Below are 143,473 nucleotides of genomic sequence, written 5' to 3' on the forward strand. Positions count from 1 at the left end.
TGATGAGGACATCATCATGACATCATCTACAGTTTACTTTGAACTGGCCTAGAATTCTCAGTAATCGTGTATCAACAGCCAACTGCAGTTCCTTATTTTGACTGTTGAGCGGCTCAGTATGAACACGAGAAGCGCTCGAGGCCTGCTTGAAGAAAATGCCCACCTGAGGTTGCAGCTCCACCAGCAGAGGGAGGAAATCCACCACCTCCAGAACCGCCTCCAGATCGAGATCAGGACCAACAACGTCCTCGATGCGCTGCAGGTGCCACATCACCAGTACGCGCTTCACAGCGACCCCCAGGTGAACCACTGCGAGGGGCATCGTGAGCATCATGAACCGCTGCTGCAGCTTGAAGCCGAGTTCAGGAGCGAACTGCACGACGCCAAAGTCAAGGTGATGGACCTGCTGAGGATGCTGCAGCAGAAGGACAAAGAGATGTCCCGAATGAAGACGGACGTGGAGGCCGTGATACGCAGGCACAAGGTGAAATGCCATTGTGGAGTTAAATTGAAAGACATGTTAGAAAGAACGGCCGGCAAAGGCTATTTACATGAAGGGATATCTGACCGCTCCAGTGTGTTGATGAGCTGCATCTCCAGGAACTTGTAGCTACCATCATTTTTACTTCCGCTCCATAAAGACAACGTGTGTGTGCGCATTTCAAGAGTCCTAATGTTCTTCTCGCACTAAAGCTCACGAAACAATGCCCAGAATTTGTACATAACTTCATTCCATCTCTTTCTACGGCTTGATCCTCCACATGAGGGTCTTGGGGGAGCTGGAGCTAATCCCAGCTCAACTATTTTTTCTGGGATTAACTTTTCTTTCTCCTTCTCCCTTTCTTACGGATGATCCGCATCTACTGTATGACTCGGCAGAGATTTGTACCCCTGCCCTTACAGACAAATTCTCTTTTAAATATTTGACTTTTGCTCGACAGAGACCGCCGTGCACAAGCTGCCTTACCTTGTCCGTTAGTCGTTCTGAATTTGCAACATGCAAAGCCCATCTTTCAGAGATTACCCGTAAAATCCCTCATTGGTCCATCCACCTTCTACCGCTTTATCCGCCACATGAGGGGTCATAGGGGGCATTGGTGTCAATCCCAGTTGACATAGGGCAGAAGGCGGGGCCACAACCCATAAAAAATAATCCAAAAAATGTTCAGTCTGACCAGGAACGGCGTTTTAGGCTATTGTAAGCCCCCTGCAGGTAATATCGGTCACGCAATCCTTCAAAGACCTCAACCAGGTCTACCTTTTTGGCTTTTTGGATGTTGTTTTCCTGAGAGGGTGGACAGAAATGGCGATGGTGCAATTCCTTGGGCTGTGTTGCTCCAACCGTACATTACATTACAAGTTGGAATGGCCTCGGTGCCTTAGCTCACAGTGAACATACGGAGCGCTACGCGATTGTCGGCTCCGATTTTTGTGTGTGTCAGACGCCACGTGCTGCTCTCCGGGTTTTCACACCAGGTTTCTGTCTCCACAGGTGATCGTGAAAGAGCTGCAGCAGAAGGAGAAAGAGTGGAAGAGGAAATACGCCGCGCTGGAGCCGGGAAGGAAGTGTATGAGGGATAAAGCGTACTCCGAGTCCTACCACGAGGTTTCCTCAACAGGAGAGGAGGAGGAGGGGGAGGAGGAAGAGGAGGAAGATGTTAACCTGGAAGGCGAGGATTACCAAGTCGTTGGACTGAGCCACACAATTGAAAGTTGTCTTTCATTACAGCCGCCTATATATATATCTCCTGACTTCCTCTTCTAGAGAACATCTAGAACAGAGGGGATGAGAGTGAACAGAAGAATATGACTGACTGGCTAGTGTTGGGAGTTTTTCCAATTCCAGAAGATGGCGTAGAGGTAGAACATTCCAGGACACTCAGTTGTCCCACACTTGTCTTAGTAGTTTACATAGTGACACTTTCACAGTAGCATCTGCTTGATGTCCACATCGTGTACGTACACAAACATCGTCACAAAGGATAGCTACACTCGTGACAAAGGCGGCCTTGGAAGGCCTTTGACGTATCAGGGCAGCCACATGGTCTCCTCTCAAGGCTTTGCTCATTTTGCCAAATTAAAACCTGACAGAAAGACAACGTGTTGCCTCTTTGCTTTATTCACGCAGGACTGGTAGCAAGAGTATACGATATTACGGCAAAGATTTAAGGTTCTTTATTGTCATATCGTGATTACAGTGAAACCTCTTTGCAATTCTTTACTTTACATAAATACTCACAGCCATTAGGGTAAGAAAGAAATAATCTCTGATCAGGACGGATGCTTCACTCAGATGTCTGAACACACATTACTGAACAACAGCACCATCTACTGACTGACCAGGAGTCTAACAGGAGATCATGCAACCTCATGTGAACCATTGGTTGCAATTTTATGGGTTTTAATTCAACCCAAGAGATTTAAAAATCCATTTTTTTTAACAGAAATGCCAGAATACAAGTGTAGATTTATTCTTATTTTTATTTTAAGTGCTGTTTTTGTTCAATCATTGCAGATTACCAAAAGATAAGATCTGGTTTTATTGCGGAAAGCACGTTGATTAAAGGATCTGGTTCGGTGATCATGTGACTTAGTTTACTAAACGGAGCATTGTCCTCTACGATGAAACTAGCCCTCATAATCATTGATGTCCCTTTGCTCGGTCCTTTCATGGATTTGTCTCCAGCTTCTTCCATCGAGCACAGCCGAGGACAATCTCAGTTTGGCGGCACTTCAGCATCTCCAGTCGCTCCCTCAGGACGTCAGAGGCGTCCACGGTGTCCTCAAAGTCCCGAAGCAGGACCTTGTTCCCCAGAAGTCCTCGCCTCTCCTTCAGCCTCTGGTTGTCTCTCTGCAGCCTGTTGCGTGCCTGCTTCATCCTGGTCAGGACGTCCCTCTTCCTGGCCACCATGGCCTCCACCTCTGCCAGCTGCTCTCGCTTGGCTTGGACGTCCCTCTGCGTCCAGAACAGCTTCTCCTTAACGTTGGTCAGGACCTGACACACAAGGCAGGGAAAATGCAACACATGTGATTATCTGGTGGAGGACGTGTTTTGACGCAGCCTGCGTCCGTCCTTCGACGCTCACCTCTAAGCCGCTGCTGATCTTCGCCTGCAGCTTCATCGATTCCTCGCTTTGCTTCTCGGCCTGTTTCTTCTGCTCCAGCCTCGCGGCCTGCAGCTGCTCATACTGAAGCTGCAGGGGGTCCCTGCCGTGCTCCTCCACGTCTCGGAGCTCCGCCTCCAGCCTGTGGATCTTCGCCTTGAGCTTGATGTGCCTCAGGCGCTGCTTGACGAGCTCGTCCTGCCGGAGCCGCTCTGCTGCCAGGGTCGACTCCACTTTGGTCTGAGCCTCTTGTTTGCCCAGACGTCGGCTCAGCGTCGCCACGGTTACCTGCTGCTTCAGTGTCATGAACGCCTGCCACTCACTTTCTGCCTGAGGATGGAAAAAAAAAAGACACTGTAATGACATACACAACCTCTTCTTACTGTGACACAAGGGATGGGACAATATAACGGCTGACTGTGACTTGAAAATGTCGACTAGCTCACCAACATACAGTCCTAGTGACTTATTTTGAGGTGCCACAGGGGTGAGCCAGCATGTTTCCATTTATTTAAGTACCTGATGACTTAAAATATTTACTTTTTGTGACATCCTAACATTTTGTGACATTATTAACAGATTTTGGTAGCCAAAGTCAATTTTAAGTTTTTTTGTAGCACTGAAACTTTTTTGCTAATGTCAGTTATGTTTTCACACATTTTGTTACGACATTATGACATACAAGATTAAAAGCACAAGCCTTTTACAATAAACACACAACACCATGTCTACTATTATTATTATTGTTATTATAGTGCTTGCTAAATGTATTTCTTTCAATTTTTAAAAACATTTTAATATGTTTTTTCTTTCTCTGTAGTCTCTGTAGTCAGTATTCAGGTCACATTCACCAAGCTCACTGTGTCGCAGCATGTGTAGATGCCTTGTGCTTCTTTTTTTCCCCCCTCCTGCACAGATAAGGGATCATTTAAAAACCACTTAAAAAATCCCTCAAAACAAAAAAAAACTGTTTTAGTGATTTCTTTGTTATATGGAGCAAAGAAACCAGAGAATATTTACATTTAAGAAGCTGAAAATGAAGGAAAACTTGTTTTAATAATGAAAAAAAAAACCTTTTAAACTGATTAAGTAGTTGGAGTTACTGCAGTGCAGACACAAACACCTGATATCAGTGTACCTCTAATGTACATACTATACTGTATACATGTATGTAAATATGCAGTGTGAAAGGTGAATGGCATGTTTTTCACAACACAAACTATGACCCACAGGAGGGTCAGGCAGAGTTCTTCACTTTGACACTGTCACCGACCTTGTCCAGGTTCTCCTGGGACAGTAACCGCAGCTCCTCCGTCTTCTGCCGGATGGTCTCAGCGTCAGCCGCGAGCTGCTGCTTCACCTCACCGAGGACGTTCACGTGTCGCTCGTACTCCTGCAGCTGCTCCGACACAGGCGTCTCCCTCTCCGGCGGGGGGTCGTCCCGGGCCTTCCTGTGGAGATAGTCTGCCAGCTTCACCTGCAGCTGGCTGTTGAGCTGGCTGGACTTCTCCCTCTCCTTACACAGCTCCTGGTGGAGCTGCCTGGTCTCCTCATAGGTGACGTCTTCAGCAGTAGCAGATGACTTGTCTTCTTCAGCCTCCACCTGTGCAGGACTCTCAGGATGCAGCCTGGCAGGTCCATCACGATCACTGCCCTCCTCATGGGACACTGGTTGTTCTCTGTCCTCCTCGTCCAACTCTTGACCTGTGGTGATGTCGTCCACACTGGGAACATCATCTCTGCTGCTCTCTGCTCGCTCAGACGTGGGAGCCACACCGGGAACCTTCACACTTTCAGAGTTTTCAGAGACTTCATGATGAGATGCACCTACTTCAGCAGTGATTTCTTCTTCTTCTTCTTCAGGATTCAGAGAACTGTCCTTCATGTTGGAGGACTCTTCTTTTGTCTCCCTTTGTGTGTCAATCTTCACCTCGTTTTCCTCATCTTTTGCACGTCCTTTGTCAAGAATAAGAGAAGTGTCCTTCATGGATGGAGCTTCCGATGTCTCCTTCTTCACCTCATTCTCTTCATCTTTTTCATTTCCAATGTCAGGAATCAGTGACGTGTCCTTCATGGATGAATCTTCTGATGTCTCTTTCTTCTCTGTGTCATTCTTCACCTCGTTCTCTTCGTCTTTTTCATTTCCAATGTCAGGAATCAGTGAGGTGTCCTTTCTATTGGAGGCATCTTCTGATATTGTCTCCCTCTCTGTGTCCTTCTTCTCTCCTTCCATTTTCAAACAGGCAACAAACTTATTTGATTTGTCTACAGCTGTGCGGCTGCTGCATTTCTGTCGTCAATTGAAATGTTCGTTTTGTTTCGGTTGTCCTGGAAACTGGACTCGGGGAACCAATCACCGGCGACCCGACACAGGATGTGAGGAGCTCGCGCTGGCCGCGAGGAGCGCACCGCGCATGCGCGCAATTCTGCCTCCAACAACAAGAAGCAGGAGCCAGGCAACATGGCCGACCTGGGCAAGAAGTACTGCGTGAACTGCCTCGCAGATGTCACCAACCTCCGGCTTCGGTGCACCGACTGCCCCGATATCGAGCTGTGTCCGGAGTGCTTCTCGGCGGGGGCAGAAATCGGTAACCACCGGAGATGGCACGGCTACCAGCAGGTCGACGGCGGTCGCTTCTCGCTCTGGGGTCCCGAGGCAGAGGGAGGATGGACCAGCAGGGAAGAGCAGTCGCTACTCGATGCTATCGAGCAATATGGATTTGGCAACTGGGTACATCGCTGTTTAACTTATTTTTTTACCTGTAAAACACACATTCACGCACGTTTTACTCGAGTAGAAACAGGAGTAAAAGTTGTCTCGTAGCAACAACGTTAATGACCTTCTGGGAGGAAAAAAAACACGTCATTTTCTCTTCATTCTGATGAAAAAAGTTGTACGAGTGTTCTCTTCTTAACTCTGTGACTGTGTGTGGACTGTTTACACCGAGGAGCTGTCTCAGAATGTAGCTGGAAGGTGTTAAATTACACGTTTTAAAGTGCAAAACATTGACATGACAACATGTTCGAACAGCAGCTGACGAGTAGCGAAAAAATGCACCAGACCTGACGTTTTCAAATAAGAAAAATGACCACAAGACAAAACAGCTCTTGAGGAATTAGAGGTACAAAGTCCAAAATGTATCGAGAAAATGCTCCTAGAAAACATAATTATGGATAGTAGAAGATTTATCCGGATAAATTGACTGTGTACATAACAAAATACGTGTGAAAACACATTCCTATGGTGTGAGAATCATCATTGCGTCCAAACACATACAGTAGTTTCACTTCAAAGTGCACAACACAAGTCAAACCAGTGAGTTATCCTGCAGTATGTCTGTGTCTCTATAACACAGTTATGAGTTATGATGTTGGTGTATGTGTCAAAGTGCATGTTTTACAATTAATCCATGTGAAAACAGCTGGTGATGAGCGGCAAAATCAAATGTACCAGACTTTTCAATTGAGGTGCCAGGAAAAAGAACCAAAAAAAACAAACTGAGATTGTTCATTTTTAATCACCTGAAACCATCGCACCTACCTTTTATTTGGTTATTTGATAATCAAAAGATATAAAAGATAGTCGGGTAGATAAAAGGTTAGGTCTGACGAACCAGGACAAGAGTGTATTTGATATTTTTCCAAGAAATTACTTAAACATCACTGATTAAAATGGTTGTCAAAATCTTTTTCATTAAATTTTTCAGCTTCAGGAATTTAGATGTTATCAACTGAACTTGCTTGAGTTTGTCCAAGTCCAGTTGCCAATGTATAAACTCATGAAGATAGAATGGCCTTGATGACTCAAGAGATGTGTTAATTACAGCTTTTCTCCGTTTCATGTTCCAAACTGTATAATTTAAAAGCTCACTCTTCCTGTTTGTGTCTTTCAGGAGGACATGGCAGCTCATGTTGGACCATCTCGGACTCCTCAGGAAGTCATGGAGCACTACGTCACTATGTACGTCCATGGAAACCTGGGTAAGGCCTGCATCCCCGACAATATTCCAAACCGGGTAACTGACCACACTTGCCCAAGCGGGGGCCCCTTGTCGCCGAGCCTTACCACTCCTCTTCCTCCGCTGGAGATTAGCCTGCCGGAGCAGCAGCAGCTGGGCTACATGCCGCTGCGTGACGACTATGAGATAGAGTATGACCAGGACGCCGAGAAGCTCATCAGCGGGCTCTCTGTGAACTACGACGACGAGGATGTGGAAATTGAAATGAAACGTGCGCATGTGGACATGTATGTGCGGAAGCTTCGGGAACGCCAGAGACGTAAGAACATTGCCCGGGACTACAACCTGGTGCCCGTGTTCCTGGGGAAAGACAAGAAAGACAAGGAGAAGGAGAAACCAGGAGCGCCGGGGGTCACAGGCACTGCCGGTGCTACTGGCGGGGTGGGTGCTGGCGGTGGGACAGCGGGATCGGGCTCCACGGCAGCTGCAGGATCGAGTTCTGTTCCAAATACGCCCAAAAGAAAGATCACCAAGGAAGAGAAGGATCAGCGGGTCAGGCTGCGCGGGCTCTGTCAGTTCATGGCCCATCGGGAGTTTGAAGATTTCTTTGAGAACATGCATAAAGAGCGTGTGCTGAGAGCCAAGGTGCGTGAGCTGCAGCGGTACCGCCGCAATGGCATCATCCGCCTGGAAGAGTCCGCCGAGTACGAAGCTGCGCGCCACAAACGAGAAAAGCGCAAAGAGAACAAAAGCGTGGTCACGTCCAAACGAGGAAGCGGCGGAGGGGGAGGACTCGGATCGGGGATTGGACTCGGGGGCACAGCTGGAGTCGGAGGGGGCATTACCGGAGGTCTAGGAGTAGGCGGCGGGATCAAAGAAGAAGGTAAGGATGGCGAGTTTGCCGCCATTGAGAATCTGACGGGCTTTGAGCTGTTGTCGGACAGAGAGAAGGTGCTGTGCAACTCTCTCAACCTCAGCCCAGCGCGTTACCTGACTGTCAAAACCATCATCATCAAAGATCACCTGCAGAAGCGACAAGGAATCCCCGCCAAGAGCCGACTGCCCAGTTACCTGGACAAAGTCCTCAAGAAGCGCATTCTCACCTTCCTCACAGAAAGTGGCTGGATTTCCCGAGACGCCTCTTAGCATTCTGTCCCGAGACAGATAGTTGCTGACAGTTGGTTTGCTATAAACTCTGGCGACGTCGCGACAACTACTGGCTTTCATCCTTTTTTTTTCAAAGGTGACATTGTGAATATGTAATTTACAGAAGAGGATGCTGGGGAAAAAGAAAATCCTATTTTCATACCATGGCAAGGAACAAATAAAGCCTTTATTTTTCCATTTGGAAAAGGGCCGGGGTCGGAATCACAGAACATTTGTGTTCCCGTTGTTGCTTCATGATGTTAATTACACTGCTATAAGTATTCGGTAATTGCAGCGATGACGCTGCAGTGACACAAGAGGTTCATTCGTTGAGGAGTATTTTAAAACATGGCATTCACCGGAAGTCAAAGGGTTTTTGCAGCTACGATCAAAATGATCACTGATGGGGTTTGTGAATTTTGTCTGCATTTGGTAATTTTTCATCAGAAGTGGCCGTTTGTTTGAATTTTCGTACATTTTTTTAAAGGTGTAGTTCAGGTGTTTTGAAGAGCGGTCGTATGAGTCATTGACGGTCAGCACTGCCATCACTCAGTATGTTTACATGCACAGTTGAGTCAAACTAAGGCCGTAGTCCGACTAAGACAGGCGAGCGGACAACTCGCCGAGTCCGAGTATACATGCGGAGGAGATTTATTGGCCTTGTACATCTGACTCCGCCTCCGTAGGTGGTGCTGTATCTCTCTATAAGCTAGTGCGTATCGAATCAGTTTCCTGTTTGACCTTTTACGTCACAGAAAAACAAACGGCAAACGGTGAAATGGAGATGGGTCATGCTGTGGTTCTATATGTTCGCTCCTGTTGTACATGTTAATCAGTCCAAAAGTGGGTCGTCTACGTAGCTTTTGCTCTTGCCGATGACATCATGTTTATTCTTTTCCGGTAACAGAACTGCATGTCGTCTTCTTCTACTTCCGGGTCAAAGACCAGGGTAATTGGACCATTGTCCAGGTATGTTAGTCCGAATAAGACTAGCTCGGTTTTCGTCAGACTTTACGTGACATTATGGAAATTGAATTATTGTCTTAGTCTGACTAAAAATCGGACTATTAACATGCACGTAAACGCACTGACTGATAACCAGCCTGGGACAAAAAAACAACCTAATTTCCCCCTGGGAATTCATCAAGATTTTTGAGGCTTGCTCTCACTAAAAACATCACCGCCAGTGGCGGACACAAAGGAAAACAGCTTAAGCTTAAAAGCCTAATACATTCGTCTGCCTTTTATGGCTGGAAACTGATGTTTGTGAAGTGCTCACTCCCCTGCACCAAAGTACCGTACAAGAAATAGGTGTTTTTTAGCTTGCAAAAGCTCAGAAGCTGCTGGTCTTCTGCTGCCTTGTTTGTTAAGTTTGTGTCTCTTACGTAAATCGGAAACAAGCATTTTAAAACACTGAAGTTGGGAAAAGCGTCACCTTTGCACTCTTTGATCGAGGTGCCAGTGGATTCAATAACTCCTGTGTGTGCCGTTCTGTATGGAATTTGGAGTGCGGAGAGAGCGGTTTCTAACGCATCCGTCTGTGTTTTAGGTCAGTGCTGTGTTAGTTCCTCATACAACCACGCTTTTAAAAACATTAAATTAAAGTTATTTCTCTCTTAAATAAATGAACTCAGTTCTGCCACCCGTCATCCTGGTCACAGGGAAAGGAAAAAGAAAGAGCAGCTTTCGTGTGACTGAGCACTTTCTGCTGCCTGATTTGCACCAGAGCTCAACAACATCAACATCAGCATTGTTTTAGTTAGACTGATAAGTTAGCTTAGCTTAGCTTATTATAGGTAAAACAGGTGTCAGTATGGGAGTATGTGGGTCAAACTTTGGCCAATAAGTAAGAAAAAGATGCCAAAGATACTGTTAATGAGGAGGTGATGCAGAAACTGTGTTGTCGTTACACAGTCTGTCCAATAGGGAGTGCTAACAAGTTTATTTTCAAATTTTAAACTTTCATAAGGACATTCTGTACCCAGATGAAAAATGTGAATCCATTTTTTTTTTATTATGGCTTCACTGTAAACCTAAGAGCTATGATAGTTCATTTAAAAAAAAAAAAAAAGAAAAAATCTCTAGGTATTATTTATTAGGACTGTCGCGGTCAAAAAACGTGGTTCATTTACCGTTTCATAATTCTACTGCTGTGGTTCGATCCGACGTGCACAATAAACCGAAATAACATCAACTCAAGTAGAAAACTGACTGTTTTGTTTTCCTTAATTGAGAAAAGGTTAAGATTAAGCTTCCATATCCTCATAGTGGGGCACTGCGGTGGTTTAGTGGTGGAGATGTTGGAGCCTAGGGAGCCACGCTCATGCGTGTGAATGTGTGTGTCAAATGGGTGAATATCAAAACTGTTGTGTAAAGCAGCTTTGAGTTGAAGCGCTATAATAAATACGGATCATTCCAAACCTTTATTTGCTTGTGGATTTGGCTTCTTTAACGTCTTGCCCAGATTTTGTCACAAAAGCACAATTCTGATATTTTCACTGACTTATGAATCTTTTATTCTATTCGACCTTTGTGAACACCTGTCATGCTCCTCTACAACGTTTCCACCCGAGTTCAGGTTCTTCGAGGCCATATTTATGAGAATGCACAGTCTTTACTCCTGCTGACGCAGAACACAGATTTTCTCTATGGAGTTTGGTGCAGCAGAGTGGACACTTCACAAACTTCTGTTTTCCAGCCAGAAAAGCCTGTCAAACAGTGAGAGGAAGTAACAAATATATTCTAAAGATGATAAAGACTTAAGCAGGTTTTTTTCCTTGTGTCCCCGCTGCTGAAGTAAAACAAATTTCAGCCTGTAAACCAAACGGCACTGACCTTCAGCTGAAGCTGTTTAATGGTTTCTCACTTATTTCTCTTTCAGTAAGTTAAGAAAAAGGCTTGTGTCGTCCTGCATGTGCCACCAAACGTTCCTAATTTTGGTGTAAATGTCGCAAAGAGAATTGTTTTGTAAAGTCGGGGTGGGTGTGGTTCCTTAATGTCACCAAATGTAAATAATTTTGTAAGATAAGTTGGAAAAAAAAAGAAGAAGATATAATTACCGACCTGTGAAATGTACAGTATTTTGTGACATTTTTATATATTTTTTTGAAGAATCATCTTGTGAAGCGTTGGGTGTAGTGGTGGCATGTTTCTGAGCTGTCTTTGATCTCGTGGGCAGTGCGATGCTGTTCACGCTGTTTTGCTGTCCCGTTACTTTGTCATTGCACATGATGAGGTTTGTATGGAGATTTATTAAAAGTGCAAATACTTTATAATTCTGAAGAGTCCTGCTTCTTTTTGACACTTTTGTAGTTGTCAAGACTTGTTTTCAATAAGAATGACACAAGAGCATTGTGTTGATGGAGTTACTGCAGATTTGTTGCACATTTTCCAAGAATTGTGAACTGTCAGAAGTCTGTAGTTTTATAAATGTCAACCCATCTTTTGATTTGAGTTCAGATTGTTTCATTTTTTTAAATTTCCTTTCAAGAAGCTAACTAATTCTCTATAACAGCTTTTGTATATTCCTTTTTTTATTTAATCTCAGTAAAATGCTGCATTAGTTTTCACTTACAGAATAATACACATTTAACGCTGATGAGTTTTTGATTATCAGTATTAAAAACCTTTTAAAACCCTTAGACTTATATACTTATAGTGTCGTGTAATCCCCAAATTCAGTGCCATCTTGCATATTTACCATAATAGAGGTCACAGTGAAGTAGCATGAGAAAATACTCATTTACTTTCATACAGCCAAACTTGTTTTAAAACTCAACAGAATTAGTATGTAATATTTTAGAAAGTATTAAAATCCAGATTGATTTAAAAATCCCTTATTAAATAAGCAAAGTCACTCAACTCTAATGTTTAACAATAGTACAAATGGAAAGGGGAGATTCATTATTTGTTCTGTAGGACACATTGAGCATAATCAAATATTTATGATTGTTTTATTGACAGACAAAACACTACAAGCAACACGTCTTTCAAATATGATCAGTTTATTGTGATGCTGTGAAATACACAACTATTGTCAAGTCAGTGTCCAGCAACACGGAGACATTTACAGCGACTGAGGTTTTCTGAACAGACCCTGATCATGGACGAGACGCTTTTACTCTGAAAGGCAGTCACCTCAGTACAAAGTAAAATCTCTCAACTGTTTCTTTTCCCCACACAATGACTTAAAAATTCAACATGACAACAACTGAGGAGCCAAGTTTGAGATAATTAGGGCTTTTAACAAAAGTCCGGAATGATACCAACAGTTCATCTTAACTTTTTATGTCAGTGAAAATAATTCAATTGTTTCTCTTCCAGTGAATTTTCTTCCAGTTTGTGGCAGTGGGAGGAGACATTAAGCCTCTGCCTGTGACCTGGTGCATGATTTTAAACCATCTGTGACGTCTGAAATGACTGATGAAAAAACTGAAACCTGCCAAAAAAAAAAGTTATGTATTTGGTAAAAGAGAATGAAGACTGTTCAGACACAAACTTCAGTTCTGCTAGATTCCGGTCTCTCTGACGAACCTCAGGATGGAGGGAGAGTTTGAAGACGGGCTTGTGGGGGAAAAAAAGTGTCTTCTGTACCCGAGGTCTTCCATCACACAGGCAACAAAATAAATCCCACTTTGTTACAGTTTCATCATCATTTAGCCACACCCACCAATGCTGGTCTAAGGGTGCGTCCGTGAAGCTTGTAGCCTACTTTGGTCACTAAGGCGACAGTGCCAGGCTCCTTGCCCTCCACAGGAGTGTGGAAAAGGGCCTCATGCTCATAGGGATCGAACTTCAGGCCTTCAGGGTTGAGCTTGACCAGGCCGTGCTTGGTGAACACCTTCTGGATCTGGCCCTTGGTCATCACCAGGCCGTCGTACAGGTCCTTCAGGTGCGGGTTCTGGCTCGTCACCTCCTCCTTGGGCACACTCTCAGTGGCCTTCTCCAAAATGTCTGCCACTTCAAGCAGGTCCTTGCAGAATCCCTGGATCCCTAGTGTTGAGAAAAGAAAGGGTTATCAAATCTAATATTCCAGAAGACTATTTTTCTGTGGTACAACCTGTGAAAACAAGTCTTTACCGTATAACTTAGCATCCTCGATCATCCTCTGACTCCGTGTCCGCAGGTTTTCCGTGTCAGCTAAAGCCCGCTTGTACTTTTCCTAGAATTACAGCAGACAAATAAACTATGAGTTAAATATTTCTTGTCTTTAAATTACTTTTAAAACAGGTAATAATGAAAAGTAGCTCAATTTGAATGACATTGCTGCAAAACAACTTGAACTTAAGTTTAGAATTTTCATCATCAAAATTAAGGGTCAAACTTTGCAGGATGTTAAACTGATGTATTCTAACATTGAATTATGCCAATTCTGACATTAACCCCCACCACCAATGGAGCATACTACTATAGGAAGTTAGCCAATTATTTTATTTTAGGTAGCTCAAAGTGATTAAGTTATTTACTTGTTCCTCCTGCCAGCAAAACTAACAAAGCATATTTACGTACCGTCATGTCCTTGAGCTGCTCCTCCACCTGAGACTTCTGCTCCACGAGGACTTTTTCTGCTTCACTGATCTCCGTCTTCTCAGCCTCCTCCTCTGACCCGTGGCCATTCTTCTGCTGGGTGGCTGTACACAAGAGTCGTGGAGACGCTCTGAGAGGAAAGGTCACAAGATAGGTCATTTGTCAAGGATGTTCAAATTCCATTTCTACAACAGATCAGCTGCACGGTCAACCCCATGTGAGTTCCCACAGTGTACATTCAATAGTATAGTGCTAAAACAAATACAGGGGTTTACACAATAAACTCAAACACCAGATCTCTTTACTGTGGTTAACTTCTCCAGAAGTCAGTCTTTTTTTGGTTTTGAAGTCCAGGTCACATAATTGATGCTATCAGACAGCTTAATACAACCACTGCCAACCATCTACCTACTTAGTAAGAAGGTTATGCAACTGTCATTCAGTGGTAAACAGTGGCTTATGTCACGTCTTGACATCATCTCACTAGCCCGTGGAGCAATGTTACAACATCACGCCGAACTCCACTCACGTGTGAGTCAATTTAAGACTTAAGACACTAAAAACACAGTTTTAAGAAGTGTTAAATCTGCGAATTTAATAATGAAGTTTGGATCGGCATCCTCCTGAACCGGGACGGACAGAAAACGCTCTATAAAAACGACTTCAGGGGTTAAACTCCACAGAGGAGCATATAGATGTTAGCTTAGCATAAGCTGTCATACAGCCCTCTCTGCAGTGAGGACATGTCACGTACTGTCATCACACCACTTCACTGAGAGTTGAACCGCGAGTCCAACACACATTCACACGTGTCCACCGTCTATTTAGGTCTCTATTTATCAGATCAAGGTCAACATTAAACACCATGATATATCGTTATGAAAGCTGGTGGTGCTAGCCGGTGCTATCAGCTAAGCGTCGCCCTCGCTAACACAACAACAGCGTTTCAATAAAGGACATTTTAACAATAAAGTCGTTATACCGTAATAACGCAGGCGAAGCTACGAGCGAGTAGCTCTGTCTCACTGCCCGGACACACCAGCTCGCCATTTTCCAAATAACGGCTAGTAGATGAAGCTCCTGGTGTAAAACACGTTGACGGGACACACAAGCGCAGAAGCTGGAGCAAGCGTGTGATTTGAGCCAATCACAAGTCAGGACGAAGAACGCCCACTCCTCCCAACCAATCAGATCCCGAGAAGAATTTGACGACGTGAGGTAGTTTGGTTGAGCTGAAGTTAAAGGTGAAGACGAATGTGACCAAGGACAGTTTTGAAAAGCACGTCAAACACAAGTGTTTGTGCATTCATTGGTGACTCAAGTTTTTTCAGCAGTTTAATTCCCTTTTTTAAATACATTCTCCTGCGATTAAATGTTTGCTGTTCTGTTGAGAAATGTCAAAAAACGCACACAAACTTTAAGAACATCTAATACATCTGAATTATACATTGTTGTCCTATTATCATTTATAATACAATATAATTTTATGTTATACGTTAAACTAAAAACCCACCCCTTTGTGTTCCCTAACCATGTATACATTTACATTTTACATTAAAAGAGTTTAAAGTTTAATGTTTTATATATATATATTTTAATTGTTTTATATTTATAGTGATCTTTTACTGTATGTTTTATTGTCTTTTTTAAGTTCACATTCATAGTTTGTCTATTGTATGCATTATTGCAATGTACAGCACTTTGTTCAACTTATTTTTAAACCTGCCATTGAAATACATTTTGATTGGATTTCACTGCAGATGTTCTGCAGCTCACCTACAAGAATACAGTAGTCGTATTAATTTAATAAACAGGCTGAAATGAATAAAGATTGGACTTGAAAATAACCATACATTGTCCAGACCAATTCATTCACATGAACATTACTTGCGAAGCAACTCCTGAAATGTTACTGCAGGACATTAGAGCAGCAGAGTAATCGCTTATTTTGATTAAGGATGGTTCAGTCTTAGCTCTGACGCTCCTTCACTGCAGCAGGTGTGTTCAATTAGCCTTGTTGGAGCAAACCAAATGGACTGAGGGAATGGGGGGAGGTGTGAGAAGACTTTGGCTATGTTTGGTTTACTGTTTATTTGTTTAGGGTGTGAACATTTAATGTGGGTAAACTGTAAATGTGTTGTGCTATAGAGAGTTAAGTGTAAAGTGAAGGATTAGCCACTGCACATAATGGCAGCACCTGTTAGCCTCCACACCCCTTTACATAGTTGCACCTGAGGCCGACGTTTTTCCAGTTGAAGTCGCTGTTTGGCTTTGGCAGGTTAATTAGTGATGTATTTCTTCAAAAGTTGTAATATCTGTGTGTTAAAAACAACTTATCAACCAAATACAAAGCTCTATCACACTTGGATTCTAGTCCTGCTGGTTGTTTGTCTCAGTAGCCACTGTTGTTTTTGTCATTCCACCATCAAAGCTTTAGCTAGCAATTAGCTAGTCAATTCCTGTTCCTCAGTGCAATGATAGAGCCCGAACAACATGTCCTGGTGGAGAACTGTTTGTGGCACCGCAGTTCACAGAGGAACCACCAAGTTTACTGGCTGTGAAATGTCTTGGTCTCCAGACTGAAGTGAGTTACTGGTGGGACAACGAGGCTCCTAAAAAGGAGGGAACATGGTGGAAGGGAGGTGAACCATTCCTGGGCTGAGAATGTCTCTCAGTGGCTACACCACATATGTGACCATGGCTGATAAGGAACCAGGATTACAGAACCCTCAAGAGTTCTACCTTTGGCTCAAAGACCTTGGATGGATCACATCAGAAAAAGCGGAAGCTAAAGTGGTAGAGAACTTCCTTCCTGTTCAACCCTCAGCAGACCAGTGACGCAGGGTAAGTCTTTCTATTGTTATTTTTGGTGTTTAAGACACAAACACATCGTCCTGATTCTGTGTGTTTTCTAGTACAGTGGTTATCAAAAGAAAATATTGAGAAGCTTGTACCACAGTGTGAGAACCATGGGTCTAGACTTATACGTCTATTTCAGGGATCAGCATGTAAATGTTTTTTGTAAAGAATTGAATATTGGGCCAAAACATTGTATCTTCAGTGCCTTTAACTGCCTTAAAATGTCTTCAGTCAGAAACGCCTTAAACTAACAATAATGTGGATGTTGTCTTTAAGTGCCAGCTTGTTATGAAGACAAATGTGTGTCAGATATGTACTCGTACTGTAAATATTTATTGGGCATCATTTCAATTTGAAGAACTTTGAGCCTAACATATGGTAATTGTTATTTTACGGACATTTACTTCCCAAACCTGGCTGTCCATGACAACAGCACTGTTTTTATTTCTGTTTTTCCAAACCAAACATTTAGTTTAGGTTTACAGAATCTATTAGAATCACTACATAGTTTTTCAGAATAGAAGCTCTGAACTTGTGAAGATGGGCATAATTTAAGATCATCTGATGGGCCGATACTGATGCTTGCGGGCCACCATTTGCTGACCACTAGTCTATAGGGATGTAAATTAGGGATATAAAGGCACCAGTCATATTGCAAATCTTGTGGTGTCAAAATAGGAGTTTGTTTTGCAATTGGAAGACTTCTTCCACTTTTTATGTATGGTCTATTATTGTTGCTTGTAATTCAGGCAGTTTCTTCCACAAAGAGACGAGCAAGTAGAGCTATGAAGTTAGCGCTACAGATTTACTGAAATAAATGATGTGCAGGCTCTAACCTGAAGTGCTGTCATAGGTTCAATGTACAGATGTGCATCCATTGTGTGAGCTGTCTGCCACTGTCAAATTGCTTGTAAATTGCTTACACCTTCACTTATAGACTGTTGCCTCAAAGCTGTGTTGTCACTGTTGACTTCCCATCAACTAATCAACTTCACCGCGGATGAAAAGACATCTTTCAACATCTTCCTCTCTCTCTCTTTCCTGTCACACACACACACTCTGCAATCTCTGCCTGTCTTTTGTCCTCTCCTCCACTGCACATCTGACATGGTGGAGCTAATTGATAGGCCCGCCATTTCCCTGTGCTGTGACTCCACCTGTTCATGTGTCTCGGTGGCTGCCTCAGTGTAGGAGGGGGAGGAATTATTCCTTCATTTCGCAGTAATGGGAGCAAACACGTTGGCACTTCCCCCGTTAGGCGGAGACTCGTTTCATGAGGTGAAGGCACGGCTCTGTCGAGGCCTCGCTAGGCTCCCCACTTTGATGTCTGTCATTAACGAACGTCTTAAAAGACTTTTTGTGCGTAATGAGAAAGGAGCGGCGTGGTGAGGAGAAGCTTAACGGCATTTGATGGAAGCGCTAACTGCGATTGTTAACTTTCGTCAGGCGAGTCGTGCTCCAAGAGCCCGATCATCTGCAGAGACTCAAGCTAGAGCCTCTTCTGCTCTAATGTTTGAGGATTTTTGTCAGTTTAAGATTGTGGTTGAGGTGCAGAAAAGTAGCACAAGTTAAATCTCACTAATTATGTCTAAATAAAGCTGCAGTCAGATATTTTTCCCACATCAATTACCCCTGCTAGCAGTCTGACAAAAAACAATCCATATTTCAGTGACACAGTACAAACATTAGAGTTTGAGCTTAAGTACTTTTGTTACTTGTCACCGCATGATTTATTAAACCAAAACAACCCCTTATAATCAAAACAAGAAAAACACATTTATCTCCAGACAAAATACAACACAATATAAAATTTTAGTCAAAGTTTTTTCTTTTAATTTTGAAAGGAGAATTAGTTTTTTTTTTTTTATGACATTTCATTCCCTCTTTAATTCTAAACATAAATTTCAAAGTGCTCTAAGGTTCCACTAAGTTGTGAAATTGTAATGCCTGTCGGTTCAGGAATAATGTATTAGTTGGTTAATTCTAAGTAGAATAGGTGATAATTCTTATAGCCCTTTTTTTATTATTGTTGTTATTTAGAGTTTTATTTATTTAGAGTTGTTATCTATTTTGTCTATGGATAATTGTGTTCCATCGTCCCATCTAAAGAAAAGGCACAAAATGGACAAATCTGCAATTGTCTTATTCCCATTTCCCCCGCTGTTTTGTGTGGTCCTTCTTCCTCTGCAAAGTTTAAGTGTGAGCTTGTGATGACTGTGTTTGTCACTTGCCTGTCAGGGTTAAAGGTTTAGTCCTTATACATAGTCATTAGGAGCTCTCAGCCTCAGGGATGGAGCGGCATACAGAGCTGCGTGTTTACCCCAGATGCTTCAAAACTCAATGTCACATGAAGGCAAGAGGGAGGAGGTGGAGGAGGGCAGGGGAAAGTGAGACAGTCAGAAGGGAGACACAAAGTGGAATATATTGATGTGTTCCAGTTGTCGTCGGAATAAGAACTTACCTGAAAAGTCCCTCACAAACCTGGACAACGGATTCTAAGATGTCTGACACGTACATCAATCGTGAAAAGATTCAGCTGCTTTTACTTTTAATTGCACTTCTTTCTTATTTGTTTCAGGTAAACCTGCTCTTTTAAATGCCACATTTCATGTTCTAAGGCAGACAAGGTTTTTTTTTATTTCATTAGAGTAAAATGGCCCGGACAAAAAGCAGAAAAATGAATAGTAGCAGGTATATAATGTATGGATTTATGAATTCGGATGAAGGAGATAACAACAGTAGTTGGGAATCCTTAGCATTCCCTACTAATAGTAAAGGGTGATGAAATGCAGGTAGTTTGAAACGTGTTCTTCTTTTTCTTTTTTTACTAGAAGACAACATGTTCAAGGTTGTTAAATTATTCATGTTCAGGGAGCCTCTCTGATCCAACAAGACTAACAAGGCCTTCGCAGTATCACCAAGGGGATGTTTGTTTACACAGATAAGATTCATTGCACAGTGGGTAAACTGCTCAATTCCAGTCAGATGATCGCCTCAGTTTTTGACCAGCAGAGTGTGCAGCCGACCAGCAGGGGGCGTCCATACGCCAGTAAAATGGCCTTGAAGCAGTGGATGAGTTTTAAGAGGAACAGGAGGAAGAATATCCTCGCTACACAGTTGTGTCTGGAGGGACGGCTTTAGTGACACACTTGCATTCATCTCTCTCACACACTCACACAAGACCTTGTCGCCCACTATTACCGCAGCTCGTCCAATTTGCACATCGCCGAGCAAAATCTAATGAAAAGATGTGTTGTGAGTACATCCTTCGTGAAATATCGCCGAAATTGGTCTCTGGGCTCCGGGCTCCGTCCTGCACCTGCTATTTAAAGGCTGCTGGAAAAACAAACACAACAAACGCAGAGATTAATTGTAAAATATCAAAGCCACAGGCTGGAATTCTGATGAAATATTCATTTGCAGAAAGTAATTCCCGTGCCTCAGACGTTAAGGTTTGTATGTATTAGCATTTAGCTACAGAACCTCATTGACTATTCCCATCTCAGATTTCACCATGACGGCAATGCTGAATAACATTATTATTTATTATTTCAAAAAGGGACAGTGTATATACACAAGAATATACTGTACATACAGTATGCATATTGACTTAGATTTGTGTCAATATTCTCAAACAACACTTTTCACCAAGCAAGCAACACGAAGGTTGTGGGTTTGATTCTCCGGCTCCGCTAGTCTACATGTCCATGTGTCTTTGGGAAAGACACTGTATGAAAGTGTGTGTGAATGGCAAAAATGGTAGTGTAAAGCAGCTTTGAGTGGTCGTCAAACCTTATTCAATATGGGAGAAAATCGTAGCATGCAAAGTTGAGTAGATTGCATTTGTTTGTTTTTGAGATCTTTTTAAAAATTAAAGTGAGAGAAGAGCCAAGAATAACACCAAGGTACTTGAATTATTTTACCATTTCAAACTCCTCCCCTTTAAAAAATAAATACATGTGATCTTAACTGGTTGTTTGGAGAACATCCGACGTACGGTATGTTTTCTCGGAGCCTTGTGGGACACCCATTGAATTAAAACCATTCTATTTCTATTAAAGAATTCCAAATAGTTTTTTTATAAAATATATACATATAATGCTCAATATTATATTATATTCATTTTAAGAAATTCAGTGCATGTTTAATCTTGTATTTTTTCTTTCCTTTTAGTGAATGAAAGTTTTTTTTTAATTGGATTTCACGCACAACTATTAGCAAACAACAAACTCTCCTCTTGCTCTTCTACCCTTTGGCCATATTTATAAACGAAAGGTTGTACAGTCTCTGAGATTCTATTAAAATATAGACGTTCATTATATGCACACACACACAATGATGGCAGATGGCATCTCCGCTGTGACTCTGCCTTTCTCTGACTCCCAGACCCTGGTTTAACCTTCAGCGTGGAATAACTTGTGGGAGTTTCAAAGCCTCCCGCTACATTTGCTGAAATGACAGTGCATCATTTCCCCCTCGTTCCCTATAGACAGTACTGTCAGCCTCTGTGTACACACGCACACACACGCGCTCTATCCTTTCTCCTTTCCTCACCGCACTCCCTTGACAACAATTAAGACGTTTGCCTTGCACGGTAAACAAATCTGTCACAATTAGCGTGGTTACAGCAGTGTGTGTGTTTTCAGTAGTCCAGTGTGGTGGCTGCAGTAGCAGTTGTGGTGTGTGTGTGTGTGTGTGGGTGTGTGTTTGTGAGAGAGCCACTGGGAGGCTCCTGTGTGTGTGTGTGTGTGTGTGTGTGTGTGTGTGTGTGTGTGTGTGTGGATGTTTAGCTCTGTTGAAAATCAAACCCCATGGGGGGGAGGAGGAGGAGGAGGAGGAGGAGGAGGTCTTGTTTGATTGAGTGGGAGTTGTGGGCGGGAAGGCTGCCGGAACGTGTGGCCAGCTCTCTGGGGAAATCTGACAAATGGAAACGTATTGTAAGAATTCCCTGAGCATAAATTTCCATCATGCAGTGGCAGAATAAAACTGCTGCGATGTGTTTATGGCTGAGGTGAGGAGGGTTTAAAAATGTTGCAAGTTAATGGCGCTGAAGTGTTTTGAAAGTGCAAGTCGCTGCTTTTTATTAATTTTTTTTTTTTTTGTTATCTTCGTATGACAACAGAACTTGTTCCTGTCTTCCGTTTTTACTGGAGAACTGTTTTGTGCTGTCATGGCCGAGATGCCGTGTCAGAGGCTTTAACCACACAAGGACATTCAACTGCACAAAATAAAAAAATAAAGAGTCCTTTAGTGGCTTGAAAATGTTTGATTCTGTTTCACAGGATGATAATCAAATTCCTGTTTATTTGCAATGGCTTTTTATCCAACTTATTGGGTCAATATTTGGAGCACATGTTTTATGTATTTAATATACAATATAATGTAGGTATTATTTTCAGTTGAAATATAGAAGTTTATTGCATGGCATCACTGTTGAAACCCCCCAGCAATTCCAGTCATTTGTTTCAAATCAGTTATATGTGGGGCCACCTTGAGTCCCTTTTTTTTCCCCTTTAGCCCACAAAGTCTCTTGATGCGGTCCTGGCCTGAACTTCACACGTCTGTTTCATTGTCTGAAAGGAGACAATGAGAATGTGTTTTTACATGCTGGTTTTTGTGTGAATGCATGACCTGATCTTACCAGAAAATGACTTTGGTAGAGGTTGAAGTCACTTTTTTTAATAATATGACTTAATTTTCTGTACTTAAGTACTTTTTACCTTTTATGTATTTTTAAGTATTAAAAAAAAGTGAGGAGTTAGGATTGAGCCATGATAGCTCAGTGATAGGACGAGTTGTCTTTCAACTGGAAGGTTGTAGGTTCAATTCCTGGCTATCTTACTTCTTTCTTTATTTCTTTCCTTTCAACTTATCTACCTTCTACCTAAATTCCTTTCCTCCTGCCTTCTTACCTACCTATCTTCCTTCCTTACTTTCTACCTACCTACCTACCTACATATCTTCCTTCCTTCCTAACTACTTACCTACCTACCTTCTTCTGATTTTATTTGGTAATAACGAGTAACAACGATAGAGGAAATGCAGTGAAGTAAAAGTGGATAGAATAACAAAGTAAAGTACATATACGTGAATTTTGCACTTGTACTGACAAAGTATTTGTAATTTCCACTAAGTATTTGTAATTTGTTACATTACAACACGGATCATCAGCCTAGTTAAGGGCAGTGTAAAGACTCTACGCGTCGCTCTGCATGAACGCGTCAACATGAAAACACTTATTTGTCCGATAGCCGACGGACGCTCGTGTAAAATTGTTTGTTCATGCACTGGTGATGTCAGTGTGTGTCGGGATCTCTGAAGCATTCAGAGATCCCTGTTCCTTCCCGTCTCAGTGTGTTATTGAGCAGCCGGGGTGAGTTATCAAGCTCACCGTGTTAAATGTGAGGCGACAGAGTGTGACTGGTGTCTGCAAGGGGACGCTGGCCCCGACGTGGTGTCCAGAATAGACGGTCACACCTTTTACACCGTGTGTGAGAAGATGGAGACACATTACCATTCAGAACCAACATCGTGAGCTCACACAAAAGTATGATTATTTGAATTTTAATGAGCTACAAACTCCTTTTATGTGTGCATAAAAAGAACGACCCCGTGTATTTGTGTGATTATTGGAATTCTATCGTAAACATCTGAGGAAATTTCAGAGTGCATCTTCACAGCATGACCAACTAAATTCAGTGAATATTACACTGTGGCGTGTATGTGTGTGTGTGTGTGTGTGATGGCAGATGAGAAGTTTGGATGAATAAAACAGGCCGTGCATCATCTGAGAGCACAGACAGCTCAGGGGGAGGCAGACCTTGGACTGCGGGAGTCCAGCTTGTTAGCATGCTGCTGAACGCAGCTTTGTTCGCCATCAAATTTTCATGGATAATTGGGCGTTATGAAGATTAATGTGCATTAGTTTTACGGAGCTGCGGGAGCACAGCCAGAGAGCTTCCAGCAGCTGTGTGTGTGTGTGTGTGTGTGGCTGCCTCTTTAGAGGGGGCCTGTGATAGTATTTGCTTTATACTTTGAGGTTGATCGATCACCTGATTGACATGTTTTATGAAAGATGTCGAGTTACAGCGAGGCGACGTCCTGCCAAAACAAACCAAACACTGTTGGTTTTAGTTTTTACCAACTGTAGGACCAACTGTTGTTGTCCATCCCAATCTATTCTGTCTGTCCGTCTGTCTTCCTTCTATCATTTTCATTTCAACCAAATAAAAAAACACTCTTTCTTCTTCAATTCAAACTAAGTTCTAAAATATCTGTCTGTCTGTCTGAATACCTTCTGATTTTATTTGGTAGTAATATTTGGTGGTTTTCCTTCCTTCCATCATCTTCATTTTAACCAAATAAATCAACAGTCAGCACGATCAATAATACACCTTTCTCTCTTTCATTAATTTTTTATATATACAACCGTCGCTTTTAGCCAACAGTCCGATCTCATTCCAGATTTGAAGTATGAGAAAATATGATTAGTTGCAAACTTTTTCTGAACATGTACAAACTAAGAACGGGTGTTTTTTTATTTATTTATTTATTTTTATTGAACACAAACAGTTTCTGTTATGTTGGACCCGTCATCACACTCAGACTCACTGCTTTAATCTGTTTTCCCGTTGCCTTATTTTTCTCACACACACGCACTCGCGCTTCCTCTCTTTTCCACTGTGTTATGAAATATTCAAACTTATGCTTCAGCTTAGGAGGTGCAATTACACACAGTGTGCTGACAACAGAGGTCATGGAAGGTGCTCGTTCCTGCCTCGCGCTCGCTCAACATCGAAGCTGGGTTTGAGCACAGCGCGTGGTCGTATTGTCAAGTGTCTTAAGTACACTTTTAATGTGAAGGCTTGATAACCAGCAGTGTCTAGAACTGTAGATCTGTAGGCATCTCATGTAGGTATCGCGTTCAGTTTGATACGTATTATTAATATTGGCTGAATTATGCAATATCTCCAGGCTCATGCATTATTTACCATGTTGACGGTTGATTTACTTGGTTAAAATGAAAATGAATGAATAAATAAGAAATAACACACGGCCTAGACTTTGCCCAAAGGCAAAAACATGTAAAACTGTTTTTTTTTTTATCATGTATGAAGAGATACTGAGGAATAATGTAGACGAGACTGTGCCGTCGCCTTTTCTGCAACACAAATGCACCTTCTGCCCTCGCATCCATCAAATATTCAAACGGACTCCGCTCCTGTTCTGCCACTCTGGACCCCCGAGCGCACTGATCTGAGGCAGCAACACTGCTCCGTCCATTTATTCCCGAGCAGCAGCAGCAGCAGCAGCAGCAGCAGCAGCAGCAGCAGTAACAGCAGCAGAAAGACTGACGTGTAAATAATTAATAAAGATCACCTTTTCAACACTGATACTGCTCACAGGTCACGAAGACCGGCCTGTCTTTAAGGAGAGGTTCTGCTGAAATAATAATAACCAGCCTTGTCAGCCAGAAAATGTGTTTGAATCTTCTCCTCATAAATAAGAGCATTCCTTTGCAGCAGAGCCCTGAATTAAAGCTGCACTGTGTAACTTTTGAATATAAACAAATTCAAAGCACTACTAAAAAAAAAAAAATCTCTCTGTGTGTTTCTAGTTATGACAGTGTTGTGGTTTCACGTCTGTGACAGTGGTTTTTTTTCATGACTGATGGATGGAAGGCGGAAGCAGTGGCGGCCCGAGTCTTTATAGGGCTCTAAGCTGAAATAGATTTTGAGGGGGGGGGGAGGCCGTTCCATCACCCCAGAGTAGCCAGTGCTTGATTATTATTGACACAAATGTAACAGTATGAATTGCATTAATCATAGTTGTGTTATTTACACCTAAACAGGGTCACTCCTGTTTTTTTTAACCTTAGAGGGCTGTAAAATCACAAAAGTGGCTGAGTATTGTTTATATTCTTAATAACTAATTAAGGTGTGCAAATGTGCACTAAATGATCAATCTTCAACTCCAAAATGGAGCCAAATATATTAAGCTTAACACTCTTTAGATATAATTAAAATGTACTTTTTTTTTCTCTTCACACATTTTTGTGGGCCCCCTGGGGATTAGGGGACACCCCAAGCAGCCGCTCAGTTCATGTATTTGTTTTTTTGACACTTTGGGGCTTTGAATATCATCCAAATTGACATAACTGAAATAGAATTTGTGTAGAGGTCGAAAACCCAAGTTTTACTTGATTAGTACATTTTTGTTGAGTTGGCAGGGAGAGTGTGTACTCCAAGGACATCACCAGAGTGTGTTTACAGGAGTCAATTTAAATATTAGTAATTTATAGGTAAAAAGAAGCACTTTTTGTGGACATAACGTACAATGTTGTAGTTGCACTATATTTTAGGGTTGTCAAACTCCATTTAGTTCAGGTGGCCATATGCAGCCAAATTTTTCCAAGTATTTTTCAAAATCACTCAAAAATGTCATAGTATAGTAAGTCGTCCAAAATCACCAAAAAAGTCATAGTATAGTATGTCGTCCAAAATCTCTCAAAAAAAAGTCATAGTATAGTATGTCGTCCAAAATCACTCAAAAAAGTCATAGTATAGTATGTCGTCCAAAATCACTCAAAAATATCATAGTATAGTATGTCGTCCAAAATGAGACAAAAACATCTTACGGGAAAATAAATGTTTTGAGAGAATTGTTTTATGTTTCATCTGTTTTTGAGTTTGTTGGTATCCAGAGAGATTAACTGTGCATTTTAAAAGTAGAACTGGCAGAAAATAAAATTGCTTCAAATGAAACAACCTGACTTTTTCTTGGGTAACGGTGGCGTCTTTGACACATGGGTGATGTTTTCTGTACATTGTTGATGCTGTAATGATCTATTTTAAATGAAAAACATACTTCACTTCACACTTCATTTGAAAATAAACGCAAAAATACAATTAATGTTTAATCATTGAAAGACAAAAGCACTTCTTGGGCTAAAAAGAATGACAATTTGGAAATAATATACTGTTATCCTGAAAACAAACATGAACAATAAATAATGTCAATAATAATAATAATAATAATACTAAAAAACAATAATAAAACAACAACATATATATATATAATACAAAAAAGTGAGAGACAGTTGTTGCAAAATGAAAAGAGCCAAGGTTCAGAGAGGAAAGTGGGAGTTTATTGCTGAATATTCAGTCATATAGTTTATGTTCATCATATAGAAATAATCCTGGATCGGTGTGAACTATTTCCGTCACATTCAAACATCATATACATTAAACGTCCAGTGTCAGAGTATCTGCAGGTCTTGACGTATCATTGCCCGCGTCCACTTTCCGCGATACAAAGAGTACAAACAGCTGCTGCTTGAAACGCATTACACTTGTCCAATGTTGAAGATGATGGGGACAAGGAAGTGGGACAGAGAGAGTGGGACAGAGAGAGAGAGAGAGAGAGACAGAGAGCGAGAGGCCTCAGGGTCCATCAGTAGGAGACTAGAATTACATCAAATGTGTACAAAGAGTACGATCAAAAAGGGTTTTTGTGTGTGTGATGCTGAAGTGAGCAGGAACACTGCTGTGTTTGAGTCAGAGTATTTTATTGTTTGTGTCCATTTAAGCACGTTTTCAATATGAAGAGGACGGAAAAAGTCCACAGATGGCAAGAAATGACCAGCGGGCTTCATGCGGAACTAGCTATCGGCGTCTAACCAACTGTTAATCTGTCTCTCTCCTCCCTCTGTGTGAGGGTGTTCTTGTAATTATATCTTTGTGAGGTCCAAAAAACTTGGAAAACCTATCTTTGTGGAGACATTTTGTCTGGGCCGTCACAACTTTAAAGGGTTTTTCCAGGGTTAAGCATTCACGAGTAATATTGTTGAAATTGCACTTGTTTTTCTCAAGCAATTTCAGGTTGTTTTGTAAAAAGATAATTTAATGTAAAACAAAAGGGAAACATTTGGAGTGCTTGTCGGTTATTCTGCTATAATTTGACTGGTCCGGCCCACTTGAGATCAAATTTGTGCTGTATGTGGCCGTTGAACTTAAAATGAGTTTGACACCCCTGGTTTAGGGGCTCGGGTTAGGTCAATGATGTGTCCTCACTAAGATATAAACACAAGTTTGAGTGTGTGTGTGTGTGCCAGGGCATGAAAGAGTGTGAAATGTCCAGTTTTTTTACCACATAATTATGTTAAAAGGGACTATGGTATATAGACCTTATTATTATTATTATTATTATTGTTGTTGTTGTTGTTATAGTTCTACAACACTAGAAAAGATGAAGAACTGTGAATAACACTGGTGTTTAAGTGTTTATTTACACATAATCTAAAATGCTAAAATCAACATTAGCTGATTTGATGAGAGAGGATCTAAACGTGTTATTGAAAAGGGCAGTCTAGTATAAATGAGGAGTTCAAAATAAATGCATTAAAAGAGAAGCAGTCATTTTCACTTCTGGGATAAACCTGGTCTCAGTCCTTATTAGCATTAGCATGTGAAGATTAAAGTCCCAAACCTGTACATGAAACAAAATGACCAGTAAGTCTACAGATTTACTGAGAAAAACAATATTGTATCCAACGTTAGCATCACCTTTGTTAGATCCACATTGGTTTGACATTTTATCTCAAGGGCAGAGTATTGACAAAAAGCCTTGTTCTTATTTATCTGTTTTAACTTTAGGAACAAAAACTAAATCCGAGCTCAAAGTGCAAAGAATAAAGATGCAGACTATCATGTCCCTCCTCAAATACTCAAAATACTCCTTTTGTCATTTTGACAAAAATAGCCACGGCCAGCACTGATACTTTTGTATTGACATCCATGTCACAGGAAAACAAGGTTCCTACAAGTGTCTGGTTCAAGTGTGCAGGTGGAGCTTAAAGACAACACAGTAAGTTACGTTGAATACTTGCCGCTCGGACCACCTGGACCCTGAAAACAGACACCATGAGAGGAATGTCTCAACTTGTCTTTTTTTTTTTGGATGTTCATATCACGACTTCTGTTATTGATTGATTGTATTAGTGCATATTATACTGCAGGGTAATCAAAGCATATTCATGTTCTGATCCTAAACAATGGCTGTTGTTGCACTCCTCGTGACCCATATTCAGCAGTTTCATAACTGTTATTGTCTCATGCTATTTTCAGGAACAGTACCATTCCAAGAACAGCCCCGACGTTTAGGTGGGCAGGGACTGGATTTTAAAATGAAAACCTTTATAAGCAGCATGAGTTCTACACCTTCTTCCATCCATAACAACTTAAATAACCACAAAAGGGAAAAAAAGGTTGTTAAAATTAAATTTTTTTAAATAGGTAATAGTTTACAAGGGGTTTGTGTGCGCACATGTGAGGGGAGATAATCAGACAGACAGGCAGCCAGTGCTCATCCAAGGGAGGGAGGTGAAGGAGGACACGTCAGGACTCGCTGAACCTCTCCGTCTTCCTCCACCGCCGTCCCTCTCAAGCACTTGTGGTCAGTAGTAAAATACACGCACAGCTTCACATATACACAAAGTACACATACACAGGGTGCCGACCTTTAACCCTTTAAAGTGGGCAACAAAAATAATAAAAAAAAACAACCACTAACATTGCTTTGAAAAAAAGAAAGAATGAAGACAGAGCAAAGACACAAAAACAGAATTTTTAAATTAAAGTGAAAGTACCTTTTAGTTTGAATGGCTTTAAAATACCACACTGACGATAACAGGGTAGATTACCTAACACACACCTTTAAAAAAAAGAGCATATTTATCCTCAAATAAAATGTACACAAGTTGTTCCTATGACGACGAGAGTTGAGAATTCTGGAAAAGCTCGACGACAGCTTTCCACAGCGACGCGGGACGAGACTGTGACGACTATTGAGTTCAGTTTGAAGATCATAAGATTGACCTCTGACCTCACACACACTTGACAGGAATACCTTAAATAAGTGTATGAGTTCTATTTTTCAAAGGTTTTAGAGGCTTGTGTGTGTGTGTGTGTGTGTGTGCGCAGATTAGCAGCATACGGTGATCAGACTACATGTATGTGCAGCTTCAAACACAAAGGCTGCAGCACCACCTACTGGACAGCTGCTGACATTACAGATAAAACTTTTAAAAGCGAGATCTTTAAAAAAATCTGGTTCCAAACTCACTTTCCCCCCTTGATACTAATTTTTGAATGAATAACTTCTGTAAACGTCATCATTCTAGACTGGGAAAATGCACATTTTTAAACAATTAATATAATTATCATGGGTCAGATGCAGCCTTTAAGACAAAATGTTAAAAGTGTGCGATGAGATTTGCATCTTCTGACCCTCGTGATAATCAGAGTGTCAAGTTTCAGAGCAAATATCCTGTGGTCTGGCAACAAAACTGGAGCAAAGCTTAGCGACCAGAACAAAACGGATGGATGATAACAAACAAAGAAGGGCAAATGTAAAAAAACAACAACATTCGGTTATGATTCTGAAAACTTCATGTGACAAAAACTGCAACATATAAAAAACAATAGAGCTCTGTAGACGCAAACAAATCAGTCCGTCATAAAAAGAATAAAATTAGTAAATAATCTATATCATTACTATCCCACATTATAATCATTATAGACCCCGGTTGAATGTATGTATTATTTTTTTTTTTCCTTTTTACACAAAATAAAATTAGTGATTTTAACTGAAGGACAACTCCGCCTCTGATTGGACGGGAGTGGTGGACGACGACGTGGAATCGGCCAACGAGGCGGTGCTATTGTCCATGCTCCTGTTCCACAGGCTCCGGTTGGGCGTCGACGGGTTGGAGGGGGTGGAGCAGTTGGAGGGCGGGCCCGAGCCGGAACTGGGGCTGGAGCTGCTGTGGTTGGAGAAGGGCGAGAACAGGGCGTCCTTCTGGAGACCTTTGTTCTCGAGCTCCAGCTGCAGGTGCTGGCAGATCTCCTCGGGAAGTCGCTGATACTCTTCCTCCAGTTCCCGCTGCAACTGAGTCTTCAGCTGGAGAGAAAACGCGCGTTTAACAGTGAGTCGCCGATCTGCTTTTGTGGCAAATGTGTTCAACCCACACTGGAATGGAATTTGTTCTCAAAGCCTATTCAGGTAGTTTTATACAAAGATTCACCAACGTTTATCTGTGATGTTTGTGAAGTTAAAAGCAACACAAATCCACACTGAAGAGAATAACATTGATCTGAAAAGGAGAATTATGCACACACGTGGAAAATACTCAGTGACTGTGTCTTATTTAACTCTGCAGTGATATTATACAGGATTTCAATCGTATCACTTAATCATTTTTTCTTACAAAACATAATATAATTACACGTCATGTCAACTCTCTTGAAGGTCTATTTTGTAACATTTATGACAGCAATGGAACATATTACCAATAAGTATGCTTGTCTAAGTGTAGAATTGCTTTAAAATAAAAATAATTTCAGTTTTCCTTGCCTTAGTATCCACTATACATACTTGTGTTTCCACATTTTGGGTTTCAGGTTAATAAGTAGAAGCTTACTATGCAAACAAAGGAGAAAAAACATCCTTTCTGCTATGCAAAGGCCACCGCAGTCACTAATTCTTACACACTGGACCTTTAAAAACAAATGTAAGAAAAGATATAAGTTGCATTGTGTAAAATAAAGCGGAATCTAGGGATGAAGTTGCATTGTGACACTATTGTTGTGGCCTTCAGGAAACACAGAAACACACAGTGTTTGATTTGTTCATTCAGGGCTACAGTACACAAACACAACATGGCAAACCTCCCCTAAATCTCACCCTCTAAGAGGGTCTCGGTGGTACTCATAGGACCCTAATCCTTTATGTGCGGCACTCACCTGTGGTAGTTCGTCGTCTATGTGCTGCAGCACCTCCCGCTGCTTCAGCATCAGCTTCTCCTGTCTCCTGCTCTGAGCCTCCTCCAGCTGCAGAGGGAGGACAGAACCATGAGAGGGGAGGACCATTCAGGAAGGAGGGAAAGGAGAGCAGGAGAAAAGAAAAGAGGAGAGATGAGGGATAAAAAAAAAGTAATATGGAGGAGGGAGAATTTAGCATTATTGGCAAAACATGTCATTAGAAAGTTAATACACAAGAAGAAGAAGGGATCTTTAAAGATGCTGACAGTAGCAGGAAAATGTGCTATGAATGAGATAAGCGGGAACTTGCCCTGAGGATTAAGGCGACAGAATCTTGAATGTGCTTCTTGTTGATGTCATTCAGTTCCCTGCAGAGTGAAGAGAAAAAAGATAGAGATCAAAATGAGGAGAGACCTCTCTAATTATGTCAATATCTGCTCAGGAGCACGAGTGACCAAAGACGAGCTCAGCCTTGCCATGTCTCAGCCTTGTCTTGTCTCTTTGCTTCGACGATGCTGTTTTGTCGCTTCCTTTCCATGATCTTCTGAAGCTCTTTCTTCTCCCTGCGACCACAGACACAGGCGCATGTGGTCAAAAAAGGCTGCGGGAAAGTCACGTGGTGTAAGAAGACAAAACAAACACAAAAAAAAAGAGTGGCACTCACTTCTCACACAGATCCTTGAGCTTCTTCAGCTGAGCTGCTTGGCATTCGTTTGCCGTCTCCTTTAACTTCTGTACGGCCTGGAAACACAGCACAACACAGCGGACGAGCGCTTGTCAACACATCACTGTGTGCAGCGGTGATGCTTCTACACACACACACACACACACACACACACACACACAGGCACATGTATGTGTGACCTGTTACCTGTTTCAGGTGTGCGTGTTGCTTCTCTCTCTCCAGTGCGTGAAGCTCTTGTCGAAGTTTCAGCAGCTCCTGCATCTGCCACTCTCTCAGCTGGACCTTCTGCTTCTCCAGCTCCTGATCCAACGCCGTCAGTTCGCTCTGCACTGGCTCATGCGGTTCACTGAACACAGGGATTACGTGGTCAGGTGCAACTAATTAACCGACTAAAAACTACAGATTATTCGTTTCATTGTCCTGTCCCGTATCCTCCCATGCTTACTTTTTCTTAATGCTACGTTTCAGGTGTTTCTCGATCTGATTGCGCCTCCTCTGGCTGTCAGAATGAAGCTGACTGCTGCGATTCTGTTGCTCCTTACTCAGATTCCACACCTGTGCCAACACAATCACACGAGTCAATTTGCTTTGTAGCAGACAAAAGGAGGTGAACTTCCTGGATCTGGAACAGTTTCACATCAATTTTGTATGCAATTCTACAAAATCCCAGCACGTAAATAAAATACTGAACCTTCTTCAGGTGTTTCTTGCGCAGCTCTTTGAGTTCTTTGCTCTGTTTCTTTAGCAGCTTCACATAGTTCTTCTGCAGCTTCAGCTCCTCTGTAGAGTAAACCTGGACGTCTGAGAGACAAATACACAAACACGCAGTGAGTGAATCATGAAAACTAGCCAGAGGGAATCTTCAGTATTAACTGGCACAGGGGAAAAATAAAAAATACAGTGCCCAAAGAAATGTTCTGGATGTGACACAGATGTGAAACATCCATTCCCACAGTGTGGAAATGGATGTGCTGCGGGTGATCTTACCTGTCAGGACAGTGGCTATGAGATCCTCCTTCTGACTTGGAGCTGCGCACACACACACGCACACACACACACACACACACACACAATGAATACAGGAGAAGCACACTTGTTTGAGATGGAAGACGGAGAGTACAAAAAAAACAAAACGTGATGAAATATGAACATCCTCCACAGGATTTTCTGCTTATGGAGTTTTAACAAAAAAAACACAACAACACAGTGAGAAACTACTGTGTTCATCTGTTTCTAGAAGCATCTGGAGATAATTATTGACAAATGAAGCGCATGCTTTCAACGGCATCGATAATAACAGGGGATATTTACTTACTGACGTAAAACACTAGCTTGCTTTTTACTAAATTTTTTATAGTAGCAGGCGTTTTATAGTTTATAGTTTATATAAACTAACAAAATAACGAAAAGTCAAATTGACTGCATGGAAATTTTGTGGACTGAAATAAAAATGAAAACTAGAGTTTAAAAAAAAATGATGTGCTTAGTTTTCATCTTTGCCTTTTGAGTTAATTTATAATTCTCTGTCGGCAATTTTTTAAAGATCGTTTTCATTCATAATAAAGTGTTTTCAATGTGTTTATTGTGTGGGACATAAGGCTATGCAAGTCAAACCCAACATTTGTTATGTGGTTAATTGGGTTGAGTTGGTTCATCTAAGTGAGGTTTTTCTTTGTCTTCAGTCTGTACATTTCTCAAACAGCTTATTTTGTTGGGATTTTACGAGAATACTTATTAAGGCCTTTTTGATTCATGCACCAGGCAAAGACTCCATATTACAAAAAACTAAAACTAAATCATGCAAACCTATTATAACCTTGCATAGTACAGTAGTTAGGCAGAGAAGCAACCTTTTTCACTTAACTGGCAACCCACCTCACTATGAGACGTAAAAATCTGAGGCAGACAATATTATCTATATGACATAACATAACGATAATCCACTGGCGATGATATAATGATATTTCTTTCCTTGTCTTGTTTCCATTACACATTCAATTTTGCATCTTATTTTATGCAACGTCTGATTAGACACAAGAAACCCAGATGAAGATCAACATTGCAGATAAATGACAGAATGGTGTGTGTGTGTGTGTGTGTGTGTGTGTGTGTGTGTGTGTGTGTGTGTGTGTGTGTACCTGGTGGAGGTAATTTGATATCAGTGGATTCACAAAGTGAGGAAGGTGGGAAGTTGAACGGCGAAGGAGGTCGGACTGGAACGACACACACGTTCTTGTTCTCTCCATCTTTAGGCTGGTTGGGAACATGCTGGGGAAAAAAGGCAACTTTCAGGCAAGAATCAGTGAAAATCTGATATTTACTGAGAGAGAGGAAATGTTTTGGTCTTAGTTTGTTTTATTTTCTTTGTGTGTGTGTGTGTCTCACCTCACTGTTGTCCTCTAGCAGAACAGCCAGCTGTGTCTCTCTCTTGTGCAACTCACTGATGTGTTTAATGGGGTTGGTCAGAGCATCTGCGTACTCTGACAACACACACAAACACAGGGTTACACACAGATGACTATAACACAGATATTACACAACCTAACACTCGCATGATGTTCTTCCAAAAGAAAAGTAAAACACAAAATGATAAAGTAAGCGATTCAGTCAAACGTCCACAGATGGACTCACATGACTTCATGTTATTTTAAAGGCCGTGCACGATGGATCAGTGGAGCAGCCAATTCAGTGTGGGGACATTTAATAAAGACCACTTTTGTCACAGATGTCAACTAACAATTCTAGATTCAAATAAAATGAGTGTTCATAAATAGATAAATGTTTGACAAAGGCAGTGAACCAACAGTTGAAATAATCTGGTGTTTATCTCATCAGGAACTTATTTAGAAACCTTTTTACTCCTTCATTCATTCATTATTTCAAATGACATTTAACAATACTTTGCATTTAGCTTTTTATTACTAGATTAGGGGTAGTTAAAAAAATACAACCCCTACTCTAGTAATACAAAGCTAAATGCAAATCTGTGAAGTATTCCTTTAAGGTGACTGACAGGGTTGTATAGAGTAAAGTAGTCGAGTACTGTCGTTACCTTGGTGTTCGTTAGGAATGTAGTCCTGAGCCTCGGTGTAAACCAGCAGCGACGGCAGCAGGAGAGGCTGGTTTAACTCATTCTTCAGGTTGATGTAGTGGTAACCTGCAAGGAAGCAAACAGGTACAGGTAGTTATTAGTGGTTATTAGTTTTCAAGCACCAAAATGTGCCCAGACTGTATGATCTTACACGACTCAAACAGAAAACATGTACAGCAGCAATTAGTCATTTATCTCAATTGTAATGTTGGAGACCATTGAATGCTAAACAATCCATACCAGAGGTGTCAAACTCAAGGCCCGCAGGCCACATGCTGCCCCCCAAATCGACTGCATGCGGCCCAACACTCAATATCATTGTAAAAATGACAACATGGCCCCTGACGTCCTCTTCCATACACAGCATGTGTGGATAGAATGTAATATTAAATATGTTTGTTAGCTATATTTTTATTATATTAAATAATAAGACATTATGGCATTATAAAATGTATTACATTCAACGTTATATATATATATATATATATATATATATATATATATATATATATATATATATATATATATACATATAATAATTACATATACAGTATATCAGCTTGTTTAGTGTTTTAATTACAGGTGTCCACTTAATTTACTTAATTTTAGATTTATTTATTTTTCATCATATATACATATATTATTTATATTATTATTGTTTATGCATTATATATTGTGAAGTATGCATTGTTCCATATATAAAAAAAACCTTTTACTGAATATATCATATAGTGAATAGTCGTTTTCCTCCACTGTTTTTTCTTTTCTTTTTTTTGACATTGCTGAGATTCCAAAACAAACACTTTCTACCTAAATAGAAAATGAAGTCTGCATTTATGAGACAGACAAGAAATGATTATATTTTACAAAAGAAGAACCTGGATTTTGTTGTTTGTGTCATGATGCGAAAGTATAGTGTACATAAAATATTGTTTTGCTGAGGAAGTAAATTGTTTTACTTCATAAACATGGAGGCTACCAAGAAAAGTAATTTAATTAATTAATTAAAAAAAAAAGGATCTATTCATGTATGTCACCACACAGAACAACATACAGACAGAAGGATTTCTATAAACACTTAAATTGTCATATTATGTATGTATTGCATATTACGTGTGCTTACTGACCAGGTCTGATGGCCGACACCGGGAGGATACGGTGGCCAATAAACTTGCCGTTTTCTTCAAATACTGCTATCCTCAGAGAGGCCAGTGTCGGCAGAACCACCTGGACAGAAAAGTGGTGTAAATCTTTGTTTAGGACAGAATATGAAGTGAAAAAGTGTGAGAGTGTGTGGAAAAAGTTACCTTATTAAAGACAAACATGTCATCGTCCCACAAGGGGTCCAGTGAGTTCCCATTGGATGTTTTGGTTCTGTACTTCCTCTTTGTATCAGCAGGAAGTCCAAATGTGTCCACCTCCACATACACGCCCACTTTCTTGTCTGTGAGGAACTGGCCCGAGACCACCTGGGGGGGATTTGTATTCACCGTGGTGATTATATCAACTCTTCAGCAGTTAAATAAACAATCCCCTTAAATCAGCATGCGCTCACCTTGATTTTAACTGTATTGGCGACGATGCCGTCCACGATGTTCTCGGTAAAAGGGTCAAACTGTTTGTCCGTCCTCCTCATGAACTCTGGTTTGAGCAGGTAGCCGCTGTGGCCGTTATACTCAAACACGCCCATGTTTAGCTGCATTGGAAGGTCTGCGGGAGATAAAGAGAGGAATACAAAGAGAGGGGACAGAGAGATGGCAATGAGATAGACGAGGGTTAAAGGAAATGCCAAGAAAATTGAGAGATAAAGAGATTTATAGGGAAAAATGTTAAGATTGATTGCTTTAACTTGGCCTCTGAGAGTGTTTAGTTATTTATGAGGCTGAGGAAGCATTTAAAAGATCAATCTTAACGACATTTAAAAAGACCTTATTTATGTTTCTTGGAAATTAATCAAAAGCTTAATCTAGTTCGGTAATTCAAGTAATGACACCGTGAAAAAGTAGTAAAGTTAAACCTATAATGCAGATTGAAACTTCTTCTTAGCAGAAGAACAGACGAAAAAAGCAGGACTAACCAAGGGTCTGGAAGTTGAGCGCCACCATTTGGCAACCGACGTTCCAGAAGAGCTGAGGCATGTAGTTCGAGCTGTCCACCCTCGTGCCTTTAGGGTAGATTCTGCTCAACTGGTTCTTATTATACCTGGAAGAGTGTTGTTAAGGAATGTGTGTGTGTTTGTGTGTTAAAAATCACAGTGGGAACGAAAATGTGAAACTGCCAACAAATGCAATATCACAGTTAATCAAAAGAGACAACAAACTTTAAACCATTCAATAAAAATCTCAAAGAATTATCACACAGAATTAAACACTATATCCTAAAAACAGAAAAAAAACAACATGCATTACTTTTCCTATTTTATAGGTCCGAGGTGAGGTATACACATACACACGCACATGCAAACTGCATTTGCAAAGATCGCAATTAAACTGTACACACAAAGAGGCTCAACGTGTCTCGGATACTCGACAAAGGCCGTGGGGGAGCTCTTCAGAATGTCCATGCCTTTAGTTTCCACAAACGAGGACATCTCAAAGAACTTATTCCTCTCTGATGGACAGAAAAAAGAAGGAAAATGAAGACAGTTCCTTTTTTGGGGGGTATAATAGGGGTAGTATTTAGTCACTGGTGGGCACGTAACAAAGAAAAGAAGGAAGATATTTCTCGACTCAGGGGAAACTGAGGTTGGGAAGCACAATTTTTCAAAAATACTACCTCTATTCTAGTAATACAAAGCTAAATGCAAATCGAAGAACTAGTCATTTAATGTATGTGTATGTACAGTACACATACATATGTCATTGGGGTTGAGCACATAAAATACTCAGTCTCTCTTGTTCTGGTCTAAAAAATATCTTCTATCACATGCTTCACTATGGAGACTGTAAAAATGTCAGTTAAAATCAGCAACAGCATTTTAGCCGAGTCATGTTGTGGACTGTTTTTTTTCATCATTATGGAAGATGAATATTTGTTACACGGAGAGAAAATGATGTCTTTGAAATTCGCATGAAATGGCACAAATGTGTCGTTAACAGCTTCGTATACGACGGAGTATCAGGGCCAAACTGAAAAGAAAAAAATATTTTCATTTATTTTAAGTACTTTCTATATAAACTCGTGATATTCAAAGAGCAGTTAAACTCTAAAATTAAACTAAATAATGATCCAAAATCTTGTAATATTGTGACTTTATTCTCATAATATTACGACTTTATTCTCAAAAGATTACATTTTTCATTCTTTGTGGTTTGGCCCTAATACTCCGTCGTACTAAAATTACTGCATTGGAATGAAAATGAATTGTGCGACAGGTTAGTGTGAACCCACTGATTGTTAACTACAAATGTGTCCTTATCAATAAACCGCTCAACTAATCCACCTCATAAGCCGTTACTAAATGGATCATCACTTCCACACTTACTGCAGGCCACCTCGAAGCTCTTGAACTTGACAGGTTCGATGTAGTTGACGAGGGTTGACATCTCCTCTGTGGCGTTCACCTCGCTGCTGGCCGTGCCCTGTGAGAAACACACATCGCCGATCCATCAGTCAGCCCCATCAGCCATTCACACACCCATTATTCGGGATCCCGGCGCTTCTCACCTCATCGCTGTTTGGCTTTTTCAGCTCCGTCGCGGCTTCGTCCTCCTCGTCCTCCTCACTTTCTCCCTCGCCTCCTGGTGAGGACGAAAAACCAAAAACCAGTTGAACACAATCAGCAGCGCACTCACAGCCTCATCCATCCCGTTAGACTCCAAACCCACCGATGGACTTGCGAGGCTCAGAGTCTTTGACCATCCTCTCGGCGAGCTTCTCCTCCCCGTTGGACAGGAGCTGGCCGCTCTCACTTTCTGTCAAAGGAGATTCTACGACAAATGCAGCAAATGATCAGATTTGTGCGGTTTTCAACTCTACAGGTGTTTATATGCCTCTAAACAGAAGTTATTAGGATCCACATTAGCTGTAATATTGCTGTCACTTTTCTTTAAAAACAAAAATATATATCATCAGGTTATCATCAATTTATATCCATATAAACAGTACATACAGTATACTATAAATACTGGGGTGGAAAAAAGTAGTGGGTTCTCAATATGAGCTAAAAATAAAAACACAACATTATACACGTATATAATAACGGTGTAGTTTTCACAACAAAAACATATTAATGGTGCCAAAATAAACCTGTTTATATCAAAAACAGATAAATAAATCTCAAATTAAGTAAATAACAATGTAGACAACTGTAAAACAAGCTTACATATACATATATACATACGTATATATATATACATATATATATATATATATATATATATATATATATATATATATATATATATATATATATATATATATATATATATATATATATATACATATATATATATATATATATATATATATATATATACGTGTAATTTAATGTTGAATGCAATACATTTAAGTAAGTTTAACTTATTACTATTCTAAAAAATGTTGCTGGCTATATTCAACAGGAAATCCACAGAGTAAGATGATTCATTAATACACTGCTATAGTGCCACAAAATATTCATTCATGGTTAATATTATGGCTTTAAAATGAATTTACAATGTGCAGTATTCATGTGACCGCTACAACCTAAAGTGTTTCCTGTTCCACAGGTGCGTCCGCTTACCATTGTTATGCGTGGACTGCTCCTCCAGCTCTCTGCGTCGTATGCTGCCGCCGCTCGAGGGCCGGTGGTGGTGGTGCTTCTTCTTGTTTTTGATGAGAATCTTCCCCAGCATCTCCTGAGGCGTAGGGAGTGGCTGACCTGGGACCAGCTAGGGTCGGGCGGGAGACACGAGGAGGACGAATAAAAACAAATCACAGAGTGAAGTTGTTCACCATGAGTGGTGGCGGGTAACGTTTTAAGAAAAGAGATTGAGAGGAAAAAACCTGCAACCTGGTTGCTGAGACAAACTGCATCAGGATATGGATATTCACAGTTGTGAATGTGAACGCCACATGAAAAATGTAGCCACATACAGAATAAATGTGCTATCACGTCACGTCACCTTTCTTTGTGTTTATTTTTAAGCTTCAGTTGCAGACATGGTTCCATCCTCTAAAGCAGAAACTGAAGTATCTTATTATTACAGTATTCACATATCATAATATCAGGTCATTGCTGTGACCCTTTTTGCAGGCCACGAGTACATTTTAGGATTTGTGTTCTGCAAATGTCATTGAGTCAGTAGCAGCTACACTTTTCACCTCGAATCAAAGAGGCTTCTTTAAAGTCGCGTGTGTCTGCATATCACACTCTTCTTTATCATATTTGACGGTTTACAAGGTTGATCATCACCATTCTGCTACGTAATCAGATCCTATCCAAAATGTCACGGTTTCTTCCTTTGATAAAGCCCCACAAAACAAAACAAAAATAATGGAATATATAATAAAGATCACACATGTGAAACCCCTCTAGGAAATCGTACCGGATATTTCTCCAGTGGATCGATAAGCAGGGCATCTCCAAAGATGGTCCTGCAGTATTCTGCCATCTTGGCCTGCTGCTTGGCCCTGAAAGGAGAAGAGACTTCACTTCACTTCTCAATATCCATTTTAACAGCGCCCACATTTGAAGACAAGATTTCATTACGGCCCTGAATCTTTGGCGTGTAATCTGGTTATGAAGCCACATCCTGACAAAACACACTTACGAATCAACGTGGTTTTCAAAGGAGAGGATGAGGGGGTACGGCGAGGTCTTGAAAGCACTCTCTGCAATCGCCTCAATCACCTCCTGCAGTCAGGAAAAAGATCGAAAACAATTAAACCAGATATTAACTTCTCATTACACGGAACCTTCAATCATCACAAACATGTCCTCATTTCAACATATAACCTCAAAATATGGCACAGAGGTTTGTTTCAGTCAAGTGAGTGTAGAACAGAAAGTGGAGACATTAATCTGCCTCATACACGGTCTCTACAGCTTAGAGAAAGAACTAATTACAAAGGTTTTTGGACAATGTTTATTCTAAAATACAGGTACAGATGATACAAGAGACATGATGTTACTGTAAGAGGCATTTGCTTAATTATTCAAATTGATTCAGCTTTGTCTCGAGAGCGGCTCTGAAAACCTTTGCTCTGCTGCAGCAAATGCTGCATGAAAGCAGGAACAACGTGTGACTCCCACCTTGAAGGGGATCTCAGTGGTCATAGTGAACCCGTGGGTGATGTACGGCTCCTCGTCCTGCGGTCGGCCTTTCCAGCAGTCCAGCTCGACGCAGCGGCAGCCGGTCAGAAGCACCTGTCTGTACATCTCCACCGAAGACAGACCTGTCAGCTGACCAACTGAAAACACACAGCGAGGGAGAGAGCGAGGGGGAAAACGGTTGAAAAAAACAATGCGGGGCATTGGACCTAAAATGTGCCATGCTACAATGGGCTTGAGGCAAACTGCTCGTGGAATAATCTGTAATTGCCCATGAAATTTGCATGACAGGGCCTTTTAATGCCTCATTAGAAAAATAGATGGTTAACTTTTGCAAAGCGCGAGTTGAAAATCCATAGCACACACAACTGCTAAAGACTCAAGAGTGGATAAATGTGGCAGATTAAAGGGAAATAATTCTAAAAGTGATTGCTTAATAAATACTTGAAGTTATATTCTCACAAGACCCAGTTAATATTGGTCTGTCATGCAACATAACTTGGTAAATAATCGTTTTCTAGGGCTTTGAATCCATACTTATCCATCTATGTTATGGTAGTTCAGTTCTTAGTGGTATTAAGAATTCTGGCAATAACTACAAATACAAGAGAAGAAACAAGGTATTTGTTGTCATATCTCTTTTACCTCCTGTTTTGATCCCATGGTAGTATTTTAGTCGCCAGTGTTTTCCCTTGCGGCCGTTCGTGAATACAACGATAGTGTTTGCTCACTTCCTTTCCTCCTTTCTTTTCTTCACTTCCTTCTCTCCCTTCTCACTTCTCCATTGTGGCTTTATTATAATAATAATGCTTTTATCCTGTGAAGCACTTGCCTTCTATGAAATGTGCTGTATAAATAAAGTTTGATTGATATTTCCCAATATTTGATTACTTGACCTTGGAAATGATCCAAAAATGATCCCACACCTAATTTCCCAAGGGCAACAAGAGGCCCGTGTTCCTCCTCTGCTTCACTGTTACCTGTGAGGTATGTGTTGTGTGAGGAGTTGATGAAGTAGTGAGACAGTGGCTGGTTCATGTCATCGATGATATCCAGCCTCTCTGGGGGCACGATGCTGTTTTCCTCTCCTCCCAGGTACCGACTGAAAGCCTGTAAACTGATCTGGTCTGCAAGACAGAGACAAACAGTTGGTTGAACTGGATCGACCGGCATCCATCTGCCCATCATGACGCATTGATTTAAAGGGTAAGGACTGGAAAACAAACAAATAAATGTACGTCATCCGTCCGCGCACTACACCACCCTTAACGGAAAAAGGCTTTTGTGTCTTTGACAGACAACAACGGGGCAGCTCCAGGTTACGTCTGAGCACCGCGGGCCAGACTGTGGATCGTCTTACACAGTTTGGCTTCACAGTGTTCATGCTTTCCCCACAAACATCCACAGACGACCATGGACGACATATGTGGATGATTTTCACATTTTGCTTATTTCTATTATAACAGATGGAAAGTGGGAAAAGCCTTGATCTCTTCACTGTGTTCAAGTGAAGGAAATTGATCCATTTTATTAATGAAAGTTCTTTGAAACAATCAATGAACAATTAATATACTGTATGAATGTTACCATGTGATGTACTAAGACACACAGACACTGTAGTCCCTTGACAGCTCAGAATCACAGACTCTTCACTGAAGTCAATCAGAAGTAAAACTATAATACATAGCCACCAGGGGGCGCCTCTGCTGGTTGCAAAAAGAAGTGCATTTGAATGGAAGCCAATGAGGAAAATGAGTTTCTACTACACAAATTCCCTGAGAAGTTTATGGTCCAACCGAGGTTGACCCAAATGCTGCTCAGAGCCACATCAATAAATTAGCAAATCTGAAAACAATAGAGTGCATAATAGCAGCAAACTATAAATAAAACACTGGCTTCATGCCTCATTCAATAGTAATTCAATGTCAAGTTTTGTATATTACGTTCCCTTTTAAGAGAAAATAGACAAAGTATGGCACACTGGTGTGACTGACAGCTGGTATCAATCAAGTTTCAAGTTGTCATAACTATAAAACTGTGTAATTTGTGTCTGTCCTAAACCTATATTTAAACAAAATACAATAGCGGAGTCTATCCTGGTCATTTCTCATGATAAAAGGCAGACATATTCATGCTCTCTTCATCAAATTCACTCACAGAAAGTCCCCAAAAAGTCAAAGGAAAAGTTAAAAATACCATACAGTCACACACACACACACACACACACAGTTCCTCACCTCTCTCCAGCTGGCTGCTGTTGGTCTCGTATCTCTCCATGATCTGTCGGACCTGCTCTCTTTTCAGCGGGGGGTACAGCACCTCGTTCAGCCTGGAGTCTCGCTGCCTGCGGTTGATGAAGTCCATCAGCTGGTCCAGAGAGATAAACGGCTTCCTCTTTGAGCCACTGAAGCAAAAAAGCATTTTACGTGGATTTAAGAGAGCGTCACCGGAAAAATGGCTGAAGGAACTATTGGAAAATGTCAGCAAGTATTTCTACATCACATCATACCTTTCCTCAAAGATGCTTTGTATCTCAGGCCGCAGACAGAGGGTGTCGAGAAACTTCTGGAAGGCCTCCCATGTGAAATCATCTGGCTTTAATCCCTCAGACTGTGGAGGGACAACATGAAGAGAAGAAGAGATTAAAAAAGCAAATATTTCTACTACTACTACTACTACTACTAATAATAATAATAAGAAGAAGAAGAACAAGAAGAATTGTGTCATACACATTTTAACTTTCCAGTAATACAGCTGCTACGATTTCCTCTCTTCTTTTATTGACCAGCAGTGAAAGCACATTTTTTAGACCAAAAATGTTTTAATCTGATCATTCTTTTAAATAAAAGTTTTTAAATGTTTCAATAATTAAGATAGATTGAAGATTATCTTCATTCATCTATCATTCATTTCATTCACTTTATAAACAAACGAAACTGCCTTCTTTTTAAATAAAACTAAAAATATACAGTATTTATATGGTAAATAATGATGTGTTCTAAGGCACCATGTAACACTGGTGATGTGGAGATCATGGTAACCTGTAGCTCAGATTCCCCACAGTGTGTCTTCTTCCATGTGACCAGCAGGAGGCAAAAGAGTTCAATAGTACAAGAAGAGAAATGCTGACAGTGCAGTTTGCACAATCAAGTCTCTCTGTCCAAAAAGGAAATGTCTTGTGACTCCAAAGTGATTCTTTTACAACAACAACAAAAAAAGAAGAAGAATTGCACCGACTGATCAAAACAGACTGAACCTTGTTTCACCAACTCGACCACAACCACGTGGACTCGACCTTTAATGAAAATGTGCTTTTTCATATTATTCTGAAGCTTCTCCCCTGAAGAAAGCTGTTTACAATTCTTACAAAGGCATGTAAAGAATGCTCTGTAACATTGTCACCTTAGGGTGAGATGCTAAGTTGCGGCTTTTCAACCCGTTTCTGCCGCGTATGATCACACAAATATGTGGAGTAGCTCAGTGGCCGGCGGGGATAGTTTTGAATGATTACCCTGTTATTGACGAGGCCACACTGCTCCAGAGCCGTCTCCACTCTCTTTTTATCTGAAAACATCTTGAGAATGCTGGCAGACACACACACACACACACAGAGAGAGAGAGAGAGTAGTTTTTAATCAAGACTCATTACAACCTTTCACCATCCTATGGTTTATGGACGGTCTCCACATAAAAGTGAAAGTGAGGCAGAGAAGAGGAAAGGAAAGAAGAAGTTTGTGTTTCTCACTTCTTCACTGGAATCTTCCCGTCCTGATTCACCTGCAACTTTAACTTCGTGTGCCTGAAACACAGACGACAAACGGAGAGAAAGCAAAATGAAGATCACCATCCAAAGTCTGCAGCTGCGTAATGTTAGGATCAGACACACAGCTCCTTACGCTTTGAGGAGGAAGGTGTTCCGTGATGCATTCTGGGAAAGTATGTTTGTGGCCAAAGTGAACAGCTCATCTGTCCAAATCTGGGAAAACACACACAAGCGAGAACGACAGGATAAAACGGAGCTGTTTCACTGTTCACTGTTCAGCTGTTCAGCAAAGTTAAGAGCAACAGCTTCTATTTATAACACAAAAGAGAGGAAACAATCCTTTAAACACCTAGACATGTACATCTCTACAGTACTAAACTTATGACAGTATCATTCATTTGAATGGATTACTGTAGAGCTGAAACAATTATTCGATTAACCAATTATTAATCCAAAAATTAATCAACTATTTTGATAATTGATTAATCAATTTGAAGCTTTTTTCATGATTAAAACAAGATTTCTGATTGTTTAGCTTCTTAAAATGTGAAGATGTTCTTTGTTTCTTTGCTCCAGTCAATCATTTTGGTTGGTCGAAACAAAACATCATCATTTCCAAGTTTGACGAACACCGATCAACATTTTTTTAACATAGACTGATATTTTACGGACCAAACGATGACTTGATTAATCAGTTAGTTGCAACTCTAGATTATGGTTACCTTGGCTGTATCTTCCTGCATTGCCTGGAAGTTGAGGAAGGAGATGTTGACCAGGTCGTTGCCATGGACGACGGTGACCAGCTTCCCTTCTCCATTGTCACCTTTACCGAAGCCCAGCACGTCCCGCAGCTTTGCGTCCTGACAAACGCAAACACTTGTAATGCTGATGTACTTTGGGGGACATTTGATTAGATTAAATGCAAACATGTCACAAAAATCCATACACGCTGATTTGACTCGAGCAAAGTACCGTCCTACATCCGCTCTACGCCTGTCTCTCCGTCTCCTGAGTAACAGTAAATGTGATGCATGTGGTGAAGCATTTCAATCTAATTAACCAAATGACTCTTTCCTGCTTTTTAGACCGTTTCTCTACAACCAAACGCACCCTCCTTCAACCTCTCCGTTTCATCTCAATTAAACAAATTAGGATGGACAGCTGAAGCCAGAATAGTGTACATCGCCATTACTGTAAACAGGAGAGTTTAAAAATGGTCAGATGAACCAAAAATAACCAACAAGCCAGCGGCAACCTGTCTTTCAAGAAAAATCAGTGTTGTTAAAGAGAAGAGAGGTTTTCTCTTTTACACTACTTTCTCTTTAGATCTCTTTAGCAGTTTTTCCAGAATATCAGAAACACGTACAGCCTCTGGATATTAATGTTTTTTTGGATAAGAATTCCTTCCGTCCATCTGATAAATGAAAAGTCTGATATTTATTCACTGACTTTTAGCTAGGATGTCTACCAGATCCTGAGGAAAACTTTAAAATATTTTGATGCTAAAATCATCTGTCTGCTGTAGCTGATGGGAATAAACCAAAGTAAAATTGCAGGACATTAAAGCGACAACAGAAAGATACAGTAAGTGAACCCTGGGGGGAAATCAAACCGTAACAATCACCGTTTACTGTGTTTGTCAGTGCATTTTTTAACGGTTGACTTCTATTAGTTTCCCTATGGCCAGTTTTTCTTTTACACAACGACTTCCTCGCCAACAGTCGGTTATATCACTTCCTGTCTGACAGTCCATCTGTCATCAGGCCCATCAGTGCTCCGTCACTTTTGCACCATCAGCTGAGAGAAGAGACACACACGCCCAGACATACACATGCAAATACACATTTCGGTGACAGCTACACTTGAGCGTTGACACGTTGCTCCTGGTCAGAGGACAAAGTTGTCGACAGCAGGAGGTGACAGCTTCTTCATCCCTCTTTCTCACACACACAGTACAAACCTTTGGTTGTTTGGCATATTTTCCTGTCCTGGTGTCCCTGATGTTGCTGATGTCCAGAATCTCCACCTCCTGAGGGATGTGAAACAAAGTCAGCCCACAATCACTTTGTTGGGTCAGTAACAGCATCAGTAATTAGAATATTAATATATTATTGTGCTGCTTTTGTGCCATCTTTTCCATGACACAAAAGATCAATGGTAGAACATTTCCTTTATATAAACGTGTAATAATATTACACTACATGCATTTAAAGATTTCCAAAAGATACTTGGATTCATGTAGCTGCTAGTGCGTTATAGACACTATGTGGACTGATTTGTGCTGGTGCAAGCACTGCTACCACTTTTGTTGTGCAAGAGAGAGGTCTTGTTGTTGACCTGGTCCTAAATGTGCTATATTTATTTCTGACTAACATTTATTTACTGTTCTTAAATCTTAAAAAACTGAAGTGTAGACTGAAATAAGATACCATTTGGTACCGGTACCGGATTCCAGATACCAGCTTATGAACAGTACCCAACCCTAATTGTGATGACGGCATCTAGTGGACCATTTTTTTATGCTAATCCACAACAGTTTCACGTTTATTTGTAACATTAGTAAAAAAATCTATATATACACATTATGCAAAAAAAATCTATACTTGGTGTCTGAAAAACAATATATCACCATGGAAAATATTGCGATATTTCACTGCATCAATCCCCCCACCCACCCCTAATGGTCACTATATCCTACTACAGTTTTCAGCCAAAATTCCACAATTCATACATCAAAACTTTTGGCTTAGTGTGGGTATTATTTCTACCATTTGAAATATTTAACATTTAAATGTATGAAATGTTTCCCAAAAAAAAAGAGGATGAAGTATATACATATATACATACACACTGTAAAGCCTGTTAAGAACATTGAGGTGGTGGGACGCTCCAAAGTCTGACGATGACTAAAAGCGTTTGCTCCCGCCAGCCTTTCTTCTCCTCTCATCTCATTAAACCTCTTTTATTTATCTTTTAATGGACAAAGTCATAAAACACAACCACGGCCATATTAACTCTGTTTATCCGAGACATATCTTCAGAGCAAATTTACACGACTTGATAATGCAGCAAAAACACACAGATGAATATATGTATGGGTACATTACGCAAACAAGACAAACACAAAGAAGACGTTTCCCTGAGCGCGGAGGATAACGCTGTGCGGCGGTGACGAGACGAAGATAGTTCAGAAAATGGCAGGGATGGATAGGAGGAGGAGAGTGTGGTCATAAACGCAGCCATAAACACAGAGAACAATTCGCTGTTTGTTTAGCTCCACATTTGTTCTCTAAGCTGTCTGACTTCATCCATGTCTCTGTGGCTTTGCCGCGGAATGAAGTGCATTTTTGGGACAACGTCCAGTGATCATAAACTTAATTAAAAAAAGGACAAATATTGAATGTTCACGTCTCTCTTCCAGTTATTCCCCATCTGGTCTCCAAAAACAACAACACACAAATAAATAAAGTCACTCTCTTTGGCGTCGTTCTTTGGAATCCATGTCTTCCTCATTCCTGCTTTCTTTATTTCACACTAGTTGAGATGTCATCACCCTGCGGGGCTGTCTGCTCTCCTGTGATTGGCTGCGAGTCATGAAAGATCAGAAGTGTTGGACCAATTGGATCAATCTCTGCCTCAAACTTTGTCCTCTAATTGGCCTGTGAAGACTAACTTACTTCCTGGGAAAATAAAAGTGCTGGAGTCTGTAGGACACACACATACATGCGCACAAACCGCACACACACTTCTTGCCCTCCCACAGGCCGTGGTTTCATTTTGCTATTACCATGGCGACTCCTTGGAGACCACCATAATGAGACTACAACTGTGACAACCGTCTGTGTGTGTGTGTGTGTGTGTGTGTGTTTTGTCACCAGTTAGTACTGTAAAACACACACACACACACACAAACTCGCACAAATCCTCAACATGCAGGTCCCAACTTGTGAAACATCCTGACCTGTTGAGCAAGATAGGGTGTGTGTATGTGTGTGTGTGTATGTGTGTAAAATCCTTGTATGTCAGTGCACATCAGGGGTGTTAGCAATTCTCAATGAGCAAATCTTCACTGGAGACAAGTACAAATGTGTCATCATGTGATCTGAAGAGTGTGTAAGCGTGAAAATACATGGTTGTGTATCTACACACACACACACACACACAGTGTGGTGCATTTGTCCGTGTGAAGGTCGGTCATCTCAAAGAGCACATTCCTCACATATTCCAACCTTCGCAGTTAGTGTGTGTGTGTGTCTGTGTGTAATATTTAGCCAGTCATGGCAGCTGTAGCCTCCATTCATCCCTCAGTGCAAAGCTCACTCCATTTATCACTCAAGACTCTGCTGCAGGATCATTATTGCTCTAAATGAGTCTGGGTGTCATGTATCACCTACATTTGCAGGTTTTACTGGTCAAAGCTGCCCCTCTGCCTCATCACTTACTCTATTCCCCCCGTGTGCGTGCATGCTCACACACATTTTGAACTTGTTGCACTACAGCTGAGGACCGTGCATGTTTCCAGCTGGGAAAAGCTGACTTGCTTGTAGTGCAACAAAGCAGAAAGGCACATCAAATCCATTTGTGTTGCTCCATTACAATTTTGAATCATCTTTATCTACAATGACAGCAGTGATTGTGATCCACCGCTGCCAAATCGTGGCGACCTAACCGTCTTAGAATTTGTATACAAACTGCTGCAGCTATTTAGCCACCAAATGAAACTTGAACATGTACACTTCCATGACAGCTGAGCAGACGCTGCTGTCCAGATACAGATGTGACTGAAAGCTCCACGTCTTAACCAGACCTTGTGGTGAGACTGTTTTCGCAGCAGCCGCTTCCAAGGTTAAGAATGGATGTTGTGCAATAGTGAAAAAGACATTCACAGTAATTTTAAGTCAGCAGTGCCTCTCGCAATCAAGATAAGTTTACATACACGGCAGTGTTGTGGGTTTCAAAACTGTCCTGGCTTTTATCATACTCAAGATATAGTGTCGACACAGAACATAGAAGAAACACAAAGTTCTCCATTTATGTGATTCTGCCATCAAGGTTAGTTATGGTCAGCATCAGTGTAAGTACGACATGACATATCAAGGCAAGGCAAGTTTATTCATATAGCACCGTTCCATTTACAAGACAATTCAAACAACATGCAGCTAATACGTCATTTCTGCAGAGCAGGTTTGTTATCATCAGTAGAAATAAACAATAACAGGGTTCTAACCAGGCCTTCGTTTTAATGTAATGGCAAGGGAGGGTTGGTGTGGAATGAAATCAAGTGACTTTGAGGCAAAATAAAAACCTACCTCACAAGGTAGGAGGTGCAGCCACTTTTATGCAAGTGCAAATGAGCATTTTATGGGGTTGTACTGACATATTTAAAGTACAAAGGAATAGGCGAGGTATAACCTGCCAATTATTAGCCTCATGAATGGCATCAAGTGATCTTGAAGGAGAAAAGAATCATCGGAGGAGCGACTGACACATTTAAGTTATGCTAACGTCACGATTAGTTCTTGTTATCTAATGGAAAGAGCTCATTAAACTCAATCTCTTCTGTTTAATCTTTGAAAACAAGCAAGTTGAGATTTTCTTCCTCCAATAAGTCTGACTAATACCTTTCAAAAAAAAAGTTTTTTATATTTGGGTTTTATATACAGTACATAAACAACATACAGAAAGCCCTTGATTAGCAAAGGAGCTTTGTATTTATCCATCACACAAATATGCTCATCTTACACTCATTTCCCATAATGTCATCCTTTTGATTAATGTCACATTTGTCTGGCACGAAACTGCTGGTTTAACATTTAAGAATAATATGAGGTGTGACGGATATGGCTATAAATAATAGCCAGAAACATTAGACAATGCATTCATTTGTGCACTTTTGTTTTACAGTATGTTGTGAAATGGGTCATGGCAGTTTGTTTAAAAAGTTGGGCCCCATATAATACGCTAGGAAAACACTGATCTATTGTTGCTCCACACACACTTCCAGGTTTATCTTTATATGAACGCACAAAAACACAGTTACAGTAAATGCTACTTTGATTAGGCATCGTTCACAGACTCTTTTCCTTCCCTCATTTATTTGATTGCCTTTCCACTTCCCCTCGTCCCTCCTGCCTCCACCACTCCACTCCATTCATTTTCACCAGATTAGAGGAATATGAAAGGGCAACTAAACAATCGAGAGAGCACCACTCCTTTTCCTGTGACGCGCCTGCAAGGGAGTTTGAAAGATGACCGCGGCTAAACACGTCTCAGATGACCACTCGTGGCACCGATCAAATGGCACGTGATGACGGCATTTAGAAAAGTGATCCTGATGAACACACGCACATAATGTGCCAGGGACAGTGTCCATCCCTTCACCACCCATTACCACTTGGCTAGTGGGGAGAGGAGAGGAGAGGAGAGGAGAGGAGAGGAGAGGCTTTTGCAGCAAAAGAGACAAGAAGAAAAGCTGGTAAAAAAAAAAAAAGTGAACAGAGTTGGTGTGCATATGATCTGAGGGTAAAAAAAAGCTAAGAGAATCATCCAGTCTCTGCTAGAAGAGCAGGACTTGACAGAAGACTTTAAAAGGACACAGAGACTTTGTAGAACTAGAACAGAGAGAACTTCAAACTGTTTAATGGCTGCCCGTGGGAGAGTTGGCAAGGTGTTTATAGAGAGAGAAAGCGGTTCTATAACAGTCTCTGTGTCACCTCGTAATATTTCCTCTGTGTATATCAATAGGATGTCATTCTCCTTTTCCGCCCCTCCTCCTCCTCCTCTATCTCTCCCTCTTTTATCAGTTTATCTCTGTGGCTTTCTGAGTGCTCGTATTTCCGTGCTCTGGAGACGACGAAAACGAAGGAGTAAACCAGAGAGCGAGTGCATTAGCGATTGCGTTTAAAGCCATTCAGCGGACAAACTAATGTGGAGTGATTTGTAATCGGTGCAATATTAGACTCTGTGAAAGAGACGAATGAGAGACAGAAGGAGAATAAAACATGAGAGAAATGACATCCAGATGTAAGAGGATGCAAAAATAAAAACATCATCTCCGGCATCAGGAAATGCAAAGTTGAACCTCAATGAAATGAGTTTGTAAACCACTCACTCCCCCACACCAAAGAGGAAATCAGTGTTCTGAATGAATAAGGTGACAGTGGATCGACATCATCTATGTGCCGTGATGCAGTAAAACACTGATTTTCACTATAGACCTTGGCGTGCAATCATCAGTTTCCAGATTTGTGGAATCACGGGAGTGATCGCACACCAAAACAAACAGCACACATAAATCCTTCCTAACAAAACACAAACGCACACAGATCGTTGGGAGTGAAGTTACAACATGAGCCTCTCTGTCTCTGCAGATACATGTCTCTCTGTCACACACACACACTGGGTGAGATAACAGAACTGATAGGCCATTTCTCATACTGCATACTTGGTTATTAATTATTACATTAACTTAAAAGGTATAGCATTCAGTCAGGTCCAAACTTTTACATTAAAAACACAATAATATGTCAACACCAAATCTCTTGATCATCTAACGCTGCTCTCTGTGCCGGGCACTGTGAGCACCGAGCATGTTCACCTCCGATAATGTCGCTGCCTAACAAATATGTCATATCTTAATACAAAAAACCATTCCAGGACACAGAAAGATTTATTTCACGTGTGCTTACACCCGTGTACTAGTGAATTGTAACAGAACACGGACTGAGGCTAATGACTCAATTCCATTGTAAGTCACTTTGGATAAAAGCGTCTGCTAAATGACATGTAATGTAATGTAACAAGGATGGGATTAAATAATGAAATACGAAGCACGAGAGTCTGATTTCAGCACAAATGGGACACAGAAATGTATCAATATTATAATTATTAAACAATCCTTCAAATTGAAGCAATTAAGCAACACTGATTATTTGTGTTACATTTATGAATTTGGCCACATTTATGGGCAATGTCGCTGTTCCTGACACATGCAAATATCCTTTATTAAACATTAAAAAGCCCAAGAAAAATACACAAGATCTCATTTATAATTAAAGGTGACTGCATGTTTCCTTTTATTACAGTATTTAAAAAGAATTGTTATTAAAGAAGAAAACTTAATGAGCTCAATGATTCAGCCTGTCCAGCTTCATATCAAGATATATCTCATGCAGATGATATTTAGAAGCATTTACATTTTATGTTGTATTTTTAGTTTTGTGTTAATACTCTTTCTAATAACCGATGTGTCATTAAACTTTGCAGTCTGGATGATTATGTTTCTCTCTTTGATCCTTTTACGTCTGCTTAAACTCACTGCTGCCTGAACTGTGTTTCAGCGCTGCGCTGACCAAACTACCAGTGTAAAGGCTTGTGGAAAACCAACGTCTGGAAAGACACGGACGTCGCTACAGCAACAGCAGGAGAAACATTGGAGTCAGTCACACTCTCACATGTGGTGTAAACAGTCGAACCAGACGATCTAAACCACTTTGAAGGTGAAAATGAAAACAATTCCTCAGTTGTGCAAAACACAGAGGAAGCATACTCTGTATATATTGAACAAATGGGTTCAATTGTCTCATTTGCGATGCCTTTACTGTCCTCAAGTATGCCGTATTTCTTTTAAGAGAAATGCTCGCCACTAAAGTAAAGAGCCAAGTTGGCAAAAAATGTAATAATGCCCTTAATTAGTAAAGCAGAGAGAATAACAGGACACCATGTCGCACACACACACCCACCCACCCACCCCAAAACTGGAGGAAGCATCTGCTCAAAACAATAAACTCAATATGTAAAGTGTCAGTCCATCGTACAGATAAGCACTGAATTTAATTGCTCTGTGTGTGTGTGTGTGTGTGTCATGTGCACCAACAGATAATGTCAACAGAAAATAAAACATGTGACCAAGCATGTAAAGAGAGGACAACAAGGGAGGAAGCTGTCTCATTATCTACTGACACCCTCAACTTCCCCTGCAAACTGTCCCCTGTGTGTGTGTGTGTGTGTGTTTACTTGTATTTGTTACTTCGTTAGGACCTTTTTCTGGCATAAAGTGTACTTTTAGCAGGGTTTATCAAACTTTATTGAACTGATTATGTCTTATATTTATCATTTGACAATTGCTATTGTGTGTAATGTAGTTTAGCATTTGTATGTGTTGCGTAACGTTAGCATGTAGTTCTGTGTTTTAGTGAAGTTTGATCATGTACGTGTTATTATACTGTTCCTGTAAAAGCCCAACTCGGAACAATACAGTTCTATTCTGTTCTATAAAAATGGTCTTACTAAAGGCAGAACTGCCATTTTTTTAGGAACTATTTAAGTTCAGGGCTAAGATCTATATTGTGGTTATGGTTGAGGTTAGGGACAAGTCTTTGTTTAGGCTGCTCAAATTAATGAAAGTCAGTGCAGTGCATTAAGAAGAATAGCTTTGCAAATGTGTGTGTGTGTGTGCTGTGCAAACCCTGTTTCCAAGTTAATTCCTTCTGGGTGTTTGACTTGAGCCGGGGAGATAATCTCTATTAGATTTCTACTTGTAACTGCCAATAATCATTCTAATAACAATTCAGCTGGCTTACTTATTAGCACACTTAGGAACAAGCCTGGTTCAGCACGGCAGCACTTGAGAAGCCACGACTGCATGAAGAACACAAGTGCGACTTTAGATCACGCCTCCTTCACGTGTCCACACGCACCTCATACGTCTCCACATGAGTAGGCTATGGTTGGAACTGCCTCAGTGGAGGGAAGTGAAGCCGTTCACATCCATAATGACGAGAGAGTCACTTCACATAGCTGCTTAAAGAAACACTTTTTTTTTTTACCTTATTTGTTGAAATAAATGTCACTTATCACTTGAAAATAACAATAATCAGTACTTTACAGTACACAAACAATATGGTAATACTTTAGAATAAGGACGTTTATTGCTATACTATCACAAGGATCAATGGAATAGAAAATGATCAGGCCATTTCCTGAATATTACTTTGAATACATCTCGTGCCACTTTTTTGTGAACAATAACGAGTCATTTTAGACCATTTATTAACAATGAAGATGTTAACAACACATTTGTGCCGTAAAAATTGCTGATTTTTATTTATTTATGAAGCATGCGATATATAAGATTTTTTTGGATTGTACCAGATTTTACACTTTTATCTGTCCGATATCCGATCCAGTGATTCTCCGCAAGACTGATCATATTTAATCTTTACTAAACTATTGACAAAATTAAAATAACCCTTGTTTAGCCCTATGTAACCCTGACCTTTCATGCCTCGTCACCTCCTGGAATGAGTTGAACTCCCCTGGGATGTTTGTTAAAAATCCCTGTCACACAAAAGTGAGTGTTTGTTTGTAGTTGGTGTTTACGAGTCCTAATCTCTTCAGGGTATGAACAATCAGATCCACACAATTAGGTCTAAATTGGAGCTAAATGACATCCCTGGGGACAAGTGTCTAACCGCCCAGGTGTTCTTGACATGACCTGCACACGTTTAGGGAGGGAGAGGAGGAAGGACGGAGGAAGTGGAGAACTGATTTCAAGGAAAAGGGGACTAGGAATTTGAGAGGAGGGGGAAAGGGAGGCAATGAAACTCCCCAGAATCCCAAACTCCCCGTCTGTGCAACTTCCTGCCCACATTCCCACACCAAGAGAAGGAATGAGGAAGATTATAAGTGTTGCTGCAAAAAGTTAAGCAGCTATAAGATGAGAAGAAGTGAGAAGAAGGGGGGGGAAATGGAAATACAGGGGTGGAAGAGTGAGTAGAGAGAGTAAGAGAAGACGGAGACCAGAGAGGGAGGAAATGTCATCCTGCAGTTTATATTAGAGAAACAACCTTTGCTTCATCTCCCTGACGACTACCAGCTGCCCCGAGAAGAAGAGGGAGAGAAAAACAAATTGAATGTGGATTTACAGTGTAGATGCAAAACAGCAGCCAACAGCAAAAGTGTGAGGGGAAAGAGGAGCCAAAAGTTAAACAGAGTGATGGGGAGGATTACCCATAATGCCAGGTGCATTTCAGGCCTCCCCGTCTGTGGCAGGTGAAGCTGCCAGGAGCAGCTGCACAGCTCTAAATCAAAGCTCCTCTTTGTTTATTATAAACTACATCTTAACTGACAAATCACCTGCTTTGGTTGTGACAATGTGGAAGAATTAATGCCTAAATGTTCTTAAACAATAAAACCAGGTCCCAAGAATAAGACCTGTCCTCTGATTTAAAGCGGTGCTGGGTTTTTTTTAAAAAACACATGAATCATCAAATCCAGGCGGGGGGGATTTTTGGACAACAACCAATGAGGTATTAACATTCTTCAGAAAGATTCTATTTTAATCATTTGATATTTTTAATTTTTCACCATCTGTATCATTCAACACCTCAAAAGTCTCACTTACTTTGCAAAAGTAAAAAAAAGGAAGGGGGAAGTGTGTTTGGTCCAAGGACAGAAAAGTGACAAGCAGATGTTGTGACAGATGTGTGGATTTAGGATGTGAATGGAGACACCAATACTGGTATGCTGTTATAACCCCTTTAATGACACGATAACAAGTCCCAAATATAGAGAGTAATAGAGTTGCATGGTAAATTTAAAGGATATGGGCAGCCCGTGGCCAAGTGGAAAGGGAACTTGACTTGTAACCGGAGGGTCGCCGGTTCAAATCCCCACCCGGCCAAAAAGGGCTGGGGTACCCCTGAGCAAGGTACCCAACCCCCAATGCTCCCCGGGCGCTACTCAGTGTGGCAGCCCACTGCTCCTAACTAGGATGGGTCAAAATGCAGAGGAATACTTTCCCTAAGGGGATTAATAAAAACTAACTTTAAACTTTAACTTTATAACACAATAATGCTGCATGTTAAAGTGGGGTACTCTTAGTATGTACATACCAATCCTTGGTCCTAGTGCTTTGCAAGCTAAAAAACACTATCTTCCTCTATGGAGCCTTATGTTACGTGGCTAAAATCTTTTTTATTTTCTTGTGTCCCAGCCGGCAGATCTTTCTGTCCAATTCCACAAAACCTCAACTATCACTTTAATGTATACAATGGTAGTTTTTTGTTTTTTTCCCTGCAGCAACTCCTTTGTCAAATGGGTTTATATCGTTTAAGCATGTGACCAGTCTCTAAGTTTGGGGACTGGTGAAATATGCACTGTTTAAGTAAAGCTACCACTTAGAGCACAGCCCTTTCTGGACTGTATAAATTTGCAGCGTAGGAGGAAACTATCTCTCCGTGGTGCTACATCAACTAGTGTCAGCCGTGTTACACTAACACATGACCTGGCCCTGTGTGTTATGTTAGTGAGTCCTGCTGTCATTACTTCCACCTCCTGTGTACCCCACACAGATTTCTGCCTGCACGACCAGAACGTCCACGACAAATCACGCGAGGTGCAGCTACGCCTCCGTTAGATGGGGACAGACTCTTTCAAGTTAATCTGAACTAACATTTTTTTTTTTCTCTGTCAAAGAGCAAATAGTGTATGGATTTTAAGAGTAAATGAAAATGAAAGAAAAACAGTTGAGGCTAGTGTGTGGTGGGGTGTGTCTCCTTCGTCTCACTGCCAAACCACTGTGTGTGTGTGTGTGCTAAAGTTGGTCATTATCGCCACTGCCTTAAGCATTGTGGGGAATTCTATCACACAGACACACACTTGAGAATTCTCCTCAGTTGAACATCTGACCATGGAGAGAGGGGTCTAAGTGACTGGAAAGAAGGGAAAAAAAATATGGAGGAATTTAGGAGGAAGAGGAGGGGAGGAAGAAAACGGGACTGATGTGGAAGATAATTTCACATGAAGAGAGGAAATCTGTGCTGACGAGCAGAGCAGGAAGAATGTTGTTTAAGGAGAGGCGCATAAATCCTGTCCTAAAGAAAGTGACAGAGACAAATGAAAACACCCAAAGACCAAAAAGTAAGAAGAGAGAATGTTTAACAAAGCGAGGCCTACGAAGAAAGTGACATAAAACAGATGGAATGGGATGAGGACGATTACAAGTGAAGGACATACAATTTATTCAGATTAAATTACAAGGAAAATGTGACAAAATGAAAGACTGATGATCTAAAAAAAAAAAGAGAGAGAGAGAGAAAAGGACTGGACATGGTTTGTTTGATAGAGAAACATCTTTACATAAGAGATACAGACATGAAAACACTGTCACTGTTAAAAATGACATCATGGCACTGGTTGACCCAAACTATCAGTTACTGCCAAAAAAAAGAGACTATTTCTTTAGTGTGTGCTTTTAAAAAAGGTCCATGTGCTGAGTCACTAAAAACTTAAACCCACAGAGACCGAGCTTTTCAACATATTCATGTCCTATATTAAATGCGACGTACTCCTTCCTTCTTCCCTTGATACTGTGAGCAGAACTTACTATCCTCTTTTACTCAAGTGCAGCAGTGTGACAGTTTTAGGTTGCGGGACATTTGGACGACGTCCTTGTCTTTTGCTGAGACACTAAAATTTACTGCGGTGTAACATTGTTGTTCTGCTCACGGACATTTTCATAACGTCAGCCATTCAAATCCAATTCTAGGTAAAAGCAGTGGACTCATGATGAGAGGAGACAGTTCCCTGTTTTGCTTCCTTGTCGAGAACATTATCCACACTGGCACCTCTGTCTTCATCTTCCTCTCCTCCTTCAACAGTCTATATTTAAACGCCGTTCCACTGCACACCCTCATTTTTCCTCTTCCCCATCTTTGAGAAGGGTAGTGAGACTTTTTAAGCTGCAGCCTGGTGTGTTGCTTGCAGCCCAAGTATCAAAGTGTTGGTGCAACAGACCAAAATGCCAAATCCTTAACCTCTGAAGACATATCATGGTCATTGTATGACTAAATATGATGCATTCCTTATCAGTTTCACTTAAATATTTACATCTAAAAAGTAATAAGAAGAACAGAAGAACACACTGGAGTTCAAATATTTTAAGTACCTCTATTCAGAGAAATGGGTTCCATCTAGAATGCCCTTGTCGTCTCATTAATAACTGCTGGGTATCTGTGTTACTATGCCCTCCTTCTATTCAGCTCTGGTTTCAAATCTCCTGGGGAGCTCGAACACTGAGTTAAAGCTTCATTCTAGAAAATCAAAACTCCCGAAACCTGAGCAGACAACTGTGGATCAGCAGGTCCGATCAGAAGCCCAGTGGTTTGAACCCTGCTCCTTCAAATGCCCTCAAATGGATGAATGATGAACACACATCAGAAGCGCTCGTGTGTGAGGGGGTAAATACAACCTGCGGTGTAATATGCTATATGAACGGTCATTAAGCCCAGAAAAGTGCTTTAAAAAAAAACGATTTCTGTGAAGCCACAATTATTTGGGTGCACTTATTTTCACCTTACAGCAGCGCTGCCAAGGAGCTTTGTTAGATCTAAAACTAGGTTTGCAGAGGGGCAGAGTTCTGTTTTCCATGTCTACTGTCCAGATTTCAATCTGCGTCACTGTAGAAACTCAATACAGAGACAAGCTGAAGAAACAGACATCACAGCACTGGCCACACAGCTTGACTGACAAGTGATCTCTGTGAATTACAGTTCAAAAACACCACAGTAATTACTACAAAAAAAATAAACCAAATCAAAAGAAAAAAGAAAAAAAACTTAAAGCAGTACTATACCCACAATTCCCTGCAATTGACCTCAGAGGTCTGGATGTTTGGAGGAAGTAAGAATAGTGAACACTAGCCAGCTCGGATAATGCCAACATTAACAGATGAAAATCAGGAACAACCAGTCAAATAAGGTAGCATTATATCCTTCTTATATCAATGATTTCTAGTTGTTAAAGTGTGATCTTTAACAGGAGCATGAAAATAATAATTTACATGGAGCCGAGTAACTCAGGCACCATAATAGACGTTACAACGAGGAGTGTGTGAGCTAAAGCTCAAAGACAAGCTGCTGGATGTTAAAAAAACAGACATGAATCGAGCGTCTGCAGTGAGTGACAGAGAAACACGTCTTCTCCTGCTGCAGCTTTGTGACAAAATCTGTATGTTTCTGGACCAGAGAAAACCCAAACCCGGGTCTATGTGCTGCAAAGGCAAGAGTGCTAACCCCTACACCAACCGTGTGGCCCAAATAAAAACAAACTCTGACAAAAGACAAAAAGAGCAGCAGAATAATATCAACAACAACCATCAGATACACAAAGTGCCCTTTGATGAAACTGAGCCAATGTTGTTCTTTTGGCTAACACAAATGAGAGGAAACTCATGAGCCCTGATGACTTTGTTGTGAAAAGTAGAGACCTAACAGTTATGCCAGCTTATCTCAAGAATCCCAAATAATAAACAGAAGGACAGAGCTACTGTACATTGGTCACTTTTTTAACTAATTCTGAATAAATGTGTTATTTTGACTTATTTCCTTTCTAATATTCACACCCCTCAGTAAGAATATAGCAAAACTACATGCAGGCGATGTGTTATACGAGCATTGAACGGGCTAAAAAAGCACGACCTGACTAACCTGCTACTGAACCAGGGCAGATTTAAAAGAAATACAATTGAATCACTCAATGATGTCTTGAAAGGAAACCCCACCCATCAGAGACTGGTTACAGGTCAGTCCCTCCCTTTACAGTAAATATAAAACTCCTGACTACACTGTCAAGCTGCACAATGGAGATAACAATATTTAACATTAAAAAAAAAGTCTCCTTTAATGTTAATTGTGAACAATGAGGGAGAATGATGCTCTATTACTCTAAGAGAAGACCTCTGTTTTCTGATTACTGATCATTTACAAGTAATGTGACAACGGAGCAGCCTCTTCTCTCTAGTTGAGAGAGAAAACTGCAGTCAGAGAGTCATTTTTATCACCGTAATGAAAGAGTGTCTCAGCTAAACAGTGTCAAAGCTACACCTCAGGCGACAAACGGCCTATTATCTTAATATCACACGCACACACGAGACACACCAGGATGGAAAGAGTATTTAAAGACTGTGTGGACATTAACACATTTTGGCGCACGTGTAGACGGACAGAATGGGAGACATGCGGGTGATTAGGCCCACATACACAGACACACAGCACAAAGTAGTGGACAAAACGCAGTGGGGATATTATCACATACATCAACAGGTCATTCCATACGTGCCTTTGGGATAAACAGACGGCCAGAAATAAAGAGTGCAATGTGTGTGAGCGGGGGGGTGGAGAAAGAGAGTTAATTGATATACATATACATATGCATATACATATACATATGGATATACTGTACAGTATTGTACAGTATACTGTATATACACAGAGGCTAATTATGTCACTTTAACACTGAAAATACCAAATTCAGCTAGAGAAAGACGTGACTTTTCAGTTTCAAAAGGTTAAAATAAAAGGAGATCTCCCAATCCATTAGTTTTTTTAATTTATGCTGTGAACAGTCAGACTTCACCAAAGAAACAAAAGAGAGACGGTCCAACGGACAAATAAGTAAAATGTTTCATGTAAAATGGAGGACTAAAAGGATGAAGACCACAGGGAGACCTTAGGGAGGAGGAGGAGGAATAAGGAGAGGACGGATAGTGACAAACGAGAGAGAGGAGGAGGAGAACTAAACCACATTTTAGAAGGTCAATCAACATAGCTGGATGAAGAGGGAGTGTGGTTAAGGAGGGAGTTAACACCGACAAAGTGTAAAGTGTATCAGCACTTGAGATGGTGCATTAAAAACTCATTGTGGTCTGATTTAGAGCAGCCTGTTTGTACTCCATCTCTTCTACAGTCAACTATGAGTTCTGTGTGTGTGTGTGTGTGTGTGTGTGCACGTCTTACCAGGTTGGACCCTCCAGTCCAGTAGAGGAAGAATCCATCTGGGTCGACTTTCAGGGTGACCAGTGTGGGAGGTCCACTGTTTGTATCCTAATCAACCGCAGAAATAAAAGTGTTAGATGGACACACTCTAATAGAACATCAGCCATTTGTCACAACTAACACATCTCACATATGCAATAATCTGTGAGTTTTTTTAGCCACTGAGCACTTGGGCTGAAGAATGACTTTGTCCTCAAATTACAATGACAATTTGAAAAGGCTCAATTTACAAATTTTAAAAGCCGTCATTTTCACACTTTTTTTGATGGTTCGTTGCCAATTTAAAAAAAACCATAGAAACATCTCATATCTTTAAGGTATCATCCTAGCATTAAGGAGAGAATAACAGTTAAATGAATACTTCACCAATTTGCACTTAGCTTTGTATTTCTACAATAGTGGTAATATTTTGGAAAAATTGTGCTTACCAACCTCAGTTTCCCTGAGTCAAGAAATATCTTCGTTCTTTATTTTTTTGTTACGTGCCCACCAGTGACACTTGGTCCTGTTAGCATGACTATTAGCAAAGATGGCGGACACTGTTTATATTCTGTCTTTACATTCAGCTAAATGCAAATCAGTCAAGTATTCCTTTAAATGTTATCTCATGAGGTAATGTCTAATTGTTTTACCGAAACTTGACTTAAAGAGCATTTCACGTCCCAATATGTGAAACAGATGATTAGCACAACAGACTTAGCATACACTACATAAGGAATACAGTGTGCAAGCAAACTGCCTACTAGCACTGCCACCATGACCAGGCTTTTTTACTCTGTGGACACAATAATGTCAGCTTTATGCCCTGTTTTCCCTATCAGTCAAGCAGACTGGTGTCCTGTCCTCTTTGCTCCTACTAAAACTGAGAAAACAAGGAAGCTGCTCTGAATGGGTGAGAAAAGATACCAAACCATGTGAGCAGAACTGTGACAGAAGCAGAAACTGAGGATAAAACTGACTGTAACTGCAAGTGCCCAACATGTAAATCCAGTTGGGTTCTAATTAACAAATCAATACATCTAAACAATGTAGTATTTGCAATATTTAACCATTTACCGTTTAGTTGTTGTTACGTTTATTTATGTGCAGCTACTTCATCGAGAGGCTCCAAAAAGACACAGGGCCAGTGAGCTATTTTCTTCCCAAAATTAACTTAGTCTGAAGCATTATGGGATTACAGTCACACACACACACACACACACACACATACAGATTGTGCATGTGTGGACCTGCCATGCAACAGCTGTTTTGATGCTGGAGACAGTTTGGCCAGTATGAAGTCCTCATTCATGCAGAGCATAATGATGGTGCAGGAGTCTGAATCAACATGTCATTAGCATCATCATTATGGAGTCATACACAAGATACCACACACACACACACATACACACATACACACACACACAATTTCATTCATTTGAACCCTAAACATATTCAGTTCCTAAAAAAATGTGTTTCTGCATCATTAGGACCAGGTTTTGTGTCTTAATAACTGGTCCTGACAAGTTCAGCGTTTAAGCAAGGAAAGGTCCCAAAGAGGTAAGCAATACAACACACACACACACACACAGACAGTGTGATTACAGAAGTAAGCGTCCAACAAACACATCATCTAACCAAACAGCGTAAACAGCGATGATGATGATCCAGATTGCTTGTTATTACAGTGACAGATGACTCATGTTCACATGTCGTCATGAGTATCATCATCATCATCATCATCATCATCATCAACACCAGATGGTAAGAAGTGGAAAAGATCGGCCTGCAAAACCCACCGAAAGGTTTGCAAAAAACATACTGTCAGAGGATTTACAAAAACCACTGACCACACACACACACAGCAGGTGTTTGGTTTTAAGGTATGGAGTGCAATATCTAACCAAAGTGGAATAATTAATGATCATTAAAGCTGCCAAGCAGAGCGTTGAACGTTTGAATGATCATCTGCCAAGCGTAAAACTGATTAATGCAAATCAGTTTCCTCATGACGTCCAACGGGGAAACTAAAGCAAACTTTGCAGCACGTCCATGAGGGACCGTTTATTATAGCATAACCTAATTCTAACTTCAAGCTAAAAGACTCACATTACTTACTCGTTATTACAATCAACTGATTATATATTATATTTGGTGCTTCATCTCAGCAGAATGCATAAACACAGCTTTCACAGTAGCTTCAACCACAAGGAAACAAAAGCAAATTGTTCAATGTTAAGCTTATTCTTACTTTGTCCTCTTCTCTCAGAAAAGCTGGACGTACCTTAAGTTTAGGCTCCACGATTGGCTAACACGAAAATGGTTACGTTTAGATTGGGGATAAGGAAAAGGGAGGACAGGATGGTAGGAAGTAGGAAGATGGAGAGGGGTTGGGTTTGACAGAGGGGTGAAGGTAAAAAAGACAGAAACAAACGATCAGGAGTAGAAGAAGAGATGCATTATGTTCAACTTTATATATGCACTGGAAAATGCAGTCGTTTCATAAAGACGATACGTAGAATTACGTCACACCTACAGCAATGAAGCCGACTGTCAGATAATACACGGCGGCTGATCATTATTTGTGAAATGCCCATCTCTACATAGAACAGCACGCATTACTCAAATGTCACGCTGTGTTCATCTCAAGGCCGTGCTCGTTTGCAAATGGCAGCACTGAGCACTTCTTTAACTTGTCAATCCGTTTGTCAAAGTTTGTTCATCTCACGCGTGTAATACAAACGGCAAACAATCGAGACCGCTGCACTTGCTCCAAGTGCTGTAAAAACAATGATACACCTGGTTAGAAACTGTGATTCAAATCCATATAGTACAGAAAAAACATATGCAAAATGCCTGCAGGGGCCAGATTAATCCACACTTTGCATGAGTCAGATTCAGGGGTTTCTCAGCAGCGACCAGTTTCACTTTAACCTGTAAACAGAATCATCTCACATGCTCAATAACTCATAATACATTTGAAATGTGATCATGGTGAACACATGATGGAAGCCATTACTATAAAGCAGGCAATCAGTGGTGCCCACACATTCACTTATTCACTTATACAGAGACTTATACTCTATAAATTCCATGTACGGACTTAATTCATGATAAACTTTATGAAATCCATTTCAACAAAGACTTATACTACACATTACGATAAAATCCTTTCACTTTATTTTCCAGCTCCATGACATTTTAAACAGACTCAAAAAAATGCTTTTTTTGATCAGCGACGGTGATGGAATGAATACATTGGGTGATATTTCTCTATATGGAGGTGACACCGAGGACGTTTACATATGTATAGAAGTTTGATTCCAAGCTTTTCTACTAGGGATACCAATGCCCAAATCACAAACTCAAGCATTTACCGATACCAGTCCGATACAGTCATTTTCAACCATTTATGAACTATAAAGCTGTTAACAACACATTTTGCTGAGTCATATTTACAGACATGATTCCCCAGCTGTGTAACAAACATTGTTCTCCCAAAAAGCACATCTTAACAGCCCAAATATGACTCAGCTAAAATGCTTTTGCTGATTTTTCCAGTGATTTTGACCAGTATCAGACTGATACCAACTCCAATCCCTACTTTCTACTATATAAAGTATCACAAAGAGAAAAATGCATGAAACTAGAGAAAAGGGAGATGAGGTCATAATAACGACTATGATTTGATCTCATCATACCAGACAGAAACACTGTAAATGTCACATAAACGACACTTCACTCCTACACCATTAGACCCAATTTCAAGTGACATTCAGGCCTCACTTGGGATTCAACACTCAAGTTTATCTGAGCTTCATAAAAGATGACAAAAAAATGATGGTCATAAGAAATCTTAAGTCATAAGTTAAAGATATTTTGTGTTCAGCTACTACACATTAGGTTCAAGATGTCTTTATAATCTCCGAGGGGCAATTTGGGTTACAGCCAGCATTCACATACATAAAATAATTAATTAGCGTCACATCACACCTAACAAGCGTGGAATCACATTTAAGATCCATTAAGAAGGCGGATTACCGCAGGAATGATAAATGATGATTTAAACCCGTTTGTTCTGCACTTGGGCTTTTTTCAAGCACCTGACCTGATATAAAAATTCCTGGAGGTCATTCAGTGCTTTTCCAGGGATTTTACTGCATAATAAGGCATTTTTTCCCCGTGTCAGCAGATAAGAGAAAGTAGGAAGAGATTTAAGAAAACAAGAGTGATGGTGGATGGAAGTGGTGTCGATGATAAAACTGTGTAGGCTTTTTTCTACAGACAGCATCAACACGGGGTTCAAAGCACAGCATGTGGTCGATTATAGTACCGAGAGGCTGGTGGACTGTCACCACAGAAGAGATAGACGAAGGGTTTTTCCCCTAAGAATCAATCTGCATCTCTTGTTTTTTCAACGTCAATATTTAAAAAGGAAGATTCATCATCATTCATTCTTCAAATAACACTTTCATAGAAAATAATATTGTATTTTATTTTTTTGAAAATACACTTTCTGTTCGCAATGATCGGAATTCTGCATGGAACTCGTTTCCGTCGACATCCGACAAAATAATTGATTGATCTAGACAGACAGTGGTCCTAAGCTTCCTGACCATGGGCGGGGTCAGAATCACAAACAAAAAACCGCAGCACAAAGAACAAAATCGGGGAGCGCAAAAGAGTCGGAGCAAACAAAATTCCCAAAATCAAACAAAAAGTGTATTTTCAATTGTGTGGTTCATTTTTGTTTGCTCAATTCATAAAGTGTTGCTTGCTTTGTGACAAAGTGTATTGACACAAATCTAATTCCATAGATTCACACCAGTGGATGAAATCTCTCACTCCAGGACCATGATCACAGTCGTCGTCGTCGTCATTATTGAGAGACACGATCACAGAACCATCTGCACAGTTGATGATATGGCGCCTGCCGCAATGGTTTTGACATTCATTTGTGTATAAAACAAAAGCGGGGAGAGAGGAGGACACAGCCCCGGGGACAGGAGCTGTCGGGTCGATGAAACAGAGACCTGTATTCATCAAGCACTAAACACACAATCTGCCCCCACAAGAGCTGGATCAGTCTTATTAGTTTCACTAAACAAAGAATCACATGTACTGTATGCACATGTATGCATCACAAGTGTCAACATTCTTTATCGAGTGATAGTGACTGTGTTTGTGTAGCGGAGCACAGAATAAAAACAAATGCAAGACTATCACAAGAGTAAAGTGCAGAGTGTTGACACAGCTGCATTTCTGCTGTACAGCATTTTCCATACGTACGGTCGAAGAGGACATTTCAAATGTCGACTCCGATTCAACCCACACTGAGTCTACCATCTGAACATCTTGCTTCACTGAATGACTTTGGCCACGGTGTGAGCTGCTGAGATGCTTCACTGACTGAGTGACAACTGCAGGATCTTGCGTGCTCACGTGTACCAACGCGAGACATTTAGGGAACACTGGCGAACTGTAAGACGGCTGGGTAGAGTTTCCAAAACTGGCATCCGATGATGTTTTTCTCAATCTCTCTATCTAACTTTATTTGAGACCAAACCGGTTGAGGCAGATGGCCGCCCACGCTGTCGCCGAGCCTCATTCTGCTCCACACTTCTTCCTGTTAAAAAGATCCCCCCCCCAACCCGACACTGTCCATAACTACTTGGGTGAAGGTTGGATCTGCATACAGTCAACACAATGCTGTAAAATGACTTTACAGTAGATGGGGATTTCCTGTGGGACCAGACTCACAAACATTAACCCAGAAGAATGTGGCCTTCAGGCTCATGTGACCGGTAACATACAGATTTCTAACAAACGCCACAGGGATGAGCAGCACATGCACATATCATGATGATCTGGACTATTTGCATGTCACCACCAATATTTGCATGCCATAACTGTCAAAACTGTTCTCTAATGCATCTTATATGTCATATCAGAGGCTCAAATTTAGGCTCTATTCATTTAGGCCAGTAGTCAGCAATTGGTGGCCCGTGGGCCAAAACCGGCCCGCCAGCATCAGTACCTGGGCCGGCAGATGATTTAACAAATCTGATCTTAAATTCTTTGCTTCACATCAAGTTCAGAGCTCTTATTGTGAAAACAATGTGGACTTATTCAAATAGATCCTGTTGCTAGGTTTGGGGAGTAAAATTATTGTCCGTAAAAAAGAACTATTATCATGTTAGGCTCAAAGAAGAAGCAGTCATTCTTAAAATTTAAACGATGCACAATAAATAATAATAATGCGCATTTGTCTTCGCAATAGGCTGCTAATTAACGACAACGTCCACATTATTGTGAGGTTAAGGCAGCAGACGTCCGTTTTTGTGTCCGACTGCACTTTTGCCTGATAATTTTCTACATGGCCAGATTGTAATGACTGACCGACGTGATGGGACATGCGTTGATTTTGTCAAAAATAAAAGGTGAGTTATTATCTCAAGAAATGTATCATTCCATTTTGGTTTAGGGAGGAAGAGAAAAGCTTGATGAACCACAAATGCAAAAGTATATTCACGACAAAAGCATATCATGGCAGCCCTAAGAGAAAAACAGGTGGTTCCAGCATCTTAAATGAGAGGAACTACTTTTTCCACAATAAATGTGCCATCACTCTGCTTTTGTTTGACAAGAACATGTGTTCATAATCAACAGGTTTCCACATCGTAAAGAAATAGAGATTTTCAAGGTCATCTTTATGTTAGAACAAAAGGCAACTTCAGTTTGAAGTCGCAGCTCAATGTGAAATGTTACGACACCTACACAGGAAGTCATTAGCACAAATCAAAAAACTTTTATTTACAATAAACACGCACCCTACTGTGTGCTTTTTATGTGAGAGTGGGTGGTAAGTCTATAATTGGATGTGGGCCCACTCGCTAATTAACCGCCATGTGTAGAGAGACCTTCTGAAGTCTGACTTTTCCTCCTCACCGCTCATTCTTTTCATGTCCATCATCCTCTTCCCCTCCAATTTCTCTGCCCCTTCTTAATTGATTGAAGATCATGTCTCTTTCTTCATACCCCCTCCAGATGCCCTGACCCTCATTACCTGGGTCACCACACACACACACACACACACACACACACACACACACAGATTATACATCGACTTCCATTCATTTGGACAGCCTCAACAAACCATAAACAGTTAATGCCTTACCCCAACCTTAACCTAACCACAATTCAAATCTTAGCTCTAAACTTAAAACACTTCCTCACAAATGAGGTTCTGCCTCATTAGGACTGGGTTTTTTGGTCTTCACCAGGACTACTGGTCCTGACAAGGTCAGCGTCCGTGCCAGAAAAGGTTCAAAAGAGGTAACACACATTCACTAGATGGATAACCATCTGAGGCTGAGGTCAGGAGGGAGCCACCACTTAATGAGTTCTCTTGAACAATCACAATCTATTAAGAGCGTAAAGACAAACATGTAGCCGTCCCGTCACTCCTCATACATACTGTCCTCACCGCAAATGAATGTGTGGTAAGTCGTATCAGTCAGGAGAGAGGGCCATTAGTGAGAAACTGATAAAAGAGGCTGATTCAAGTGCACCTTTGCTCGGTTTCTGAGTGTGTGTGTGTGTGGGTGTGGGTGTGGCGTGGAGGGAGAAGGCCAACAGACGCTCAGTGCGAGTGTGTTTGAACTGCTGCTTTGGCAACACGGTAAAAGTTGATGACAGTGGGTAACCTTTGGACTGAGAGTGAAGTGAGGAGAGAGAACTGAGGCCAGAGAGGGGAAAATAAAACCAGTAAGTCAAGTACGGTTGCAACAATTACTCACTGGTCGATTATTAATCAATTACTAAATGAATTGTCAACTATCTTGATAATACATTAGGGATAAAGGTTTTTTTGTTTTTCTTTTAAATAATTAAAGCATGTTTTCCAGCTTCTTAAATGTGAATATTTTCTGGTTTCTCTGCTCCACGTAACAAAGAAATCATTAAAAAAAACGTTTGTGGACGAAACAAGACATTCGAGAATGTCAACATTCACCAAACGAGTGCTCGATTAATCGTGGAAATAATTGACAAATTCTGCGGTTCAACATTCACCATTAAGGCTGTGTGTGTAGGAATGTAAGAATGTGACGATAAGATATCCCGATACATTGTGACACAATAAGAAAGGCGATAGGTTTCAAGTCAATTGGTCGGTTAAATACAACACAAAACCAATAAGTACCACAATATTTTCAGTACATTGATATTTGATTACAGCAGTATGTGTAGATGTGTTTTAGATTTAAAGTGTGATGGAGCATTTACCACATTAGGTACCATAAAAGAAAGACAGAATAAAAATAGAACAACTCATTTACACCTTGCATTATTTGAAACAGCGAATATTCAGCCCTACTTATAACCATTATGGTGCAGCTCTGATTAAAAGCCTGCAAGTGTATTTTCCAAAAACCTTTCAAATTAAAAAGAGCAGAGACAAAAGTGGACAAAGAGGCAGCAAAAAGTCTGAAAAAGGACGCAGACAAACACCAAGGAAGAGAAATTGGTTAAGAGATGACAAAGCGTCACATTAAGTTATAGAGATACAATGAGGTCACATGTGTAGTAAATACAAGGGAAGTGTGTATGAAGAGAGCCAAAGAGGAGGAGGAGGAGAGATGGAGCAGTCCAGATGTCAGTCCCACACTTCACATGTGGCTGTGGTTGACCTTCCACCTCTTTCCTCACTCTGCATCTCCCTCCCTCCTTCCATCCCTCGCTCGCTTCTCACCACTCTGTCAAGATGTCAGCAGTGTTTCTCAGCTCAGCGTCACAACTTCATACAAGCCCGTGCTTCCTCCTCCTCCTCCTCCTCCTCTCTGCGCTAAACGTCTATCCAGTGAGTGGATTTTGGTTTTAATGCATCGGAGACATAGAGGAACAAATTGTGCTTTTCTGCAGAGTCCCACTGACAAAGCTCTCCTTTAACAAAAGCGATCTGTTCCTAAGAGGAGAAGTCTTTTCATTTTGAAAAATGGGCTGTCATGTTTCAGGTGCAAAGTATTTTCCGAGCCGTTATAAAACCTCTCTCGTATATCAAGCGCCGCTCGCGTTGTGAGAACAGTAAATGCTAACAGATGAACGCTGAGTGCGGCGTTCAGATGTTCTCAAAATATCTTCCAAACTTGTGTAAGGAGCTAAGAAGCTGCGGTGCATCAGCTTCCTCCGTGTTGTGGCGTCATGAGAAACAACCCGAAGCCAAATAGGATAAAAAAAAACAAATTGACAAAAAAAAAGGAGCTGCTCAGTCCTGCAGAGGGTAAATGTGATGTCATTTAACTTCTAAATGCATTGTTTGGTTATGAAATGGATTCTTCGATTAGTTATTCTGAGGAAATGAAAACGTGATTCTTAGTTTAAGGGGAATAAAAGCTAATATAAAAAACCTAATTATGAATATTCTGCCCATGGAACCACCTAAAATCATAGCAGTGTCTTTGTGTATCCCACCTAAATCTTTCAAGAAGTGAATGCAGTAACACTTAACATGATATTATAGTAACAGCGTGTAATAGTAAGGGAATAACCCTTGAATATTATGGTAATCTGATTTCTAATCCAGGTAATAGCTTGGTAATGCAATTTACTATAGTGTCATTCCTTCGCATGAAAATGTTTGAGAATCCATTTTGATCGATGATAGAATATTATGAAGCTAAAACTCATTGTATGTCCAACAAACATCCATTTTCTCTCTGTTCATCTGAATAAACAAAGCAAGACACACATTCAGTGTGACAGGGTTCATTTTATCACACTTCCTCCACAGTTACGGTGTTTTTAAGATGCGCTAAAAGTGGCCAGGGCCAGGGCCAGGCCTGAGACTGAGCTAAACGTTGGCTGTTTTTAAATGACATACAGTTTCCTGGATGCATCACACTAAATCAGGACAACATGTTAAAAATGTGGAGAGGTGCTGTCAGAGGTTTCTATGACTCATTGATTGAAGAGCCTGCAGGCAGCAGAGTTAGTGTATATTTCCCTCTAAAACTATTTCCTTTAGAGCGGGCAAAGAGTCAGTGTGGGAACTCCCAGCTGTCGGCTAACACATCAAAGCGCTGTGTCGTCTACACATTTGTTGCCGGTGATGAAAGCAGTAGACAGAAAAATGCCTCGTCATGATATCTGGGAACTGGAAACCTGGCGGGACGACGCGACAATGGCGCTAGACCATCTTTGATGTCTTCGTCGGCGTCTGTACAGAGTTGGTCTGAGTGGAATGCAGAGCCATCGACAAGGTCTAACAAAATCATTGCAACCAAATTACAGGAAACGGCCGTGAAATGCAACATTTTATGGTCCGGCGTGTGTTGCTCAAAGTTACGGGGACACAAAGCGGAGCCGGAACCTCAAAAAACATGTTACGTTCCCATTCCTCCATCCAATTAATGAACATCTTGTCATCTTACGCAACTGCGCTCAAAAGCCCCGGTTCCCTCGTAATTGTGCGACGTTAATATAAACAAACAAACAAATCAAGGCCAGAGATGTGGATGAAAACACTTTTTCCTCATATGGTTCTGGGCAAAGAAAACGTGTGGAAGCTTTGTTTTGCTTCGGAGAAAGGTTCATGTACAGTGTTTGGTTTGAGCACACAATGCAGGAAACTAGTGAGTTTACAAAACACAGTGGGTCTGACGCTACGTTCCCCATTCAGTTTAAAGGAAAGGTGGTCTCTCGGGCTTTATGATAATATAATCCAGCTGAATGGAACTCCCAAATACTCCACAGAAGAGGTAAATGTTAATGTTATGTGTTAAGATGATTATTTATTTGACTTCTGTGTGCTTTTAAGATTCGTATCAAAGCACTCTGCAGGCACACTTTGACAGAGTGCCAAGCTGCTCCGTAGACAAACTGTCTGTCTGTGTTTGTTTAATTGCTCGTTTAAGAGGAATTTTAACTGAATTCCAGTTGGAATTCAACTCAATTGAATTGCAGCCCGGCCACAGAGGGCGGAGCAGCAGCGACGGCCGAGGCAAAGACAGAGGGGAAGGAGGGAGGGAGGGAATCAGAGAGGGAAAATGGTTTGGCTCTGGAACCCTTGCAACAAGCTGGAACAGGAAGTCATTCAACGTGAAATACACACCCAGATCAACCACACACACACACGCATGCGCGCACGCGAGCGTGCACGCATGTGAGCGCACATGTGTACACAAGCCAAAGCACAGAAGAAAAAAGGTCAATTTGGAATGCATTCTTCCTCCTCCTTCTCCTCCCCCTTACATGAGTCAGTGTCCATGTTTATGTGTGTGTGTGTGATTTGATGGGCCCTACAGTAGAATTCCCCAGGCCATTAAGAAACAGAGGTTTAGTTGTGAGACCAAAAGATAAGACGGGGAAGAGATGACAGCAGCCGCTCAGTGATAGACCAGTATGGTCTGCAGGAGAGGTGAATGAATCAAGGGGAAAAAAAAAACATGGCATTTGACAGAATACAAGAAAAAAGAGAAAAGGAGATAAGAAGATAAATATAGAAATAAAGCCATATAGAAGAACACAGCGATGAGGAAGTAGAAGGGGGAAGAACGGGTTGGGGGTCAAAAGTGGGGTTTTTCATGTAAACAAGCGGCACTGCCCTTAGGCACTTTCTGGTTTGTGTGTGTGTCCTAATTCTATTCTCACTTTGCCAAGCCCTTAAAGGAACACGCCAAGTTTTTGGGACGACAGCCCAAATGGTCAAATTTCCCTATAGAGCACTGCAGTCGCTAAAATAAAACCACTCTGTTCCAATCAGACGACTCATTTCTGAATGTTTACGTTGTTTTATTAGCTAAAATAGTTACTTTAACATGGTAATCAATACATCATAAAGGACCGGTGTGTACATTAAATTGAATATTCTACCCATAAGTATCTTTGCATGAAAGTATACATCGCACTTGGAAACTTACTTTCTGGCATGCAAAGGCCACCGTAGTTCCCTGATGCTCTTGAAAAAGGGGAGAGTGTTACAGACTGGACCTTTAAAAGGTAACCGTGAAACAGAAAAACTCCTTTTATTTTTTCTGTGGCACAATCAGGCTATATTGTATTAACTTCCTGAAAAAATGTTTTAACCCTTCAACACCGAGCGTATCGCAGGTGACACGTATGCGCAAGCGCACTTTGCATTACCGTAATTACTTAAAACAGTTCCAACAGTTTCTGAAAGCTCAGAAGTTGCACGTCACAGCCAATGTGTGGTTATTACGGTAAAGAAGCCGACGAATCAGTGTCTTTGTCACAAGAGAGGAGAGAATTGGAAAAACGCCTGTACATAGTTTGCATTTTCCTGTACAGCGTTTTTTTCTAAATAAAACAACTTATTTTTCTTTTAAATTGTTAAAAATAATGTTAACATCCCATAAATTGACTGTAACTGCCAGATATTGAAAGTTATTCTGGGGGAAAAAAGGACAAAAGCCTTTTCTGGCACTTTTATGCTTAAAATAAGCAAAAAAAAAAAGTCCAGACAGACATTTTAGGCTTAGGCGTTAAAGGGTTAAAATCATTCACATGTAAAACTGATTTTCGAAAAAGAATTGAAAACTACGAGAATTTGTTATTGAACATGCTTTGAACATTTGTTTAATAACAAATTCTCTTAGTTTTCAATTAATGATGTAAGAGTTTGAACCCAAGCACCAACAGAGCTAGTTTAATTTTAACCGCAAGAATAATGGAAAAGAAAAACGGGCGGATAAGATTGATTTACATTATGGATTTGGCAGGAAATCCACTCGAGTGCCTCGTGGGACTAAACAGGAAAATATGCTGTTGAGTTCCTGACGAAGTAGAGGCGTTATTCAGGGGACAGTAGGGGATTAATGGGGAATGGGCCCTTTTTTTTCACTGCAGACATTCCCACATGTTTTAACAGGAAAAGCACAGGTGTTTCTGACATCATCAACAATGTCTCTGTTCACTTCAAACAAGACAGGACAGGGAGCCATCAGGGAACTCGACCGTCAGCTTTTCCTCGTATGACCTGTCAGTTTAGATGATTTTTCTCTGTGTCGCGTCAGGTGACTGTTCAGGTTTTTAAGCCAAACTGTTTTATCTTGATAATCATAAAATAAAAAATTAGTTTTAACGGCTGATTTAATGCAATAATTGCTTCAGCACAGCCTTAATATGCAAATAAGATGCCAAAGTCCACTTCACTTAACAATGCTTTGTCAGCAATTTGGAGTGTAATCTATCTATAAATTGCAGGGACGTCGGTCTGTGTCTGTCAAATATCTCTCAAACCGATGGTCCGATTGATTTCACACAGGTTACTTGCTACCTGCACGAGTAAGTGCGGTGCCACGTTTCGGTAAAAGAAGCACACATTGGCTTTCGCCGCTCTACTGTAGCCCCTCCCCCTCTCACTCACACAGCACTGTGGGCTACCTGAGAGGATAAGCATCGGCGGGTAAACAGTTAAGCGAGTGCAAGATGTGTAGGTGATTATTATGTCTGACCTCAACAATAAAGACTCCCTGAATGCGGTGTGCCTGCATTAAAATGAGTCAGCGGATTTTGCAACAACACGCCAACAAACACTGGCATGCAGTGGCTATTTAAAACTATGCCAAACATGATGTGCAATAAACTGACACTTCGAATAGCCCAGCCTACTTTGGACAGTCTTTAGACTTTGAATAAACCAACGACGATTCCGACTGCAAGGTCCCAAATTTAAACGAGCGATAATGGTCCCGAATTTAAGGACGTTTCGGAATCCCACACATGCAAAGCACAACCAGCTACAGACAACAAGTGGCAGACAGAATGGCATCTTGCCACTCTAATTGACATTGACATCAAAGATATTTTTAACACCACTCATGCAGCCCATCTTTGACATATTCGCCTAATCTCACGTGCATGCACAAAAATACAGTAAAAACAGGCACATATTGAACAGGTCCTGCACTAGTTATATTAAAAATGAGAAGATAAAAACCTTCCTACATGACCATAGGTGCGAGAGTGAGAGTGAATGGTTGTTTGTCTCTATAGGGCCACACCCTGCGATGGATGGATACTGTTAAATCTATAGATTGCCATTGACAGCCTGGAACATCAAGGGTTGTTAATCCAAGAGAGGCTTGGATACATGTGGATGGAAATGTAACCTGGACGTACGACAAGTGGAAATCAATGTGCAAACCCTTTACGTGACTCTTCCTTGCCTTAGTGATTGAGGAATTGAAACAGTAGCAACAAATCAGCTGATAGGAAGCTGCCTACAGCTAAAGATTTGGGTGGCTTTGGAATTTAGTTCACCTTTGCCACTACAGATACTGATTCACATCCCTAATTATGTAAGATATACTTCAGTGACTTTGCTTTAAGTTCAAGGAAAGTAGAAGCATGACTTCTTACAATCGGACAAAACAGGATAACTTCACTGAATAGACATCATGATTTATTCCACTAACTCCCTTGAGATCAAATCTGTATTATCTCAACCTCTTTTTGTGATTAGAGTTCACGTCTTTGCTGTATATTTCCTAAAGCAGTGTTCCAATTCTCCAAAAAAGACAATTTGCTGATGGAGAGAAATGAAAGGGAAGAGGGGACAGAGGGAGAGGCGGACGGGGGAGAAAGCATGCACATGTTTTCAAGTGTTCACACACTTAATCTGCCACATAACCATTTCCTGGGAATTCCCTTTGAGCGGGTGAGAGAGGGAAGAAGACAGAGAGGGTTAGTGTGTGTGCGAGTAAGACACAGAGAGAGGGAAAGAGAGAGAGGAAATCAAAAGGACATGGCATTCACTGTTTGCGTGACAAGATCCTTCTTTGGAGGCCACACACAAACACTTGTGCACACACATCACGTCATGATTCCAGAGTGTGTGGCTCTGTTGCTGATAACTTGTTTACTTATGTTGACCATTTTTAATGGCCTTTGGCAGCAGTTTGCATACAGTACAAACAGTGCATGCAAGTGTCAACACCACACCTGACCACATATCTGCACACATATGGTAATAACACCTCACTCTGCAAGATGTGGACAACCCACAGGAGGGATGAGTCGCTACAGTACTACACTAGTATATGTGTCGGGCTGATGCTGTTCAGAATCAATGGCTTGGATATACATCCATCTCACTTCTACTGCTTGATCCTCCACATGAGGGTTGTCCATCACAGGGCCACATATAGAGACTCTGATACAACCCAAAAAGCCTAAAGTTCAGACAAATTAACTATTTATTCAGGGTCAAAGTCAAATTCAAAGTCCACTTTCACACTTTTGCAGCACCTTACAGCTGTTGTAAATGTATATATGTATACATGCATACTCAAAGTGATTATTTCACTCCTTTTATCACAATAAAGAGAGTGTATTCGGCTACAAACGATAAAAATCATGTTTTATAACAGCCCAGGTCAGTCAGAATATGTGTTATCCGGTTGGAACATGGTGTTTTTAAAATGTTTCTATGACTAGGTGGTAAGTGCATCAACACTAAGATGTTAAAACTACTGTATTGGACAGATAGGGGTATCAGACTATATTAAATGGGCATAGTCTTCCAATTTCCACTCATGTGCTGCGTTTATCATCCCTTTTTCCTCTCAATAGGAAGACTATTTACAAAACTGACATTAAGTGCTATCGAACAAGAGCGGAAATTAGGTACAGCGACCATTAGCTCCTCAGGAAAATGTTTACTGATGTCATAAACTCTCCAACTCTCATTCAAAAGGACTTCTTTTTGCAAGCACCGGAGTGGCTCCTTGGTTTCTGTCATACGTCCTAGGCTCCATTTTTTCCAAACAGGAAGACTACATGCATTTCTCTCTGTTGTAGACAAGAAAAAGCACATATCTCACATACACGTGTGTTGTAAGTCACAGACGGGGGTTCCTCCAAGTGGAAGACACAGGCTTTCAATGGCAGACAGTGACTTAGTTAATCATCGATGGCCATTCAGACACATGGACACACACTTTCTCTGGAGGAACACACACACACACACTCACTCACTCTTATTATGATGGGTTTAAGACAAAATATGTGGCAAGAAAAAAAACATACAGCAGCATCATAGTAAAGTTTTACAGCCTTAACACAAAAACAAAAGATGATTGATTTTTCACTCAAGGTGACACAATCTGTGTGCTTGGTTTGAACCCAAACAACGTCTCCTGATTTCCAGTTTGACAGGTCACAGGTGTTTTCTCCTCTGATCCTCGGGAGGAAAGAAAAAAAAGGCACAGATGCAGGAGGAGAAGAGAGAGAGAGAGAGAGAGAGAGAGAGAGGGAAGAAACTAAACTCTTAAACTAAACCTGAGCCTGGTACAAAACCGGCTGAACAAGAACACAACAACACACACATTCAGGCTCTGCTGCCTGCTGGCAACTATGGGGGAATTTTTTTTCTACGAGAGCCTCTGATTCTCACACACACACACACACACACACACACACACACACACACACACACACACACACACACACACAAGCAGTGTTGTAATGTAACAGAGTGCAAATACTTTGTTACTGTACTAAAGTACAAAAATCTGTCCTTTACTTTGTTTACTTTAACTCCACTCCATTCCCTCCAATTGTCTTTGTTGCTCGTTACTACCAAATAAAATCATTAGAAGAAGAGTTGGTATTATGGTCTGTATTTATATAGAGCTTTTCTAGTCTTGACGCTACAGTTTTGCCATTCACACGCTCCAACATGGGGTTTAGTGTCTTGCTAAAGGACACATATAGACTAGCAGAGCCAGGAATTGAACCCACAACCTTCCAGTTGAAAGACAACTTGCCCTATCCTTACTCTTTTCAATCCTTAATACTTTTACATCTAAAACATAGATGTACATGTCATATCAGCACATTACTTGTGATACTTAAGTACAGTACATATCCTATAACGTATACTTTATTATAAAAGGGACGTCAACTTCTACCAAAGTCATTTTCTGGTAAGATACTTGAGGTACCTTTACTCAAGTATCCCTTCCTTCTAGGTACTTTACACAAGACTGCACACAAGTATAGTGGGGCTACTGTGTTCACCGCAGGACTGAGTGAGTGCACACACACCTGCACCCAACACATGCTCATTAACTGTGTCAACACACACACACACACACACACACACTGGGCCTACTGTCAAAAACAGGTTGTCATGTCTCGTGTCGTCTCTTTAAGTCAAACTGACTGTTTAATGACACAAACTCTGATTCATGACTTCACTGGAAGCAGCCTGTTACACAGTACACTGTTGTCGAGTAGAGTAGAGCACGCTGGGCTACGGGGAAAGTTTCAAACATTTTCTCTTCCTCACCTCGTCCCACTTGATGAATTTCCCTCCTTTCTTCAGAGCTTCGTGGACGCACACGGGTTTGAGCTGCAGCGCGTGGACTCCCGGCTTGGCCCCGGCCATGGCGAGGGACTGCCTGCCCGGGTGCCAACGCCTAAACCCCGGCTGCGGTGAGCTGCACTCCTCGGAGGGAACAAAAACGCGCTTCCTTCCTCCGCTTCCACCCCGGAGTTCCTTCTTCTTCTACTACTTCTTCTTTTCCGGGGAGACGACGGAGGCGCGCGGGCGGGTGGGGGCGGTGGAGGGGGGGGGAGTAGTCTTTTCACACGCGGACTTCACAAAAGTTTAGGAGAGCTTTGCGGAGAGTTTGAAGAACATGAGTGGAGTCCGGGAGGAAGACAGGATTTGGCTGCTCCAGCGCGCACCGCCGCTATCTTGTCCGCGTCCACGCAAGCACCGCGGTGGCGCGCATATAATTCGTTTTTATTATGCTTTGATTCATATGTTTGTTTACTCGTGTAGAATCCTTTAATCGCGCACTTGAGCGATCCTTTCCTTCCTTCCTTCCTTCCTCCCATCTGCTCGACCCTTCTCCTCTCCTTCAACTCTCCCCTCGCCCTCTCACTCCTCCACCAACTTTCTCTGCTTCCTCTCTCTCTCTCTCTCTCTCTCTCTCGTGTCTCCTCCTCTCCTCTCTACATGTTTTCTATGAGGGGGGAAAAAAGAGAAGATTTCAGGATGAGAGAGAGAGAAAGAAGAGAAAAAGACAGCATCTGAGCGAGCTGAGTGGATGAAATGAGAGAGGGGTTGAAATGTAGTGAATGATGCCACTGACATGTATAGAATGTCAGATTATGAATACTAAATGCTGCAAAACTGTCTGCTACAACTTAGAATGTTGCTCCACTGTTGTAATATTACACTTCCCTTCAGTTAGGAGACTCAAATTAAAAGAATTGTCTAAATTACACCAGCTATTCTTGCTTTTCTTTTCATTATTTTATAGAAAAAGGTCAGAAAGTGTCAGTTAAAGTGGTTTGGCACAGTGTCCCACAGTAGGTGCCTGCTCAGCAGCACATAGAAGACATAGAAGATATATGTCTACAGAACACTGAATAAAAATGACCAAACATGACAAAGACACAAAGAATCAGTGGCTGCAGATATAATCGTCTAACAGTGTGTTCATGTGTGTGAAACAGAGGCGATTGGAGCTGGAAGGAGAAATCAATCTGGTGACGTGATCCTGTCTGGGCTCGAGATATCCTGACGTTTGTTCCTCAGCATGGAGTCACGCACTTAACATAGATCATACGTGTCCCATAATGCAACTCCCGTAGACGTCACAGACCCTCCTTTTCTGGCAAATACCCAGAGTCGGCCCAAGGCACTGATTTGGTGCAATTTATAGTGTCACAATAGTATCAATAACAGTCAAGAGGGAAGGGGGGGAAGTCAGGTTAGGGCCCCATAAAGGCTTGGGTCGGCCCTGCAAATACCCATTAGTAAAATTTGTTTTTTTCAAACTTTGAAAAACTTCCAAAAGACATTTTTCTTTATTTATTTAACTTTTATTTAACCAGGAAGAAAGAAATCTGTTTTTTAATGAGGGCCAAAAATAAGCCTCACCAATTAAGTTATTATTCAGTTAAAATAATATGCCCACATCCACACCCACACACACACACACACTATAGAATACAACTGTTGAACATAAAAATCAAAACCAGTTCAGGAGAAAACAGCAGCAATTTTCTTTTACAGTGCCTCAGAGTACTGTATGCTGAAGAGCCATTTCCATACGGTGACCTTGATGTATTAAATCTGGCTGCAAATGTCTTTAGCAGGACAAATATAAAACTCAGAGTGCAGGTTAATCAAAGCAGACTCAAGCTGATTAAAAAAAAGTCAGAATATAGAAGTTGATAAGCTGATATTGACTGACAAAATGAACTTGCTTCATATTTACCTGCCGAAATAAAAGTGTTATTGATCTTGTTTTTAGTTTAATCTCACTGGTCGAGTCATTTCCTCAGCGTAATCTAATGACGTCATTGATTCTTTGAATTAATCATGCCTTTAATTGCTTTCCCCAGCGCTGACACTGACAGATTACTCTTGTCGTCGGTAATGTTATTAAATATGAAAGCAGTTATCACAGTTATTGGAAGCCGGTAATCAACTTCGACTTCATTGAAAGCAACATGAAGCGAGTGTTCGTAGCACTCGGGCAGTCCCATTGTGGCATAGTTTATGAATGATGATATTATTAAAGTCTGGAACAGGAAATGATTTCCAGGATCCCAGGTCGGGTCATTAGGTAACTTTTCCCTCTTGTCTTAAGAAGCGTGAGAGCAAAGGAGGCTGCACAATTCCAGTCCGATCTGTTCCAAATCCTGCTGCCAAGCAACATTATTCTACTTCTCATAAAAAAAAAAAACATTATGGAGCAACAGATTTTTTGGCAGCAACTCCCTCACTACACCCAGCAGGAATGTCTGCTATGCTGCAGCCTGCTGACTGACCGACTGAGTGAGTGAGTGATGGAGTGAGTGACTTAGTGTTGGTGTGTTTTTCCTTGACCAGATCCACAGAGCGGAGGAGATATACAAAAAGACAAAATAACATATGTAAACTCATTGAATGTATGGGTCAAACTGGGTCAAAGGTCACAAATGCTTTTACTTTGTCCCCTTAACCCGTAGAATCCATAACTATGTTTAAACGTACAGTATATACTATAAGAATGGGCAATATGGAGTGTGTTATATCCTTTTTTTTTCACTACTAAAAATGCGATATGAAATGAATCTTAACTTTGACTCGACAACACGGAAGAACATGAAAAAAACATAAAGACACACCCCCAGGATGTCCATATAAGGAATAAGGATTTGTGTATTATTACTGCTTCAATTTACCATGGGTGCACCTGTGAGCAAGTTTCCTGTGCATGAATTAAAAAAAAAATGTTTTAATTCAAGCCAACTTTTTTTTTACTTTTTATTTAGTACTTAAGTATTCACTACTTTCCACCTCTGGCTGTAACTGAGACCAGAACTCAGACTCATTGATTAATCTGTTGAATCATTGCACGCACACTCACACAAATGCGACCTCTCAGATGACAACAAACAAAAAGAAGATGGACACATGCATTTGCATTCTCTCAGCAGCATGGCACACACACAAACACGTGAAACAGGGATATTATATTTCTCAGACACATAATAACAGCCCTCCTCTCTTGTACACGCAAATACTCGTATTTTTAGATGAACAATGCTGCGTTGAATGCTGCATTTGAAGTACAAGCACCTGTGGTGTCAATAGTCTGCCTCCACTCACCTCACCTCACCTCTCCTCTATCTCTCTGTATGAATACGTTCTTTCTTTACCTCCCTCCCTTTTCTCTCGGCCACATTCACAAACCCGCTTCGTCCTCAGTGTTTTTCCTATCTCGCCCCCTGATCCCACAGGTGTCCCTCTCTCCCATGGGATACAAATGTATTGTTTATTCAGTAACAGCAGTAAATACTGCTCAGTCTCAGGCAGCAGTTAGTCATTGGCTGCTGGGTCAGGACCCACGGACGGATGCAAATGCATGTGTCCATCTTCTTTTTTGTCTGTTGTCCATAAAATGGACTTGTGGTTCATCTGTCATATATATATATGTACTGTATATATCTCGGGAATGGCGGGTTTATCCATTCAAAATTAACAATATTTGTACATCCACAGTTCTGTTACTGGCTACTATAGTTGTATATATAGTATACTTTACTTTCGCACTAGTAGACTTATACCATATGTTACTGTTATTTAGCAGTCATTTCTTTTTAGAAATACAATGTGGGCATCACAGAAAATGTGAATTGAGTGCTAGTTTGCCATTAAAAAGGGATGATTGATAGATAGATAGATAGATAGATAGATAGATAGATAGATAGATAGATAGATAGAATAATAACAATAATAATAATAATAATAATAATAATAATAATAATAATAATAATAATAATAATAATAAATAGAACAAGCAAAGACAGAGATAGTTTTCATTCATGGGCACTGGAATGAAAATGAGATCTAATCAAGGTCAGGCATGTAGACTTTTGTGTTCAAGTATATTTAGTCTTCGCTACTACATGTGTGGCAGACATTCCATGTGTTTGGGGCAACATAATTAAGCAAGGAAGCAAGGAAAAGTGAAAGAATAGATGTTGGAAAGGAGGAAACATTTGGAATAGGAGCATGCTTGGAAAGAAAAGGTGAACTCATAATGGCCTATTGATAAAACAAATTTAAAAAGGGTTCAAAAACAGACAACATTGATTACTAAAAGAGGTTAATATTGAAAAAAAGCAAAGGAGAGACATATGGAAAATATGCTGCAAGGAAAAAATATCTCCAACCACTCATCTCTCCTCTATCAGCTTCTCTTTTTCCCTCTCTTTCTTGACTGAACGCCAGCTCTTTTTCTCCAACGCAAAGCCAGGAACTCACAAAGACACATTGTACACAGACATATCCACTGCCCTCCCTCCTCACACACACACACACACACACAAACACAAGCTCTAATGGAAAAGGTCTGACTCAGTCAACAGTAGCAATAAAACCTTGATCAGATTACGCTTTCGAGATTCTGGCCCCAAACCTGCAGCGACAGGTCACTGGAGAGTGGACCCATCCGTGTCCATGACATCTCAGCATCACTGTCACAGTCATGTGGGCAAACTGTGGATTACAGTTTCAGAGAGCAGAAGAGGCACTCACAGATTATTTGGATACATGTGACCAAAAACAACTCTCACAAGAGATTCATTCATGTCTGCCCAAATCTGTTTAGCTGCATCAGGAAATCCTTTCTACTGCCTCTAAATTCTCCAGATATGGTCAACGGTTATTGCTTTGTACGACTGTTTGACACTGTCACAGTCTGCACATGGCTGCATTAGAATCCTGTGCTGTCATCTAGTGGCAATATTGTGCCAATACAATTTGACAGATACTTGATGAAGTTGTCCACTACTGTGAGTGTATAGTTTCCCTGCTATCATAGTTAACAAAAACTAAAACATTTTTGTTAACTGAAATAAAATTAAAAACTAGAGTTTTTTAAAAAAAAACTAAAACAACTAACTGAAACTGAATTGTGTTCTTATAAAAGTAACTAAAACGAACTAAAATTGTAGTGAAAATGTGGTACGTTTTTGTCTTTGTAAAGTCATTTCCTAATCCTTTTGGATTAATGTGAAGTGTGTTTATTTTTTCTATCTTTCATACTATTATTTGTTGTTTTAAGATGCTCTATTGTTCTTTACTGTTGGCTTTCTGTTGTGTATAGCACCTGGTTTTAAAAGGCACTTAAATAAAGTTGCAAAACTGTTACATTCAGGTCAGAGTTGTGCTCTTTCTCATTGTGTGTGGGGGAACAGTTTCACAGCTCCCCCATGCGGAAGGAAGTCATATATCTCTTGAAAGACAAAAAATAGAAATGTATGTAAAGTAACATTACAAGTCTAAAAATACTATTATTTTTATGTATTACAAATACTGATGTATTATTATCTATAGTTTTTACTGTGCTGGTTTTATACACTGTGTTTTTGTAAAAGGACCAACTTCTGTATCAATTTTGTTATTCATTATTATTTATTTATTTATTTAGTAGTGACTTGTTATGTATGTGTCTGGAGATGTCAGAGTCATACGGCTTTAAAGTGAAACTCCTAACAATAAAAGTAGTAGAGGAGAATCATTTCATCACACACGTGTGTATTGTACATGTATATATATATATAATAAAGTAAGTGTCAGAAAACACTTACTGTGTCAGATCTGAGGTCACCTTCCTCGTAACACATGCATGCACCCACCCGTGTCTGGTCTTTATTCTCTGTAAAGATTCACAGCTCTGGCTGTTTGAGATTCTTGTTTGAGCCTCTGACATGACTTTCATACACACACACACACTTGTACATTCAACACTCTGCAAAGATTCCACTCTGACCTTCCTCTGTCTGGATGACAGAGGACCCGGAAGGTCACACGAGCCCAGCAGCTTCACTGATGATGATGATGATGATGCACGTGTACAGCTAGTTTGCATACTGTGCATTCGGCGGAGCGCTTGTTATATATGAAGCGAGCGCATGTGTAAACATTCAAGTTACCGTGTGTGTTGGTCCGTCTGTGCTTACTCAACTGGAAGTCTCAGACATGCTCACTGAATAATTCACGTTTTTCTGTCTTGCATGCTGTTGCCATGGCTGTCTAATAAAATGACACACACACACACACACACATCCAGACACAAGAGGCAGAGAAATCATTTCTTGTCCTTGTCCTTTGCCTCCTCATTCACTTCCTAACACTATTATTATTAAAAGTTCTTGTTATTACCCAGCCTGCCTAGGGGTTGGAGGTTCCCTGTGAAGAAAGGTGGCTGGTTTTCTTACCTTACCATGGCCTGGGACAGGACAATAACCCAACTAGAAAGTCCAGGTGTCACAGCTGCTTTAAAACTGTACAAACAACAAACAATACAGTGAGTAATCTTTATATATAATACACACAACATTCATTTCTTTAGCTTGATCAAAAAGAAATGAGCCTATCTTATCCCCGAGTGTGAAATATGGGTGTGAAATTGTCACTGCATCCAAACATCCGACACACATAGCTGAGAGGACATTTTAACAGTTATGAAGTACAATCAAATGAGCATTCAAGTGTTTGAAGCAGTTATAGGCCTCCAGGGAAAACTCTGCTTTTGCATGTCTGCAATTCACTGCAGACCTGGGTTTGCTTCTGGTAAGAGATTAATGCACACATGGATAAATAATGGGCTAAAGTGGACCTGGTGCCACAAGGAGGCTTATGAAGGCTCACACCCACTCAGTCATATTTGCTGCCCCCTTTTTTTCAGCTTCATACGTCAACTACAGTGAGGCTAAAACACGTCATTTTCCAATATAAATCACAATTTGAAACCACACCATTAGCCAATCGCAAAAGCTGCAATTCAATCATTCTATTGCTAATTGTCAGCGTTCCTTCAGTACGTACAGATTTTCTTACTCTCTCTTAATCTCTGGAAACTTGTTCCTGTTCTTCACATTTTAATCTGCTCCACTTGGCACCTTGATTTTACTGTACTGATTTTACCGTATGTCTATATTTCTGTGTGTCCTGAACTAATTGACACTACCTGCACAAATAAAGGTTAAATAAATGATTCCAATGAAAAGATTACAATACACAAATCTTAAACATTCCTTACATTAGAATATAGTAGTTTGTATTTTAACGGTATCTCCATCTTGTTTTAAATATATTACAGTAATAGCCAACGGAAGCTTCTGCCGTATTAAGTGACTGTGTCAGACAGAGTCTGCTCCGGTCATGCAGGAAGTGCTGAACTAATCTTTGAAATGAACCGATTCTAATGACTCAGTTACACCGAAAACAACGGCTTTCCTCGCCACTAGCTGTGTGTGTTTGTGTCGCGATGATTCACGTATAAAATGACTTCATGACAGTTTCGGGCAGCAGTCGTATTACTCAACTGTGAAAGTGTGTTGTTCCTTATTTTCTCATGAGAGAGCTGGCAACTCTACTTCTCAAGTAGAACGTGGTCAACTCGGGGGGTGATGTCTCTCCCAGTTCCGACCTCTTCCTTCCAAAGTAACGGAACACAACATCACGTCCTTGTCACATGACAGTGGGGTGAACATCACTCTGTGCAGCATATTAAATGTATTTACTGAAGTGTCAGTCAGTCATCATCTACCGCTTTATCCTCCACCAGAGGGTCGCGGTACTGAAGTGTGAACGTGTTAAAGTAATATTTCACTGATTTGCATGTGGCTTTGTAGTTTCCTCAAAAATACTACCCCTTTTCTGGTGATAACTAAAATTCAAAAATCAGCGCAAATGCATGAAAGTGATAAAATAACTGAAAACCACAGAATCTGAGGTAGCAGAGACAAAACATGTGCACTGTAATAGCTGTCACAGTTGTCCCTCTTTAAAACTTAAAATAAAAGTGTTTGTCATATTTAACACCAGATGCAAGTCAAAGTGCATGAAATGAAAAAGGTGCATTAGTTTCTCTGAATTAAGATAAATATTTGTCACATATGACGCATGCGTGGTCAGTGCTTCAGTGGGAACTTTTCAGTGAAATGTGTTTGTCTAATATTTCCTTGGCTGGGCCACTAAAGAGGTTGCTTTTGGGCCACATGTGGCCCGCGGGCCGCCATTTGAATAGGCTGGCAAGTCTATGTATTTATTTATTTATTGTAATGATGTCATGTGAATCTGGTGCTTGAAGGAAGTAGAAGGCTACATACTGGGGGAGCTACAGTTCAGGGAGTGGGGGGAAGAAAACGGACACCAGAGGGTTTTTAACGTAGGGTGGAAAAAAGAAAAAAGAAGTTATTTTTCCTTCTAGTCGCGAGAGTCCAGTAGGAGCACGCGCGCACTTGTAGTGTGTGTGTGTGAGTGTAAGAGAGAGAGAGAGGGAGGGAGCGAGAGAGAGAGAGAGAGAGCGGGAGAGAGAGAGGTGTGCTTTCTCTTTGTACTGACTGAAGAGTTGAGGTCGTTGTGGACTCTGCTGCCGCCGCCGCTGCCTCCTCTCTTTTATGTAAGCAGAGTTTACACGCGGCTGTAAATAGCACAATAAGCCGGTCGCACTTTTCGTTTGGCCGTTACTTGTCGCTGGCTTGTGTGTTGTTCTGTGCTAGTTTTTTTGAGAACCGTCTGACCAACAAAGCGTGAGGTCCAGGCTGTGGTGCTTCTCCTTCTTCCCCCTCTGTGGATTTTTACACTCACACATCCAACACCAGTCGTGGTTTTTCCCTCAGTTTTTTTCCAGTCGCTGCGTTTTCTCGCCTCGTTCTCCTTCTTTCAACACTTCCACACCTCCGGGTTTTCCTCCCCTCCCTCCCTCCCCCTTCTACCCCCCTCAAAAACCGAGCGACCATGGCTGCTGTAACGAGCCCGGAGACGAGCCCTCAACCCCGGGTTTATTTCCAGACGCCGGATGCTTCCGAACCGGAGACGCCGGTTCGCAAGCAGGGACGTGTTACGGTCAAATACGACCGCAAGGAGCTGAGGAAGAGACTGAACCTGGAGGAGTGGATTATCGACCAGCTAACGGACCTGTACGACTGTGAGGTAAAGACCCCGCGACAATAACCGGCCTCCGAAACCGATCGAACCTATCGATCCGGCGGCTGTGTTAAGTAATAGGACTCCGCGGTGAAGTCAGTTTATCAGGTCTTTGTGTGCACTTTCCCTGCAAAGTGTTGACAAAGACACAGTAACGGGCCTTTTGTCGCTGCTTTTTGGCCTGGCCTCGCTTCTTCTACTTCTACAGCGTGTGTTACTGTACTGTAGTGTGTGTGTGTGTGTGTGGGCCATGTGTGAGCACATGAGGTAATGAAGGCAGAAAATTAAAGGGAAACAACGTGATTATGATTAGCGGAATAAGAAGAAGACAAAAGCCACAGCACACTTTTATATGAGCGGGGTTTCAAATGCACTGCAGCACCCACAGGTGAGGGCTAAATGTAGCATAGGCAGCTTTTATAACCTAATCGTCAAACGGAAAGCCGCTGTTCTGTGCTCTGATTGGCTGAGGCTGTTTTTAAAGCACACCTGTAAACTCGTCTCATCCAATATTAACGCTGGACTGGAAATCACAACTACACAATTGGCGTCAGAGAGTGTGGAGCTGCTGTTAAAGGGCAGGTGTTGTCTTTTCTTCAGGAAAAAACACATTAACTTCAGTCCTCTGTTTTGATCTTTTAAATTGTATACAAATCATATAATTCTCAGTTTTCATGTAGGGCTGGGCAGCAGTTCAATAACAAAATATGTCTCAATATGATTATTGGCAAACCATAACAAAGCTTCCCTCTCTCTCTCTCTCCCTCTCTCTCTCTCTCTATATATATACTGTATATATATATGTGTGTGTGTGCGTGTGTGTATATATACAGTATATGTTTACAGTATGTATTGCACAATTACACACTGTGTATTACTGCTCATGAGGAAGTTGAAAACCACAGGTTTCAGTATTTTAGTCTATTCCTTTTTAAGATTTACTAATATAATAGTGGGGCGCTGAAAGAGTACATTTCGGTGGAAATTGGAGAATTATAAATCACCACAACATGATTATCATCATCATTATTATTATTTTGCACACAACAAAAGACTGAGGCCAGGTTGAGTAAAAATGTGTCAGAGTTTGTAATGAGACTGCACCTTGGCTGCGGACGGTGATGGCATGTGCATACCCATCATCATCCAGATGTAGTTACTAACTAACCTGACTGTGTCCCTGCACAGTCACACATCAAACCACATAGTGACACATTGGAGAGCGGTGCAGCAGCAGCAGCAGCAGTAACAGCTATAAGCTATAATATAACCTGGCAGCAGTTGTAGTGGAGCTACTGGCGTCAGTAGTTGGTAAGCTCATGACAGCTCCACTGAGCTGGCAGTGACCCACATTCTATTCCTAGTGTGAGGAGAAAACAACGACTTAACAGGTTTGGAGAATTCTTGTGGCTAATACAGAGAAACGACAGGTCATTTGAAGAGCAACCACACTTTCGGTTACCATTGTATTTGACCTAAAAAAACGACAGGTCATTGTTAGAAGAGCAACTTCACTCTTGTCCTATGTTGCTGTGTTTCCATATGTTAGGATTCCAAGCCACAGAATCTCTTAGGAAAGACTTCAACTCTTGTCATGTTGTGTAAGAAAACGTCATTTTTAGTCTATCACTGAAGTTTTTTATGCAGTTCAGTGGGATATCCCATGAGATGTGGATAATAAAGAGGCATGTACGTGCCAGCAGAGGAGATTGAATGGCCTGCAGAGGATTTTAAAGGGACTGGGCTTTTGATTGTCTGCCAATACTAGTTTGCTATGCATCAAAGCTGTGTGGAGTCAAAAAATGCAAAGTAAATGCATTGAGGAGAAAAGCTTTGCAGCACTGTGTCCCGCTGTGAACTTGTGTGATACAGCAGAAGACATTTAAAGGTGGTTTTTGACAGAAAGCTCTGATTTTTAATTGATTGCGTCGCCTCTAGACTCTAGTGATTGATAGAAGACCATCTGATATTTGTTTTACATTCATTTATTCATTCGTTTGGATTGAAATCCACTCAGTCATGCACACTTTAATGCACTGATGGTGCTTTTTAACTTCATGTATAAGGTCAGGGGTCACATGTCACTACTGGACACTCAGTGGTTGTATCTGCTGTCCATAGACGGTGACACTTGACACTTACGTAATGATTTATTATGAACATGTCACATTCATAATGGATGATTCTTTTGTATATGAGAAGTGAATTCATCATTTCCCCTTTTTTGGCCACACATTCCTCACTCAGCTTGTACCTATTTCTGGCGTCCGTCCACCGTAGTTCCCCGTCTTCATTGTCCGGATCCTCCCTGCCTGGGCTGTTAGAGACAACAAAGAGATTAATTTACAGTCGCTTCACTGATGGAGACACATTGGGCTCATTTAGGCAGGAAAATGTGGAGCACGTGCTGCTAAACAGTGTAACCAGAGAGGCGTCTTTTAGTCAGTCAGGGAGCAGAAGCGGGAACTGGGACAACCCTGTTCACTGACAAAGACATGGCGCATGTCTCTTGCTTTATTTCTCCCTTTTTCTTCCCATGTCTCTCTGTTTCTGTTCTGACACGTCATAATCCAGTCATGCATTTGCCACCCTGCGTCGCTCCCCTCCTCTTTTCTTTATCTCCTTTTGTGGCTGTGCATTTCAACTATTAAATAAAGCGCAGGGAATTCATAACCAGCTATCTCCCCATTCATATAAACCATTTAAACATGCTACAAGGAAGCAGCTTGTGACATGTTCGTCCAGCCATTACTCAGCCCGTCAGGCAGAGTTGCTATGGTTAATAGCGGGGTTGCGATTCTTCATGTGATTCTATGGCAACAACAAGGCTTGTTAAACGTCTGTGCTGGTTAATCAGGAAGTGGTAAAAGGGGTGTGCCTCTTGTGACATTCGGCACTTCCAAAAAAAATGTTTTTAACCCAGAATTTAATAAAAGCCATGAAGGTGTTACATTTGCTGTGTGTAAGAAACACGGATGGTGCTGCGGTTCATCAGGGAAGCTAAACCAAACAAACCTGAACATTGATTGAGGTTTTTTTCATGAATATCTATTGTAACAAAATCAATTTCATAAAGTGAATTGTATCAGGTCTAATGAAAATATTAATAACACTTGATGCAACTGATGCAACACAGCCTCCAAACCTTACCACTGCTTTCCATCTCACAGTTTACGTCTTAAACCCTGAAGTATAAACGGTGTAAATCTAAGTATATAAACAGGAAAGTGGCTGTTAATGTAAGGCCTCGGGAGTGTTGGGTGGCACGTAATGAAATCAGGCAGCGTTTCCTTAAGGATGTTTCTTTTAAGTCATGTTCACTTTCTGTGTTGTTGTAGTGACCCCCCCCACTCCATTACTGGCTTTGTACGAGCTGAATGAGTTTGAGCTCGCCGTAGGGAAAAGGAGGGGGGTGATGCGCTGCAAGGCCATAGCTCTGCTTTTAGGATAATGATTTATTTTCACACAAGTCTTAACCAGGCTGATAAGATTTCATTTGCCACTCAAGGCGTGTAATCTCTCCTTTTGCTGTTACACATGGAGCTGACCAGTAGCTACATGGTTAACAGTGGAGCAAGTGGGTGGACCAATCCCCAAACTCCAGTGTCCTACGTGGCCACAGGGACGCACAAACATGCACATGTGCACACACACTCACTCACACACACATAAACACAGATGGAAATATGAGTGAGAACAGAGGCAGGATTGGTGAGCAGGAATGCAACTAACGGGGGAAGAGGAGGGGAGGGGGGGGGAACTCAAAGGGATGGCAAGAGGAGAAGGAAAATGTAGCTGTAGTGGGCAGGGATGTCAGAGAAGGAGAATGTGTTTTTGTAACATGTGTCCCCTGTTATTGCATGTTACTTACACTGAGGGAAAACTCCTCAAACTGCCACGCAGCTCTCCGTCACGCACCTCTGACCACTGAATGAATGAACAAATGAACACATGTATGTTTTTTTCTCATGTGGAGTTGTTGTTAAGACCTTTTGATCATGTGTTTAAAGTCACGCCATGAAGGCACTTATCACTCAGGCAGTGCTCACATGTCTCAGGCCGTCTCCACATGTCTCAGACCAGCAGTTTTCCACCACATTAGTTGTCAGACATTTAAAGGCCAATTAAATCAATCATCCGCTCCGATTGTGTGATGGTAATCTGATGCAAGTGCAGTGAGTATAATCCACAGGAATACCACCTGACGTGAAGAACCATCATAGGGAAAAGTCCACAACAAAAGAGAAAATGTAAATCGACATGTTTAATGTCGATTTACCATTAAAACATAGTAATCGCCATAACAGCACTCATTAAAATGCGGTTTAAGTAGGATATACTATATATAGCCTATGGTTAAACACAAACTTAATTGTCCTATTCATTAGTTTTTGCAATATATTGTGAATTATTGCAAATTACAAATATTATTGTGTGGTTTCAGTCTCAAGATAAAACGTTAAATGTTACAGATGTGCACGCATCCTAGTTTTGTTTGGTTTTACGAGGAAGTCACATCGGCTGTAATAAGTGAGTGAGTGGGAAGCCTAACTGTAGGAGCAGCTGTTATTGCGTAGCTGTGCTGATGATGGCTTACGTTTCTTTTACTAACTTCCCACTGTCACAAGACACACATGTGCAAAACCACACACACACACACACACACACACACACTTTAATGTTACACTTTAAAGCCTGCATACCAATCAGCATTACCCTGTTTTACTCCGGGTATGTAAGAGGGCGACTACAAAGAGTGGTTGTTACACAGCGGGAGTGAAAGACCCCACTGTGTTTTTGTGAACACCCCCTCCCCACACACACACACACGCACACACACACACACACAGACATGCACAGTAACAGTGTGAACAGGTTAAATGTGGTTGTGCATGGTGAGCACACAGTCTGCTTCCTGTTTGATTGAGGGTGAGTCAGCGTGTATTATACTCTTGACCTTCTGACTGACCATGTGAGGGTTGTAAAGATGGCAGCGTACGTCAGGGAGGCCGAGCATTTTTTTTAATCAGTGTGTGAGTAAGATCGGCAGGAAGCTAAGAAAAGCAAGAGATGGTGTGGATTAAGAAAGAAAGAGAGATGGATGGGGGGTAAAGAGCACGGGGATGTGAGTCATTCCGGGCAAATGCTTTTTGCATCTTGTCACAGGAAGTTTGTGAGTTAGGATTGAGACGAAGAAATGTCACTTTCCCTCAGAAGCACCCCACACACACCTGTTGATTCACACACAGAATTTGCACATGTGACTGTTTTTTTTTTTTATGTGAGGTTTGTGGGTTTTTTTGTACCAACATTACATCAAACCAAAAACCATCAGTTTTCATACTTCCTTCATTACAGAAGGAAGTATGAATGCAGGAGTATCTGCATTCTTAAAACGTGGGTAGGCAGGACCCTTGATTCTTAAGTACTCAAGTTTTGGAATGAAGGCTCTGTGTTCTGACACCTCAGACCTTGATAAGTGAGGACCGACATGCAAGGAAATTGACAAATGACATTCTGCGTAATACATTAATGTGTTAGTTGGAATAAAACCTGACTTTTAAAATATACGTAAACATGTATACCAAAATCCAAAGAGTTTGACAACTCTTCTAATTTCTATAACAACCAATAGGAGCAATGTCTCTGTCTGTCCTTCCCTGATTTGGCCTTTGACTGACCTTGTCTCAGTCTAGATTTTCCCTAGCCTGGAAACATATGAGGCCTTGATGAGGTGCAGCAGTCTGGGGCTCCCATATCACTTGATTTATGATATGCATAAAGGTTATTATGGGATTATTGCTCAATAATGTCTGTAATTCTTGCATGTGCATGTGCCGGCTGTAAATGTTCTGGGTAACTCTTAATAGCACGCGTGCATGTGCTCATCGCGTTGCTCCTGTTGCCGTTCACCTCGGCGTCTTTGTTGTGTGTCGTTATCGCTGTCATGTGACAGCCGTCACGCTCTGGACAGTACATACTGACACATAGCTCACACCTTCACACAGTGTAAACCCATCAGGGTTGTGTTTCAGTACAAGCCGAGCTTGATGAGCTTGTCGTTCCACCCTGTGTCACAACAGCTCATGCTGTCAGCCAAGTGAATGGTTTTGTCAAAGCGCTTGTTTGTCGAGTGTTCATCCATTTATACACTCCTGCAGTGTTAATATTCTATGTACTAATAGGCTTAATATTGGCTCCATAAACATGTCTTTGATGATTTGAATGTACTTGGGGCTGTGTATTGGCAAGTATCTTGCTCTGTGATACATATTATGCAGGGGTGATGCATTATATTGTGATACTTAATGCGAAGCGAGGTATTTAAATTTTTGCCTACTCAAAAATGTCTCTTTTAAGAAAACTGCAATAGTAAATGTAACAGTGATATATGCATAAACAATATACGGCTGTCTTTTTTGAGTGAGAGGAGTGGAAAAATGCTAAAAACCTGGGGCCAACTAGTGGTTGGAGGCTTCAATACAACACAAAAATTACATGGAGCTAAGGCCATAGTCCGACTAAGACAGGCAATCAGACAACTTGCAGAGTCCATGTACACATGCGGAATAGAAAATGGATTCATTGGCGCTTTATCTCTCTGTAAGCTAGCGCGCATTGAACCTGTTGACCTTTACGTCACAGAAAAACAAACGGCAAACGTTTCGTGCTGTGGTTCTGTTCTATATGCTGCTGTACGAGATACAAATCATATGGAGCATGGCTCTTGTGGTTACTGTGCTGTCCGAAAGAAATACGCCGCCACTGTATGATTTCCGGCAGCAGTACTGCAGTCCTTCTACTTCCGGATCAAAAAAACGGGGACGAAATTTTGGAGCACCGAGTTAGACTCTAGTCCGACTAAGCGTATACAAGCTCGAGTAATCAGACTATGAATCGCATTATCCAGGTATGTTATTATTTTGTATGATGTTATTTTTGTCTGACTGTTAATATGCATGTAAACGCACTGACTGTTTCTGATATATCTTCAAATAATCAATAGTATCATGCCATAAAATATTGTTTTCTCACACCCTGAAATGTAATCCATGTTTCAGAATGTCTGACACAAAGCGTTGTTTTCTTTTTAAGACAGTTTATATGTTTCTGCGTTTGGCTTTTCAAAGTCAGCAGACTATAATAGTAAGGTAGATTGCTACACATGCCGGTGTTATTACTAAATGTTGCTCCGGGCTGTTGTTGCTAAACTGTACTTTCAGGTGAGAGATGAATATGAGCTTATGACGACGACCGTTTACCAAACAAATTAAAAATGTATGAAAGAAACAAAGCCATTCATCAGCTTCGATGACAGTTGTTATTGGAAAAGAGTCATTATCACCGTGAAGTTTGTAAGTGATGCTGAGTGAGGTAACAGAGACCCACTCAGGAGTGACTTTTGGTCCCAGGAGGCGCATCAAGTGCAGACACCGGTTTATTTGTCAGATATGCGCTGTGATTTCCCTCTGGATAAATCGATGGACGACTTGGCGTGTGATTTTGAATATTTAGCAGTTGTAGCTTTCAGCAGGTGGTCACAGATTTACAGTCAGGTCGGGTTACAATACAGGGACAGACTTTTCTGACCTGATGTCCCTCTCTGACAGACAGACAGACAGTCAAGAGGTTGGCTTCATGTCCTCCATGATGTCACCCCAGTGTCGGGCCTAACTTGAGTTTTTGTGGCATCGTGACGTGCAGGGCATCATGTGGCAGGATTGTTGTGCTGTAAAGAAAGGGATGGATGAAAGACGGATAGTGCTCATCAAAGAAAAATTTGAATCCACAAGAACTGAAATAAGTCTGCATCGGTAATGTGCCATGAGTGGAAAACACAATTATTTTTAAATATTAAATTTAATGAAACATAAATGATGCATGTGTGGTTTTCCAGGAAGAAGGACCAACTGACTATATTTGGACAACGTGTCTGACAGGACTGATTATGGGTTGCTGATTCATCAGGGACACACACACACACACACACACACAGCTATCTTCACAGGACACTGAGTTCCATTCTATTCAAATCTTAGCCCCAAACTTAATCAGTTCCTCAGAAATGAGGTTTCATCAAAGCCTGCTCCTCATTCTGTTGTGGTCTCCATGAGGACTACTGGTCCTGACAAGGTTAATGACTGTGGCATGAAAGGGTCCTAAAGAGGTACAAACAAACACATATACACATTTATTCAAGTCTGAAGTTATTATAATAATTATAATAATAGAAATGGATCAAAATGTTTGAAATTAAGTGTTTCTAACATTTTACATGTCTATAATTCACTTTAAAAACCCTCACAACGGTTTGATCCTGCTGTTATACAAAGTGAAAACAGGCTCAATAAAAGGATGGTCTTGCTGGGACTGGTCTGTTTTACTCCGTTAGTGAAACTATGTCCCGAGCTCAGTAAAGATTAAACAAGTCCAAATAGTCCAACTTCCATATGTAAACTTCAGTGTGTTATTCATGCTGCTGAGGACAGTGACACATTTACCAGATATTTGATCCGTTAACAATGTTTTGTGAAAATGAATGTAAAATAATCATATGGAGAAAATATGTCACTTAAGTTTATGTTTTAAATTTCTGTGTGTGTGATGTTTTTTATTATTATCCTGGAGACGACGGAACATGGAAACGATCCAAAGCAGCAGTTTGTTTGATTACGCAATATGTCACCAACTTTCCCTTTCATTGAAATCATGGCAGAATGAATGAGAAACAGCTGCACATAAAGACACCAACGTTCCTGTGGATCACAGCTGAAGGAAATGACCACAGCACTTGTGCTCAAAACCACTTCAGCAAAGGAATTAGTCACTGAGTGAGTGACATGGCAAAAGAACAAATGAATGTCGCTAGGAGTCACACAATGATAATCTGCCGTAATCTGCTTGCTTTAATGCGTTCTTACTTTAATCTGTACGTAATCTCTTCTTTCAGGGCAATTTAGTGGCAATGACTCTAACATGCAGGGTTCATTGTGATGACATTTTAGCAGGTCCTCACAAATTCAGTGGGCCTTTTGTGGGTCAAGACTCAGTTTTATGGTAGGGTTCAGATTAATGGAGGGAATGCATTAAAGTCAAGGTGCGGTGCACATAAAAAAATAGTGAGAAAATACAGATATCAACAATAATTAAAAAAAAAAGACAAAAAAACTCAACTGGGAACTCTGTACAGATATAGACACTAAAGACATACAGTATATACATATATGTGTGTGTGTGTTGGAGTGATTCACTTGAGTACTGCATTTTTTACGACAGACTCGGTATCACAGTACATCATAATATATCGAATCAATACCCTTGTATTATCATTACATTCTACTGTATGACAGGGGTTCCCTTACTCTGTGTCTGTGCTCTCTGTTGTTGTTTGTTTGCTCCCATGAAACTTGCCGATTGATCGGAGGAGAGGAAGGAAAAATCTATTTGTTGAAAACGCCCCTGGCAACTTTATTCCAAGACAACAACACACACACACACATATATATAGAAGTGCACTTTTATTGATATTATCTGTGGAGCATCTACTTTGTTTTTTGCTGGATTAACCCATGCATTTCCAATTATATTTAATACATTTTTTATCAATATGTTGCAGATCTTTTCCGTGAGGGCTGCGTGACAGGTGAATGGAGAGAGAGAGAGAGAGAGAGATTGAAAGTGGACAGCAGCAGTGGCAAACTGTTGCCTTCATGTAGTAGTTGGCAAACATGAGACGGCCCTGGGGGCATCACACTGTTGCCAGTACAAGTCTTCTCAGAGCGGGTTGTGTCCCTCTGGAGAGTCCGTGGCACAGACATGTCCAGTCAACACACAGAAAGCACTGAACCGTTGAGTCAGGCCAAACAAGCTGATGTGCGAGTCAGTCAACCGTATACAAAGATCAGCTATGACTACGGGCAGCTTTGATGGGTCAAGGTTGGGTAACGTTCAGTGTTTTAATTCCAAAGTGTGTGTGTGTGTGAGTGAGATCATGCTATTTTCTGATTGGTGCTAAAGCTTTACCATGTGGCAGTCTAGAGGGAATTTAAGACCCCGGTGAACAAGCTCATTTCTTCTTCTCCTTTGTCTGCTTCATTTTTGGCAGGGATGCAAATCCTTGCATAATTTTTTTCAGATCTTTTTTTTACACTGTGGGATTAGATCAATTGAATAATCAGTTGAGAAAGGATCTTAAATAGTTTGTGACGTCACACTTCATGCATCTGTGGTGCAGGTGTTTTAAAAAGAAAGCCCACAGGCCAGAACACCCACTGGCAATGGAAATGATGTTTTCAGCAGCTTCACCTGGGTTCTACTGACTCGTTTTGGTGTGAAAAGCCTTTAGTTTCCCTTGAGACAGTGGTGCAGACTGTGAAAGGCAGCTCCAGGTGTTCTGTCAGCTCCCGCCTTTATTAATAATCTGCACTACTGTGCCTATGCTATGGACACCACATTCACTGTGAGACCCACAACTACTGTGCCTTCATTCTAATTATAGTAATGAATGTTTCCTGGCACCATATGAAGACTGGTGCTTTGTACTTGGAGCCTGTTTGATTTGGCTTTCTCCTGCAATAATAAGTGTGAAGCAGCCCACACAGCACTGGCGCACCACACCACACAACAGTCTGCCCACATCACTCTGGAAGCTCTTGCTTTTTTACTTTACATGACACAGCCATTTGCATTTTATCTCTAGTAAGATAAGAGGAAGGTTGACAGGGCCACAGAGTCAAAACAGATGGATGAGGTACTAAGTCAGGGGTACGTGTTTGAAGAGGTTTTCTTTTAAATAGAAAAAACAGTGTTTAAACAGTGTGTATTTGCATTGTTGTGGATGTTATTCTACTTCAGTTTGGTCTTCATGAGCAGTAATGGTGTGTATTTGTTAGCTGCATCCATCATCTGAAAACAAGCTCTGTCTAGCATTACTATAGCCTGGCTTCCATCATGGTACAGTATGGTACAGTCTGGAATGGTAAATACCTTTACTTGATGGGAGGGGTGTGTGTTGTGTCAGCGAGATATGTATCATGGTGTTTTGATGGGCTTGATGAGCCTTGTGTGATATTGTTTGACAATGGTTTGAATCTCATTTTTCATTATATTTAAAGGAATACTTCACCGATTTGCGTTTAGCTTTGTATTACTAGAATAGGGTAGTATTTTTGAAAAATTGTGCTTCCCAACCTCAGTTTCCCCTGAGTAGAGAAATATCTTCGTTCTTTTTTTTGATACGTGCCCACCAGTGACACTTGGTCCAAGCCTTGGTCCGAGGCTTGAAACTGCAACGGTAATTCTGCACTGTTTAGACCCACTCGTAGGGGGACGGGACCTCATTCCCAGAATGTAAACAGTGTCCGCCATCTTTGCTTACAGTTACGCTAACAGGACCAAGTGTCACTGGTGGGCACGTAACAAAGAAAAAAAAAAGGAAGATATTTCTCAACTCAGGGGTAACCGAGGTTAGGAAGCACAATTTTTCAAAACTATTCTAGTAATACAACGCTAAATGCAAATCGGTAAAGTATTCCTTTAACTTTTACACTACACTTTTAATATTTAGAGAGTATATCAACAAGAGGAGCATTACAAAGAAATTATTACAATGCAACACCTTCTGTGTTTTCATCTGATTGGGGGAAAAAGGACCTAGTATTCGTTCCTGTGAGGATGTTCATCCAGTTGATTGGACATGGCCAGAGAGATGAAGATCAACTACACACACTCAAAGTGCAATGTCATGACAAAAACCCTTTAAAGTTGTGGGGCCGAGACAAAATGTCCCTACAAAGATTTGTACGTTTTTGGACCGCGCAAAGATAAAAGTACAAAGTACACACACACACACACACTCACGTGTACAATGTTAGTGTGTGCGTTCTTTCAGACTTGTCTAAGTGTATTGTACTGTATTGATTATTGATTGCTGTGGTTTATGGTCCATGGTTGTGTGAGAGGCCAGTCTCAGTCTTTTATTGCAGCAGCCAGTCACTACTTAAATTAATTGTACAGGATGATATACTGTATCCACACCAGCATTACTACCTCTGTCGACCCTGTCCTCCTCTTTAAAGCTTTTTTTTCTGTTGACTCTAAAAACACAAACACACTCATTGTGCAACTTCCTGAAGATATTCTCCCACCCCCCCTTTCTCCCCTGTTATCTCCCAATGTCACGTGACATGACGGGAAGTAGCAGCACAAGCTAGTGTTTTAACCCCTTTCAGAGCTTAAGAAAACAATAGATTATTTAGCTGTTTTCTTCTTGGTGTAACTTGATGTTGAAAAACCAGTGAAGTCCTTGAAATGCCCGCATGCGTGTGTGAGATTGAGGGAGATAAAAGCAGCAAGCATTACTGACACAATACATCTCTAATCTCTGCACTGCTGTTGACCCTGCTGTTCCTCTCCCAACACTCATATCAGCGCCCACATTTAGTCGGATATAAGTGGAATCGTGCCCACAGCAAGGTGGTCTGAACTCCCTGTACTGACCTGTTACGGATGAGCTGAGGATGATTTATACGGGGGCAGCACATGCAGTCAGAGAGGAAGGGCATCAGAGGAGATGTAAAGATGAAGAGACAGAGGGGGAGCATGACAGGAAGCGGGTTCAAGCCCAGTATTTTTCCACTATGTCCCTGCCTGGATCACTCCCTGTGTGTGTGTGTGTGTGTGTGTATGATCAGATGACAGTTGGAGCACATTATCTGATCAGTCAGATCATGTTGAGACATTTCAACATAGAGTGTGTTCACTTCGATGTGGAAAACAAAGCCCTTATTTTAGAACGAGGCAGTGAGCCACATACTGTTATGTCAGCAACCATGCACAGGAAATTCTTGCAGCTATTAATTACATAAAATGCGCCTATATTTAGTTTCTGCATTTCAGTTCTACGCGTGGCGTTGCTCAACTTTCATTTGCTGAAATTTTATTGATGCACACATGATTAATTATATGCAAAAAGAACAGCTGTGTCTTGTCAGATCCAATTACCTTTAAAGAAATCGCACCGTAAATCTTCAGAATATGGTTTTGTAGGTACATAAACGGATGGCTTATTACAAGGATTACAGTGAAAGCTGAGGTGTTTCCATATTAATGGGAGCTAATTGTGTATTATTCTAAGTAATCATGGGAAAGACAGACAGATGCTCCACACTGCAGGTTTAAACATGACTGTATTGATCATTAAGCTCCTTTGTTGTCAGAACTGGTCTTCATCCAAATATTTCATCAAGATATTAGATTCTGTCAGCCATGTATTTCCCACTGGCAACGAGCCACTTGGTTTCTCCCCCCTCCATCTCTACACGGCCTCACATTCATCTGTTATTGCACCAATAATCCTTTTTCACAAATTCAACTAATTCAATAGTGGTGTTTTATGTACTGACAAGAATGATTCATTACCTTTGGGCTTTTTTAATATAAGACAGTGGTTTACTCACAGTGCACAGAGGCAGATAATCAGCTGTTTTGGCTGAAAACACTGGACTCCCAGAACTCCTAACCAGCTGGCATAACCTTGATTTGAGCACCCATGCTTCTTTGGTGTGATAAATAAAAAAAGAAGACTGGTTCCGTGTGTTCTCAAAACCATCTGAGCAACACCTGTGCTCATACACCCTCACTCAGTGTGTAACTTGTTTTTTTCATAATTGATTAATCTGGCGAGTACTTGCTTGGTCCGTAAAATATCAGAGAATGTTAAAAAATGTTGATCTGTGTTTACCAAACCTGGAAATTATGTCGTTCTCAAATCTCTTCTTTTGTTCACAAACTATAATGATTCAGGTTTAATGATTTCTTTTTTTTACACGGAGCAAAGAAACCGGAAAATACTCACATTTTAGAAAAGCACTCAAACCAATTAATCTATGATCGAAGTAGTTGCTGATTAATGTAGTGAGCGATTCATAATCGGATCGGATAATCGCCGCAGCTCTAAACTTTCATTTTCTCTCTCTCGTCATCTGTATTCCCCATGTTTCTGCACCACATAAAACCAGTAAATGGAGTAGAAGGTCTGGTTAAATGGATAAATACATTTTTACTTTGCCAGGCGAGTCAAAACAAACACACACAGAAGGAAACTGGAGTGAATGGCGACATTGTTAGCTGCCACGTGGCTCACTTTTCCTACTTCTTCCTCCTTCCTGTCTGCAGCAGCCGTCGCTTCCCTTTTGTCTCCAGCTTCCTTCTTCCTGCTCCCTTTTCTCTCTGTCTGTAGCCAAAACATTGTTCTTGTCTTGGTAGCTAGAACAGGCAGCCATCTTGAAGTCTCACTATATTTAGTGTGGAAGGAAAGGAAACCCCAATCGTTAATCTTTACATTTTGAATACGTTCTTCTACACTTCATAGGAGGATGTAATATTGTGTGTTATCATCACCAGATTCCATGCTGTGTAATCCTTGCAGGTCCTCTGTGACCTACTTACACACAAGCTTCCCACTGTGATGAAATTGGCTTCTACCCATTACTCCATTTTAATATGGGGTTTTATTTCCATTGCTGTCATCACGTTGGTATCTTGGACTGTATATTAAAATGGATGCAGTCTTCCAGTTGTAGAATGAACCCCCGCTGTGAAGCCTCGAGATTCCCGTTTTGACTGGTGTCACGAACCTGAAGGTTCGCAGACGGCACCTGTCAATCACACTGGTCTCCACTCGTGTATGAGTGGTGATTTAACAGAATTTATAAAAGTGACATCATGTTGTATTGACGATGACCTTAAACTGGCGATTTACACTCCTCAGAAAAATGTTCACTGGTGTTATAATTAAAAATGGATGACCCTCTAATCTCACTTTGTGATAGAGGCCCCAGATGTCAGCCCTGTTGTTTTCCATTGAGTTCCATTCAAACTGCATTGTTTTGGGGAAAAAACACTTTTCAAACTAGAAGACAACAAACATACATTATGTGTACATGTTTAATACAGTCAGTGGTTGATATAACAGTTCAACCTTCACTCCGTATAGCTTGCAAATGTCAGTATTTGGGCCTCAGCTCTGTGTTGTTGGTACATTATTGAAATATCATGTCTGTTAAACCACAGTAAAATCAAGTCAGGTCAAAACTAAAAACTGTTGACGCATGATTTGATCCTTAGAACGTGAATTCTTTGACTCTACTTCAAAGAAAACCCTCCCTCTTTACTTTATCTTCTTTTTCTTATCATCAGTTCCCTTTTTCCACACATACTTACAGTAGCAATGATTTGTCTGTCTGTTGTAATACAAGGGCACTGACCTACTTGTGCATGTGTGTGTGTGTGTGTGTGTGTTCAGCTTATGTTTTTTCCGGTGAGGGAGTTGTATCTGCCATTTGATCTGTCCACGCCTACACACACACACACACACACACTGTCACACATCTAGTTGTGCTCTGTTCTGCATGTGGCCTCCAGACAGACAGTGTGGCGGTGGTGTATTCTGAATCATATTTTACTGAGTTCACCAGGAGGGGTGTAATTAAATTTAAAGACCTCAGTACAATTAGCCTATAAGCTGGTTTACTATCATGGTCTAGCATCAGTTTGTTTACCACATGATGTCGATGTCACTGACTCGGGTATTTCGCGCTGTGCTAAAAACGTTACAAGGATATTTGTCGTCAAAGCAAAAGACACAGAAAAACACACATCACCCGTCTGTATAGTAACGTGTAACACTAAGCAAAAGGGAAAATAATGTGCATTATTATCTGTGGCATTCATAGTCAACTGTGGTCTGTTTCGCAGGTTTTATTTGGATCATTAGTTCAAACCTTTAGAATTGGCAGGAAGTTATCACTTCAGAGTTTGAAATTTTAAGAAATCTAGTTTAATTAGCCTAACATTGTTGTAGTATGTTAAGGCTAAGGCTAAGTTGACTGTGGCTTTAATTAATCTAGATGTTTTATTATGTGATAAACAGTTAGGTGAAAGAAAAAGTAAAGCCTCACACTAAAAGTTGTGTAATTAAGGCGTTTGAGAAGTGTGCACTGATTTGTCTCGTGGGCTTTTTGAAATACTGTGTAAATAAAATTGACTAATTCATCAATAATCCACCAGTTTTTCATCATTTCATTAGGGTTTCCTCCTGTGGTCAATAAATCTGTTATTGAAATGCTTTTTCTTTTCAAATTTTTCAATTTACCATTTACAAAAAGTTGGCTAAAATTATTCTGAGTAGCATATAAAATAAAACATGTATGCAGTTATAATTACCATTCACTCAACTACCAGTGTATTTCAAAGTCCTACTAATAATTTACCCAAATTTAGCCAATGCTCCCTCAATGTGATTCTGTTAACCGTCTCTACACAGGTTATTGTGATTCTAAAAATCCAGAATTAAGCCCTAAGTTAGCTGGATAACCCTCTGATCTCACTTTGTGATAGCGGCCCCAGATGTCAGCCCTGTTGTACACCACTACTGTGAAATCACACTATTGTTGAAGACAACACTTTGTTAACAGCAGATGAGAGGTCCAGCCCTCCTATAGTCTCATGTGTTAAACACCTTAACAAGCATGCAGATGCCCTTTGAATGGCTGCCAGGAAGATTTCCACTTAAGCAAATCTTTTTCCTCCAGATGAGATCACTGTCAATTGTTCCACACCGCGGTGTTTACACACATGCAGTGTAAGCCAGTAACTTCACTGCAGCCATCTTTTTAGTCTGGCCAAAAGTAAAAAAAAAAAAAAGCCTCCAGACTCCAGTCTAGAGTGAGTCCTCCTTGTTTTGGAAACCCTCCCATGTGATTCCCTGCTTTCTTTGTGTCTCCTCTGAAGCCTGTCTTCCGGTGTTTTTCAACATCCCTCGCTCACTCCCCTCCTCTCACACTCGCTCTTCGGGGGCTGCTTCACTTCACTCAGCTGCTCCCTCCTCTCAAAGTGCTTCATAGTCTCGTACCTTCCTTCCCTGTGGCGTTTCCCTTCCCCCCCTCAAAGATGCAACTCTCAAATCCTTTTAAAGTTTCACTTTTAAACGTATCACACTCATCACTATTGTCTGTACAGTAAACAGCGTGTACTACATCAGTTTCTTTCTTTTGTTTGTTCGTTTGTTCTTTTTATCTAACTTTAATTTTTCGTTCTTACTGAAGTGGCACATAGTTCTACAGATCAGTGTGTGTGTGTCTGTGTGTGTGTCTGTGTGTGTGTGTAAGCAAATTGTGTTCAGTGTATGTTCATATTTGTGTCTTGTAACTTGGGTAACTTGTGTGTCTCTTTGGCTGCTTCCAGTGTGTGTGTGTATTTTTAGAACATTTTTGCCAATGTTACTGCGTACAGTGTGTGTGTATGTGTGTGTGTGTGTGTGTGCACTCTGCTGACAGTAAGTCTGTCTGTCACCTCTAGTCTCTATCTCTTACACACAGACAGTCATTCCTGCTCGGATTGAAATCCTTAAAAACACACACATGCAGATGTTTCATTCTTTGTGTGGACACCCATAGACATAATGCATTCCCTAGACGCTTTACCCTAACCCTAAAGCCTTAATCATCACAACTAAAATGTCCAACCCTAAACCCTAAAACCAGGTCTTAATCCTCAAAAAGCCTGTTCAAGATGCGTGGACCAGCCAAAAATGTCCTCACAATACAGTTCAGTGAATCTTTATGTAACAGGGACAATGCAGTGAGACATAGTGGACATACTGTAAAGAGCATCTGATGTGCAATTTACTAGTTTGGAACTCCTGTCCCTGGCTCGGCCTTTTAGAAACAAGGATGAAAATGTCCTCACAAAGATAGGTCCACACAGCCTATTTAAGACATGGACACACACACACACACACACAGACGTATTATGTGTATGATGTGTGACTACTATGTGGTTAATATGAAACACAAATGTGTTCTCACAGCATGCTGTGTGTGTGTGTACTGGAGTAGGGGGCAGTTGGGCAGGTGCAGAGACAGCTGGTGTGGGCAACTCTAACCAAGGGGGAGGACAAGAGTGAGCGAGAGATTCCTAGAGAATGACATGAATATAGGGTAACAGTCGAGCAGCAAAAGAGGGGTAAATGAGTGTTTGTACAAGTGTGTGTGTGTGTGTGTGTGAGTCGTCTACAGTGGTGAATTGCTTTGATAGCACACACTGAGCTTGTGTGTGTGTGTGTGTGTGTGTGTGTGTGTGTGTGAGAGTGGGACAGATGGAGAAATGGAGAACACGAGGGAGACTATTAAACCTCTTCTTATAGAACCACAGATAAATCAGGAAAAATAATTGATTGACTGAAAAGAGAGGATGTGATGATAAGAGGAAGGGCAGATAAACAGAGTGGTTCAGTGTCAGTGTAATAAATGGCTGATTCTGAACGCGGGCGTCAGTGGCTTGAATTAAAAGTGTTTGGTTTAGTTTTTTCCTTGACTGTAGCGATGACAGCTCTGGAAATGCTCCGTGAGCTCAGCAGAGCAGCAGATTAACAGCAGCGTGTTTTCACTTAAGACATCAGTGTGTGACTGTCAGCAGTTCACAAAGAAGCAAAAAATACACTTGTACTGTGATCCACACATTGACTGTGACTCTGTTGTAGTCATTTTAATCATTGTTCAGGTGTTAGGTTTTGTTTGACCCACTAATATTGCCTGCTCTTTCCCTACAAGGATGAAAGCGGTGTCAAAGTTCCCGTGTGTAACATTAAGGAGGACGTATAGGCAGAAATTGCGTTTGTATAAGTGTATATTAGGTGTAAAATAATCGTTATAGCCTCAGGAAGCCTTCTGAATGTCCCTTAGGGCCTTGCTTCACTCCGCCATGTTTCCACTGCCACCTGAATTTGTAGGAGTATAAACCGTTGAATGAAGCCAAATTTCTGTGTTTACAGTCATTTATTCAATAGCCAAATAACTTAAGCATTTAAAATGACTCTCATTTTCAAGTCGTCCTTAATTAATACCCCTCGTTCGTGGAAAAATAACAGGAGGTTTGTCTGTTCCTCTTTGTCCTTGCTCTTTTCTCTGTCAGGTACAGCAACACGTGTGGTGTGATGGTGGGACACTGCCCTCTAGTGTTCACCAGAATGTATTATTTTCAGACGACCTTATCGGTTAAACATTGAAATCTAAGAATGAGAGGATTTGTCTTCTTACAGAGAGCTGTCGCTTTCTGTTACTCAGGAAAAAACCAACACATTTTGTTCTCATGTTACAGGAGGAGGCCATCCCAGAACTGGAGATAGACGTGGACGAGCTGCTGGATATGCCCAGTGATGTTGAACGAGCAGCCAGGGTCAAGGTAGGACACACTGTGTGGAGACTCTCGTGTGGGCAGGAACAAAGGCTACGGTTGTTTCCACGTCACTCAACACATCAGCTCATTACTGTTTTCATTTAAAAAAAGCGTATAAATGTTGCTGTCCACATTACCACATTACCACTTATTCTACACAGCTCCACATTGAGCTGTGTAGAATAAGTTTGAAAACACTGAGGCTTTGTTTTGGTCTGGATGGGCAAAAAGTCGCATTCGGGTGGGAATCACATTGTACCCCGCGATACGTTACATGGTCCACGATACCAATAATATCACGATACAGCTATTCCGTGATAATCACAGTATTGCAAGACAATCCTGTATCGATATGTCACGATATCTGTCTAACTGAAGTGAAAAGTGCCAGATTTTCACAACAGTGAGAACAGAGTGCATAAAGTCTATGTATTGAATGGAATTCATTCAATACATTATCCCGCCGTAAACTCCCTCTTCTTCGGGCCTTTGACCCCCTGCAGGTCAAACTGGCAGGGATTTTTTTACTATATAGCGCTATAAGTTATTGAATAAAATGTTGATATTTGAAAATACCAAATGAAAAGTGTACTAATGACGTCCTGTCTCTATTTGTTTCACAGGACTTGCTGGTTGACTGTTTTAAACCTACTGAGGTAGTATAAAAAAATGTTCATTCATCATTACACTGGATTCTTCTTTTTTTTTTTTGGGTTTCTCCCCCTCACACCTCCTGCTTTTTGTCCCTCCCGTCCCTCCGTAGGACTTCGTCTCCGAGCTGCTGGACAAGATCCGAGGGATGCAGAAGCTCTCCACGCCTCAGAAGAAATGATGGCATCCCTCCTCCTGCTCTGCCTCCTCCCTACATCCTCCCGCCCTCACCGCTCATCTCTTCCATCGCTCCCCTTTCTTTTTGTCTTCTGTTTCAGTACCTTCCTTTTTTCCTCTCTTCATCCCTCCTTTTTCTCAAGTTGCCTGGATCCAGTCCCATAAATCACTTCCATTTAGTTGTTTTTTTTAACTACCCCTCTAGGTCATTGAATAACTCTCTATCAGAAAGCATAAAGAATTAATAAGTGATTAAGAGTTTCAATGGCACTTCTTAAAACCAGGCACTCTCCTTCCTTCCTTCCTTCCTCCATCCTTTATTTGGCTTCACTCCTCTCCTCTCGTCCAGCTCTTCCTTCTTTCCACCCTCCGCTGCGCTACTCTCCATCCTCCATCTGTCTGAGGAGGAAGAGGAGGGGAGCTGCGATGAGACGAATCCCATAATTACTGGGAGTAGGATGAATCAGAGTAGCCAAGAAAAGAGTGGATGGGTGAACGATGATGGAGGGAACAGCAGCCTATCACTGCTTATATTCCCCTTTTATGTTATCTGTGAGGGAAACTGTATCTGATCCAGCTCCCAAACGTCCTCCTTCTGCCATTTCCCTCTTCATTTTGAGGGCACGGGGGGAATACTCACTTGAATTTAGTCTTTATGTGAATCAGGCTAACTGTTGGGGGGTCAGTGAGCAGATATCTTCACCTTAATCAAAGGCATTTGCTACAGTGGTGCATTGAAACGAAGAATCTGTTGGAAAAACAAGCTGCACTATGTAATTGTGGGAGGAAATCTGAACCTCTGACCACAAGGAGTATTGTATGGTGTATTTTTAGTCCAGCAAAGAGGCTAATTTGATCCTTGAAGCTCAAAGAAAGTCACTGGTTGGCTGTGGTGGTGGTCATATTATCCAAAACCAATTTTAGACTTTAAAAACACATCTTCCTTTTAGAGTTAGAAGTAGGTTATTTTGGGTTGGCTGTGCTTAACTTGAATTCAAATTCTTGCAAAAAAAAAAGAAGAAAAGAAAAGGTTTTTCTTTTCTCCAATACGTAGTGCTGTCCTAAGAGAGGCTTTGTAGAAGCCCCTGCTGTCCAGCCTGCACACACACACCCTACGTACAAGGTCTGTGTGTTGCTAAATGCTACGTGTGTGGGGTTGTTTTTTAGGCCTGTATATTCTGCTGTTCTGTATGAAAACTTTGAATTTTAGTGTAGGACTGGTTCCTGGGGGTTTTTTTTTGTTTGTTTTTTAAAAAATACACATACACACACACACACACATGCACACACTGACAGTTCAACAGAGGACCTGGAACAAAGCTGCCTTGTTTTTTTTCTTTCTTTTGTCTTTTTTTTTTTTTTACATCCCCTCCCCTGCTCGGACTCTTTCTCACAGTGTTTCCCTTTTTTCTACGAAATCATAGAGTCCTCCACATTGTTTTGAGTTTGGCGGACATTCAGTCCGCCGCGGTCACATGTTGTGTAGATGTGGGAACTCTGAAAATGCCTTTTTACATCAGTCCAGCCACCAACGAGATGTGAATATGAAGGATGGAGGCCGCTCTTTTGAATTTGAATGTGTCTAAATGAATTCGCCGCTCTCTTTTTCCTCCATTTTTCTTTCTTCTTCTGCTCTCTTTCTCTCACTCTCTCTCACACACACACACAGAGACCACCCTTGGGGCAGAGGAACCACATTCACAAACACAGTTGCCTCTTACACAGATGCACACACTCACACACAAGTGCAGAGAGAAAAGAGGAGATTTTCCGTTTTGCAGCTGCCAATCATCTCCCAGAATAAGCCATCTGTTTCAGATTCTAAGCCAATCAGATCGAAGGCCAAAGCCCATCGGCCAATAGGAGGAGCAGCAACATTTGCTGTGACCATTTGCCGACGACACCTGCGGTGACAGCAGCCCTCCGATCTCTTCGTCTTTATCTCTCAGCGCACGCACACACACACACACACACACACACACTGTGGCCCATTTTCTTCTTGCTGCTCTGTCATTTCTCCCTGGCATCCACTCGCTCCTCTATCTTCATCCCTCTGTTCGCCCTCCCTTTCTATTCTTCTTCATTTTCTTCTTTAAGAAACAGATGTTGCCTTAGGTATTATTTATGTTACACAAACCAAATAAACGGGAGACATTCATTTTTATTAAAAAAAAAAGAAAAGAAAAAAGGTAACGCAAACTGCTAAGGCGCCGTGTTACTGAGCAGAAATGCCAAGCGTGGAGAATCCGAGATCTTCTCTCGCTCCGTTTCTGTCTCCTTTTTGAAAAACAAAATGAGATTCTGTTTCTTTTTTTTGTTTTTTTTTAGAAGTGTGTGTTTAGTACTTAGGCCTTGATACAGTGATTTTTGTTTAGATGAACCAATGTTCTTTGCCGTTACATTGAATACAGGTCTTTTATTGTGATCATGACACTTCTTGATGACATGCCTTGGATTAACATGACGTTTAAACAAAAATCCATTCAGATTAACGTTGGTGTTGTTTGGTTTTGTGTTCCAAATCGAATCACCGTCTAAAATCTGAATGGATTTTAATTTCTAAATCCAGGTTTGGATTGTACCTTCTTAGACTGTTATTGAGAAGTCTGTTTTTTTTACTGTTGTGGAAAATTGCAAAAAAAAAAAAAGATATATATACTTATAATTATCATTGAGGCTAAATACAAGAGCTAAACTGTGGGGATTGAAGGAGTGGTGGTGTTTTCTTTTGGTTTTTTTGGACAATGATTAGATCAAACCAACAAACAAATGTAGCAATATCAACAACAGGTCTTGTTTTTGCCCAATTTTGTTACACTTTTATGCAACTTTAATAAAAACATGTGAAACTGACATGTTCTTTGTGTTTGCCATATTTAAAAAATATTCTTCCTTGAGGTGAGATATTTTGACCAGTGAAAACAAATACTGATGACCCGGACTTGGTTGCTATTATTTGCTCTGACATGCCAAAATGTCTGCCATGAAAACCGTCTATTGTCCAAATGATATGAATTCCACCATTATCATTTTTTGCACACTGCTTTGGCGCCACCTCGTGGTTGCAATCTGGTAACTACATCCACATCTAAGGTGGGTGTGCATTTTTGGAAATATTACACTGATTTACTTGCAAGGTTGTTAGTATGAGATGATAATGAAGTGCATATGATAAACATTACAAAGGTTTTGAGTTAAAATATCTGTAGTAATTTATTTTATCATTTAATTTATTTAGTGTTTTTTATTCTTTCTTTTGTATGCGAAGCATTGTGAGTACATTGCAGATGTGCTATATAAATAAACACTGATTGATTGAGCAGAATAAAAAAAGTAACAGCAATAAATTGATAAAAAAAAATTCTAATTATGTAGACAGATATAGGAAACGATGACAAAGAAATGCTAATATAGTGATTTAGTAGTATGACAAGTACAATAATATTGTAATATATACTATTATAAAAAGCAGTGATAATATGATACAGTTGCTGGTATACTATGGTAAATTCAGTATATCAGATTATTATGTTATATTAGTTTGTTCTCGTGAGGACTTTCAGAAACAATCAGAATTGAGATTGGCTAATACAGTCTGCTCTAGCGTTTCTGATTGGACGACCATTGTTCGGAGAGGCAGTCGCTCCTATTGGCCAAGCATACAAATGAGCTGGACGCTGATTGGTTGAGTTCTCTGGCAGTTCGAGTCCGGCGAAGTGTGCGAAACTGCGGACTGTGAAGTGAAGTCTGAAGAGGAGGAAGTAATTTTTAAAAGAATGGAAATGCGTTGAGACACAGTTGAAGTTTTGCGCGCAGGGAGAAGGTGAGCACACTCTGGTGTGTGTTTGTCTACTACGCCTTGTAAATTAAAATGTGACGTACTTTACAAACAGCCTCCTCCAAAGGACGGTTAACGTGATGTGCGTGTGTGTGAGTGAGTGTGTGTGTGGTTAATCCGTGTGTACAGTAGGAGGAAAAAAGAGCGTCGCTGCGTTGACCGCGTTTACTTCATCAACCATAATATAATGTATGAATACATAAACGTCAGATAATTCAGTATAAATAATTTAAGAGTTAATGAAGTGAGTGATGAGCAGACAGCCATCCTACCGTTGTGTGCGGTTTCAGTTGTAAGCTAGTGTTGCACTTGACTTCACTCGACTTAATTTGCGGCGAAATTAAGGTAAAACTATGCGACAACGAGTCTCTTTTAATTCATGTGGACGGTGTAAGTAAGTTTATGAGCCTCTTACTCTCTACTCTGCTTTTTGTTTCAGTCTAATTTCCGCTACGTTAAACGATTTGACTTCTATGACATCACGGAAGCCAGTAGTGGTCAAGCTAGGCGAAGCGAAGCAGCACACCCGGTCAGTTAACAAAATAAAAGCCCCCGTAATGGATGTAAAGGAAATGAATAGTGACTATCCCATTTTTTAATTAAATGTATTTATTTATTTCCCTGAAGTGTTAAATATTCCCGACATTTAGTAATACCGTTATTATCGTATATGGATAACCATAATAGTAGTACTGCTGTATACTGTAACACATTATTATATACTATCATTATTGTCACAATTGTGTACAATTTAGTTATTCTATTGATCTGCTCTTAAAATATCCTTTGTACTCCTTGGTGTTTTGTCCCTTTTAAAAGGTTTTATTATTCCATCCATCCATCTTCTACCTCCACATGAGGGTCGCGGGGGGAGCTGTGCCAATCTCAGCTGACATAGGGCGATAGGGAGGGTACACGCTGGACAGTTTGCCAGTCCATCGCAGGGCTACACACAGACAAACAACCATACAGGTATTTTTTGAATTTGTTTTTTACCCTAAGAGACGATGTTGCTTTCATAATAATGAAAACCTCAAGTTTTAGTGCACTTTGTAGGTTTAGAACAAAACTGAATAAACTTGCATGAAAGTGTTGTAAGTTAGTTTTTAATAATGCCAATTTATTTTTTATAAAGGGAAAAAAACATCCTGATTAATCAGTCTACCTCTAATAAAAAGCATTGTATTGTAGGGCTGCAATAACTATTCCATTACGAAATGAATTGCCAACTATTTTTATAATCAATTAATCAAGTGTTTTTCTCAATTACAACAACTTTTTGATTGTTCAGCTTCTTAAATGTAAATATTTTCTGGTGTCCTTGCTCCCTTTAAGAAAGAAATCATTTGAACTGAATCATTTTTGTTTGTGGACAAACCAAGACATTCAAGAATAGGTTTGGTAAACACTGATCAACATTTTACAGACCAAACAAGACCTCAATTAAAAATAAAAAAAATAAATTAAAATAATCACCGGATTGATCCATTACCATTAGTTGCAGCCCTATTGTAAATAATTAAATTGTAAATGACTTTGTAACCTGTCTGTTCACAGCTATGCCTGCACAGCCTCCTGTGGCGCAGCCAGAGGAGGAGATGGAGGCAGAAGGAGAGTCACAACTCCCTCAGGCTAATGGAGAGTTAGAGGAACTGAGAGAACATGAAGGTAGAGGAGGTGAAGGTGGAGAGGAGAGCATGGAGGAGAGAGACAGTGACTTAGATGAGAGTGAAGACGAAGAAGAAGGAGAAGAGGAGGAGGAGGAGGAAGAAGAAGAAGAGAGTTCGGGTAGAAATTCACTCCATAATTATGATCATTAAGAAATGAAGACACTGTATCTCAGGTTTTGATTGTTTTGTCTTTCTTTCTGTCTCCTGGGAAGAGATGGATGATGAAGACTGCGAGCGAAGGAGAGGGGAATGTCTCGATGAGATGCTCGATCTTGAAAAACAATTCCACGACCTGAAGGAGAAGTAAGGCGAGCCTAGGTGGAGTTAAAACCGACACATGACCGGAGGGGATGTTTATTGTGTGAAGAATGGAAGAAGAAGAACAAGGAAAGACTGACGTTTTTTCACTCTATAGGTTGTTCCGGGAGCGGCTGAACCAGGTGAAGGTGAAGCTGGACGAGGTGTTGACAGGGCAGGCTGGAGAATACAGAGAACCACTGGCTGCACTACAGAACAGCATGCAGATACAAACACACGTGGCTGGTATGTGGCTGGCATGTGGCTGGCGTTCTTCCATTTTCCATCAGTGAACACATAACATCTCATCAGATCAATCCGTAAATGTCAAAACATATTCTTGTTATTGTAGGTGTGTTATGTTTTGATGTGTCTCTCTCTGGAGGCAGTTCATGGTCACATTTCAACTTCAAATGTGAAATTGTGCGATAACGGCGACCTACTTTTTCTATATTAAGCACGAGCACTTATGCATATCTGAATAAAAAGCTTAATAATATCTAGAGTAAAAATTTCAAAGATATTACAATGTTCAAAAGGATAATGTAGTCATGTCTTAAACAGAATAAAAATATCATGAAGAATAATATTAAGTGTCGTTCAGAAAAATGTATTTAATTTAAGATTAACAAAATGCATGAAGGCAGTAACATCTCTACTGTGTTTCCAACAAGATGAAAAAAGGATGATTATGCAAAACTATTGTTGACTTTCTTCTTTAGCAAATGGCGTTTTTCCACTGGCTCGCCTCGCCTTGTCATGGCACGGTTATGTTGCGTTTCCACTAGCATAGTACCTGTTACCAGGTACCTGCTCTGGCCAGGTTCCAAGCGAGCTGAGGCGACACTATGCGCGATGTCGGCAGACTGCCGTCCACTGATTGGTCAGAGTGCTTCACAGGAACAGATGTCGACGCATAAATCAAGCCGAACAATGCCAAACTATAGGTTAAGCAGTTAAAAAGACTTAACAATCCTATAAACGTGGGTTAATCTCCTACAATTAACAGGGAAATGTCTGAAATCTCAATATTTAACAGAGGAGTCTGATGTATTTGGTGCAGCGAGCGGCATCACTAATCCTGCCGCTGTATTTCAGTCCAGTGACTGTGTCAGACTCCGGTCATGGAGGAAGTACTGAACAAAATTGTTTTAAATAACCGATTCTTATGATTCAGTTACACTGAAAACAACTGCTTTAGAAGTCACCAGTCACTCGTTTGTGCGTGTGCGTGTGCGCATGTGCGTGTGTGTGTGTGTGTAGGCACTATTTTGTAGTGGAAAAGCAACCTAAACTGTGCCGAGGTGAGTGAGGTTTGTTAGTTTCAGTTTTGGAGCCAAATGGAATTTACCAGTAGTTGTACTTAGATGATTAGGTTGTCTGGCGTCAAAGTCAGTTTCTGTCGGCTTCTGGAAGTCATTAAGGACACTTGAGTCTAAAAATAGTCTGCTGCATCTCTTCTGTCTCTAACATCTTGCCTCTGTGTGTGTGTGTGTGTGTGTGTGTGTGTGTGTGTAATGCAGGAGTGTACAGAGAAATTTGTCTGCAGATGATCAAACACAAGCATGAGTGTGAAGTGCAAGGAGCAAGGCAGCACCTGGAGGTAACACACACACACACACACACACAGACAGTATCTAAACAGAACAGAACAACATGTGTAGACGTCTGGTCTGGTAAGGTCTGTGCATATATATGATTGAATATTTGTGTTACAGAGCGAGCGCACATTACTGTTAGATGCCATGAAGACTGAGCTGCTGGAGAAGATTCGGAGACTGGAGGAGGACAGACAGAATATAGACCTCACCTCAGGTAAACACACACACACACACACATGTCCTTTGTTAGTATTTAAACTTCATATAATGATTTGTTTTTATCTCAGAGTGGAGCGATGAGATGAAGGGCAAGAAGTGTAAAAGAAAGAATCTCTTTGGTCGCACAGAGAGAAAAAAGAAAGTAGCTCTGGTCTCAGGTAAAAAAAAGTCTAATTTATTCACGTCATCTGTTTGTGCTACTTGTTTTCTGTCCGTCGCTCTGTATACTATGTGTTTTGAAATGAGCTGTGGTTTTTATGCCTCGAGTGTAATTGACGCAAACTCCTATTTTTGTCTCACAGGACCTTTCATCGTCTACATGTTGAGAGACATCGACATCCTTGAGGACTGGACTGCCATAAAGAAGGTAATGGCTATTTTTCCACTTTCTCTCGGCTCACTCGGACATGCACTCGGGGTAATATGCGGAAAACTGGGTCTGAACTTGCTCTGGAGTTTGCGCTTCATCACCTGCGTGAGACACATTCTCAACAGCAGGAGGATCAAAGGGAAGATCCGTAATCTGGTGTTTGCCCTACTCACATAAATCCACTCAGAATCAAAACGCCACTTCCACCGAAGCTCAGCTTCCACAAGAGTGGACGGGGGTGGGCAGGCGGGCAGGCGGGCAGGCGTGGAGGCTGGGCTTCTGCGGGATGATTGGAGGAACTGTCTGAAAGGCGGAGCCAGTTTTCGGTGAAAAGCTTTGCAGAAATGCAAATGTACTCGACAGCAGAGCCTTTTTCTGCCTCAGTCCTGAGTGGATTTTGTGAGTCTGTAGACAAGTAGCTGGTCATTGTGTGTTATTTACATGGCGATATAGACCATTTTCATTTGTACATATACACTTCCTCTGTTTTCAAAGACCAACAACTGCCACTGCATATGTCACTGCACTGTATTTACATCACCTGCCATATTGAGTTATTATCTGCTGTCGCATCCTCACTACATTTTCCTTTTTTTATCTCATTTAAAACATTCTTTTGGTAACTTTCTGTGCATTTACAGGCAAAGGCAGCACTGTCGCCACTGAAAATTAAAGCTGAAAGTAAGTCCGCCACTCTCCTCCGTTCTTCTACATTATAATCACACCGTGAGTGTGAAGCTTCACACTCTAAATCATCATCATCAGTTTGTCTTTCAGAGCGGTGATGAAAGGAGGCTCCGAGCAGCAGACACACACACACACACACACTTCCAGCTCCTTTCACACTAACAGCTACACTTCTGTGTACAGTTCAACTGGAGCCCAGAGGAATCGTTTGTTATCTGTTGCTATTTAAAATAAGTTCTTAATGATATGACAACCATGTATTTATAGAATGATTTGTGATGGTGATTAAAATTTTAACCTTTTGTCACACAGGTATGTGTGCTTCTCCTTTTATTTTTTTATTTTTTACTAAAGGTCAGTGTGTAAGAAATAGTGGCCTCTAGTGGTGAGACTGCAGATTCTAACAAATTGAGAACTCAGCCATATCTTTGCCAAGCATCAGGAAACTATGCTGGCCTTTGCAAACCAGAGAGGGCTTTGTCCTTCATTTTTGCTGGGGTGCTTTGTCCATCTCATCTTATTTGTTGCACATGGATATACTTATGGGTAATTTAATTCATTTCAATAAACCCTCCTCAACGTTACACACTCTTAAGACTCACTTACAAATGCTGCAGTGTTCCACAGGTGTTGGGGAAACTGTTGTAAAAGTCATTTTTATTCTTTAAGTCATTCTTATTCTTTTGACATTTGCAGACAAGAAAAATCAGATGGACAATTTACAGAGTCACAGTGGAGTAAAGTATGCTTCAAACAGCAGGAGACAACCATTTGTTTGAAATGTATTTATGAGCAAAGTGAGGAGGGGTCAGAATATGTTTTACATGGCAGCAAAGGTCTGGAGAAATTAGAAAACTACTGAAGTTTTTCCTCCATTTTGTCTGTTTTTTAACAAAAACTACACCTGTCATTTTCCTCCTTTTCTTTGTTTTCATCCTGTATGCACTCCTCTTTCTCCCTCACCCGTTTATATTCTCTCCGACTGTGAAGTGTTTAGTGTCATGTCGGATGCCGCGTCTTCCTCGTGTCCTCACAGCTGCTTGCTGAGTTTGCGCGCCTGCCTCTCCTTGGCTTCAAAGGCAGCTTTGGTGTCCATGAGCGAGTCCAGCTGCCGGCGGATGTGGGCCATGTCTAGCTGGGTGGCCTCGCACTGCTCCCTCAGGCTGGCCGACTCCACCCTCAGCTGTGTGGCCGCCATGGAGAGCTGCTCGCTGCGCTCACGGCACTGCATCTGCATCCTCTTGGCGTCTCTCAGCAGAGACTCCACGCTCAGGACCACCGACTCGCACTGATCACGAGACATGTTCTGGACAGTGAGATGAAAAACAGACAGATGTCAAAGCTGAAGCTCAGGATGTGGACAGTAAACATTGACAGGATTCTAAAGTACCAGTGCGTAACATTTTGGAAGGTTAAGTGGCAGATATTTAATGTATTCTGTATAATTTACCGGTCGATCTACATTCCAACCCTAACCTATGGACATGACTGAAAGAGCGAGATTGCGAATGCAGGCGGACCAAAATGAGTTTCCTCTGCAGGCTGGCCCGGGCTCAGCCTTAGAGATAGGGTGGACTCGGACATCCGGAAGGGGCCCAGAGTAGAACCGCTGCTCCTCCATGTTGAGAGGAGTCAGCTGAGGCGGTTCAGGCATCTGGTTAGGATGCCTCCCGGCATGTTCTTGTGGGAGGAGACCTAGGACACGCTGGAGGGATTATATCTCTCCTGGGAACGCCTTGGGATCCACCTAAAGGAGCTGGCGGAAGTGACTGGGGAGAGGGCTGTCTGGGCTTCCTTGCTAAGGCTACCGGACCCAGACAAGCGTAATTCCTTTCAGGCCACCGTAGTTTCCTCACACACTTGTGAAAGAGAAGGTTGAGCAAAGAGATTCTCTCTCTTTCTTAAATCTGCAATCTCATCGTTAAATGTCACCAATGGGCCTTTTGGCACAATCACAGATCTTAAATAATCAAATGAATGATGGCTGACCCATTCTTAGAAACTGGACCTTTAAACACACACATTAAAAACAGAGACCTGTACACAGTATTGGCAAAGTGAGACTTGTTGTTTGAGATTTAGGGACTCTGCTTTGTTCCCTGTGGTTTATTGAACGGTCTCTCTCGGCAGTAAACTGCAGCTCTCCTGCCAAACAAGCAGATAATGTAAATCAATAGCTCACAGCACAAATCAAACAGGTTTAAAACAGAACATCTGGTGTGAGGAGAGTGAAGTAGCTCAAAGAGGCTTATCGTGGTTTTAACTCCTCTTTATCCACTTCTCCTGTTTCTGTTTTATTAATAACAAGCTTTTCACAGTGCTCCTTTCTTTATATTTATATCCACACAGAGACTTTCTTTCTAATCAAAGTCAAGATAATGAAATAAAATGTCTCACCATAGGCTCGAGAGTCAAATTTATCACCAGCCTTGTGGATTTCTTCTCAGTCTCGAGATCCAGACAGTTCTCAGTCTTCTCCAGAGTGATGTTGTCCTTTACAGATTGTGTCCTTACATGCAAATTTAAAAATACATGGAGGCACAACAAGAATTCTACTTCCTGCGCAAATAGTAAACTGCACGTTTTATGCCTCCTTATTCTTCTCCTCCCTCTTTCCTTCTCTCAGTGAACGTTATCTTTTGCCTCCGGACCAGAGGGAGGTCAGGTAATCCAGAGATTATGCGGTTAGGGAGAGACAGGAGGAGTAAGCTCATTTTGTCTATTTTGATCAACTGCTGCTAATTCATTCAGTGGCATTACTTCAGCGCAGCCTAATCAGCCTTTCAGCTTCTGTGGTCGGTCGCACACATTTGGAGGACATGTTTAGATTTTAAAAACACAGAGTGTCCTGTATAGAGCAACAAACATAGTTTCAAAATGTGAAGAGGGGCAGGATCTTTAGGGTATCAAGTAAAAAGGCTTCAGTTAAGGTAAAAGGTAAAACAGACTCCTTCCCAAAATGTCATCTTTATAATCCTAAATTTAACTGAGCAAGTTGTTTATATATACACTTTAGTTTCCTCACTCATGTTGCAAGTTCAAAGTCAACCACCAGAGGGAGACACCGCTCAGCATATCCATTTCTATGCCATAACTGTCGCTATGACTTCACAGAACCGTGTTTAAGGCGGACTTCAATTTGCAAGTGTCAGTAAAGAAAGTACAGGTAAACATTGTGAACTTGCGTGTAAACAGCTCAGAAGCTGAATTCATATTTGTTTGAAGACAAATACACAACCAGTTACTGAGATCTTAACGTGTCTTTCAGTTTGAAAAGAAGAAGTTGAACACAAAACACGACAAATCACAATTGTGACAATTCTTTAATTCATGGCCATTAATGAAAACATTTTTGCCCTTACAGATAAATGAACAGAGTGGACAGTAACCATCAGGCCCTGCGAGGCTTTTCATCACTTTAGACTTTTAACAAGTCTTTCTGAAATCAAACATAATCTACAGAAAAAAAAGAATTATTGGGTATATTCAGTCACATCTGTGTGACTTGAGTGAACACTGGATAGAAACCAGCATCCTTTCATGCATTAATTGTGTATTTACCGAGTTGTGTGCGAAATGTCACAGCAAGAGAAGGTGAATAAAATTGACAGATTCACTTTGATGCTTAGTGACGCGTCTACAGTATAATATCTTGTTTACGAGAATAACATGTGTCGTCAAACAGCCTTCCAGAACCTGTTCTGCCTTGACAAAGAAGTGTCTATTCTGCACAATCTCAACCTACATAAGAGTCATATGATATCAGCCTTTGTCAGCAGATAGTCCAAAACCCCAAATGACAAAATTGCAGGCACTTATTTACTTTAAAATGAAAAATCATCAGAAACATGATCCAGAGGCTGGATTTAACTGATGAATTCACTGCTGAACTTATATAGAAGTCTGTTGCAAATTACTTCAATACCAAGTGCTCTGTGTTCAATCCCCAAATCCAAACTTATCCTGTCAAGAGTTCTGTTTTTTTAAACTAAATTTATGTGACTCTGTGTCTTCAATTCTGCAGAAATCATAAGGCCCTACTGTCGCATTATATTATTACAATAAACTAAGACACTAAAACCCCAGCACCGCTTTTTGAGCCGCCTCCTTCGCTGTCCCTGGAAGACGTCGCCGACTGTCCTTGTCCCTGTCCTTCACCCTCTCCCACCAAGCGGATGTTGTAGCGTTCCCTGTACTCTGTCAGTTCCCGTCCTTTCGTCTGCATCTGTGTGTTGAGGGACTCGACTATTTTGGATATCTGTGGGAACAAAATGTTAAGTGATGAAATTGTCTGACATCTGTACATTTCACATGAAGAAATTGTTAAAGAAGATACTTGTTATTAGTGGATTTAAAGGCTACATGTATGCAGCTATTAGAGCAAGATATTGACTAATGATTTGTTTCGTCCATTACCTGCTCTTTGTTGTTTTCCAACGCTGGTAGAACTTCTTTTACCGTCCTCTCCACCAAAACTCCTCCTACTAGACGAAAACATTTCCTCGAAGGATCCACATCCTTCAACGTGTCAACGACTAAGCTAAAAGGAACAACAGAAATGTTAATAACTACAAATTCCACATTACCCACTAGGTGCCATGTAATTCAATATGTGATAGAAGAAATATTGCTGATAGACACAAGCAGCACAGATATGTGTTCATTTAAAATGTGCTGCACCTGTGCTCATTGATCTCCATCTCCAACTCTGCAGCTTTGGAGGCCATACTGCGTTGTTCCTGGCGCATCTTCTGAAACGTGGCCACCACCTAAAAACACACAAATATTCACACAGTTTGAGTAGAAAACTTTAGAATCAAAACAAAAAAAGCCATCTGTCATCTGTTTGGGCTGCTGTAGAAACAAAAGAAAACAAGAAACAAGTTCAGTTTTTTTTAATAACCCGTTTCTTGTATTCAATATATAAATTGTACATTATTTTATATTTAAATTATATGAACTGTAGCGTAAAGACAGACCACAAGCGTTGTTCAACTGTAGAGCTGCAGAGTGACAAAAAAAAAGCTTAGTCTTAAGCTTGTTTTTAAAAATATGAAAAAAAAGGTGTTTGGCTTGTGCTTCCCTGTTGGTTTCAGACTCGCGTGTCTTCACGTAATAAGACAGGGTCGGTGGTTAAAAAGTTAAAAATAGCTTCTCCCACTCCCTTTTATTAAATAACACCACCCAATATAACTAGTGCATGCTCAATTAAAGGCACGTGAGTGAATTAAAGCGTAAAATATGGCGGTACGTTACACAAGCCTGTTTTATATGTAAATATGTCACTTAGAGTCTCTTCCTCTGACTCAGTGTTGCAGCGTTTTGTGGTGAGAGAAGCAGAATGATGGCGATGGGGAAGCTAACGTTAGCATTGCCTGGCTGAGAGTCAGACTAGCGGCTTTAGCTTCACCCGGCGCGGCTGAATAACAGCGACAATCGTCGCGGGGACCTAAGCAGACCGAGGCGGAGGTGACGGTACCTGTTCGGCCGAAGGACCGGACTGCTTTCCTCCAGAGCTGCCGCTCGGCTTGCTAACCGTGCTGCTGCTGTTGGCTGCCATCTTGGAAGGGTGTTGCTGAGACGGACCCCAGACTGGAAGTGCAGAGGTGGGTCAAGTGAATGCCTGAGTGTAAATAGGATCGAACCTTTTTTCTTCCAAATGAATTCTGACTTTAATCTCAGATGTCTGACGACTTTAATCTCAAAATGATTCAGAAGGCATTCATATGTGCATATGAAAAAAAGAATGTACAAAAAAGTATATAGAAAATGTTCAGGTCCTGAAATTATAAGGTCTTGAAAAGTAGCTTGTTTTATGTGGACTATGCAAATGTGCCCCCAAAGCTGCATGTTTAGCTTCATCTGACTAAATTAAATAAGATAAATGATAAAAGTATTTAACTTGCTTGAGTGGCACAATTTAATATTTTTAATAACTGTAGCCCACTTTGAAATCTCTCCATCATAATTTGGCAAACTAGGGCCCCCACAAAGCTTGAAACGTCTCTGCTTACAAAACTAGTATAAGTTTAATGTGATATTCATGTAACTGGCAGTCAAAGCAGTATGAAAGTTGGTCAGAACAACTTCTTTTTCCTTTTCATACACTATGTAAACAATGTTTTAACTGATATTTGCCTGCAAAGAGTGATTCAAACAAAGACACACAAAAACATAATATTTATTTATTATTAATGCGTTTGGTTTTGTTAAACATTAAACTTATCAATCTACAGACTCTCAACATTATGTAAATCATCATTTTGTGAACTGTATTGAGTCACTATTCACCTTTCTAACAAGGTAGGCATACATTCTCACCAGCAGGTGGAGCTGGTTTCTTGATAATGACAAACAGCAGCGAAGAAGAATGAAGTCGTCCTGTTTCAGAGCACTGACCTACACAAATGTTGATATTTAGTAACATATGGACTAAAGAGTGAACGTGACAGAATCTGAGGGTCACGTTGGATCAATGTTCAGGTGCATTGTGGGATCATTAGCTTGGAGACTCAGGATCAGGCTGCAAAACAGGTGTGTTTATTATTCTGACCAAGAAATGGGTTGTTCTGACAGCTAAGAGCTAACTCTGGTTTCTGTTGATATCTGCAAACTAAAACCACCAAGATGGAAAAGTGACAGCAACCATGTAACAGTGGCTTCACTGACATGTCAGAAATGTTTGGATTTTTATTTAAAATAATATTTTTATTCACTCTGGGAACAAACATGTACAACATTATACAGTAAATATATAACAGTGTAGTTACTTATCAACCATGGGCCTTTTTCACAGCAGACATTTTAACATAAGAATGGCAGAATTCCATTTAGCTGCTGTCATGAATGTGTTTGGGATACTTGGAATGAACAGAGCCGTCATAAATGTAATTAAGGTTATTTCGATATGTGATTCCTTTTCCTTCACTGGCCAAGTATATTTTTTGTCTGTTTGCAAAACATTTGAGAACATAATCATTTTAAGGTTTGGGAAACACCATTTGACATTTTATGGACCAAACAACTAATCAATTAATTGAGAAAATAATCAATACATTAATAAATTATAAAAAAAATGGTTGGTTGTCTCTTCAATCTGCGTTTTGTCTTTGTCTTTTGTACTTCGCCATATTTATTGGGGATTCTAAGAACAGAAATGTGTAAATTTACATCACTACTAATTGTTCACATAATCAGCCAATACCATTTATTATAAAATGGCAAAACTCGGGCTCATTAATCAGTGTTACTGATTAATTGATTGAATACTGATTTGCAGCTTCATAATAACCTCCTCTCCACACAGGATGTCTCACTCCCTGGCTGCAGTCTGTCAGGTCACGGCCACCCCAGACAAAGAGGCCAACTTCTCTGCCTGCAAGCAGCTGGTGGAGGAAGCCAAACAGCGAGGAGCAAGCATGGTCTTTCTGCCTGAAGGCTTTGACTACATCGGATCCAGTCGCGAGGAGACGTTGTCGCTGTCTGAGAGTCTGACAGGAGACACAGTCTCCCGTTACACCCAGCTCGCCAGGTAGAAATAATAATATTTTGTCTAACCACTTTCATATGTGTGTACACGATGCTGATTAGGCCTTTAAGCTCTCTACCGCCCACCATGTCTGTGGTGACTTTCCAACCCTGCACACACAGTCACACATTTTACAACAAGACTGATCAAGCAAGGTGGAAGAAGCGCACAGTGTGAGTAAAGCAAGACGGCTTCATACAGCAGCACCATGGCTGAAAACACCAAGATTCAACACTTAGACCTACTGAATCCTGTTTTTAAAAGAAACCATTTTCTTATGACCACTGTAGCATTCAAGTACAGTCATTTAAATTTCATCAATTTCAAACATTTTCAAATCTGCTTGCCTTATTTATGAAGTTGAAATTGGCCCCAGTCTACAACCTGGCATATTTACATTTTAATTATTGTATGTTTATTGTACCAAATCATTGTTGTTAGTTTGAACACATGTTGATCTGGCCTAAATGCTGCATATACATCTGTGACCTGGTGCTTAGTTTATTTATTAATAGCTTTTCTCTATTGTGTTCTTTTTCTTTTTTTTATTATCTATGCTTAAGAAATTATGTTTAAATTTTTGAAGATATCGTTGTTTAGCCGTAACATATTTTAGGTCTTTTTGATTTAGAGCATTAAAGGATGTATAAAAACCTGAGTCTCCTTCTTTTTGATGAGAAATATAAAGTAGTTACCCCACTGTCCACATGTGTGGCTCTTGTCTGAACGTTTCTCCTTGCAGGAAGTTGGACGTGTGGCTGTCTCTTGGGGGATTTCATGAGCGAGGACCTAAATGGGAGACTGACAGACGAATCTACAACAGTCACATCATAATTAATGAGAAAGGTGATTTTTATTTTTCACAGTCTCTCTGCTTCATCGTACACACTTGAACAAATGAATTCATTTCACACAGTACATGCACTGACGTACACACTCTTGTTACATCCTCTAGGTGACATTGTTTCAGTCTACAGGAAGTCTCACTTGTTTGACGTGGAACTGCCAGAAAAAGGTGTATCCCTCAAAGAAAGTGCCTTCACCATCCCTGGATCTTCCCTCGTGTCTCCGGTCCAAACTCCCATCGGCAAGGTGTGGTTTTTTTTTTTATGTTGCAACAAGTGTCAGCTAATTCACCTTTTACATATCTGCACGTGAACTCTTCATGTTCTTCTTCTCAAGCCAATTCGTCAACGGAATCTTTCCACAACATTCTGATCATATGTTGGTCTTTATTTTGTCTTGTTTATTTTTTTGCTGCTGCAGATTGGTTTGGGTATCTGCTATGACCTTAGATTCCCAGAGTTATCGCTGGCGCTGCAAAGACACGGTGCCGAGATCCTGACTTACCCATCAGCCTTCACCGTAGCCACAGGAGCTGCTCACTGGGAGGTGAGTGCAGTCATTTTGGCCCCGTTCAGACCTGACATTAATGGTACTTGTGTATGTACAGGAGTGACAGGGAGAAAGAGGCCAAAATAAATGCTAAAAACATCATTGTCTCAACTAAAGGAGTCAATTTCCTTTTTTCTTGCTTGTCTGCTTTTTATCATCATGTTCGAAATAAATAAATAAATAGAATAAAAATAAATAATTAAAGCCCTACTAGTGGCATGAAATAAGATTGTAACCATTAGAAAAAGACAAAAATGTGATGATCTGATTAGTGTCAATATTGTGTCATATGTGTGGCCACAAATAAATGAACATATGAGTGGTGGTTAGTGTAAAACATACAGTGGGACTCAGAGGAGCTGAGGAGGTGATCTCTAATGCGTCCTGAGGCCTGAAACTTAACATGCGATCAAGACAAAAGTTAGTACCAGGTCTAAACAGGAATAAGAGATATCAGTGTAAACCAGTAGAAATATAATTCATTTTCAAAATATTTATTCACAGGTGCTGCTTCGCGCCCGTGCCATCGAGACCCAGTGTTTCGTATTGGCGGCGGCGCAGGTCGGTCAACACCACGAGAAGCGCTCGTCATACGGCCGCGCCCTGGCAGTGGACCCCTGGGGCGAGGTGCTGGGTGACTGTGGAGGAGAGAAACCAGGCATGGTGCTGGTGGAGATCGACCTGGACAAAGTCAGCAGCACAAGGAGAAACATGCCGGTGCAGCAGCACCGCAGAGACTCTGACTTCTATGACGGTGTTGAGAAAACTTGACGACAAGCGTGTCCACATTGAAATCTGTGTAATCTGCCAGATTGAAGATGAATGCAGTCAACAACCTAAACACAACAGTGTGTTTCAGTCATCAATTATCAAGCAGACGCCGGGAAGTTTAAACTATAGTGTGGAACTTATACTGTAAACAAATGTCCGTTACAATCAAACAACTGTCAAATTAGTTCACACAATGCTGATTAAGCTAATCTCATGTCACCCGGTGACAGTCCTCCACTTGCACACAAGGAAGTGATTTGTTTGATGTCAAGACAGACTCAAAGTGGCACGTGTAATAAAGTGAGAGTATGACTAAAATCACAAAGAAGTGTCCATGAAAAGAACGTGACAGGTCGCGTCTGTGTTGGCTTGTATGTGTTTCTGTTCTACTGTATCGTTTCAAATGTTGAAATGAATAATTCATCAAAGAATACATTTGAAAAGAGTAATTCAATTCAATTATTATTAGTTTATTTGTCAGGGACCATGTACAGAAGCAGAGTTAGCTGAATAGCTCATTTGCATCTGTGGTCCAAATTAGATTGAGGTGATCTTCAATGTGAGAAAATTGGCCAAAGTGGTTTGATAAAAAAATAGATAATTCAAAACATTCCTGTTTTATATGCATTGATAGGTAAAATTGTTGGGCTGTTCACAAATCACTTGCAATATTAAATCTTAAATCCTAAGGACATACATTTTTCTTCAATTTGACTGCATTATATTATATTTTTATATGACCATTTAAGTTTCAACATCTTCCATACATGTGACTGAAAACCAACTGTGGCAGACAAACAGGACTCACCTCTCTGAATTGAATGTAGGTCTTATGTTTTTTTAAACACTTAGAATAGAATAGAATATAATAGAATACTTTATTCATCCCCAAGGGGAAATTGTTTCAACATAGCAGCAATACAAACAAAAACTTACTGCTGTCCCACGATAGTGGGATCACGCATTTGCTATAAAAGAAGAAATTGGATTAACTTGTCTCTGTAGTTGGTGCTTTTCCTGTCACTGACACGTAAACATGGTCCACTTCTCGAATTTCTCCGGACGATGTTCCTCTTGAGTTTTCATGAGTCAGCTACTTCATAACGTAACATTTTACTCACCATTTTCAGCCAGTTGTGCATTTTACATTTGGCTTTGGGAGCAGTAAAAGTAAATCAAGTGCCCAAAAGTTTTTCTTCACATCAGGTAATAATATGTGTTGTGTTTGTTTCATTTAATTTGATTGAGTCGTTTTCTTTGCAAAGGGGTAAAATGGGAGTATGAAATATTCCAAAAAAATCTGAATGGACCCAATAATGTCCTAATTGAGCTGAATATTGTGAAGTTTGACTGAAGCTTCTACGATAAAATATGTGGAACTAGTGAGAAGCTGAAAATGTGTGTTTCTGAAGTTTTCAATTGGTTTGGGGGAACAAAATTGCAAAAAAAAAAATATTTAGGAAATGGTGATCATTTCCTAATTAGAAAATTACAGTTTGATACATCCCGATAAACATTATCTTTAGTCAAAAACCTGTTTTTTGATCAGTGGGAATGAATGGGGGACATATTGTGCCCCCCCCAGGTTAGTACTAGACCCCTGTAGAATCGCCACTGCACCACGGTGCAACTACTGCTGCTGCTTTGATGGGAAACAGGAAGTGCTTGTCACTGCCACAGGAATGGGTCTGAAAACAGAAAACACCATCATGATGATGAAGAAGGAGAAAGTCACATCCACTCGTGGAGAGGAAGGAAACTGAATCCTCTTTTAGAAAAAAAATAATAATAAGGATTAGGATGAATTGTTGTGTCCGAACTGGAATTGAGGCATCGGGAAGGTACGTTGTTCTGATGTTTGTTTGCGTTCTCTGTTATGCACATATTAATATGTGTGGGTCGGTTAACCTCAGTGTGTCAGCGTGAGTGAATGGATGAAGCGCTTTACTATCTGACGCCATCGGTCTCTGCTGTCACTGTTTCACATTGTGTGAATTCACACCTCGAGTTTCATGTCCACCTCTGTCAAAAATAGGACGTGCTAGCTAGTTAGTTAGTTAGCCACCGTGTAGCCCAGTATGCGGCTAACGGTGAGATTAGCCTGTGTTAGCTTGTGTACATGTCTGCTGACATTTTGGGGTTGCATTTTTGTTGTTGACGTTTTAATAGACTTAGGCCTTTGGCTGCAGCTAACAGAGACTGAGACTGCTGCAAATACAGCCCCCCCCTCCTGTGACGAGCGTCTCTACGGTCATTTTCATCGTGTTACGCAGACATAACGTGGAAAAACACGGCTAGCTGTTGAGTGTGTGTCGCTGCCACAGGAAACCGCTTAGTCTGTCTTTCCACCACTAGCACTGAACATCATAGTCCCCAAACATGTGTCTTTACGTAAATAAACTTTGTGTTGAACTTAGAACTACAGCATGACCAATATGGGATTTAAGGAGCCGATACTCCAGCATTGAGCCGATATTGGTCAAAACCACGGGATCAGATATTAGAAACATATTAATCAAATATTAAATATGAATAGTTAATTAAGTTAGTTACGTTTAATGTTAATATTAAATAAAAACTGGACTTGTTGCACAGTGTTACACATTTTGCCATCTTGTAGATTTAGATAATTTTTAATATTTCAAACGATGATTTAAACTTCAAGCACACAGTCCATTTTATTTGGTGTCCTTCTATTATGCTGTCCCACAGGCCATAAATGTGGCAAGAAGTCAGTGAATATGAGTAAACATTATTGAACCATTTCAAACACTTTTAATAGATATTGTCCTACTTTCAGCTTCTCCCTTTAGGGGTCTGCCTGAGAGATATTATTCTTTTTTAACAAGAAAAAAATGATTACTCTGGCCCATAATATAGAATTGGACAGATAACCTAAGCGGCATGTTGTAAGTGCAAGTACGCCAATAAAAGTAAAACTTCAAGCACTAGTTCCAGGTCTAGGAAAGTCCTGTTTCAGCAGGATCAGACTACATAGCAGTGGTCAGCGACGGGCCAAACCAAAGACACTGCAGCAGCAGCAGCACTTATTTGATTTGCCTTCATGATTAGTGTAATCAGTGCCCCTGATTGTGTTAGGTTTGCCTGAAGTATTTGCTTCCATTTCATTAGGCATGTTCTTAAAGTTTTTTTTCACAGTCAGACTGTTGTGTCTGCAGAATCAACACTTAATATCTAATATTGTTCACTTGGACATAGAAGGTCAAACTGTATGGGCCAGTAAACTTTAATGTCTTCATCAACTTGTGACACTTTGAACTTTGGGAAAGAATTGATCAACAATTTCCAAGTTTTCTTACATTTTATGGATCAAACACATTTTTTCATGACAGTGTTACATTTGAGTGACATTTCAGATATTTTATCAGCTATTGGTATTTTTTAAAATGAGTTAGACTTGTTAGAATGCTGGAGTTAGAGAATGATTAGACTTACATATATTATTATTGAAAATATTAGACCAAAAGTAAGAGGTACTTAAACTCTACAGATGTTTTCAATATCATCAAGAATCGATTTTTCAATTAAGATCATTAAAATGTTTAATCAAACTCACTTGAAACTAGAATGCAATATATTACAAATTAAAAGGATTTTTGAAACCATGAGGCAAAATAAGTAAATGATTAAATGAAATGCTTTATAGATCATATTGACTTTTATAATCTATATGTGAAACACCTTTTGATTACACAGCATCAGCAGTGTGTTTACTGATGACGCTCTCATGTTGTAGTGCAGTGAAACCTCCCCATTGTGTTGAATTTGATGTACAGTGCATGTTTAATTACAAAGGGATCCATGTATTGACCATTCGCTGCCTTTGAAAGATGCGTGTCAACTTACTGGCTCGCGTCTGTGGAGGACGTCTGAGCCTGTCAGTAGAAGAGAGTGTAAAATGCTGAATCACATCCCAGCAACAGTTTCCTGGGCAACTCCTTCATAGTGACCATCCTGAAAAAGATAAGGCCTCATGTTGCACAATTTGCTGTGCAAGATCAACAGACCCTGCAATGTGGCGTTACCTCACTGTTATTGACTGTCACGCACACACTCCTGCCTCTCCTCGGCTTAGCCGTATCCAAAATCAAACTGTGCATGGTTGCTGGTCAGAGACCCATTGGAAAAACTCTATCTTCTTCACCATAATTGATTTTATTTTGCCAACAAGGAAGACACGGCCATGTATGTGGCAGAAAATGTGTCATAATTATGGCTATCACATGTCACCCCCAGACAGAAGCAGGAGGAAAGACGAGACCTCTTATAGAAGCAGACCATTGTTGAGAGGCAGCAGCAGCACAGACTATTTGACATCAGCTCTGTCTGTCTGAAAAGATACTTGTGCTCTTTTACCTTAAAACTCAAATTCCAAATCATGATGACTAAGCATTTTAAGTAGATATCAAAGAGCAACAAACAATTACATCACATGTCATCAGCCTCGCAGTTCTTTTCCCTGACGTTGACTGTGCAGACGAGCTTCATTGGATTTCCTGGCCATGCTGATTCAATAGAGCTCAAAGGGAAGTTCTGTCTTGTGATTGTTGGCTGAAGGGAAAGTTTCTCTTTCCTGTTTGCCTCACATTATAGATTTTGTGCCAGGGAGCTTTACCTTTTATTAAGTTTTGCTGCCGTCGTTTGCAGGAGGCTTCTTTGTTTTTTGGTTAGTCTGTTGTTTTACTGTCATCACAACATGTCCTGAGTTATTTGGTAGGGGTGACTGACTCTCTGTGCAACAAAGTGTCTTAAGTTAAGGGGTTTCATTGGCAATTGTTGTATTTTGCTATATTGCAAACTCTGGCTCAGCAGTTGTGTTGTTTATGGATCCTGTCTTTTAAACTTATTTAATTTTAAATTAAATAAGCTAAATGAATGATTTTTGAATTTCCAGTGTGTAAGAATTAGCGACATTGACCATTAAGATTGTAGAGTGCAACCAATAGATGACTTTGCATACTCCTTTCTTTTCAAGCACATTCAAGAACTATGGTGGCCTTCACGTACTAGAAACGATATAAACACTATTACACAACTCTCTCTGCTGTTTCCTCCTTCATTGGTTCACGCATCAGATTTATGTGAAGGGAGCTGTTCTGTTTTTCTTATTGTGGTAAGCTTCTGTCCATTCGGGCTGCAGTAGAAGCATGGCAGTATAAATTGGTGGCCTCTAAAAAGCAAGACCCTTGCCTTAAGTGCATACAAAAAGCTTATCCTTAGGCAAAAACAACTTTGGCTGCTTTTATTTAAAGCAGTTTAACTCTTATCGGTAGTTTATTCACGTTCTGTCGATAAATCCCTTTAGGTGTTACACACACTGGACCTTCAAGACATGTCATTTTTTGAGGAATCCACTTGAAACCAGTTTTCTTTTAGTTTGTCATGCAAACTGCATTTATACACACACACAAAGAAAACACCTTCTAGTTGCTGCAATAAGTTGACTCTGAGTAAGAGGAGAAATATATTAAATGGACTGAGCTGAAAAATAAAATCAAGTATGAAATCAAATCCTCTCAGGATGAAATGGAGGGCGGTAGGAAATCTGTTAGGCTTGGGTTTTTCCACAGAGGAATCTGGAGTCAAGTACAGAATGAGACTAGATCGAGGATCAGTAAAACTACAGCTATGGAGCACATTAAACGTCTGTCTTCCTTTATTCCTATGACTCATCGTTGTGCCCTCTGGGCTGATAGTTTTAAAAAATATCTCCAGGTTATCTTTTATTTTCATGCACCATCAGAGTGTCATTGTTGAGCTCAGTGTGGTGGAGGTTACTGCCTGCTCACTTGTGGTTACATATTGAAGTGTAGTGTCCAGATTTTCCACAGGGAGGCAGACTTTAAGAGCAGGTGACTGGCCTTGTGTTGAAGCTGTTGTGCTGTTTTTGGCCTGACTGCATTATTGGTAATCTTCCTCCTATCCCATCACTCTTTTCAAGGAAGGGTGCTCATGCATTAGTTAGTCATTTGAACAGAAATGTTTTCAATTGCACCTTGATGTTGATTATAAACAAAGAAGTTTCTTTGTAGAGCTCAACTTGACCAATCTAACAAACCAAAGTATGACACTTCACAGCTCTTTCATTGTCTCTCTGGAGTCGGTATATTGTAGGGGAAGAACTGTCTGAGAGAAATGTCCACAGGCAGGGAGTTGGTAACGAGGGACAATTACTTTAATCAGTCGCTTAAATACATTATTTTTGACTGTGCTTAATTGCATCATGTCTTTGGCAATAAAGTGGGCTGTGTGTGTGTGATATCACCGTTTTAGTCATGTGGCAGACCATAGTGAAGACACTATGGTCTGCTGTTGTGATGCAGACATTACGTTGGCTTGAAAGGGAGGGCCACCAGCACGTACTTGTGTCTCAGACTGAAGTCTTGCATTGTTTTCTCCAGGGGATGGCGCTGCTTCAGTTGTCTTCTTCCTGGTCTTTTTCTGTAACACTGTCGCTCGAGGTTTCATTAGGATTTCCTGTCCTCATTTTCTCTTTTGGCTCACTCTTACTTCTGGTGTGTTGGCTGCAGTCATGAAAACATCACAACAGGTGTCAACCTAACATGAAGTGGCTGCGGCTGTTGTAGCCACATGATTGGTTCACAGCACCGTTTCTCTCATTGTCATTGGCTGTTTGGGTTGTCTGTCAAAATGTGGATGAAATGAGGAAAAGTTTTATCGTGATATAGCCCAATCAATTTGAAATGTGCCTGCTGATTTGTGCACATTGATCTTCTCCCTCTAATTTCTGGCAGGGTAAACACTGAGAGGCTCAATGCTGCCCTCCACAGATCAAAGTTCTCAATTCACAGCTCAAAGCTCTTCAACGCAGATTTTCGCCAAAGTCCTTCTTCCTCTTTCCTCCACCCCAGCCCTCTTGACAGAGGGACCTGCCTGCAGCCTGACTTGACCCCCCACAATGCACAAACATTGTTTGTCCACTTGCGAGTAACTTTCTTAAATTGAACTTGCAAATAGGAGAGGCAAAACAGAGGGTAGCTGTTGCTGTAACTCCATAAAGACTTGTCATGTGATTTAAACAACCAATCAAGCACATAACTGGGAACAGCAAAATAATAATTCAACACTTATTCTTGAGGAAGTAGACCAGGTTCTCACAGAACATGACAATGCGCGTTAACAACAATCCGCCTGATTTACCTTTTAATGGATAAGAAAACCCTTGCACTAGACAGTGCATCATATTCTTTCATTCTTCTCATCTCCTGTCCTTTTCTTATATCCCGTCCTGCCCTTCTTATCGTGCAGGGCACTGGTGTGTTGCTAAATGGAGTCGAAGCAGCTGTACCACAGAGGTTACTGCAGGAACAGCTACAACAGCATCGCCAGCGCCAGCAGCGACGAGGAGCTGCTGGATGGAGCTGGCGTCATCATGGACTTCCACACCACTGAGGATGACAACCTCCTAGATGGAGATGCCGCCTCTCCAGGTAGGGAGCACTGGATACCTCAGAAATGCCTCACCTAGCAGTTTGATCGCTCACTCAAAATCTGGACGAAGTCTTCTCGAGCTTCCCTTTCATTACCCAGGGTTGGCAAACCCCGGCCTTCACTCTCCAGTCAGATATGTTCTGTGAAGTCTCACTCAGCTCCCATCATGCTCTAATCTAATGTCTTTGTCATATCGATCCTCATCCATCAGCTGCTCTGAATACTCTCTTGTTGCACACTTCAGACATGCTTCAGACACCTGCTTCCCTGCCAATAATCATCCTGCTCCCATTGTTACCTCCTAATTAAAAACTAGTGCAGTACCCGCACCCATTCTCTTGCATTTCTTATCCAAACAAGGTCAGCACTGCACGCCGTTTGTAAGTCAACTGCTAAGTTTGAAGCCTGTCAAGTGACCTTTTGGGCAGTTATGCCATTAACAGATAGAGGTTCCTTGTATGTATAGAAAGATATTCAAGTTGTTATGAGTTAGTGAAAACCACAGATTTAGGATCTCAAGTATTGTAGTTTCAAAAGTCCAAATAAAGTAGATCTAAATAGGTGTTTATCCAATCATGGGTTATTACTGCCTTAACTGTATTCATTTCTAAACATTTGCTGTATTTATAAACTGTGCAATGGTAACAAGTGTATTTGAAAGTGTTCCTGAAATTCAGATGCAGTTATTTACAAAAAAACACCATATAATAATACTGTATATCTCCATATTTATTTAAATTATATACCAATCCGTGTGACTCGTACCCCAAGTCTTTATCTATGAATACAATGCATTGTAAACATATGTGAGGCTCTCTAAAGAATGGACTTTGTTTTTAATAAGTGGTTTATTAGACCTACAGGATTATTCTTTTGTCTATCTTGTGTCCATAGCTTTGACACTTGTTGTATAAACATTACGTCACCTTTGCTGTTTTGCCTGCTCCTCTCCTGTTTCTGTGTGGTCTCTCTCTGACTGCCTCTTTTATTTGCGCTTATGACTCCTGCTTTACATGGATCTTTCTGTCAGGACTCATATTAAAGACTGATCCAGTGTACAGTTGATAAGGTAGCTGGCCGTGATCTTTTCCCATGTGTCTGGCCGTCATGTTACATGGAAATAGTTACACCTGCCATTCCAGTGCAGTCACCTGTCACTCACCCATTCAGCAGCTTGGTGGCACTGTTGCTTTTTGCTGTTGTATCTGTTGTCAACATGTGATCTGCAGCATCCTCTTCTGTTTGTCATTGACTGGTTATTTGGTTTGGTTATTATGCAGATTCTGCTCTTGTTTCCCAGTGTCTTCATCTGCAACATTCAGCTGATCAAACAGTAAAAGTACATGCCATAGGCTGTCCTGGAAGGGATGGCTAAATTTGGCTCTGCAAACATTACATAAATGGCTTACTACTGGTTAACTACAGCACTTCCACACTCCAAAAGTCAGTGCCTCAAGTTTTATAGACCACCACAAGGCAAACATTAGCAAATTTAGCAAACATAAATCTAAACTACAATGTTGTGACAGTTCTTCAAATTTGTTTGGGGACCCCAAAAAGTCTCCGCGACTCATCTGTGGGTCCCGACCCTGTCTTTGCGAACCACTGCTGTTTGTAATGCAATGATTCAACACAAGTAGTATCTGACCTTTTTCAAAACACATGAACAATACTTTTAAGAGACGTATCAGGGACTGTGTACTGTATGTTTGTGAAATAGGGACTGACTCGCATGGCCTTGGTGATCAGCTGCTGCTTCTTTTAATCAGAATCTGGACCTCTGTGCAGGAGTTGACCAGTCCTCAGATGGTGAAAGCACAACGTTAACTCTAACCTTAACCTTGGGCTCACTTCTGTTGTCATTCCTCCAACAAATGCACTTAGTGGGCCTCAGCAGATACACACAGCTGCTATTCAGCCCATATTGTAATATTGACATTTTTGGACCATATTGTAATCAAGTTTGTGTCTGGCCTTCACCTGCACTGACTTTCCTTTGAACCAGTTTGGCTGCTTTTGAGAGCCAGTGGATCTGGAAATGTCTGAATGAATAGTCCTTCCTTGTAGTTGGTGTACTCCCCGTCTCTGTCTCTCATGTGCTATTTTTACGTAACGCTGAGGGGTTGGTTCTCAGAAAAGCATGTAAAGGTCTCCCTCGAACTAAGTCTGCAGTATGAGCAGGGAGCTGGCTCACTCCTCGGCCGTATGGAAATATTTTTGTGTGCGTGAAAGAAATAACGGCGATAAACGTTGGCTCTTGATTTTGAAGTGGGCGGAGTATAGAGACACAAGACCTTTTCCTTTTTTCAAACTTGGTAAACGTAGTAACAAACCATGGCTGACCTCACCTGTGCTATTGCCTAGCAACAACAGCCCTGCTCAAAGGTAAGAGGCAATGGTAGTTAAAGGATGGGCTGTTTTTATAGTATAGTGTGTGAAATGTCATGGTCTCATTGTTTAAGTCAGGGAAGTACAAGACATTCATTGTTTTATATCACAAAGGTGGATTACCCCAGGTTTATAACATTTCCTGCAATGAAATGCATTGTGAAATCCAGCTGTGATCAGTTTAACAAGTGGAAACATATGAAAATGAGATGTCCAGATGATGTACTTCGTATCCTCTCTGTACCGTCAAAATGTGAAAAAAGGACCGAGCACCTGCTGTCTTTCTGGTGCTGAAGGCATTTTCTCTTTGCATACTGTTGTTCAGGCAGCAGATGCAATGGCATTTATGAAAAACGTGAGAATATGACTCAAATTTTTTTAATTTCTGTGGTAGCTGGTTGGCTAATGCCAGGAGTGCAAGAAAGGTTTTATTGAAGATACCTCATCTATGTTTCTACTTCACGTGTTACTGTCGGGAGAGGAAACCCACATATTTTAGCTCTGTTTGCTAATTATCTAATGTGTTAACATGACTTTGTTTGTTTGGGCTCCTGGCTGTTGTAGTGTAGATTATCAAAGGTGCTGCATTTACCTGAGGCCAAGTGTGAACCACAGTCACTCTTTGGGTCGTTATAACAAGATGACAATCAGCCTTGCATCATTTATTGAGTTCATCAAATCCAATTACATTTTATTTGTATGGTGTCACATCTGAACATAACATAAGTAAGGCTGAGACCATAAGATATTATAGTGGGAAAGCTAACCTTAGTTGACTACTCACTCAAGTGTCAGCTACTTTTTTAACATATTACCTCAAATACATAAAAAACAAGGGTTGTCAAGGAAAAAAAAAATCATAATTACTCATTGATACAATTTGGTTGGTAAAGTGGTAACTAGAGTTGAAACAACAGAATCAGTTAGTTGTTTTTTTTTTAATTAAAGGTCATTCAGTATTTTCAGCCATTGTCAATCATTTTTGTTTTTTGGACAAAACAAAACATTTGAAAATAACATTTCGATGTTTGGGAAACACTGACCAAACATCGAAATGTTTTTTTTTTTAACATTTTATGGACCAAACAACTTATCCAGGTCATAAATGACAGATGAATTAATGAAAATAATTATTGTTTGATATTTTGATTAAGTTGTATGAATAAAATAGCAATTGGATATTTTACCCAAATTGTTCAGCCTTACTGGTAATGTGCACTTATCACTTCCTGATAGAAGGCTTTCAAACAACCTGTTCTCTTACACACACTCACACACCCCTGTGACCCAACACAATGGTTGCTCCCATACAGGCAGGGCTCACTTATCTCCCCTGGCAACCAAGCAGGCAGGGCTGACCAGTCTGGTGTGATCGTCTTCCCTTCTTTGTGTATGTGTGTGTGTGTGTGTGTGATGACATCATCAGCTCTAGCTGTCAGCTGCTGCAGTGGAGAGAGCGAGAAAGAAAAGGGAGGGAGGACTATGTGACGGTGCGCACACACATTCTTCCGCTCAAACACACATGCGCAGGCTCTCTCTCTCACTCTCTCTCTCGCTCTCTCTCACATACTGCTCCACTTGTCTCCCTCTGGTAAACATGGTAGCAGCAGCAACTAACACACACAGACACAGCACAGCAGTGTGTAGTGAAGCTTAGTTTAGCCTCGTCTCAGTTATCAACATGGAGGAGGAGGACGCAATGGCCGACCCCTATTTGCCCTACGACGGGGGAGGGGACACCATCCCCTTGCAGGAGATCCCTAAAAGAGGTACGCCACACATCCCCTCATCTCCGTCTCCTCTCTTGCCTCTTGATGACAGAGGCTGTTCTCCTCCTACAGTGAGTGTGTGTAGCTTCGTGGCAGGATGATTCAATGCAAGTGAAGCAAACGCTGTCCTTCCTCTGCTGTTGGTGAGACATGGAAGCCTGTAAGGATCAGGATCACCCAATGCTAATGTCAACGCTGCATGTCGACTGGCTCAATGTGCAGCTTGTGTCACCATTCACCCCTGTGTCGATGATTAACCGGCAGTGTGTGTGCGTTGTACGTCAGCCTGAGATAAAGAGATAAGGATGTAGTGTGAAGGCTTGTGGTGGGGCCTTAAAGCAGCAGCAACTAAAGAGACAGTCCTGGGCATCCATTTTAATGTTCCCACAGAACACATACACAGGCTGTGGCCCCGTCAGGTGTGGATGCATCTATGGTGTTTGTTGCCAAAGCAACCTTCCTGCATTATGAGGACACCTGTTGGTAAGATCACCTCATGGCACACAGAACAGAGGCCTGTAGTCAGACTGTCGCCTGAAAATGGGAGAAAAAATGGCTATTGAAATCAGGGCAACTGATGGACTATAATTGATGGACTATAATTTTTTAAGCTAATTTTTTTTCCCCATTCATTTGATAAACTGTAACAAATAATACAACAATGCTATTATTTTAACCAGTTTATTCTAGCAACCAGTTACTGAACACTAATGTTGTCTCCCCAATCTACATTGCACTACAGTGCAATTATATACAGAATTTTTTTATCAAAATGTAAAAACACATAATCAACACAATTTGTAATGACTTTCTGATTTAAATATAATAAGTGGTAAATATTGGCCTGATTAATTGACCCAACCGATTTATCGGTCTACCTTTATACAGTATATGACATTTTACCATGTCATTGTTTGTCTGTCTGTGTGGCCTTCAGGGAGTTTTTCCCTCTCAGTTTTGTGCAGTTGGTTCCTCCAGGCATTATTAGATTTTTTATGGAGAGTGGGCAAATACAAAAGGCCCCTGGTGAGTTTAGCGACACATTGGCTGCCAACATCTACTTTGCAGACAACCTTACATTTGAGCTTTTACTTCCTAACCTCTTGCTCATCTTTTGTTCAATATGTGGTTTATGAATAGTTTCTTGTGTAGTCTTATGTGGTTACGTTTTCTTGCACACCCGCCTGTCTATCTTTTTGCCACATGAATATTTAAGATTAACTTCTTTCAAATGTTCACTTGGCCTCACAGATGAACTGATTAGATTTAGGTTAAGGTCATGGTAGTAGAGGTAAACCGATTAATCGGTTGGGTTGGAAGTCATTCGTTTTCATCCTTTATACATTGTACATTATACATTATACATAGTTTATACATTGTTGTTATTATTATTGAAAATATTGTATATAATTGCACTGCAGTGCTGACATAAAATGTGGTTTGGAGAAATGTGCTCAATAACTGAAAATGAAAGTCTTTTTAAGTCAACATCTAGTTTGTATCCAAGTAGCTTTACTTGCATAATTTCTGATAGTTTTCCATGTCATTGTCATATTTGAATAGTATTTTGGTCACTTTAGAAACGGTTGCCTTTTCTATTGAAACCAGCATGTCATGTGTAAACACATAAGGAACAGTTGTGTAAATGGGTCTTTTGAGTCCACAGGCTTTTTGGACTTTGATCTGTTTTCCAGCTGCCTTTTGTGTGTTCCTTCAGCCTGGTCGTTCACCAACAGCGCTGCTCCGTCTGTTAGTGATGCTGGTCACATGATGATGGCTAAGCAGACTAAACCTACTCCAACCCCACTGACCTGCAATGTCCCAGCCTGCCTTTAAACCCCCCTTGATCTGATTTGCTCAGCAGTAGTAGAGTAGGCCTCATACCCAGGAATGCAGTTAATAGGCTGAAGTAAAGCAGCCATTAATAACCTGAAACCTCTGTACGTTCAGTCGGCTGGCTGATGCTCATTTTCCACTTCATTGTCTTTGTGCACCTACGTGGCTTCTTGCCCTGAGCAGACTGAACAGAACTGCAGCGTCATTGTACTCATGCACAGGTGGAAGTAACCATTGCCATAGTCTTATGTGTGTCCCCACTGAACTGTAGTGTGACACTGCTGGTGTGGTCGCATGCAATTCTCTATGGTTTCTGTTTTCCGTGGCGTCACCGCAATTTGGTTCTGAGTTCCCGCCTCAGCCGATCGGTGCCAGTAGTGCAACATCATCAGAAGAGTATTTTCTTATCTCAGTTACATCCTCTTTTTCTTCCTGGGAGGTAAAATCAGCCACATCCTTTTTGTGCCTAAATGTGAGTTGGATATTTACTGCAATGCTGAGCAATAGCTTCTTAATTCTGCTCTGTTGTCTTCAGCTATGGACATTTTACTGAAATGATTAAATGTTTCCTTTTTAGGTGTGTGTTCAGGATTAGCATTTACAGTTGTGTTTAAAAACGTGAATAAAGCACACAATCCTTATAATTTTTATTTTCAATGCATTGGGAACACTACACATTATATTCTAAATCAAAACATGAAGAAAAATGTATCCACTTTGTAACTACTTTACAGAAAATGAAGAAAAATGAATAATTGACTGTTCAAAGACTAGCATTGTAGTTTTTTTTTTTTAAATTAAAATATCCAGTCAAACCTGTTTAACTTGCCTCATGAGTCAAGCATATTACTTCTACACAAGCTTGAAATGGACAGGATGGGAATATCACTTTAACATGGATATGAGGAATTTTTCTATTTTCTAAATCTGGTTTCAAAATATGCACTTTTGTCACCATTGTGTTGAACTAGGACACACATGTAAAGTCACTGCTGCCTGTCACTATACTATGAAAGGGGTGATTAAAAAGGTTTTATTAAAAGTCAATGTGTTCATTCTATGTCAATGCTGAATATGACAACGTAAGAGTCTTTGTTTCCGTCCGCTGCATTCTTCAGAGGCGAAGTGAAGCGCAGAGAACTTACGAGTTGAATTACCAGTTTTTGCTGGTGCGATATGCGACATGTCTTCTGCATTTTTTGGCCGCATTCAAGAATCAAGTTGATCCAGCCTGTGGATTGGGACATAGTTAGTCAAACAAGATGATGAGGACAGAAACAAGGAAAGAGAGAGTATGACCCTGGGGCCCCTGACACCTTCTTCTTCCTAAGGCTACATATTCTCCTGGGCTCTATAACTAAATAGTTTTCACAGAATATCTCAAATCTGAACTGGATTTAGCAAAATCTGCACCAGTAACCACATCAGTGCCCCTCCAACAAGACAACAAAATGGCTACTACCATGCGGTGAAAACCTAACATAGATGTGACGCACAAGCATCTATTTTGGCCCCAACCTTACACATTATCTCATTTTGGTTGCCTGGACTACCTACACTCTGCATGTTTGCCACTGAATGTGGCTCCATATTTGATGATTGATTGTCATAAAGTCATTAAGTCTCTTTACCCTCTCCTTCTCCTGTTGAATCTCATTGGCCAGACCTCCTTATCAAAGTGCTACTGTCCCTGAGTCATAGAGTGAGTCATCACCACTCGCCTCCCCTCCCCTGTCAAACACACACTGGCCATCTACACAAAAGTCCATACTGCAAAGTCAAGTCAAAATTGGCCTCCCCTTGCTGGCCTGCTGACTCCACCGCAATGCGTGTCACTTCCGCTTTCTGTTTCCTTTCCCCTGACTGGACAGGATACGCACTGGCTGGTCAGACGAAAGATGCACTTTCAATTTTGTCCCTTTTTTTTACTGAAATGTCCACCAAAGGCCTCCAACAGCTCTCTCACTGTCTCACATATCATCAAAGATCAAAGGGAGTGACTTTCAAAGACTTTGTCATGGCTTACATTCAGAATATTGGAGGTCTTGTGGGGAAACTGTCTTCACCTATTTACTTCTCAGTTATTCGGAAGGAAATTTGCTCTCATTGAGATGTATTTCTCATACAAAGCAACTTAGTAAAATCATTGTAAAGGGTGGAGTAGTTTCAATGTAGTAATGCTTGGGAAAAGTTGCAGCTGTGCTTATGATCTGTTTTATGGACCTAGTTTGAACCATGAAAGGGATTATTTCTTGTCGCTGATGAAAGAGAGTAAAGAGCAATGAATGAGGTAATGTTTGACAGTTGTGAACTTTTCCAAGTTGCAATAATGCAAATTAATTAATTAATTGTAATGTTCAGTACGTGTGTCCCTGGGTTTCTGCATACACACATTTTATCTTTTGCAGTGTGAAAGCCATCAAGTTGCTGAAGCACTATGGGTTCATATTGTTATAAATTGCACTTATAAACAACTGCCTACAAATGAATATGTGGTGTATTTTAGTACCCAAGAAATGATGAAATTGATTTTCTATTAAAGTTTAATTTATTTGGTAAAATTGAGTAACTTCCTCCATTTCCAGAGAAGAAACAAAGTTTTGTTGGGAAAACAGATGGTCAGTGTCAAGAAAGATGCAGCAGTGGTAAGACACAGGTACCTTTCCTCACAGCTATCACAACATGATAGAGAATTGTTGAACATTGTGCTCACTGTTTGCATATGCAGCTACTCTTTGCTGTAAATCAAGTTGACATTTTTCTGTTAAAAACTGCATCTCGGTGTCTGAGACATCAAAGCTTATAGGAGATCAATGAGGATTTTAGGCTTTCTGAAATGAGTTTTGTTGATAGAAATTGCTTGAATTTCTCAGCACTACTTTAGTGGGTGGTGTGATCTTGTGTTGGTTAAAAGAGACAACAATGAAGATGGTAATGATGGATGATGCTTGAGGTTATGCTTGGAGGTCCACTGTTACCCACACATGTACAAACCACCCATCAAAGAATTTAAGGACAATTTAGGCCTGGGCTTATCCCTCACGACCCTCATGTGCCGGATAAAGTGGTAGACAATAGATG

At 40.8% G+C, this 143,473-nt stretch overlaps 9 protein-coding genes across 19 annotated transcripts in view; 5 read left to right on the forward strand and 4 right to left on the reverse strand.

Moving 5' to 3' along the window:
- Positions 1-2,159: 2,159 nt before the first annotated feature.
- Positions 2,160-5,541, reverse strand: LOC122765916 (coiled-coil domain-containing protein 96-like). The gene is made up of 3 exons (XM_044020407.1): positions 4,378-5,541; positions 3,087-3,434; positions 2,160-2,995 (listed from the first exon to the last, which is right to left on the reverse strand). The coding sequence occupies exons 1-3, from the start codon at positions 5,335-5,337 to the stop codon at positions 2,669-2,671; spliced, it is 1,635 nt and encodes a 544-aa protein (XP_043876342.1). The 5' UTR covers positions 5,338-5,541; the 3' UTR covers positions 2,160-2,668.
- A 24-nt stretch (positions 5,542-5,565) lies between these two features.
- On the forward strand, positions 5,566-8,807 carry tada2b (transcriptional adaptor 2B). Its single transcript, XM_044020415.1, has 2 exons — positions 5,566-5,835; positions 6,998-8,807. The coding sequence occupies exons 1-2, from the start codon at positions 5,566-5,568 to the stop codon at positions 8,207-8,209; spliced, it is 1,482 nt and encodes a 493-aa protein (XP_043876350.1). The 3' UTR covers positions 8,210-8,807.
- Positions 8,808-12,196: 3,389 nt separating this feature from the next.
- grpel1 (GrpE-like 1, mitochondrial) lies at positions 12,197-14,866 on the reverse strand. The gene is made up of 4 exons (XM_044020436.1): positions 14,718-14,866; positions 13,718-13,865; positions 13,289-13,370; positions 12,197-13,201 (listed from the first exon to the last, which is right to left on the reverse strand). Exons 1-4 carry the CDS (start codon positions 14,783-14,785, stop codon positions 12,861-12,863), a joined length of 639 nt encoding a protein of 212 aa, XP_043876371.1. The 5' UTR covers positions 14,786-14,866; the 3' UTR covers positions 12,197-12,860.
- Positions 14,867-27,862: 12,996 nt separating this feature from the next.
- Positions 27,863-79,913, reverse strand: plcb3 (phospholipase C, beta 3 (phosphatidylinositol-specific)). The gene is made up of 34 exons (XM_044020380.1): positions 79,331-79,913; positions 62,002-62,088; positions 47,166-47,234; positions 45,928-46,065; positions 45,339-45,418; positions 45,188-45,241; positions 44,954-45,026; positions 43,952-44,052; positions 43,680-43,846; positions 42,423-42,569; positions 41,425-41,582; positions 40,943-41,025; positions 40,718-40,802; positions 39,913-40,060; positions 39,017-39,118; positions 38,856-38,929; positions 38,674-38,770; positions 37,715-37,799; positions 37,267-37,391; positions 36,745-36,899; positions 36,497-36,658; positions 36,317-36,416; positions 35,151-35,255; positions 34,484-34,578; positions 34,237-34,366; positions 33,086-33,127; positions 32,790-32,899; positions 32,544-32,653; positions 32,285-32,444; positions 32,078-32,154; positions 31,890-31,976; positions 31,724-31,781; positions 31,396-31,482; positions 27,863-30,553 (listed from the first exon to the last, which is right to left on the reverse strand). The coding sequence occupies exons 1-34, from the start codon at positions 79,427-79,429 to the stop codon at positions 30,236-30,238; spliced, it is 3,768 nt and encodes a 1,255-aa protein (XP_043876315.1). The 5' UTR covers positions 79,430-79,913; the 3' UTR covers positions 27,863-30,235.
- Positions 79,914-87,853: 7,940 nt separating this feature from the next.
- Positions 87,854-111,403, forward strand: ppp1r14bb (protein phosphatase 1, regulatory (inhibitor) subunit 14Bb). Its single transcript, XM_044020439.1, has 4 exons — positions 87,854-88,492; positions 107,645-107,728; positions 108,346-108,378; positions 108,486-111,403. Exons 1-4 carry the CDS (start codon positions 88,298-88,300, stop codon positions 108,552-108,554), a joined length of 381 nt encoding a protein of 126 aa, XP_043876374.1. The 5' UTR covers positions 87,854-88,297; the 3' UTR covers positions 108,555-111,403.
- A 1,926-nt stretch (positions 111,404-113,329) lies between these two features.
- On the forward strand, positions 113,330-117,543 carry brms1 (BRMS1 transcriptional repressor and anoikis regulator). 4 transcript variants are annotated; one of them, XM_044020426.1, is made up of 10 exons: positions 113,333-113,360; positions 113,946-114,176; positions 114,271-114,361; positions 114,474-114,601; positions 115,879-115,958; positions 116,074-116,170; positions 116,244-116,333; positions 116,478-116,542; positions 117,187-117,226; positions 117,311-117,543. In XM_044020426.1, the coding sequence occupies exons 2-10, from the start codon at positions 113,948-113,950 to the stop codon at positions 117,328-117,330; spliced, it is 840 nt and encodes a 279-aa protein (XP_043876361.1). In that variant the 5' UTR covers positions 113,333-113,360; positions 113,946-113,947; the 3' UTR covers positions 117,331-117,543. The 4 variants fall into 4 exon arrangements, with proteins under 4 accessions (XP_043876359.1, XP_043876361.1, XP_043876362.1 ...); XM_044020427.1 differs by having other exon boundaries at positions 117,323-117,543; XM_044020425.1 differs by having other exon boundaries at positions 117,187-117,543.
- Positions 117,544-120,536: 2,993 nt separating this feature from the next.
- Positions 120,537-122,821, reverse strand: pfdn2 (prefoldin subunit 2). Its single transcript, XM_044020437.1, has 4 exons — positions 122,712-122,821; positions 121,913-122,001; positions 121,649-121,772; positions 120,537-121,490 (listed from the first exon to the last, which is right to left on the reverse strand). Exons 1-4 carry the CDS (start codon positions 122,790-122,792, stop codon positions 121,299-121,301), a joined length of 486 nt encoding a protein of 161 aa, XP_043876372.1. The 5' UTR covers positions 122,793-122,821; the 3' UTR covers positions 120,537-121,298.
- Positions 122,822-123,571: 750 nt separating this feature from the next.
- nit1 (nitrilase 1) lies at positions 123,572-127,615 on the forward strand. The gene is made up of 6 exons (XM_044020428.1): positions 123,572-123,766; positions 124,539-124,763; positions 125,503-125,606; positions 125,716-125,852; positions 126,027-126,152; positions 126,660-127,615. Exons 1-6 carry the CDS (start codon positions 123,708-123,710, stop codon positions 126,924-126,926), a joined length of 918 nt encoding a protein of 305 aa, XP_043876363.1. The 5' UTR covers positions 123,572-123,707; the 3' UTR covers positions 126,927-127,615.
- A 479-nt stretch (positions 127,616-128,094) lies between these two features.
- clcn3 (chloride channel 3) overlaps positions 128,095-143,473 on the forward strand; it is a 32,581-nt gene continuing 17,202 nt past the window's right edge. For 3 of the 8 annotated variants that reach the window (XM_044020382.1, XM_044020386.1, XM_044020385.1), the window contains exons 1-2: positions 128,581-128,767; positions 134,217-134,398. In XM_044020382.1, coding sequence (XP_043876317.1) covers positions 134,236-134,398 — 163 coding nt within the window. In that variant the 5' untranslated portion in view covers positions 128,581-128,767; positions 134,217-134,235. Of the gene's footprint in view, positions 128,133-128,580; positions 128,768-134,216; positions 134,399-136,736; positions 136,785-138,293; positions 138,557-143,473 lie in introns of those variants that run through there. The other 5 variants (XM_044020384.1, XM_044020389.1, XM_044020383.1 and 2 more) reach the window with 4 other exon arrangements.

Source organism: Solea senegalensis, linkage group LG3, assembly GCF_019176455.1.
Source record: "Solea senegalensis isolate Sse05_10M linkage group LG3, IFAPA_SoseM_1, whole genome shotgun sequence".
In the NCBI taxonomy this organism is placed as follows: domain Eukaryota; kingdom Metazoa; phylum Chordata; class Actinopteri; order Pleuronectiformes; family Soleidae; genus Solea; species Solea senegalensis.

Coding starts and splice junctions, on each gene's coding strand:
- nit1 (XM_044020428.1), top strand. CDS start 123,708: ATGTTCAGGTGCATTGTGGGATCATTAGCTTGGAGACTCAGGATCAGG. Junction 124,764..125,502: donor CGTTACACCCAGCTCGCCAG/GTAGAAATAATA, acceptor TTCTCCTTGCAG/GAAGTTGGACGTGTGGCTGT. Junction 125,853..126,026: donor TCCAAACTCCCATCGGCAAG/GTGTGGTTTTTT, acceptor TTGCTGCTGCAG/ATTGGTTTGGGTATCTGCTA.
- grpel1 (XM_044020436.1), bottom strand. CDS start 14,785: ATGGCGAGCTGGTGTGTCCGGGCAGTGAGACAGAGCTACTCGCTCGTA. Junction 13,371..13,717: donor AGCAGCTCAAGGACATGACG/GTACGTAAATAT, acceptor CTGTAATTCTAG/GAAAAGTACAAGCGGGCTTT. Junction 13,202..13,288: donor CGAGGATGCTAAGTTATACG/GTAAAGACTTGT, acceptor TCTCAACACTAG/GGATCCAGGGATTCTGCAAG.
- plcb3 (XM_044020380.1), bottom strand. CDS start 79,429: ATGGCCGGGGCCAAGCCGGGAGTCCACGCGCTGCAGCTCAAACCCGTG. Junction 45,419..45,927: donor TGCAGGAAGATACAGCCAAG/GTAACCATAATC, acceptor GTGTTTTCCCAG/ATTTGGACAGATGAGCTGTT. Junction 45,242..45,338: donor AACACCTTCCTCCTCAAAGC/GTAAGGAGCTGT, acceptor TCTGTGTTTCAG/GCACACGAAGTTAAAGTTGC.
- ppp1r14bb (XM_044020439.1), top strand. CDS start 88,298: ATGGCTGCTGTAACGAGCCCGGAGACGAGCCCTCAACCCCGGGTTTAT. Junction 88,493..107,644: donor CGGACCTGTACGACTGTGAG/GTAAAGACCCCG, acceptor CTCATGTTACAG/GAGGAGGCCATCCCAGAACT. Junction 107,729..108,345: donor AACGAGCAGCCAGGGTCAAG/GTAGGACACACT, acceptor TTTGTTTCACAG/GACTTGCTGGTTGACTGTTT.
- LOC122765916 (XM_044020407.1), bottom strand. CDS start 5,337: ATGGAAGGAGAGAAGAAGGACACAGAGAGGGAGACAATATCAGAAGAT. Junction 3,435..4,377: donor CCCAGGAGAACCTGGACAAG/GTCGGTGACAGT, acceptor TTCCATCCTCAG/GCAGAAAGTGAGTGGCAGGC. Junction 2,996..3,086: donor AGATCAGCAGCGGCTTAGAG/GTGAGCGTCGAA, acceptor CTTGTGTGTCAG/GTCCTGACCAACGTTAAGGA.
- tada2b (XM_044020415.1), top strand. CDS start 5,566: ATGGCCGACCTGGGCAAGAAGTACTGCGTGAACTGCCTCGCAGATGTC. Junction 5,836..6,997: donor AATATGGATTTGGCAACTGG/GTACATCGCTGT, acceptor TGTGTCTTTCAG/GAGGACATGGCAGCTCATGT.
- brms1 (XM_044020424.1), top strand. CDS start 113,948: ATGCCTGCACAGCCTCCTGTGGCGCAGCCAGAGGAGGAGATGGAGGCA. Junction 114,177..114,270: donor AGAAGAAGAAGAGAGTTCGG/GTAGAAATTCAC, acceptor TCTCCTGGGAAG/AGATGGATGATGAAGACTGC. Junction 114,362..114,473: donor TTCCACGACCTGAAGGAGAA/GTAAGGCGAGCC, acceptor TTCACTCTATAG/GTTGTTCCGGGAGCGGCTGA.
- pfdn2 (XM_044020437.1), bottom strand. CDS start 122,792: ATGGCAGCCAACAGCAGCAGCACGGTTAGCAAGCCGAGCGGCAGCTCT. Junction 121,773..121,912: donor ATGGAGATCAATGAGCACAG/GTGCAGCACATT, acceptor TGTTCCTTTTAG/CTTAGTCGTTGACACGTTGA. Junction 121,491..121,648: donor TGGAAAACAACAAAGAGCAG/GTAATGGACGAA, acceptor TTGTTCCCACAG/ATATCCAAAATAGTCGAGTC.